At 45.4% G+C, this 136928-nt stretch overlaps 1 protein-coding gene across 1 annotated transcript; it reads left to right on the forward strand.

Moving 5' to 3' along the window:
- The first annotated feature begins 6985 nt into the window (after positions 1-6985).
- On the forward strand, positions 6986-110398 carry LOC144506344 (serine/threonine-protein phosphatase with EF-hands 1-like). Its single transcript, XM_078232322.1, has 17 exons — positions 6986-7070; positions 12070-12117; positions 38406-38533; positions 43178-43238; positions 53832-54007; positions 56456-56570; positions 61062-61108; positions 64132-64298; positions 66455-66491; positions 73974-74123; positions 80093-80524; positions 82496-82681; positions 82788-82930; positions 96141-96247; positions 106830-106993; positions 107810-107894; positions 110217-110398. The coding sequence occupies exons 1-17, from the start codon at positions 6986-6988 to the stop codon at positions 110396-110398; spliced, it is 2313 nt and encodes a 770-aa protein (XP_078088448.1).
- The last annotated feature ends 26530 nt before the right edge of the window (positions 110399-136928 follow it).

Genomic DNA, 136928 nt, shown 5'->3' on the forward strand with positions numbered 1-136928 from the left:
CTCATGGCAGACTGGTGCAGAAGGTGAAGTCGCATGGGATCAGAGGTGAGCTGGCAAGATGGATACAAAACTGGCTCGGTCAAAGAAGACAGAGGGTAGCAGTGGAAGGGTGCGTTTCTGAATGGAGGGCTGTGACAAGTGGTATTCCTTAGGGATCATTGCTGGAACCTTTGCTGTTCATAATATATGTAATTGATTTGGAGGAAAATGTAACTGGTTTGATTAGTAAGTTTGCGGATGACATAAAGGTTGGTGGATTTGCGGAAAGCGATGAGGACCATCAGAGGTTACAGCAGGATATAGATCAGTTGGAGACTTGGGTGGAGAGATGGCAAATGGAGTTTAATCCGGACAAATGTGAGGTAATGCATTTTGGAAGGTCTAATAAAGATAGGAAATATACAGTAAATGGCAGAACCCTTAAAGAGTATTGATAGGCAAAGGGATCTGGGTGTACAGGTACACAGGTCACTGAAAGTGGCAACGCAGGTGGAGAAGGTAGTCAAGAAGGCATATGGCATGCTTGCATTCATCGGCCGGGGCACTGAGTTTAACAATTGGCAAGTCATGTTGCAGCTTTATAGAACCTTAGTTAGACCGCGCTTGGAATATAGTGTTCAATTCTGGTCGCCACGCTACCAGAAGGATGTGGAGGCTTTAGAGAGGGTACAGAAAAGATTTACCAGGATGTTGCCTGGTATGGAGGGCATTAGCTATGAGGAGAGGTTGGAGAAACTTGGTTTGTTCTCACTGGAACGACGGAGGTTGAGGGGCGACCTGATAGAAGTCTACAAGATTATGAGAGGCATGGACAGAGTGGATAGTCAGAAGCTTTTTCCCAGGGTGGAAGAGTCAATTACTAGGGGGCACAGGTATAAGGTGCGAGGGGCAAGGTTTAAAGGAGATGTACGAGGCAGATATTTTACACAGAGGGTGGTGGGTGCCTGGAACTCGTTGCCGGGGGAAGTAGTGGAAGCGGATGAAGTAGTGACTTTTAAGGGGCATCTGGACAAATACATGAATAGGATGGTAATAGAGGGATATGGTCCCCGGAAGGGTAGGGGGCTTTAGTTAAGTTGGGCAGCATGGTCGGTGCAGGGTGGGGGGGCTGAAGGGCCTGTTCCTGTGCTGTAATTTTCTTTATTCTTTGTTCTTTTATAAGAGAGCAGGTGGATGCACTCCTCCATCTCTCGTGCCTCTCCGTTGATAGTCCTACCTGATGCTCCCCTGCAGATGGCAGATGAATGGCAGATGGAGTTTAATTTAGGTAAATGCGAGGTGATGCATTTTGGAAGATTGAATCAGTGCAGGACTTACTCGGTTAATGATAGGGCGTTGGGGAGAGCTACAGAACAAAGAGTTCTAGGGGTACATGTTCAAAGCTCCTTGAAAGTGGAGTCACAGGTGGACAGAGTGGTGAAGAAGATATTCAGCATGCTTGGTTTCATCGGTCAGAACATTGAATACAGGAGTTGGGACGTCTTGTTGAAGTTGTACAAGACATTGGTAAGGCCACACTTGGAATACTGTGTACAGTTCTGGTCACCCTATTATAGAAAGGATATTATTAAACTAGAAAGAGTGTAGAAAAGATTTACTAGGATGCTACTGGGACTTGATGGATTGAGCTATAAGGAGAGGCTGGATAGACTGGGACTTTTTTCTCTGGAACGTAGGAGGCTGAGGGGTGATCTTATAGAGGTCTATAAAATAATGAGGGGCACAGATCAGCTTGATAGTCAATATCTTTTCCCAAAGGTAGCGGAGTCTAAAACTAGAGGGCAGAGGTTTAAGGTGAGAGGGGAGAGATACAAAAGTGTCCAGAGGTGCAATTTTTTCACACAGAGGGTGGTGAGTGTTTGGAACAAGCTGCCAGAGGTAGTAGTAGAGCCGGGTACAATTTTGTCTTTTAAAAAGCATTTAGACAGTTACATGGGTACGATGGGTATAGAGGGATATGGGCCAGATGCAGGCAATTGGGATTAGCTTAGGGGTTTGAAAAAAAGGGCGGCATGGACAAGTTGGGCCGAAGGGCCTGTTTCCTTACTGTAAACCTCTATGACTCTATGACTCTATCTCGTTGAATCTCCAGTCTATGTCCGAGGGCCAATTGCAGTCTCAGACTCGACAGGGTTCTGTTCTCCAGCAGTGTCTGAGTACGAGAGAGCACAGCTCTCACTGCTTCCCCTTACTGCTGTCACGATGTGTCAGTGCAGTGACCCCTAGTGAGGTACCCCGAGCATAGTCTTGAATTATGACCACAGATGTGTGTGTCTCTGAGCTGGTGAAGGGTGCAGGTGAAGGCTATGAGGGCTCTAAAAGGATGAAAGGGTTTTCTTCCTCTTCTGAAGTGGCCTGAACCCTAGTTCTAGCTTCTGTGGAGGATACTGGATGCCCTCTCTTCTTGCGGGTACCTGAGATGGAGAAAAGAGAGAATGAGAGACTGCCAAGACTGGCTTAGACATTGCACACATCAGGCACACCAGGTTGGTCCGAACTGGTCTCTGCCTCCTCGCTGGACTGCTGGGAGTGGCCAACTGTGCCATCGGTGCAGGCATAGTCTCTGTCTCCCTAGACATGCTCTCTGTCTCCCCAGACACAGTGTCTGTCTCCCCAGATATGGTCTCTGTCTCCCCAGACATGAGCTCTCTCTCCCCTCCACCTCCACTCTGCAGTTTGCTGCTCCTATTGTGATTGTATCCACAGTTCCGCAATGACACCTCTTGTCTCCTCTCTCTCCTCCTGTTGTGGGCCATCTTGCCCTGCATGAAGACGGATAGATTAAGTGTGAGTGAGCATGTTGGATGAAAGAGCGGACCAGAGCCTGCAAATCCTACGGAGTATCTCACCTCCTAAGAACTGCCCCCCCCCCCCCTCAAAGTCTGTACAAGACACAAATCAGGGGAGTGTGAAGGAATACTCTCCACTTGCCTGGATGAGTGCAGCTCCAGGAACACTCAAGAAGCTCAACATCATCCAGGACAAAGCAGCTCACTTGATTGCTAACCCTTCCACAAACATTCAGTCCCTCCATCACCGATGAACAGTGAAAACCATGTGTACAATCTACAAGATGCACTGCAGCAACTCACCAAGATTCCTTAGGCATCACCTTCCAAACTCACCACTACTATCATCTAGATGGACAAGAGCAGCAGATACCTGGGAACACCACCATCAGGATATTTCCCTCCAAGTCACTCACCACCCTGACTTAGAAATATATCACCGTTCCTTTACAGTCACCAGGTCAAAATCCTGGTACTCCCTCCCTAACAGCACTGTGGCTGTACCTGCACCTCAAGGACTGCAGTGGTTCAAGAGAGTGGTTCACCACTACCTTTTCAAGGGCAATTAGGAAGGGGCAATAAATGCTGGTCTAGCCAGCGACACTCACATTCCATGAAAGATGAAAACAAAGTTATTGCTGAGGTGAGTTTGGAGAGTGGGAGGTTCACTTACCCTCACTGAGCAGATGAATTCATTTGTCTGGTTCCTGCACTTCAGAGCTGTCCACTTTTGGACTCCACAGGTGCTGACCACCCCTGGCGACCTCCACCCAGGCTGCTGTGGTCAGGCAGGAGGACCTCCTGCTTCCATCCATCAGAGTGAGGACATCCCGCCTTTCCTGGAATGGTTGGGGAGAATCTCCTGGGGGGCACCTTTGGAGTGTGGGGCTGGCGTTTTCTGCCTTTTCATTGGCGGTGACTGAGTGGCTGTCCGGGGCAGTGGGGCACTTTAGAAGATGGTGCCTGGATATGATGGAGGGGAGCACGATACCTGCCTGCCCTGCTTGACATCAGCCTCGTGACTGCATAATTAATTAGGTGAACAGCGCACGATTCAGAAATGTCACTTGCCCTGCTCTCCAGTGAACATCACTCCGAGTTCCTGCTCCCAGCACTGGGCCGGAATTCTGCAGCCTCGCCTGCAGCTGGGATTCTCCAGTCCCGCTGCAGTGAATGGAGATTTGGCTGAGCGCCAAATTTTCCGTTCTTGCTAATCAGACCAGCTACATTTTCTACCAAATCATTTATATATACTACGAACAACAAAGGTCCCAGAACGGATCCCTGTGGAACACCGCTAGCCACAGTCTTCCATTCAGAAAAGCACTCCAATACTGCTACACTTTATCTTTTATGGCCGAGCCAGTTCTGTATCCATCTTGCCAGCTCTCCTCTGATCCTGTGTGACTTCACCTTTCGTGCCATTCTACCATGAGGTTCCTTGTCAAAGGCTTTACTGAAGTCCATGTACACAATATCCTCATCTATCATCTTCGTCATTTCCACTTGGGGAACGCTCCAGCTTCTGGTATATATACATTAAAATATTTTCCTATCAATCATCTTCTTTGCCTCCAGCCTACTTAGCAACCATCTCTTTGATTTCCATATCTGAGGTAACACACACCCCACAGACACACGCACACACACACTCACACACACATACACACACTCACATACACTCACACACACACACACACACTCCAGTAACCATACTGGTGCCTCCTAAAATCCATGGATGTAATGCGGCTGGACAATGCTTTTCAATCACTAGTTGTTTGATTAACTTACAGTGTTTGTGCAGAAAGCCTTCTATTGTGTATAGAATCAGGAAAGCTTTACTGTTTAACTCCTAATTCTGTTCAGTGTCATGTGTGACTTGTCCTGAAACCCCATTATTTATTCAGTGAAATCAATCTAAGATGAGTGATTAATATGTATGAAGTATAAATCCGAACGTAATCTCAAATTCTGTGTTAAAATAAATTCCAGCTCATTTGCCAACCTGGGTCATAGATAAGATGATCAAAGACAGTCCTATTTCATTTGAACTTTGCTTCGTTCTATGTGGAGTAATGGAGGGATAAAGCGTGGTGCTTTTTCACTTTGTATGTAGTGACTGTCTTTGCTTTTGGGGAGATTGCATTACAGGCAGTGATATTACAGGCAGCGATATTACAGGCAAGTGATATTACAGGCAGTGATACTGATGAATCATCCTGAGCCCACCGGTTTAGGTCAGGGATTTTCAGTTCTGTATTCGGGGTGGGGGGATTGCACACAGGGTTTCCTTGTGAATGCTCTTCTTTTAAACAGAAACTTTCTTCCAAAAACTGGCTAATTTAGAAAGAGAATGTCAGAGTTAATGGACGAGATTTAGCAGCCATAACAAGATTTTTGCCAGCGAGCTCTCGGTTTAAAATCTTCCCTGCCTCTCTGCCGGCAACGTAATCAGGTCCATGCCCAGAATGGGTGTGAATCTGATTTGCAGGCAGTTAAATCAATTTAAATATTCTAAAAACTCTCAACACCATATCGTCCAGCTCTGTGGAATGCTCCTCCCACTGTGGCGTGACGTCACACTGCCGCGATTCACCATTGGTTTTCGGAAATGAAATCCAGTGGAGAGGACCACGCTGGGGGTACAGATGTGCCTGGAGACCCCGGGGATTGAGGGCCAGGGCTGGGCATTGCCCCCTGGCACCCTGGCAGTGTCAACGGGCACTGCCCCTTGTTAGTGCTGGGGTAGCGCCAGGGGGCACTGAGTTGGGCCCTGCCAGGGGAGTTATCCTCCTCTATTGGGCAGGGGGATTCCCAATATGTGTAGAGGTGGGGTGGGGTGAGAGGAATGCGTGCCAAGTTCAGCATGGGGGCTGGGGGAAGAGAGAGGAGAGTGCAGCCTAATATGTGGTGGTGGCAGGAGGTGGGGTGGGGGTGGGGTCACTCCGAAACTTATGTGGGGTGAGAGGGAGTCGTCCACGGCCATTGGAGTGTGGGAGAGAGTCTATTATTTTCACAGATCGGGGTACCATTCAAAGATGACGCCCTGATCTCTGTGGAGTAGGCCTTGCCAACTCTATCAGGCCCCACCCGCCAGAGTGATGGCACAAACCACGCCCCTGTTATTTTTTGACAGAGTGTCAGAAGATTAGGAGTGAAAACCCGACAGTGTTTCTGGGGAGAAACACACCGGTTTTCAATCAGAACCTGACACTTTGTATTTTAAAAAAAATTTCACCCAATGCTTTGTGTCCATATGACTCTAGAATCATTCAGACTTGAAACGTTAATTCTGTTCCCCACTCCACAGATGCTAGCTGACCTGTTGAGATTTTCCAGCATTTTCTGTTTATGTTTCAGATTCCAACATCCGCAGTATTTTGCTTTTATCTGATGTTCAACTGTTTTTATTTGGCAGGTAACTGCTTCTCCCTCTCTTTGAAGAAGGATGTGACATTTTCAATCCTCTAATCCTTTGAATCAACCCCTGAATCTAAAGACAAATGGTTGGAAGGTTGCAAACCGCACCTTAATGATTTTTCCTCTCTCAGTCCTCATCCCGACCACACCAGGTATTGAGTTCTGCTCAACCTCCCTTCATTCCGTATCTCAGCAACTTGCTGGCTCACCACAGCTTTGGCAAAGTCCCTTCCCCTGGAAAACGCTGAGCCCAAGTTCTCATTTTGGACAAAGTTAAAAGGTTGTGTTCAGTCAGACCTGCTGAGATTTTCCAGCATTTCTGTTATTCATTTAGTACCTCAGCCTCCAAGTAATCTCCACTATGATTCCTAATAAGCCCTACGGCATTCCGATAACACTTTTGCTGTTACTATGTCAATCAAAAACCTTTGGGCTCCCTTTTCGGTTCGCGGCAGGTGTGACAAATGGCCAATATATATGACAGCAATATGAAACCACTAAAGCTCCCAGTGTAATAATTAATTTGGCTGGGAGGTTGAGGCCTAGATCAGTTTTCAGGTTATGTGACTCCCTTGCTTCTTCACAAACAGCCTGATCACTATCCCCGTGCAATTGATTTTGCTCCCTGATGTTGTACTTCCCTCCCTGTTTTAGAATGCTTCTTCAATCGGTGATTTCTTGCTGACGCTCCCGGTAATTGGAAGGATGCTACTGAAGGAAAGGCCTCCAAAGGATGATGGTAGGCGAATGAGAGGGAAGGAGGTGTGGCGCCTGTGATGTTGAGATGGATTGATGAAGCTGCAGAAATGGGTTGTAGCTCGTCAGCTGTTATGGAGAACCAACCAAGGAGATCTGACATAGGTGGGTACTGATGGCATTACTCTGCACTGTTTAAAACCTCCCTTGTCAACAGCTAAACAACAGAGCTGCTGCTGTTGAACATAATCATTTACAAAAGCAAATCTGAGCTTACAACTGTTAGAATTGAAGTAAGTGCCGCCAGGATCTGAGCGCTGTGGGAATTTTGGATTCTCAATCACTCGCCTTGTAAGGTTACTTTAGACACATCACAGACTTTCAAAATGTGGGATTGTTCACCTTAGAACACTGAGGTTAAGAGCAGATTGATAGAAGTGTGTAGAATTGTTTAGGATTTTGATGAAACACACACATTAGGAGCCCCTCGAAGCCCTTCAATGAAAATCAGGGCTGATCTGTTTCTATTTATCCATTTGTGGGATGTTGATGACTAGGCCAGCCGTTGTTGCCCTTCCCTATTTACCCTTGAGCAGAGTGGTTTGCTCAGCTATTTCAGAGGACATTTAAGAGTTGCTGTGGCTCTAGAGTAGTCATGATGTGGAGATGCCGGCATTGGACTGGGGTAGAGTAGTCCAGACCAAGTAAGGACGGCAGATTTTCTTCCTTAAAGGTCATTAGTGAACCAGATGGGTTTTTATGACGATCGACAATAGTTTCTTGGTCATCATGAGACTTTTAATTCCAGATTTTTTTTATTGAATTCAATTTTTACCATCTGCTGTGATGGGATTTGAACCCAGGTCCTCAGAGATTCACCCTGGGTCTTTGGATTACTAGTCCAGTGACAATATCACTTTGCCACTGCCTCCTCAACTCCATTTTTTTCTGCCTGCCGTGTCACCAGCTTCCTTCTGTTTAAACAATAGAGCTGCTGCTGTGTACTTGACCATTTAAAAAACGAATCTGAGATTACAACTATTAGAATCAAAATATGTGAAACATATAACTGGACTCTCTTGTCAATCAAAATGGTTGATGCTGTCCACTGCTTGGAGTCTCATCTGGCATGGGGGAAAATGGTTGTGGTTGTTGGAGGCCAATTATCTCAGCTTCAGGGCATCTCTGCAGGAGTTCTTCAGGGTAGTGTCCTAAACCCAACCATCTTCAGCTGCTTCGTCAATGACCTTCCCCCCATCATAAGGTCAGAAGTGGGGATGTACACTGATTATTTTACAGTGTTCAGCACCATTTGCAATTCCTCAGATACTGAAGCCCATGTCAAAACACAACAACACCTGGACAATATCTAGATTTGGGCTGACAAGTGACAAGTAACAAGTGCCAGGCTAATAATTGCAGAGCAGTCTTAAATGTCACAGTAACTCTCCACTGAGAAAAACTGAATCACTCCTGTCATGTTTGATGATATAAACAGGATTATTTGGTTTTGAAGGGATCTATCACCTCTCTCTGCCATGTTACACAAACCATGGTGTTAAAGATGCAGCTTCTGCTGTACTAATTGTTGTGATATTGTGTGTATACCCTTGCAATGTAAAGGTACTCGGCCAAGCAAAGGTTAGTGTGAGAATAGCATTGTCCACAGTATAATGTATGGAATTACGTGGTAAGAGACTTAGAACACTCTGGACGTATCCTACTTGCATGGAAGCAGTGCCATGCAAGACAGTAGCCTGGGATCTGTAAATAGTCAAAGGCTAACAATGAAGGGTTCATTTTAAACATACAATTCTCAAGATCTCCTCATTGAGACATCTAAAGAACCCATATCACAACACTGATGACTCCCTGTTGACTGTTATAAAGTGCAACAGATTGATTAGCTTTGCCTTTCAACATTTCATGTTCTTTTAGCCCAAACGTGTGCATGATGAAAAATTAAAGGAAAGCTTTTTGATAATCATTGCTAGAGATTACAACTGCAAATTAACAGATAGGAGCAGATGGGTTGGTGGGGTTGTTTGGCCCAACTGTCTGCCTCCCTTACTGGCTATATTCACATCTAGGTGTCTCTGGAGAGAGAGCACGCAATGTCTACTGGTGCATTTGAGGTCTTCTGCACCCACTGGGCACTGCAGGGGCTGAAATACATCATCACTCCCAGAAACACCCTTTATATTTAATTAGGTATTAGAAATTTCCTTTCAAGTTTTATCTTTTGTTACAGTTTTCCTTCAAGGGGATTGTTAATTTGTTGATAAACTTATTTTTTGGTTTTAAAAGAGTATCTAGAAATATGGAGGGGTTTGGAGGTGCAAGCTTGTCTCTGTAAACCAGCAACCCCACTTTTTTGGCACCCCATCCACCACCTTCACCATTCAACAACCTCCACCACTGATGCACAGTGGCAACCTTCTACAAGATGCACTGCAGGAACTCACCAAGGTTACTTAGGGAGCAACTTCGAAATCCACAACCTCTATCATCTAGAAGGACAAGAGCAGCAGATTCTTGGGAACATCTCCACCATCCTGACTTGGAAATATTTTAAAATTCAATCAAGGGACATAGACATAGAACATAGAACATTACAGCACAGTACAGGTCCTTCAGCCCTCAATGTTGCGCCGACCTGTGAAACCAATCTGAAGCCCATCTAACCTACACTATTCCAATATCATCCATATGTTTATCCAATGACCTTTTAAATACCCTTAATGTTGACGAGTCCACTACTGTTGCAGGCAGGGCATTCCACGCCCTTACTACTCTCTGAGTAAAGAACCTACCTCTGACATCTGTCCTATATCTATCACCCCTCAATTTAAAGCTATGTCCCCTCATGCTAGCCATCACCATCCGAGGAAAAAGGCTCTCACTGTCCACCCTATCTAATCCTCTGATCACCTTGTATGCCTCTATTAAGTCACCTCTTAACCTTCTTCTCTCTAATGAAAACAGCCTCAAGTCACTCAGCCTTTCCTCATAAGACCTTCCCACCATACCAGGCAATATCCTGGTAAATCTCCTCTGCACCCTTTCCAATGCTTCCACATCCTTCCTATAATGCGGCGACCAGAACTATACGCAATACTCCAAGTGCGGCCGCACCAGAGTTTTGTACAGCTGCAACATGACATCATGGCTCCGAAACTCAATCCCTCTACCAATAAAAGCTAACACACTGTAGGCCTTCTTAACAACCCTATCAACCTGGGTGCCAACTTTCAGGGATCTATGCACATGGACACCCAGATCCCTCTGCTCATCCACACTACCAAGTATCTTACCATTAGCCCAGTATTCTTGTTACTCCTTCCAAAGTGAATCACCTCACACTTTTCCGCATTGAACTCCATTTGCCACCTCTCAGCCCAGCTCTGAAGCTTATCTATGCCCCTCTGTAACCTGCAACATCCTTCCGCACTGTCCACAACTCCACCGACTTTAGTGTCATCCGCAAATTTACTAACCCATCCTTCTACGCCCTCATCCAGGTCATTTATAAAAATGACAAACAGCAGTGGCCCCAAAACAGATCGTTGCGGTACACCACTAGTAACTGAACTCTAGGATGAACATTTCCCATCAACCACCACCCTCTGTCTTCTTACAGCTAGCCAATTTCTGATCCAAACCGCAAAATCACTCTCAATCCCATGCTTCCGTATCTTCTGCAATAGCTTACGGTGGGGAACCTTATCAAACGCTTTACTGAAATCCATATCAACTGCTTTACCCTCATCCACCTCTTTGGTCACCTTCTCAAAGAGCTCAATAAGGTTTGTGAGGCACGACCTACCTTTCACAAAACCGTATTGACTATCCCTAATCAGTGAAGGTGCCTGTCCAGGGATTATTGTGGTATGCTGCGCCCTGCATAATCTTTGTTTTTAATTCATTAATGAGATGTGGGCGTCACTGGCTCGCCCATCATTTATTGCCCATCCTTAATTGTCCTTGACAAGGTGTTGGTGAGCTGCCTTCTTAAACCACGATGTGGAGATGCCGGCGTTGGACTGGGGTAAACACAGTAAGAAGTTTAACAACACCAGGTTAAAGTCCAACAGGTTTATTTGGTAGCAAAAGCCACACAAGCTTTCGAGGCTCTGAGCCCCTTCTTCAGGTGAAGAAGGGGCTCAGAGCCTCGAAAGCTTGTGTGGCTTTTGCTACCAAATAAACCTGTTGGACTTTAACCTGGTGTTGTTAAACTTCTTACTGTTCTTAAACCACTGCAGTCCATGAGATGTAGGTGCTGTTAGGGAGGGATTTCCAGGATTTTGACCCAGCGACAGTGAAGAAATGGCAATATATTTCCAAGTCAGGATGATGAAAGACAGAGTCCCATTTTCACATTGAGGGTACCCATTGGTTGGCATTACCACCGTGCTGAATAGGACAGGCTTCGAACAGATCTAACAGCTCAAGACTGGGCATCCATGAGGCAGTGTGGGCCTGGAAGGAGTGTCTGGGGCCTTGAATGGTGAGGATTGAGAAGGTAAAAGGGGCGGGTGTTGCACCCCCCTGCGATTTGATGGGAATATGCCATAGGAAAGGGACTGGGGGGGGGGGGGGGGGGGGGGGCGGGGTTGGGGATGATTGAGAGTGTTTCAGAGGGAATGGTCCCCTCCTAATGCTGAAGGAGGGAGTGGAGAGGAGGGGAAGATGTGTTTGTGGGTGACATCACACTGGAGATGGAGGGGATGGCGGACTAAAAATAGCTGGGAAGACTCAGCCGGTCAGGCAGCTTCTGTGGAGAGAGAAAAACAGAGTTAACGTTTTATGTTGATAACCTGATGAAAGGTTAAAGCACGAATTCTGTCTCTCGTTCCACAGATGCTGCCAGACGAGCTGAGTTTTTCCAGCATTTTCTGTTTTTATTTCAGATTTCCAGCATCCAGGGTATTTTGCTTTTGCGAGATGGGATAAGGTTTTTCTGGAGTATAACACTGACGTAGCCCTGTTGGGTAGAAAGTTGTTTCTTGCAGTGTAAAATGCTGTGTAATTCTATATCAAACTTCCTTTAACTTTATTTCTGCTCTTCTCTCCTTATCAGAGTGCAGTTTGTTACAGGTTAGCTCATTTCCTCCTCCTGTTTCATGGGATCTGACTATGTAGACTCACAATTTCTTTTGTTCAGTTACTTCCCATCCAGATGAGGTGGCAAAGATTCCATCTCCTTTTGCAGGTAAGCATTGCACTCTGTCCATTGTGTAATTTTGTGAATTATGTCTGCACTCCAGGTTGTAATTTATTGCCTGAGGAATGAGTGGTAGATAGTTCTAAGATTCTACTACTCCGTCCCCGCCCCGAGCATTTTGGCAAATGCTTTCCTTTATTGGGCAAGGTATTGAATTTAAGAGCAGCGATGTAACGCTGGAACTGTATGAAATGCTGGTCAGGCCACAGTTGGAGTTTTGTGTACAATTCTGGTCACCACGCTATAGGAAGGACATAATTTCTGTGGAGGAAGAGCAGAGGAGATTTACAAACATGTTGCCAGGGTTGGAAACTGCAGCTATGAGGAGAGATTGGATAGGCTAGGGATGTTTCCCTTAGAATAGAGGAGGCTAAAGGGTGACCTAATTAAGGTGTACAAAAGTATGAGAGGTCTAGATATAGGGTTAAGATTAATTTATTAGTGTCACAAGTAGGCTTACATTAACACTGCAATGAAGTTATTGTGAAAATCCCCTAGTCGCCACATTCCGGCGCCTGTTTGAGTACAGTGAGGGAGAATTTTAGCATGGCCACTGCACCGAACCAGCACGTTTTTTGGACTGTGGGAGGAAACCCACACGGATACGGGGAGAACATGCAGAATCCGCACAGACAGTGACCCAAGCCGGGAATTGAACCTGGGCCCCTGGCAGTGCTAACCACCGTGCCACCCCAGGGTCGACAGGAAAGACCTGTTTCCTCGAACTGAGGATCAATTACCAGGGGGCACAGATTTAAGGTGATTGGTAGATGAATTAGAGAGGATATCAGGAAAAACTTTTTCACTCAGTGTGGTGGGCATCTGGAATTCACTTCCTGGTTTCGTGGTTGAGCCTAAAACACTCAACTCATTTAAAGGGTACCTGGATCGGCATCTGAAGTGCTGGGACCTGCGAGGCTACAGACCAAGTCAGAGGGTGGGATTACAATGGGTGGCTAGTTTTTTCAGCCGGTGCAGCGGTGATGGGCTGAATGGCCTCTTCCTGTGCCATAACGTTTCTATGGAGTCTGACAGCCAGGATAGTTAACCTGAGGGAGTAATGCAGCTAATGGGCATGTTTAAATATGAATCACTGCTGTTCACAGAATCAGCGAATCGTTATGGTGCAGAAGGAGACCATTCGGCCCATCGTGTCTACACCAGTTCTCCAAACAAGCATTGTTACTTAGTGCCAAGTTCCGAGAAAAATACTATAGTTTATAGATCGGGCTTACAGAAGTTCAAACCAAATGTTGTCTACTTCTTATTAACCATAAAATCTCATGTTCTAAACTGTAGCTGCGCCCTTTAACCCCAGTTCAATGGTTAAAGGTGTTCCATGTTGTATAACGTTGTTTATTCAGGTTTTTTAATATCTCTGCAAATCTCATCTCCTGAATTGAGTGAAGGTTCAGCCCATTGCTTCTTACTGTGGGAATGCCAGATGCTCCTTCAGTGTAGAGAACATAAGGCCTAACCTATTCAGATTCAGACCTAACCTATTCACTATGTTTACATATATAATGAAGCAATATAGGAAAGTCATAGCTCGTTCCCCATTCTGAAACTGCTAAAAGGTCCAGAGGAAATGTGATGCTTATTCTGTTTGTGAGCAATAAATATGGGATTCCCATTAATGGGTGAGGATGCTGTGTTATTATGGCACAGAAGGAGACCATTTAACCCATCGGATGCACGCCGGCTCTCTGTAGAGCAATCCAGTCAAGCAGATTCCATGTCCAAGCCCTGTAGATCTGCAATTTTATTTCTCTCTCATGTCTATCCATTTGGAATCATCTGTGCTTCCACTGCCCTCATGACAGGAATTTCCAGATTGTTAACACTCGCTGTGTAAAAAATAAAAGTTGTTTCTCACCTCTCCCTCTATCTCATGATCAGATCTTCAGTGTCTCTAAATTGTTCCCTCAGCCAATGGGAACAGTCTTTCTTTGTCTATCTTAATTAAACTTGACATAATCTTGTACATTTCTATCAAATCTCCCATCAATGTCCTTTTCTCCAAGGAGAACCACCCAGGCCTCTCCAACCCTAACCTTAGAGATAAAATTCTTCATTCCAGGAACTCTAACCCTCTGCACCCTCTCAAGAACCGTCCTCACATCCTTCCTAAAGTGTGGTGTCCATTAATGGACACAATACTCCAGTTGTCATTTGGTATTATAGAACTGGTGCATTGCTGAAAACAGAGACATGCTGGTGAAGCTTTTTATCTTGCACTCATCAGGACAGATGAAAGAATGCCAAATTTCAAATGGAGCAACAATTTATACTGCACAAAAAGAGCAGCAAGCAGTCTCTGATTGGTTGAGGCGTTGCCAGAGAAGTTCTTAAAAATTAATTTACAGGATGTGGGCCAGCATTTATTGCTTGTCCCTAACTGCCCTCCATTTCAGAGGGCCTTTGAGAGTCAACCTCATTGTTGTGGGTCTAGAGTCACATTTAGACCAGGTAAGGACAGCCGATTTCCTTCCCTAAAGGGCATTAGTGAACCAGATGCGTTTTTATGACGAGCAACAATGGCTTCACGGTCATCATGGACTTTAATTCCAGATTTTAATTGAATTCAAATTTCACCATCTGCCATGGCCAGATTTGAACTCAGGTCCCCGGATTGTGCCCTGGGTCTCTGGGTTATTAGTTCAGTGACAATGCCACCCTGCCACTGCCTCCACTCCATCCCCATTCTTTTGTTTAATTCAAAAAATATGCAGGGCTTGTTGAGTTCTGTCCTAAAGCCAATGTTTTATCCAAACTGACACAGATTCTAATTCCATAAGCTCAATTTTGTTAATCAAACTTTTATGTGATACCTTGTCAAACGTTTTATTAAAATCCATATGGACAACATCCACTACAGTCCCTTCATTAACCTTGTCAGTTTCTTCATCAAAAAATTCAATTAGATTAGTTGAACATGATTTCCCTTCTGCAAATCTGTGTTGCCTCACATTAGTTAACACAAACCTTTCCAAATCCCTGTTGATTTCCCTTGATTATTGTTTCTAAACTAGGGAAGCTATTAGAGAAACTTCAGAAAGAGAGCATCTATCTCCACTTGGAGAGGTAAAGCTTGATCAGGTATGACTTCGTCATGCCTAACAAATGTGATTGAATTTTTTGAGGAGGTGACCAGGTGTGTAGATGAGGGTAGTACAGTCGATGTAGTTTATATGGATTTCAACAAAGCCTTTGACAAGCTCCCACATGGGAGACTTGTAAAGAAAGTAAATTCACATGACAGAGATTTGATAAAATGGATTCAAAAGTGGCTCAGTTGTAGGAGACAGAGAGTGATGACAGAAGGCTGCTTTAGTGATTGGAAGCCAGTGTTCAATCGTGTACCACAGGGATCTGTGTTGGGCTCTCTATTAATCGTCATTTATATAAATGACATTGATGAATGACTATGTGAAGGGTAGGATTAGTAAATTTGCGGATGACACAAAGATTGGATGGGTGGTTAACAGTGAGGCGAAGTGTCTTGGGCTACAAAAAGATATAGATGGAATGGTCAAATGGGCAGATATGTGGCAGGTGGAATTTAACCCTGAAACGTGTGAGGTGATACACTTTGGAAGGAGTAATTTGACAAGAAAGTATTCAATGAATGGGCACTCAGAAGTTCTGTGGAGCAAAGGGGCCTTGGCATGTTTGTCCACAGATCTCTGAAGATGGAAGGGCATGTCAGTAGGGTGGTGAAAAGGCATAAGGGACACTTGTGTTTATCAATCGAGGCATAGGTTACAAAAGCAGGGAAGTCATGTTGGAGTTGTATAGAACTTTGGTGAGGCCACAGCTAGAGTACTGAGTGCAATTCTGGTCACGACATTATAGGAAGGATGTGATTGCACTGGGAGGGGTGCAGAGGAGATGCACCAGGATGCTGTCTGGGACAGAACATTTATTTGATTTGATTTGCTTTATTATTGTCACATGTATTAGAATACAGTGAAAAGTATTGTTTCTTGCGCACTATACAGTCAAAGCATACCGTAGATAGGGAAGGAAAGGAGGGAGTGCAGAATGTAGTGTTATAGTGATAGCTAGGATGTAGAGAATGATCAACCTAATGCGAGGTAGGTCCATTCAAAAGTCTGATGGCAGCAGGGAAGAAGCTGTTCTTGAGTCGATTGGTACGTGACCTCAGACTTTCGTATCGTTTTGCCAACGGAAGAAGGTGGAAGAGAGAATGTCCGGGGTGCGTGGGGTCCTTGATTATGCTGGCTGCTTTTCCGAGGTAGCGGGAAGTGTAGACAGTGCCACTGGATGGGAGGCTGGTTTGCGTGATGGACTGGGCTTCGTTCACGACTCTTTGTAGACTCTTACTGTCTTGGACAGAGGACGAGCCATACCAAGCTGTGATACAACCGGAAAGAATGCTTTCTATGGTGCATCTGTAGAAGTTGGTGAGAGTTGTAGTGGACATGCCAAATTTCCTTAGTCTCCTGAGAAAGTAGAGGCATCCGCATGGAGGGACCAGGACAAGTTGTTGGTGATCTGGACACCTACAAACTTGAAGCTCTTGACCCTTTCTGCTTTGTCCCCATTGATGTAGACAGGGGCATGCCCTCCACTATGCTTCTTGAAGTAGATGACTATTTCCTTCGTTTTGTTGACATTGAGGGAGAGATTATTGTCGTTGCATCAGTTCACCAGATTCTCTATCTCATTCCTGTACTCTGTCTCATCATTGTTTGAGCTCCGACCCATTATGGTGATGTCATCAGCAAACTTGAAAATCGAGTTGGAGGGAAATTTCGCAACACAGTCAAAGGTGTGTAAGGAGAAGAGAGGTTGGATAAGTTTGTGTCGTTTTCGTTGGAGCAGAGAAGACTGAGGGGCAACCTGATTGAGGTGTACAAGATTATGAGAGACATGGACAGAGTGGTAAGGAGCAGCTGTCCCCCTTAGGGAGGCACTGCTGCCTCACAGTGCCAGGGACCATAGAACCATAGAACATTACAGCACAAAAACAGGCCTTTTGCCCCTTCTTGGCTGTGCCGAACTATTTTTCTGCCTAGTCCCACTGACCTGCACCTGACCATATCCCTCCACACCCCTCTCATCCATGTACCTGTCCAAGATTTTCTTAAATGTTAAAAGTGAGCTCGCATTCACCACTTCATCTGGCAGCTCATTCCACACTCCCACCACACTCTGTGAAGAAGCCCCCCCAATATTCCCTTTAAATTTTTCCCCCTTTACCCTTAACCCATGTCCTCTAGTTTTTTTCTCCCGTAGCCTCAGTGGAAAAAGCCTGTTTGCCTCTATCTATACCCATCATAATTTTATACACCTCTATCAAATCTCCCCTCATCCTTCTACGCTCCAGGGAATAAAGTCCTAACCTATTCAACCTTTCTCTGTAACTCAGTTTCTCAAGTCCCGGCAACATCCTTGTAAACCTTCTCTGCACTCTTTCAACCTTATTCATATCCTTCCTGTAATTAGGTGACCAAAACTGCACACAATACTCTAAATTCGGCCTCACCAATGTCTTATACAACCTCACCATAACATTCCAACTCTTATAGTCAATACTTTGATTTATAAAGGCCAATGGACCAAAAGCACTCTTTACGACCCTATCTACCTGTGACGCCACTTTTAGGGAACTATGTACCTGTATTCCCAGATCCCTCTGTTCTTCTGCACTCTTCAGTGTCCTACCATTTACCTTGTATGTTCTACCTTGGTTTGTCCTTCCAAAGTGCAATACCTCACACTTGTCTGCATTAAACTCCATCTGCCTTTTTTCAGCCCATTTTTCTAGCTGGTCCAAATTCCCTCTGCAAGCTTTGAAAACCTTCCTCACTGTCCACTACACCTCCAATCTTTGCATCATCAGCAAATGTGCTGATCCAATTTACCACATTATCATCCAGATCATTGATATAGATGACAAACAACAATGGACCCAGCACTGATCCCTGTGGCACACCACTAGTCACAGGTCTCCACTCAGAGAAACAATCCTCCACTACCACTCTCTGGCTTCTTCCATTGAGCCAATGTCTAATCCAATTTACTACCTCTCCATGTATACCTAGCGACTGAACCTTCCTAACTAACCTCCCATGTGGGACCTTGTCAAAGGCCTTACTGAAGTCCATGTAGACAACATCCACTGCCTTCCCTTCATCCACTTTCCTGGTAACCTCCTCGAAAAACTCTAATAGATTGGTTAAACATGACCTACCATGCACAAAGCCATGTTGACTCTCCCTAATAAGTCCCTGTCTATCCAAATATTTGTAGATCCTATCTCTTAGTACTCCTTCCAATAATTTACCTACTACTGACGTCAAACTTACCGGCCTATAATTTCCCGCATTACTTTTGGAACCTTTTTTAAACAACGGAACAACATGAGCTATCCTCCAATCATTCGGCACCTCTCCCGTGGATACTGACATTTTAAATATATCTGCCAGGGCCCCTGCAATTTCAACACTCGTCTCCTTCAAGGTCCGAGGGAATACCCTGTCCGGTCCCAGGGATTTATCTACTCTGATTTGCCTCAAGACAGCAAGCACCTCCTCCCCTTTAATCTGTATAAGTTCCATGACCTCCCTACTTATTTGCCTTATTTCCATAGACTCCATGACAGTTTCCTTAGTAAATACAGATGCAAAAAACCCATTTAATATCTCCCCCATTTCTTTTGGTTCCATACATAGCCGACCACTCTGATCTTCAAGAGGACCAATTTTATCCCTTACTATCCTTTTGCTCTTAATATACCTGCAGAAGCTCTTAGGATTATTCTTCACCTTGTCTGCCAAAGCAACCTCATGTCTTCTTTTAGCCCTCCTGATTTCTTTCTTAAGTAGTTTCTTGCACTTTTTATACTCCTCAAGCATCTTATTTGCTCCCTGTTGCCTATACATGTCATACATCTCTCTCTTCTTAAATGTCATAATTCCATGTGTCAATCCACGCCCTCAGCCCGTCTGCCTTCCCCACAATACTCCTGGCATTGAAATAGACACACCTCAGAAGATTATTACCACCACAGACAACCTTTCTATTTGTGATTTTGCATGAACTATTAACATCATTTATTTTCACCCCCGCTCCACTATCTGCTCTGGCACTCTGGTTCCCATCCTCCTGCAAATCTAGTTCAAACCCTCCCCAATAACACTCGCAAACCTCCCTGCAAGTATATTGGTCCCCTTGTAGTTCAGGTGTAACCCGTCTCTCTTGTACAGGTCCCACCTGCCCCAGAAGGGGTCCCAATGATCTAGAAATCTGAAACCCTGCCCCCTACACCAGTTCCTCAGCCAAGTGTTCATCCGCCCGAGCATCCTACTCTTACCCTCACTGGCACGTGGCACAGGTAGCAATCCTGAGATTACTACCCTCGGGGTCCTGCTTTTTAACTTCCTACCAAGCTCTCTATACTCACTCTTCAGGACCTCCTCACTCTTCCTTCGTACGTCATTGGTACCGATGTGTACCATGACATCTGGCTGATCACCCTCCCACTTCAGAATGCTGTGCACGCGATCAGAGACATCGCTGACCCTGGGAGGCAACAAACCATCCGGGAGTCTCTGTCACGACCACAGAACCTCCTGTCTGTACCTCTGACTATCGAGTCCCCTATCACTACCGCTCTCCTCTTCTTCCACCCTCCCTCCTGTGCTGCAGAACCAGACTCAGTGCCAGAGATCCGGCTGCCGCAGCTTGTCCCAGGTAAGGCATCCCCCACAACAGTATCCAAATCGGTATACCTGTTGTGGAGGGGAATGGCCACAGGGGAACCCTGCTCTGCCTGCCCTTTCCCTTTCCCTCACTTGACAGTAACCCAATTACCTGTGCTCTGTGCCTTTGGCGTAACTGCCTCCCTGAAGCTACTATTTATAAACTCTTCATTCTCCTGAATGATCCGGAGGTCATCCAGCTCCTGCTCCAGTTAGAAAGAAACCCTACAGTACAGAAAGAGGCCATTCGGCCCATTGAGTCTGCACCGACTACAATCCCACCCAGGCCCTACCCCCATATCCCTACATATTTTACCCACTAATCCCTCTAACCTACGCATCTCAGGACACCATTTTAGCACGGCCAATCAAACCTAACCCGCACATCTTTGGACTGTGGGAGGAAACCGGAGCACCCGGAGGAAACCCACGCAGACACGAGGAGAATGTGCAAACTCCACACAGACAGGGACCCAAGCCGGGAATCGAACCCAGGTCTCTGGAGCTGTGAAGCAGCAGTGCTAACCACTGTGCTACCGTGCCTCCCACGGTTCCCTAATGCGGTTTGTTAGGAGCTGCAGCTGGATGCACCTCCTGCAGGTGTCGTTGTCAGGGGCACCGGAGGTCTCCCTGACTTCCCACATCCTGCAAGAGAAGCATTCCAACATCCTGCCTGGCATTCTTTCTACTCTGAAGAAACAGTAACAACTTACCGGAACCTACCCTCGCCTCTGCCTGTTCACGCCAAAGCCTGTTTGAGCCAAAGCCGTCCCACTCTGCTCCCGCTCACAACACTGCCCGCTGGATAGAGTGGCCTGCTTTTTAAACCTTCCACGCGCTACTGGCTGACGTCAGGCGCCCGCGCAGTCTCGTGTTCCACTCGCTGCCTCCCCTGCTCCGACTCAAAAAATTCACTGGGGCCTACTTCCGGTTTTACACTCCCGGCTGCCTTAGTGAAAAAAAACTCCGAAAAAAAAGAAAAAAAAAATACCTCTTACCTACTAGCTCTCCTCACTTGAACCACCACTCTAGCTGCTCCTCTGGAACAATGTTAGGTGGAGGAGTGGATAATCGTGCAGGGTTAAGAGGATAGGGTGGGGAAAAGGGCCTGGGTAAGGTACTCTAAAAGAGGGAGTTGGTGCAGACCTGATGGGCTGAATGGCCTCATTTTGCACTCTCGGGACTCTCTGATTCTATGAATATCTGTATCGATAGCATATTGTTAAAATTGTATCTGCAAAATTATCCTGTCTTCAAATCTCACTAATAATGAAACAGTGCTTGTAACTTGGTCTGGCTTGAGTGATAAAGAACAAAGAACAAAGAAAATTACAGCACAGGAACAGGCCCTTCGGCCCTCCAAGCCTGCACCGACCATGCTGCCCGACTTAACTAAAACCCCCTACCCTTCCAGGGACCATATCCCTCTATTCTCATCCTATTCATGTATTTGTCAAGACACCCTTAAAAGTCACTATCATATCTGCTTCCACTACCTCCCCCGGCAACGAGTTCTAGGCATCCACTACTCTCTGTGTAAAACATCTGCCTCGTACATCTCCTTTAAACCTTGTCCCTCGCACCTTAAATGTGTGCCCCCTAGTAATTGACTCTTCCACCCTGGGAAAAAGCTTCTGACTATCCACTCTGTCCATGTCTCTCATAATCTTGTAGACTTCAATCAGGTCGCCCCTCAACCTCCGTCGTTCCAAAGAACAAAGAACAGTAGAGCACAGGAAACAGGCCCTTCGGCCCTCCAAGCCTGTGCCGCTCATTGGTCCAACTAGACCATTCGTTTGTATCCCTCCATTCCCAGACTGCTCATGTGACTATCCAGGTAAGTCTTAAACGATGCCAGTGTGTCTGCCTCCACCACCCTACTTGGCAGCGCATTCCAGGCCCCCACCGCTCTCTGTGTAAAATACGTCCCTCTGATATCTGAGCTATACCTCGCCCCTCTCATCTTGAGCCTGTGACCCTTCGTGATCATCACCTCCGACCTGAGAAAAAGCTTCCCACTGTTCACCCTATCTGTACCCTTCATAATTTTGTACACCTCTATTACGTCTCCCCTCATTCTCCGTCTTTCTAGAGAGAACAAGCCCAGTTTGCCCAATCTCTCCTCATAGCTAAGACCCTCCATACCAGGCAACATCCTGGTTAACCTTCTCTGCACTCTCTCTAAAACCTCCACGTCCTTCTGGTAGTGCGGTGACCAGAACTGGACGCAGTACTCCAAATGTGGCCTAACCAGCTTTCTATACAGCTACAACATCAGACTCCAGTGAGAACAAACCAAGTTTCTCCAACCTCTCCTCATAGTTAATGCCCTCCATACCAGGCAAAATCCTGGTAAATCTTTTCTGGACCCTCTCCAGAGCCTCCACATCCTTCTGGTAGTGTGGCGACCAGAATTGAACACTATATTCCAAGTGCGGCCTAACTAAGTTCTATAAAGCTGCAACATGACTTGCCAATTTTTAAACTGTGTACCTGTACACCCAGATCCCTTTGCTTATCAATACTCTTAAGGGTTCTGCCATTTACTGTATATTTCCTATCTGTATTAGACCTTCCAAAATGCATTACCTCACATTTGTCCGGATTAAACTCCATCTGCCATCTCTCCGCCCAAGTCTCCAACCGATCTATATCCTGCTGTATTCTCTGATGGTCCTCAATGCCATCCGCAAATCCACCAACCTTTGTGTCGTCCGCAAACTTACTAATCAAACTAGTTACATTTATCATTTGTATCATTTATATATATTACAAAAAGCAAAGGTCCCAGCAGTGATTCCTGAGGAACGCCACTTGTCACAGCCTCCATTCAGAAACGCACCCTTCCACTGCTACTCTCTGTCTTCTTTGACCGAGCCAGTTTTGTATCCATCTTGCCAGCTCACCTCTGATCCCATGCGACTTCACCTTCTGCACCAGTCTGCCATGAGGGACCTTGTCAAATGCCTTACTGAAAGGCAGAGAGGGGAGTGATTTTGGAGGGGAGAGCTGGAAGATATGGTGTGTTAGCTTTTATTGGTAGAGGGATTGAGTTTCGGAGCCAGGAGGTCATGCTGCAACTGTACAAAACTCTGGTGCGGCCGCATTTGGAGTATTGCGTACAGTTCTGGTTGCCGTATTATAGGAAAGATGTGGAAGTGTTGGAAAGGGTGCAGAGGAGATTTACCAGGATGTTGCCTGGTATGGTGGGAAAATCGTATGAGGAAAGGCTGAGGGGCTTGAGGTTGTTTTCGTTAGAGAGAAGAAGGTTAAGAGGTGACTTAAGAGAGGCATACAAGATGATCAGAGGACTAGATAGGGTGGATAGTGAAAGCCTTTTTCCTCGGATGGTGTTGGCTAGCACGAGGGGACATAGCTTTAAATTGAGGGGTGAGAGATATAGGACAGATGTTAGAGGTAGGTTCTTTACTCAGAGAGTAGTAAGGGCGTGGAATGCCCTGCCTGCAGCAGTGGTGGACTCGTCAACATTAAGAGCATTTAAATGGTTATTGGATAAACATATGGATGATATTGGAATAGTGTAGATTAGAGGGGCTTTAGATTGGTACCACTGGTCGGCGCAACATCGAGGGCCGAAGGGCCTGTACTGCGCTGTAATGTTCTATGTTCTATGTTCTATGTATAACAAGTATACCATTTTGGATACTGTTGGGGAGGAACACCATCCGAGGAAAAAGGCTTTCACTATCCACCCTATCTAATCCTCTGATCATCTTGTATGCCTCTATTAAGTCACCTCTTAACCTTCTTCTCTCTAACGAAAACAACCTCAAGCCCCTCAGCCTTTCCTCATACGATTTAACACAGATATCAGACGGACATATTTTACACAGAGGGTGGTGGGGGCCTGGAATGCGCTGCCGGGCAAGGTGGTGGAGGCGGACACACTGGGAACGTTTAAGACTTATCTGGACAGCCATATGAACAGAGTGGGAATGGAGGGATACAAAAGAATGGTCTAGTTTGGACCAGGGAGCGGCGCGGGCTTGGAGGGCCGAAGGGCCTGTTCCTGTGCTGTATTGTTCTTTGTTCTTTGTTCGATGACTTACCAGGGGTAAGCCATGGGGTACAGGTCTCTGGCACAGAGTCTGTCCCTGTTGCTCAGAAGGGAAAGGGGGGGAGGAGTAGAGCATTAGTCATTGGGGACTCCATAGTTAGGGGACAGATAGGAGATTCTGTGGGAGCGAGAGAGACTCACGGTTGGTGTGTTGCCTCCCAGGTGCCAGAGTCCGTAATGTCTCGGATCGTGTTTTCGGGATCCTTAAGGGGGAAGGTGACCAGCCCCAAGTTGTGGTCCACATAGGTACCCAAGACATAGGTAGGAAAAGAGATGGGGATGTAAGGCAGAAATTCAGGGAGTTAGGGTGGAAGCTTAGAGATAGAACAAATAGAGTTGTTTGTTACCCGTGCCACGTGCTAGCGAGGAGAGGAATAGGGAGAGAGAGCAGTTGAACACGTGGCTACAGGAATGGTGCAGGAGGGAAGGATTCCGATACCTGGATAATTGGGGCTCATTCTGGGGTAGGTGGGACCTCTACAAATGGGATGGTCTTCACCTGGACCAGAGAGGTACCAATATCCTGGGGGGGAAATTTGCTAATGCTCTTCGGGAGGGTTTAAACTAATTCAGCAGGGGGATGGGAACCTGGATTGTTGCTCCAGTGTACAGGAGGATGTGAGTAATGAGGTCATGAATAAGGTTTCAAGGTCACAGGAGTGTACCGGCAGGCAGGAAGGTGGTTTGAAGTGTGTCTACTTCAACACCAGGAGCATCCGGAATAAGGTGGTTTGGTACCTGGGACTTCGATGTTGTGGCCATTTCGGAGACATGGATAGAGCAGGGACAGGAATGGTTGTTGCAGGTTCCGGGGTTTAGATGTTTCAGTAAGATCAGGGAAGGTGATAAAAGAGGGGGAGGTGTGGCATTGTTAGTCAAGGACAGTATTACGGTGGCAGAACGGATGTTTGATGAGGACTCGTCTACTGAGGTAGTATGGGCTGAGGTTAGAAACAGGAAAGGAGAGGTCACCCTGTTGGGAGTTTTCTAATAGGTCTCCGAAAAGTTCCAGAGATGTAGAGGAAAGGATTGCAAAGATGATTCTGGATAGGAGTGAAAGTAATAGGGTAGTTGTTATGGGGGACTTTCATTTTACAAATATTGACTGGAAACGCTATAGTTCAAGTACTTTAGATGGGTCAGTTTTTGTCCAATGTGTGCAGGAGGGTTTCCTGACACAGTATGTAGATAGGCCAACAAGAGGCGAGGCCACATTGGATTTGGTACTGGGTAATGAACCAGGCCAGGTGTTAGATTTGGAGGGAGGTGAGCACTTTGGTGATAGTGACCACAATTTGGTTATGTATTCTTTAGCGATGGAAAGGGACAGGTATATACCGCAGGGCAAGAGTTATAGCTGGGGGAAAGGAAGTTATGATGCGATTAGGCGAGATTTAGGATGCATAGGATGGGGAAGAAATCTGCAGGGGATGGGCACAATTGAAATGTGGAGCTTGTTCAAGGAACAGCTACTGCGTGTCCTTGAGAAGTACGTACCTGTCAGACAGGGAGGAAGTGGTCGAGCGAGGGAACCGTGGTTTACTAAAGAAGTTGAATCTCTTGTGAAGAGGAAGAAGACTTACATAAAGATGAGACGTGAAGGCTCAGTTAGGGCGCTTGAGAGTTACAAGTTAGCCAGGAAGGACCTAAAAAGAGAGCTAAGAAGAGCCAGGAGGGGACATGAGAAGTCTTTGGCAGGTAGGATCAAAGAAAACCCTAAAGCTTTCTATAGGTATGTCAGGAATAAAAGAATGACTAGGGTAAGATTAGGGCCAGTCAAGGACAGTAGTGGGAAGTTGTGCGTGGAGTCCGAAGAGATAGGAGAGGCACTAAATGAATATTTTTCATCAGTATACACACAAGAAAAAGACAATATTGTCGAGGAGAATACTGAGATACAGTCTATTAGACTGGACGGGATTGAGATTTATAAGGAGGAGGTGTTAGCAATTCTGGAAAGTGTGAAAATAGATAAGTCCCTTGGGCCGGATGGGATTTATCCTAGGATTCTCTGGGAAGCTAGGCAGGAGATTGCAGAGCCTTTGGCTTTGATCTTTATGTCGTCATTGTCTACAGGAATAGTGCCAGAAGACTGGAGGATAGCAAATGTTGTCCCCTTGTTCAAGAAGGGGAGTAGAGACAACCCTGGTAATTAGAGACCAGTGAGCCTTACGTCTGTTGTGGGCAAAGTTTTGGAAAGGATTATAAGAGATAGGATTTATAATCATCTAGAAAGGAACAATTTGATTAGGGATAGTCAATATGGTTTTGTGAAGGGTAGGTCGTGCCTCACAAACCTTATTGAGTTCTTTGAGAAGGTGACCAAAGAGGTGGATGAGGGTAAAGCAGTTGGTGTGGTGTAAATGAATTTCAGTAGAGCGTTTGATAAGGTTCCCCATGGTAGGCTATTGCAGAAAATACGGAGGCATGGGATTGAGGGTGATTTCGTGGTTTGGATCAGAAATTGGCTAGCTGTAAGAATGATGTGGAGATACCGGCCTTGGACTGGGGTAAAGACAGTAAGAGTTTTAACAACACCAGGTTAAAGTCCAACCGGTTTATTTGGTAGCAAATGCCATTGGCTTTCGGAGCCCTGCTCCTTCGTCAGATGGAGTGGAAATCTGCTCACAAACAAGGCACAGAGACACAAAATCAAGTTACAGAATACTGATTAGAATGCGAATCTTTACAGCTCATCAAGTCTTAAAGATACAGACAATGTGAGTGGAGGGAGCATTAGGCACAGGTTAAAGAAATGTGTATTGCCTCCAGACAGGACAGCCAGTGAGATTCTGTAAGTCCAGGAGGCAAGCTGTGGGGGTTACCGATAGTGTGACATGAACCCAAGATCCCAGTTTAGGCCGTCCTCATGTGTGCGGAACTTGGCTATCAGTTTCTGCTCAGTGACTCTGCACTGTTGTGTGTCGTGAAGGCCGCCTTGGAGAACACTTACTCGAAGATCAGAGGCCGAATGCCCGTGACCGCTGAAGTGCTCCCCCCACAGGAAGAGAACAGTCTTGCCTGGTAATTGTCGAGCGGTGTTCATTCATCTGTTGTTGTAGCGTCTGCATGGTTTCCCCAATGTACCATGCCTCGGGACATCCTTTCCTGCAGCGTATCAGGTAGACAACGTTGGCTGAGTTGCAAGAGTAGGTACCGATGAAGACGAACATCTCGCCAAGGCCATCCCCACACCCCCACTTCTTGCCTTCAAACAACCGCACAACCTCAAACAGACCATTGTCTGCAGCAAACTACCCAGCCTTCAGGAGAACAGTGACCACGACACCACACAACCCTGCCACAGCAACCTCTGCAAGACGTGCCGGATCATCGACTCGGATGCCATCATCTCACGTGAGAACACCATCTACCAGGTACACGGTACCTACTCTTGCAACTCGGCCAACATTGTCTACCTGATACGCTGCAGGAAAGGATGTCCTGAGGCATGGTACATTGGGGAGACCATGCAGATACTACGACAATGGATGAATGAACACCGCTCGACAATCACCAGGCAAGACTGTTCCCTTCCTGTGGGGGAGCACTTCAGCGGTCACGGGCATTCGGCCTCTGATCTTTAGGTAAGCGTTCTCCAAGGCGGCCTTCACGACACACAACAGCGCAGAAACTGATAGCCAAGTTCCGCACACATGAGGATGGCCTAAACTGGGATCTTGGGTTCATGTCACACTATTGGTAACCCCCACAGCTTGCCTCCTGGACTTGCAGAATCTCACTGGCTGTTCTGTCTGGAGACAATACATTTTTCTTTAACCTGTGCCTAATGCTCCCTCCACTCACATTGTCTGTATCTTTAAGACTTGATTAGCTGTAAAGATTCTCATTCTAATCAGTATTCTGTAACTTGATTTTGTGTCTCTGTGCCTTGTTTGTGAGCAGATTTCCACTCCATCTGACGAAGGAGCAGCGCTCCAAAAGCTAATGGCATTTGCTACCAAATAAACCTGTTGGACTTTAACCTGGTGTTGTTAAAACTCTTACCAGCTGTAAGAAGACAGAAGGTGGTGGTTGATGGGAAATGTTCATCCTGGAGTTCAGTTACTAGTGGTGTACTGCAAGGATCTGTTTTGGGGCCACTGCTGTTTGTCATTTTTATAAATGACCTGGATGAGGGCATAGAAGGATGGGTTCGTAAATTTGTGGATGACACTAAAGTCGGTGGAGTTGTGGACAGTGCGGAAGGATGTTGCAGGTTTCAGAGGGACATAGGTAAGCTGCAGAGCTGGGCTGAGAGGTGGCAAATGGAGTGCAATGTGGAAAAGTGTGAGGTGATTCACTTTGGAAAGAGTAACAGGAATACTGGGCTAATGGTAAGATACTTGGTAGTGTGGATGAGCAGAGAGATCTCGGTGTCCATGTGCATAGATCCCTGAAAGTTGGCACCCAGGTTGATAGGGTTGTTAAGAAGGCGTACGGAGTGTTAGCTTTTATTGGTCGAGGGATTGAGTTTCGGAGCCATGATGTCATGTTGCAGCTGTACAAAACTCTGGTGCGGCCGCACTTGGAGTATTGCGTACAGTTCTGGTCGCTGCATTATAGGAAGGATGTGGAAGCATTGGAAAGGGTGCAGAGGAGATTTACCAGGATTTTGCTTGGTATGGTGGGAAGGTCTTATGAGGAAAGGCTGAGTGACTTGAGGCTGTTTTTGTTAGAGAGAAGAAGGTTAAGAGGTGACTTAATAGCGGCATACAAGATGATCAGAAGATTAGATAGGGTGGACAGTGAGAGCCTTTTTCCTCGGATGGTGATGGCTAGCACGAGGGGACATGGCTTTAAATTGAGGGGTGATAGATATAGGACAGATGTCAGAGGTAGGTTCTTTACTCAGAGAGTAGTAAGGGCATGGAATGCCCTGCCTGCAACAGTAGTGGACTTGTCAACATTAAGGGCATTTAAAGGGTCATTGGATAAACATATGGATGATATTGGAATAGTGTAGGTTAGATTGGCTTTAGATTCGTTTCACAGGTCGGCGCAACATCGAGGGCCGAAGGGCCTGTACTGCGCTGTCATGTTCTATGTTCTATGTTCTATGAAGTCCATATGGACAACATCCACTGCCCTACCCTCATCAATCATCTTCGTCACTTCCTCGAAAAACTCGATCAAGTTCGTGATACACGACCTCCCCTTCACAAAACCATGTTGCCTCTCACTAATACGTTCACTTATTTCCAAGTGGAAATAAATCCTGATAGTGTTATTTACCCCAATTCTGTACCTCCCATTTTCTCAACTGCATTGCGCTTACATCAGCTGTGGCTCAGTCGATTGCACTCTCACCTTTAAGTCACAAGGTTCTGGGTTCAAGCCCCACTCCAGGGCTTGAGCACAAAAATCAAGGGATGACACCCCCAGTGGATGTAAAAAGTCAGGTATCCATTGTATCTACACACATGAGGACAGGTGATCACACCCTCTGACTCTGCTTCAGCTGAAGTCTGTTTGTTTTCCAGCTGTGTAACTTCAGGGGAAGTCGGCTATTGTCCTTCAAATTACTTATCAATCTATGTAAGATCCAGTCAGTCGTTAGTTGAGAATATTGCAGATCTGCAATTAATGTCAGTTATGAAGTGATTTCCACGGAACATTTGGGACAATGGAATGCTTCCATGCCTTAAACATTACCATGATGTGGAGATGCCAGCGTTGGACTGGGGTGGGCAGATAAGAAGTCTCAAGGTTAAACATTGCCATGTAGCACTTTTACCTGTAATTTTGGTGGGTAAGACTCCTTCAAATGGAATATTCCTGGGTTACTTGAGCTTGTGATGTGTTGTGATCTGCTGCATTGCAGATTGGGGCCATTAGGTGGTGGTGCAGAGTGACTTTGCTCTCTGCCATTTTCCTCCTGTGTCACACGGCACCATGGGTGATGGCACTGGAGGTTGACCAGTGTTCTATTTAAAATATATCTGAATGTGTGCATTTCCTATCTGCAAACTTTAATCTCTTGTCGTCATTTTTATGACAGTGCCATCCTTTTTATGTCAACAATGAGTTAAAGTTTATTTCTTAGTGTCACAAGTAGGCTTACATTAACACTGAAATGAAGTTACTGTGAAAATCCCCTGGTCATCACACTCTGGCACCTGTTCGGGTACATCGAAAATAGGTGCGGGAGTAGGCCATTTGGCCCTTTGAGCCTGCATCTCCATTTAATATAATCATTGCTGATTATGCACTTTCAGTATCCCACTCCCACTTTCTCTCCATACCCCTTGATCCTTTTAGCGACAAGGGCACGTCCAGCTCCCTCTTGAACTTATCTAACAAACTGGCCCCAACGGCTTTCTGTGGTAGAGAATTCCATAGGTTCACAACTCTGAATGAAGAAGTTCTTCCTCATCTCAGTCCTGAATGGCTTACCCCTTATTCTTAGACTGTGATCCCTAATTCTGGACTTCCCCAACAATCGGGAACATTCTTCCTGCATTTAGCCTGTCCAGTGCCATCAGGATTTTATGTTTCGATGAGATCTCCTCTCATTCTTCTAAATTCCAGTGAGGGAGAATTTAGCATGGCCAATGCACCTAACCCGTATGTCTTTCAGACTTTGGGAGGAAAACGGAGCACCTGGAGGAAAATGCATGCAGAAACAGGGAGGATGTGCAAACTCCGCACAGACAATGACCCAAGCTGGATATCAAACCTGGGTCCCTAGTGCTGTGAGGCAGCAGTGCTAACCACTCTGCCACTGTGCTGCCCACCTCAGAACCTCAGTAATCACTTATAAAGAACAAAGAACAATACAGCACAGGAACAGGCCCTTCGGCCCTCCAAGCCCGCGCCGCTCCCTGGTCCAAACTAGACCATTCTTTTGTATCCCTCCATTCCCACTCCGTTCATGTGGCTATCTAGATAAGTCTTAAACGTTCCCAGTGTGTCTGGGAACGTTTAAGACTTATCTAGATAGATATAATGGGGATTCCATACCTAGTATCAACCCATGTTTATATATAGTGCCTTTACTATAGTAACACCTCCCAAAGTACTTTAAAGGAATGATTGACCAACTAAATATGGGGTGAGACATGTTGATTGTGGCTCTGCTGCTTGATCTATTTGGTGAACACAAACTCACAAGAATTCTGGAATCTGTTCAACCAATCTTTATTTAACAAGCTCAAATAACTATTAGCTGATTTTACTGGCCTATAAGATCTATTTCCCAAATAAGCGATATTTGTCTTCCCAAATAATATCAGTGACTCAAATCCAGGTCACGCTGACCAGGCATTGAAGAGGTCACCTATTATTGCTGCAGTAGTCTCTGGGTTCCAGCTCAAGGTCTTCCGGGGTTTAAGCTCAGAGTTCTTCTTTCTTCTTCTTGCGATGGTTGTTCTGCTGCCAGTACATTTATACCTTATTTCACAAGGAGGTGTGTGACTTGGTACCTGCATCCCTGCATGTACTATGCCACCAAATCCTATCACCAGACACGATCTCATTGCTCCAGTTAATCAGGTTATCTCCTGGTGTTTATCTCATCAGTCAAGATCTCGTTACTTCAGTTATTAGGTTATCCTCTGATGCAATTGCAATCACCTGTGATGACATATTATCTGTTGAGCCCAGAGCATGTTATGCCCATATTAGGTTAAGAGCCATTCAACTCCTGAGTTAGCCACTTTTAACCAGCATGTTGGTCAGTTTGGCTACAGACACAAAACACAACAGGCAGATAGCCAAAAGCATGGTCAAAGAGGTAGGTTTTAAAATGTGTTGAAGGGAGGGAAAAAGAGGCAGAAAGGTTTAGGAAGGGGATTCCAGTGACTTGTGCTGAATCAGTTAAGGACACAGCCACCAATGGTGAAGTGATTATAAAGTGTTCAAGAAGCCAGAATTATAGAATCATAGAATAGAAACCCTACAGTGCAGAAGGAGGCCATTCGGCCCATCGAGTCTGCACCGACCACAATCCCACCCAGGCCCTACCCTCACATATTTACCCGCTAATCCCACTAACCTACGCATCACAGGACTTTAAGGGGCAATTTTTAACCTGGCCAATCAACCTAACCTTATAGCAGATAGTTCAGATTGGGTTGTAGAGCAGGACAAAGATAGAGATAGTGAGGGATGAGGGCATGGAGGGATTTCTTTATTCATCCAAGGGATGTGGGTGTTACAGGAAAGGCCAGCATTTATTGACTATCCCTGACTGCATTGGAGAAGATGGTGAGGTGCCACCTTCTTGACTATAGCTGAGCGTCTTGCTAGGCCATTTCAGAGGGCAGATGAGAGCTAACCACATTGCTGTGTAGATCTGGAGTCACATGTAGACCAGGCAGGTAAGGATGGCAGATTTCCTTCCCTAAAAGAAATTAGTGAACCAGGGTTTTTTGATGGTGGTTTCATGGTCACCATTGCTGAGATTAGCTTTTTATTTCAGAGTTTAGCTTAGTTTAAATAACTGAGCTGCTATGATGAGATTTGAACCCGTGATGACCTCCAGGCCCATAATATGACCACTATAATGCCTTACCCAAGGTGTATCCATAGAAATCCTACAGTGCAGAAGGAGGCCATTCGGCCCATCGAGTCTGCACCGACCACAATCCCACCCAGGCCCTACCCCCACATATTTTACCCGCTAATCCCTCTAACCTACACATCCCAGGACTCTAAGGGGCAATTTTTTAACCTGGCCAATCAACCTAACCCGCACATCTTTGGAAGGAAACCGGAGCACCCGGAGGAAACCCACGCAGACACGAGGAGAATGTGCAAACTCCACACAGACAGTGACCCGAGCCAGGAATCGAACCCAGGACCCTGGAGCTGTGAAGCAGCAGTGCTAACCACTGTGCTACCGTGCCGTCCACTTTGGTAATACTGCAGTTACAAGCGACAATCACTAGATGACAATGTAGTCCCACTCTTTTGGATTACACTAGCCATGCCACAAGTTCAGCATCTTTATTGTTAGAAAGCACAGGAGATGTATTATAAATAAAGATATGATAAGGGTAGCTAGTGTGTAATTCCACTATTTAAAAAGGGAGAAACCAGTGAATTATAGACCTGTCAGCCTGACATTGGTAGTGGGAAAATTCTACAGTCTATTATAAAAGATTTAATCACAGAACACTTCATAAACAGTGGCAGAATCAGACAGAGTCAGCATGGATTTACGAAAGGGAAATCATGCTTGACAAATCTACTAGAATTCTTCGAGTATGTAACTAGTCAAGTTGATGAGAACTAGTCAGTGGATATGGTTTATTTGGACTTTCAAAAGGCTTTTGACAAAGTCCCACATAAGATGTTAGCGTGTCAGATTAAATCACATGGGATTGGGGGTAGTGTATTGAGATGGATAGAAGACAGGAAACAAAGAGTAGGAATAAACAGGTCATTTTCCGAATGGCAGGCAGTGATTAGTGTGGTACCACACAAGTCGGTGCTAGAACCCCAGCTACTCACAATATATATGTTTGAGTTATAAAGGGAGGCTGGATAGACTGGGACATTTTTCCCTGGAGTGTCGGAAGCTCAGGGGGTCTTATAGGTGTCTATAAAATAATGAGGGGCATAGATCAGCTAGATAGTCAACATCTTTTCTCAAAGGTAGGGGAGTCTAAAACTAGAGGGCATAGGTTTAAGGTGAGAGGGGAGAGATACAAAAGGGTCCAGAAGGGCAGTTTTTTCACACAGAGGGTGATGAGTATCTAGAATGAGCTGCCAGAGGTAGTAGTAGAGGTGGGCACAATTTTGTCTTTTAAAAAGCATTTAGACAGTTGCATGGGTAAGATGGATATAGAGGGATATGGGCCAAATGCGGGTAATTGGGACTAGCTTAGTGGTTAAAAAAAAAGGGCGGCATGGATAAGTTGGGCTGTAAACCTCTATGACCTCTATATATTAACAATTTAGATGAGGGAACTAAATGTAATACCTCCAAATTTGCAGATGGCACAAAGCTGGGTGGGAGAGTGAGCTGTCAGGAGGAGGCAGCGATGCTTCAGTATGATTTGGACAAGTTGAGTGAGTGGGTAAATGCATTGCAGATGCAGTACAATGTGGATACATGTGAGGTTACCCACTTTGTTAGCAAAGACAGGAAGACAGATGGATCTGAATGGCTATAAATTAAGGGGGGGGGGGAATGTGTGTGGAACCCATCCCATTGTGTGAGTCAGTTTGTGTGGAACCCGTACTCCAGTGAAGGTCAGTGTGTGTCGAACCCACATCTCAGTGAGAGTCAATGGCTGGAATTTTACCGTCTGCCACGTGAATTCAAGCAGGCGAGGGAGGGACCATGGAAAGGTCCCTTGACCGCGGGTGGGACTTTACGGTTTCGGGGTGAGCGAGGCTGTAAAATCCCGCCCAATATGTGTGGAACTGTACCCCAGTGAGAGTCAGTGTGTGTGGAACTGTACCCCAGTGAGAGTCAGTGTTTGTGGAACCCATACCCTAGTGAGAGTCAGTGTTTGTGGAACCCATACCCTAGTGAGAGTCATTGTGTGTGGAGCCCATACCCTACTGAGAGTCAGTGTAAGTGGGACCCTTAGCCCGATGAGACTCATTGTCTGTAGGATCCGTACACAAGTCAGAGTCAATGTGTGTGGAATTGTACGCCAGTGAGAGTCAGTGTGTGTGAGAGACCTTTATGTCTGTGGGACCTGTACTCCAGTCAGTGTATGTGGAACACATACTCCAGTGAGAGTCTGTGTGTGCGTGTGGAACTGTTCCCCAGTGAGAGTCAGTGTGTGTGTGTGGAACTGTACCCCAGTGAGAGTCACTGTGTGTGGGTGGAACTGTTCCCCAGTGAGAGTCAGTGTGTGTGGAACCCATACTCCAGTGAGAGTCAGTGTGTGTGGAACTGTACCTCAGTGAGAGTCAGTGTGTGTGGAACTGTACCCCAGTGAGAGTCAGTGTGTGTTGGACCCGTACCCCAGTGAGAGTCAGTGTGTGTGGAACTGTACCCCAGTGAGAGTCAGTGTGTGTTGGACCCGTACCCCAGTGAGAGTCAGTGTGTGTGGAACTGTTCCCCAGTGAGAGTCAGTGTGTGTGGAACTGTATCCCAGTGAGAGTCAGTGGGTGTGGAATTGTTCCCCAGTGAGAGTCAGTGTGTGTGGAACTGTTCCCCAGTGAGAGTAAGTGTGTGTGGAACTGTACCCCAGTGAGAGTCAGTGTGTGTGGAACTGTACCCCAGTGAGAGTCAGTGTGTGTGGAACTGTTCCCCAATGAGAGTCAGTGTGTGTGAAACTGTACCTCAGTGAGAGTCAGTGTGTGTGGAACTGTACCTCAGTGGGAGTCAGTGTGTGTGGAACTGTACCTCAGGGAGAGTCAGTGTGTGTGGAACTGTACCTCAGTGAGAGTCAGTGTGTGTGGAACTGTACCTCAGGGAGAGTCAGTGTGTGTGGAACTGTACCTCAGTGGGAATCAGTGTGTGTGGAACTGTTCCCCAATGAGAGTCAGTGTGTGTGAAACTGTACCTCAGTGAGAGTCAGTGTGTGTGGAACTGTACCTCAGTGGGAATCAGTGTGTGTGGAACTGTTCCCCAATGAGAGTCAGTGTGTGTGAAACTGTACCTCAGTAAGAGTCAGTGTGTGTGGAACTGTACCTCAGTGAGAGTCAGTGTGTGTGGAACTGTACCTCAGTGGGAATCAGTGTGTGTGGAACTGTTCCCCAATGAGAGTCAGTGTGTGTGAAACTGTACCTCAGTGGGAATCAGTGTGTGTGGAACTGTTCCCCAATGAGAGTCAGTGTGTGTGAAACTGTACCTCAGTGAGAGTCAGTGTGTGTGGAACTGTACCTCAGTGGGAATCAGTGTGTGTGGAACTGTTCCCCAATGAGAGTCAGTGTGTGTGAAACTGTACCTCAGTGAGAGTCAGTGTGTGTGGAACTGTTCCCCAGTGAGAGTCAGTGTGTGTGGAACTGTTCCCCAATGAGAGTCAGTGTGTGTGAAACTGTACCTCAGTGAGAGTCAGTGTGTGTGGAACTGTACCCCAGTGAGAGTCAGTGTGTGTGGAACTGTTCCCCAGTGAGAGTCAGTGTGTGTGGAACTGTACCTCAGTGAGAGTCAGTGTGTGTGGAACTGTACCCCAGTGAGAGTCAGTGTGTGTGGAACTGTTCCCCAGTGAGAGTCAGTGTGTGTGGAACTGTTCCCCAGTGAGAGTCAGTGTGTGTGGAACTGTACCCCAGTGAGAGTCAGTGTGTGTGGAACTGTACCCCACCGAGAGTCAGTGTGTGTGGAACTGTACCTCAGTGAGAGTCAGTGTGTGTGGAACTGTTCCCCAGTGAGAGTCAGTGTGTGTTGGACCCGTACCCCAGTGAGAGTCAGTGTGTGTGGAACTGTACCCCAGTGAGAGTCAGTGTGTGTTGGACCCGTACCCCAGTGAGAGTCAGTGTGTGTGGAACTGTTCCCCAGTGAGAGTCAGTGTGTGTGGAACCCATAACCCAGTAAGAGTCAGTGTGTGTGAAACTGTACCCCAGTGAGAGTCAGTGTGTGTGGAACTGTTCCCCAGTGAGAGTCAGTGTGTGTGGTACTGTACCCCAGTGAGAGTCAGTGTGTGTGGAACTGTACCCCAGTGGGAGTCAGTGTGTGTGGAACTGTTCCCCAGTGAGAGTCAGTGTGTGTGGAACTGTGCCCCAGTGAGAGTCAGTGTGTGTGGAACTGTACCCCAGTGAGAGTCAGTGTGTGTGGAACTGTACCCCAGTGAGAGTCAGTGTGTGTGGAACTGTATCCCAGTGAGAGTCAGTGTATGTGGAACTGTACCCCAGTGGGAGTCAGTGTGTGTGGAACTTTTCCTCAGTGAATGATCTGGCTGCTGTTTAAAAAAGGAGGTAGACAAAAGGTGGTTAACTATAGGCCGGTTAGCTTAACTTCTGTAGTAGGGAAAATGCTTGAATCTATCATCAAGGAAGAAATAGCGAGACATCTGGATATAAATTGTCCCATTGGTAAGACGCAGCATGGGTTCATAAAGGGCAGGTCATGTTTGACTAATTTTGTGGAATTCTTTGAGAACATTACATGTGCAGTGGACAATGGGGAGCCTGTGGATGTGGTGTATCTGGATTTCCAGAAGGCATTTGACAAGGTGCCGCACCAAAGACTGCTACATAAGGTAAAGGTGCACGGTGTTACGGTAATGTATTCGCATGGATAGTGGATTGGTTAACTAACAGAAAGCAAAGAGTGGGGGTAAATGGGTGTTTTTCTGGTTGGCGATCAGTGACTAGTGGTGTGCCTCAGGGATCAGTGTTGGGACCGCAATTATTTACGATTTACATAGATGAGTTGGAGTTGGGGACCAAGTGTAGTGTGTCAAAATTCGCAGATGACACTAAGATGGGTGGAAGAGCAAAGTGTGCAGAGGACGCTGAAAGTCTGCAAAGGGATATCGATAATCTAAGTGAGTGGGCGAGGGTCTGGCAGATGGAGTACAATGTTGGTAAATGTGAGGTCATCCATTTTGGTAGGAATAACAGCAAAGTGGACTATTATTTAAATGGTAAAAAATTGCAGCATGCTGCTGTGCAGAGGGACCTGGGTGTCCTTGTGCAGGAATCTCAAAGAGTTAGTTTGCAGGTGCAGCAGGTAATTAAGAAGGCAAATGGAATTTTGTCCTTCATTGCTGGAGGGATGGAGTTTATAAACAGCGAGATTATGTTGCAGCTGTATAAGGTGCTGTTGAGGCCACGCCTGGAGTACTGTGTACAGTTTTGGTCTCCTTACTTGAGAAAGGATATACTGGCACTGGAGGGGGTGCAGAGGAGATTCACTAGGTTGATTCCGGAGTTGAGAGGGTTGGCTTATGAGGAGAGACTGAGTAGACTGGGGCTATACTCATTGGAATTCAGAAGAATGAGGGGAGATCTTATAGAAACATATAAGATTATGAAGGGAATAGATAAGATAGAAGCAGGGAAGTTGTTTCCACTGGCGGGTGAAACTAGAACGAGGGGGCATAGCTTCAAAATAAGGGGAAGCAGATTTAGGACTGAGTTGAGGAGGAACTTCTTCACACAAAGGGTTGTGAATCTGTGGAATTCCCTGCCCAGTAAAGCAGTTGAGGCTACCTCATTAAATGTTTTTAAGGCAAGGATAGATAAATTTTTGAACAGTAAAGGAATTGAGGGTTATGATGAGCAGGCGGGTAAGTGGAGCTGAGTCCACGAAAAGATCAGCCATGATCTTTTTGAATGGTGGAGCAGGCTCAAGGGGCCAGATGGCCTACTCCTGCTCCTCGTTCTTATGTTCTTATGATCTTATTGAGTGGCAGTTCAGGCCTGAAGGGGCCGAGTGGTCTACTCCTAATTATGTTGATAAGATCTTTTCCCACCTCCTGCCCCCATTCTCCCCCTCCCCCGCGCTGGCCTGCCAGTCTAGCTTGATGACGCTGAGTGACACTTCCTTCTCTCATTGCCCTGTTGAAATAAATCTTTCCAAGCTGTTATTAATATTATTCTTTGCCATCACTTTGCAGCCATTAAAGCCGCCATATTGATTCAGGGCTGGTACCGTCGCTACGTAGCACGAATGGAAATGAGACGTCGCTACACATGGAGCATTTTTCAGTCCATTGAGTATGCTGGAGAACAAGACCAACTACAGGTCAGATTCATTCTCATTGTGTATTCCAAATTATTCATATATATCGGCAAATCAATCTGTGCATCAAAATAGAATTAACAGTTGGTAATCCAGAACTGGAATATTGCAGAAACAGGGAGACGTGTTGTCAAAGCTTTTCATCTAGCACCCATCAGGACAAATGCAAGAATGTCATGAATCATATCTAACAGTAGACATTTTGTTTTGGGTTTTGCAAGTGTGGACTGGTTGAGTACAGTCTGTTACAAACAACTGAAGGAACACGCAGTTTGATTCAATCTGCCAATTGCTAGGACATACGGCTTAACGTAACTGGGATCACACCAGCACTGAAAGTTACACACAAGGAGGTGATTCTCCCAAAAGTGCTGAATTGGTGGGTAAACTGTTCTCCATCATGACTGTTTTCTCAGTTCAACTTCTTACCCGAATCTCCCCACACTCTGCGCACTGCAGAGGTCACAATCGTGAATCTCATTAAAAACCCAGGGGGGCGGGGCCTATTCACACCAGAGTCTGACAGTTCTGGAACTCTGCGCATGCGCAGTGGGCCCGATCTGTCAGACTCCCCATTTGTTGTCCAGTTCGATCACTGGCCAACCCGGGACCCCCGCAGTGCTGCCCCTCCTGGCCCCTCAGGGCCCGATCGTGGCCCCCACAACAATTCCCGGGCCAGCCCTGACCTGGAGCACCCCGATGTCCAGCCCCCCCCCCCCCCCCTCCCCGGGAGGCAACCCCCACTCCCCCCAGCTCACCTCGATCGCTGGCCTCCCTCCAGCCCAGACCGATCCCCATGCAGAGTGACAGCGGGACTCCCACCCCCACCAATCGCCCCTAGGTCCCGCCCACAATAGACCTCACCCCCTTGGCCCAACCGCCTGGGGGGCACCGATTGCCCTCCCCTTCATGCCGGCGGAGTCTCTCACTCGTTCCCCAAATGTGGGGAGCTACTCTAAACCCCACTGGAATGAAGTACTCCTGGCGGGGTGGGAGATTCAATCGGGACCGACAAGTTCCTGATAATGAAATGCAAAACATATTTAAACTACATTAAAAAAAGATTCAAATGACTTACCTCTCTTCCCGCCGATTTCCAGCGTGATCTGGACTCCGACTGTTCTCTGGCTCTGGGAGATGCGCATGCGCAAATCCCGGAAAAAGACCGGTGACGTATATCTCCCAGCCCGACCCGCCAGAAAAGTTGTGGGTCGTGATGGGAGGTTCGCCCCCAAGGTTGCTCAGTTGCTCTCTGGGTAGAACAAAGAAAGCACAGGAACAGGCCCTTTGGCCCTCCAAGCCTGCACCGACCATGCTCTCCGACTGAATTAAAACCCCCTACCCTTCCGGGTACCATATCCCTCTATTCCCATCCTGCGTCCAGACACCCCTTAAAAATCACTGTCGTATCTGCTTCCACTACATTTCCTGGCAGCGAGTTCCAGGCACCCCCCACCCTCTGTGTAAAAAAACTTGCCTCGTACATCTCCTTTAAACCTTGCTCCTTGCATCTTAAATTTATGCCCCCTAGTAATTGACTCTTCCACCCTGGGGAAAAAGCTTCTGACTGTCCACTCTGTCCATGCCAATCATAATCTTGTAGACTTCTATCAGGTCGCCCCTAAACCTCCGTCGCTCCTCAACCTCCGTGAGAACAAACCAAATTTCTCCAGCCTCTCCTCATAACTAATGCCTCCATACCAGACAACATCCTGGTAAATCTTTTCTGTACACTCTCCAAATCCTCCATATCCTTCTGGTAGTGTGGCAACCAGAATTGAACAGCATATTCAAGTGTGGCCTAACTAAGGTTGCATAAAGCTGCATCATGACTTGCCAATTTTTAACCTCAATGCCCTGGCTGATGAAGGCAAGCATGCCGTATGCCTTCTTGACTACCTTCTCCCTCTGCGTTGCCACTTTCAGTGACCTGTGTATCTGTACACAATTCTATGACTGAGCCAGCTCTGTATCCATCTTGCCAGCTCACCTCTGATCCCCTGCGACTTCACCTTCTGTACCAGTCTGCCATGAGGGACCTTGTCAAAGGCCTTACTGAAGTCCATGTAGACAACATCCACTGCCCTACCCTCATCAATCATCTTCGTCACTTCCTTGAAAAACTCGATCACGTTCGTGAAACACAACTTCCCCTTCACAAAACCATGTTGCCTCTCACTAATACATCCACTTATTTCCAAGTGGGAATAAAGCCTGTCTCGAAGAATCCCCTCCAATAATTTCCCTACCACTGATGTAAGGCTCACCGGCCTGTAATTACCTGGATTATCCTTGCTACCCTTCTTAAACAAAGGAACAACATTGGCTATTCTCCAATCCTCTAGGACCTCCCCTGTGACCAGTGAGGTACAAAGATTTCTCTCAAGGCCTCAGCAATTTCCTCCCTTGCCTCTCTCAGTATTCTGGGATATATCCCATCAGGCCCTGGGGATTTGTCTACCTTAATGTTTCTCAAGACTGCCAGTACCTCCTTTTTGATCTCAACATGACTCAAACCATCTACACACCCTTCCCGATACTCATCATCCACCAAGTCCTTCTCTTTGGTGAATACTGACACAAAGTACTCATTTAATACCTCGCCCATTTCCTCTGACTCCACGCATGGATTCCCTCCCCTGTCCTTGAGTGGGCCTACCCTCTCCCTGGCTACCCTCTCCCTGGCTACCCTCTTGCTCTTTATATATGTATAAAAAGCCTTGGGATTTTCCTTAATCCTGCTGGCCAATGACTTTTCGTGACCCCTTTTAGCCCTCCTTACTCCTTGCCTAAGTTTCTTTCTACTTTCCATGTGTATTCCACACTTGCTTCATGTGTTCCCAGCTTCCTAGCCTTGATAAATGCTTCCTTTTTATCTTTGACTAGGCTCACAATATCTCTCATTATCCAAGGTTCCCAAAACTTGCCATACTTATCCTTCATCCTTACAGAAATGTGCCGGTCCTGAATTTCCATCAATTTACATTTGAAAGCCTCCCGCATGCCAGATGTTGATTTGGCCTCAAACATCTGTCCCCAATCTACATTCTTTAGTTCCTGCCTAATATTGTTGTAATTAGCTTTCCCCCAATTTAGCATCTTCATTTGAGGACTACACTTATCTTTATCCATCAGTACCTAAAGCTTACTGAATTGTGGTCACTGTTCCCAAACTGCTACCCTACTGGAAACATCCTCTTGGACTGACAGCACCTATTGGAAAATATCACTTGTGTGGTCACTGCACAGCAGCAGTGTGAAAAAGTTTGCTTAAGCCATTGTTCATTTTTTTTCCTGTACTTCGCCTTTCCAGGGTAATTTGAGGTGGACCAGGCACTTTTCAGGTCTAAATGTTGCGACCTTTTGCTCATTTGTGAGTCTCAAGTCCAGGATTATGTAGAATTGCATTGTATTCAGATCATATGGCTCATCTGGTCTAGGCTGGTGTTTTTGCATCCACATTATTCACCTTCCTGTGATAGTGAGTCCCACATTCCAATCAGAAGATAAATCCTGAATTCCGGATTGGATTTATTAGTGACTATCCAATATTTGTTGTTGTTAGTTTTGGTCTCCAATAAGTGGTAATCTTGTCTCTACATTGATTGTTCACAAACAAAAAGATCTCTATCCAGTGACCCCTCACCTTCCTCTTCCCACGGGAAAGAACCCCAGTCTGTTCAGTCTTCCCCAATGGGAATGACCCTCTCTGTTCTGCGGTCATTGTAGTAAATCTAATTTTGCACTTTCCCCAGTGTCTTTATAACCTTCTGATAACATGGACACCAGAACTGTACAGAGGACTCCCAAGTGCAGTCTAAACAAGGTTTGACATATAACTTCTCTCACAAAGATAAAGGAACATCTAACACCCAGAAACACATGCACACGTGGTGGATTAGGAATATTCTGTTGTATTTATTAAGAGGTCTTGTGGCGCAATGATTTGTGTCACTGACTCTGAGCCAGCAGCTCTGGGTTCGATTCTCGCCCCAAGATTTGATGGCCAAGGAAGGTGCGTTTATAAAATGGTCAAACAGGTTGCGTGTCAACCTGCAAATCCTTCCAAAAACTCCAATGGTAGGTGGTTAGAGTGGGAAAGAGTCCTGGTCAACCATGCTTGATATGGTGTGGTGCTTCCTGGCAACAGACTAGTGACCTGTTCCAGGAATTACTAGTTTTGGAAATGGCAGAAAATCTGCCTTAGTGCAACCCTAGGTGCAGGAAGAGGATTTGAATGGAAAATTGTATTTATTAAATATGCACGAATGCTGTGTATATACCCATTATAGTTAATGGAGTACCAACATGAGGACACTCCCACAGTCCAAAGATGTGCAGGTTAGTTGGATTGGACTAAATTGTCCCTTAATATCCCAAGATGTGTTGGTCCCTGACACAGCTAAATCTAACTAGCTGTACATTTCCCAACACTGCCCGAGGGTAACTCTTTAATGGTCATTTTGGTTCATAACTGCACTGAGGATAGTCTTTTGAGTTTTGCACTGTGTTTAATTTATGCTTACCCTTATTCTTGTGTAGTTACGGTGTTGAGTTGGGAGACCAGTTGTGTGCAGTGATACAGATGTTCTTGCAGGTGTTCATGACGGACTGCCTTTGAAATGCTGCTTTGTGTCTCTTTTGCAGCTGTCTCACTTCTTCAGTTTTCTAATGGATCACTATAGTCAGCTCAGTGGGGCGAACAGTGGTGAGTAACAAAACCCTACGGGCAATTTTCTTCGTTTGAGATCTTCAGAAGGTCCATTGTTTGAAAGAAACACTTTGGTCACATTCCAAATGAATGCACATTCTTGCATTCATACTGTTTTGAAGTTAGTTCAGAAATACCTTTGAGTTTTTATTCCTTTATGTTCTGTTCTGAATGTTTTGTATGAATGGCTTGAGACCTGATTACTATTTCACATTTATTAATGTTTCAGGCCACTCTTGGACTCAGCTATATTGAGGGAAAAAATGACTGACAATTATTTCAATACAAGTCCTGATTTAACCAGGGGAGCTATTTTCACAAGATCCAGGTCCCTATCTATAGTTATGGGAGCGCACACAGCACACTAGCACACAGTTAGGAGGAAAGAGTGAGTGAAAAGAAGAGAATGAGTGATTAGGGTCTTCCCAGGAGCAGTGAATCCTGAGCGAACCATGTGTCTAAGACGGAGCTACTGATTTAGCACTGAATGTTTGATTTTGGAAAGCATCACCCCAGTGGGAAACTTGAACCTGTACATTTTTCCCAGAGGAATGGGAGGAGGCCATTCAGCCTTTGAGCCTGTCTTGCCATTCAGTTTGACCCTGTCCATGCATAAAGCCACCTTACTCCCCAAAATTTCAGCTTTGGACAGGCCTTTTACAGAATGAAGATAAGTTTGTGTCATGTGGGTCACACCTGTTGCTGTGCAACAATGCCAAGGTCACAGGTAAAATTATAATGGGATGCCTGTGTTAAAATGCTACAGTCAGACAAACTGAGATTACATCCAGATTTCCAACAGAGTGTCTCTCAGTTAGTATCAGAGCTATTGTCTAACCCAGAGGTATCGCCGTTGCCCCTCTCTGTTACAAGAAATTAAAGTAAATGATACGTTAGTTCCATTAATGGACAGCAAGCAAGCTGACTGAAGATTGCCTGGTATATTATAAATGTTATTATCCATTTTCACAGTCACCTTAACTCCATTACCTACAACAGTGTGATCGAAACAGATTATTGTAGCATATAATAGTACATTGAAATGTCCATTAATTCATCTCACTGCCTGTCTGGACTCCAGCACTTTGACACCTTGCAGAACCCGTAACAAATGCAATCGTGTCTTCATGTGAAAGTTTGCTCATTTAAGAAGAGTGAATGTGGATAGAGTGGAGAAGCTAGCACTGTTCTCCTTAGAGAGAGAAGCATGGTGACTTGAGACCACAAATAAGGTAGTCGAATGCGTTGTTTAAAGAAGGATCTTCTTTGTTTAAATAAATAATGAAGTTTAACAATAACTAACTCAGCAGAACAGTAGTAACAATGAAAATAGGAGCACTAGTAAAACAAGCTTGCAGAACACACTCTTGCAGACTGAAAAGCCCACCAAAAGCCACACATCTCAGAAAGATGTGAAGGAGTAGGACCTATCAAATGTGACGGTGGGAAAGTCTGTATAGAACTGGTAGAAATAGCAGAGGCACTCAATGAATACTTTACTTCAGTATTCACAGTGGAAAGGGATCTTGGTAGTTGCAGTGCAGACTTGCAGTGGACTGAGAAGATTGAGCATGTGGACCATACAACCATAGAAAATTACAGCTCAGAAACAGGCCTTTTGGCCCTTCTTGTCTGTGCCGAACCATTTTATGCCTAGTCCCACTGACCTGCACTTGGACCATATCCCTCCACACCCCTCTCATCCATGAACCCGTCCAAGTTTTTCTTAAATGTTAAAAGTGACCCTGCATTTACCACTTTATCCGGCAGCTCATTCCACACTCCCACCACTCTCTGTGTGAAGAAGCCCCCCCTAATATTCCCTTTAAACTTTTCTCCTTTCACCCTTAACCCATGCCCTCTGGTTTTTTTCTCCCCTAGCCTCAGCGGAAAAAGCCTGCTTGCATTCACTCTATCGATAGCCATCAAATTCTTATACAGCTCTATCAAATCTCCCCTCAATCTTCTACGCTCCAGGGAATAAAGTCCCAACCTATTCAATCTCTCTCTGTAACTCAGCTTCTCAAGTCCCGGCAGCATCCTTGTGAACCTTCTCTGCACTCTTTCAATCTTATTTACATCCTTCCTGTAACTAGGTGACCAAAACTGTACACAATACTCCAAATTCGGCCTCACCAATGCCTTATATAACCTTACCATAACACTCCAACTTTTATACTCGATACTCCGATTTATAAAGGCCAATGTACCAAAGGCACTCTTTACGACCCTATCCACCTGTGATGTCACTTTTAGGGAATTCTGTACCTGTATTCCCAGATCCCTCTGTTCAACTGCACTCTTCAGAGTCCTACCATTTACCCTGTACGTTCTTCTTTGGTTTGTCCTTCCAAAGTGCAATATCTCACACTTGTCTGCATTAAATTCCATTTGCCATTTTTCAGCCCATTTTTCTAGTTGGTCCAAATCCCTCTGAAAGCTTTGAAAATCTACCTCACTGTCCACTACACCTCAAATCTTTGTATCATCAGCAAACTTGCTGATCCAATTTACCACATTATCATCCAGATCATTGATATAGATGACAAACAACAATGGACCCAACACAGATCCCTGCGGCACACCACTAGTCACAGGCCTCCACTCAGAGAAGCAATCCTCCACAACCACTCTCTGGCTTCTTCCATTGAGCCAGTGTCTTATCCAATTTACTACCTCCCTATGTATACCTAGCGACTGAACCTTCCTAACTAACCTCCCATGAGGGACCTTGTCAAAGGCCTTGCTGAAATCCAGGTAGACAACATCCACCGCCTTCCCTTCATCCACTTTCCTGGTAACCTCCTCGAAAAACTCTAATAGATTGGTCAAACATGACCTACCACGCACAAAGCCATGTTGACTCTCCCTAATAAGTCCCTGTCTATCCAAATATTTGTAGATCCTATCCCTTATCACACCTTCCAATAACTTGCCCACCACTGACGTCAAACTTACTGGCCGATAATTTCCCGGATTTCTTTTGGAACCTTTTTTAAACAACGGAACAACATGAGCCACCCTCCAATCATCCGGCACCTCCCCCGTGAATACTGACATTTTAAATATGTCTGCCAGGGCCCCTGCAAGTTCAACACTAGCTTCCCTCAAGGTCCGTGGGAATACCCTGTCCGGTCCTGGGGATTTATCCACTCTGATTTGCCTCAAGACAGCGAGCACCTCCTCCCCTTTAATCTGTAAAGGTTCCATGGCCTCCCTACCTGTTTGCCCTATTTCCGTAGACTCCATGCTCGTTTCCTCAGTAAATACGGATGCAAAACAACCATTTAGTATCTCCCCCATCTCTTTTGGTTCCATACACAGTGTACCACTCTGGTCTTCAAGAGGACCAATTTTATCCCTCACTATCCTTTTGCTCCTAACATACCTATAGAAGCTCTTTGGATTTTTCTTCACTCTGGACATTAGGAAAGAGGATGTGTTGGAACTTTTGAAAAGCATCAAGTTAGATAAATCGCCAGAACCGGATGGGATGTACCCCAGGTTACTGTGGGAGGCGAGGGAAGAGATTGCTGAGCCTCTGGCGATGATCTTTGCGTCATCAATGGAGACGGGAGAGGTTCCGGAGGATTGGAGGATTGCGGATGTGGTTCTGTTATTCAAGAAAGGGAGAAAAGATAGCCCAGGAAATTATAGACCAGTGAGTCTAACCTCAGTGGATGGTAAGTTGATGGAGAAGATCCTGAGAGGCAGGATTTATGAACATCTGGAGAGGAATAGTATGATCAGAAATAGCCAGCATGGCTTTGTCCAAGGCAGATCATGCCTTATGAGCCTAATTGAATTTTTTGAAGATGTAACTAGACACATAGACGAGGGAAGAGTGGTAGATGTAGTTTATATATGGATTTCAGCAAGGCGTTTGATAAGGTGCCCCATGCAAGGCTCATTGAGAAAGTGAAGGGGCATGGGATACAAGGGGACATTGCTTTGTGGATTCAGAACTGGCTTGCCCAGAGAAGGCATAGAATGGTCGTAGATGGGTCTTTTTCAGCTTGGAGGTCAGTCACCAGTGGAGTGTCCCAGGGATCTGTTCTGGGACCCTTGCTTTTTGTGATTTTTATAAATGACCTGGATGAGGAAGTGGAAGGATGGTTTGGCAAGTTTGCTGATGACACAAAGGTTGGTGATGTTGTGGATAGTGTAGAGGGGTGTCAGCAGTTGCAACGAGACATAGATAAGATGCAAGACTGGGCGGAGAAGTGGCAGATGGACTTCATGATGTGGAGATGCCGGCGTTGGACTGGGGTAAACACAGTAAGAAGTTTAACAACACCAGGTTAAAGTCCAACAGGTTTATTTGGTAGCAAAAGCCACACAAGCTTTCAGAGCCCCAAGCCCCTTCTTCAGGTGAGTGGGAATTCTGTTCACAAACAGGGCATATAAAGACACAAACTCAATTTGCGTGAATAATGGTTGGAACTAGAACTAGAACTAGATGGACTTCAACCCAGATAAGTGTGTGGTGGTTCATTTTGGCAGGTCGAATAGGATGGAAGAATATAATATTAAGGGTAAGACGCTTGGCAGTGTGGAAGATCAGAAGGATCTTGGAGTCTTGGTTCATAGGACGCTCAAAGCAGCATCGCAGGTAAAGCCGTGGTTAAGAAGGCGTATGGAGTACTGGTCTTCATCAATATAGGAATTGAGTTTAGAAATTGGGAGATAATGCTGCAGCTGTATAGGACCCTGGTCAGACCCCACCTGGAGTACTGTGCCCAGTTCTGGTCACCTCATTACAGAAAGGATGTGGAAGCCATAGAAAGGGTGCAGAGGAGATTTACAAGGATGTTGCCTGGATTAGGTGGCATGCCTTCTGAGGATAGGTTGAGAGAGCTAGGTCTTTTCTCCTTGGAGAGGCGAAGGATGAGAGGTGACCTGATAGAGGTGTATAAGATGTTGAGAGGTATTGATAGAGTGGATTCTCAGATGCTTTTACCCAGGGCTGAAATGGTTTCCACAAGAGGTCACAGGTTTAGGGTGCTGGGGAGTAGGTACAGAGGAGATGTTAGGGGTAAGTTTTTCACTCAGAGGGTGGTGGGTGCGTGGAATCGGCTGCCGGTAGTGGTGGTGGAGGTGGATTCGATAGGGTCTTTTAAGAGACTTTTGGATAAGTTCATGGAAGTTAGTAAGATAGAGGGTTATAGCTAAGCCTAGTAGGTAGGGACATGTTCGGTGCAACTTGTGGGCCGAAGGGCTGTAGCTTTTCTATGTTCTATGTTCTATAAACCTCAACAGATGCCAGTAAAAAAACTACATAGGAGAAAAGGCTGATAGAAAACTCTGTACTCAAAATGACACTTTGTAACAAGAAAGTAGCGAGGAGATCAAAAGCATGAGGGCTCTGGACAGAGTAGATGGAGTAACTGTTCCCAGTCCAAAGATGTGCAGGTTAGGTTGATTGGCCAGGTTAAAAAATTGCCCCTTAGAGTCCTGGGATATGTAGGTTAGAGGGATTAGCGGGTAAAAGTATGTGGGGGTAGGGCCTGGGTGGGATTGTGGTCGGTGCAGACTCGATGGGCCGAATGGCCTCCTTCTGCACTGTAGGGTTTCTATGATTCTATTCTATGGTGGAAAGATAGAGAACCAGAGGACAAAGATTGAAGGTAAATGGTAAAAGAAGCAATGGAGACATGAGGATAAATTTTCTGACATGGGGAATGGTTAGGACATGGCCACCTCGGCTGGTGAGTGGGCCGCATGAGTGGCCCTCCTTCATCTCATTGGGCCACAAGATTGAAATAGGGCATGTTCACGTACCAAAGTGTAACCTCCCCCGCCCACCGATGTTGTAACCAGGACGGTCTCCTGAGGTAGGGTAATTCTGCTCACTGCGTTTGCGTACCTAGAATTTGCAAGGTGAACCCATTGAACTGTAGCAGCACTTTGATTGGATACAGAGGAAGCACGTGACTGGAAATAATTCAGGCTACATAGCTTCAATCAAGAGAGTCATCTGAATTGAGAAGATTTTCAGTTGTTATTGCAGAGAGCATGATGGGCTGAATAGCCTCTTTCTGTGCTGTAAACATTCTTTAATTCTGTGGTTCTAAGAATAACTTCAAGCCATCCATTTGAAGAAGAATAGCAGCCATAATGGTATGGAGATTACAGTCTACCCCAACCAAAACATTACATTTGAACAAGAAAATTTGTTACCTCCCCCTCCCCCGTAATGTCAAATCATTAAAAATATTTTCATTATTGGCCTCCTGCTAAGTTTGAATGATCTGCGGAATACTCTGATCACGGATCTATTTGTATTTTAGCAGACCCTTTATCCAGGAGAATAAGCTTCCACTCTCTCAGGTTACTCTTCTTATTATCTACCATCTGGATACTACCTACTAACACTTGAATTAGGAGCAGAAGTAGGCACTCGGCCCCTTAATCCTGGTCCACCATTCAATAAGATCATGGCTGATCTGATTGTAACCTGATTGTACCCTGATGTTAGGGTCCTGGACCTGAACTACAGGTAAGTTATGAAGCCAGACTAGACCCCAATAATCTTTCTATTTTGGCATAAATGTGAGCATGGGATGCTTGGCCCAGGAATAATTCCACTGACAAATTAGAGATCTTTTATCAAAGCAAGCTTCATTCATAACAGTTTGAATAAAACTCTAACAAAACGAAGCAGCTTAACTTTTAACAATTGAATAAGAGTTAGAAATGAAAAGAAACAACTCCAGTTTTTAACTTCTCACTATTTCAGTTCCAAATAAGCAACATTGCTCTTAGACTCAAATTCCACTTTAAATACCGTTAGCAAACTCAGGCATACTTGCCATAAATTGTTAACCTCTCTGAAATATTCAGAACAGCTTGAAGACTCCTGTCTTTAAACAACCCCAATCAGAAATTGAACCAAAATCTGTTGCTCTCTCTACAACATACCTACCACCTCCTATTAACCACATTAACACATGACCTTGTATACTTACACCCACCTTCCATTCCTTTAATCCTAAAAACCAGGGGACCTTTTCTTTTGTAAACAAGAGTCCATTATCCCTCTCCTAAATAAACACTACATGGCTAAATTGAGTAATTATCCTGTTTTCCCAGCATCTGAGCTGTATTCCTACAAATATACCAACTGCCTGTAAAAAAACCTGATTCTTAAAGCATTCCTATTAAACATAAAATATATCAATAGCACAGTATTATCACGCTAACAACCTTTCTCCCCTTCGTTAATCAAGAATCCATCTAGCTCTGCTTTAAAAATATTCAAAGACTCTGCTAACACTGCCTTTTGAGGGAGAGAGTTCCAGAGACTCATGACCCTTTGAGAGAAAGAAAATCTCTTCATCTCTGTCTTGAATGAGTGATCCCTTATTTTTAAACAGTGACCCGTAGTTCTAGATGCTCCGACAAGGAGAAACATCCTCTCCACATCCATCCTGTCAAGACCCCCTCAAGAACTTACTCTTCTAAATTCCAGTAGATACAGGCTTAATCTCCAACCTTTCCTCACAAGACAACCCTCCTATTCTTGGTATTAGTTAAGTAAATCTTCTCTGAACAGCTTCTAATGCATTTACATCTTTCCTTAAATAAGGAGACTGATATTCTACTACCTTTGTTCATTGAATCAAACCTTCAAATTCCACTCAGTGTCTTTGTGCTAAAGGCCGGAATTTTCCAGCTGATCTTGCCTACGGGATCTTACAGTTCTGTTGATGGCGCATCCCTGCAGTGGGTTTCCCAGTGGCATGGGGTGGATGCACTGGGAAATCCCATTGACAGCAGTGGGACTAAAGATCCTGCCGCTGGCCATGAGGAGAATCCCCCCTCGCCCACCTTGAGTCTTATTCTGTTCTTCCAGTTTTGTAGCCAAGTGGGTTAAATGATGACATTACTATGTGTGGACATCGTGGTCCTGTTATTAACAGGATAGTGGGTGAAGGATGTAGGGCTGTGGACCTCCTGATTTTAATTGTAGACTGACTGCCAACTAATGACCAGACAGACTGGCAGCAGGAGTTGGAAGTAAGATAGTCCTGTCAGTCAGTGCAAGGAGACTCTAGAAAGAGAGAGATTGGGGATTCCAGTCAGACGGCAAGGGACAAGGTTAGGGAATGGCAGGCTGAAAGACTCTGAGGAGCACTCCAGGCCCCCTGAGAGTTTCAATAAGATCTGATCTGATCAGTCGGCCAGTGCCTTCTGACTTCAGGCAGCTGATGGTGTGACACTCCTCCTGACATTCACCACCATCTCACGTTAACTAGGCCCCAGGCTGCCCTTTGCAGGAGCGTCATCAATGGCCTGAGATGGGGCAGTACAAATTTAAATGAGCAGACAGGAGGTAAAACCCAGCCCCACTCCCTGTTTTGAGCAGGAGTTTGTAATCCCTAGAAAAATGAAATTAAACTTGAAATGTTAGCCTACATAATATTTTCAGTCCAGTACACTCTCATATATCACCCTGTTTGTAAAATAGGCCAGTATCACCCCAAATACATTACACCATTAAATAAACAGGAAAGTATGAAAGGAGCAGGAAAAATGAATTATAAAAACCATTTAAAAAATGATTCAGTTTGTTTGCCGATGCCTCCTTCTCCCTATTTAATCTCTACCTCAGACTCTCATCCTCTCAGCTGATTTCTCCCTCACTCCTTAACGTGATGCTCTTTATTTGATCTACTCCGAAAGGACCTCTTTGTTCATTGTTCTGTTCTCACCAGCTCCTTACCTGAACACTAGAAGCCTACAGCCTCCAGCTTGTGGGATACATAAGAGCTCCTTGCCATAGAAGATGCACACTAATGTGCAAAGCCTCACTTACTGCAAATAACAGTAATTGTTACTTAGTAAACGCCAAACATCTGTGTTCCAGTGAACAATATATTTACAGTGTCATTGATCTATCTTCCCTAGTCTCTAATTAACAGTTCGCAAAAATGTAGTTATTTAACTTTAGGGGACAAAGATAACTTGGTGCAGTTGTTGAACTGTACAGGAGTAATTGTTATTGCATTTTTAAAATTTATTTTTGAGTTTTTTTCTGGCTGATTATTTAACCCTACGAGAAATGTTAACCGGTGCCGAGGGGCTCTCATTCTGCTTTGGGAATGGCCATCTCTTCAGAGGACACCTTAAGATGGAGGCACCTTTGCTGTCGCAGAGTTGGGTTGGGGGTTGTTATAATCTGCCTTCATGAGCACCATATCTCCTTCCAAATGGCCAATGGGATGGATTTTGGAAACATCTGTGGTAATGCCAACTCTCTGGATTTTCCCAAGAGTCTGGAGGATATATTGCCTCAACTGCGAGACATTGCTATGGGGAATAAAAGGGAAAACAATCAGAGGGACTTTAAAACAATTGTTTCTTTTAAATGGATGGAGAAAGGGGTGGGAAAAGCTGGCGGTAAGCAAGTATTATTTCACTCAGAGGCTCCAAAATTGACTAAGATCCATGTGATAAGTATCAATCTTTGATTATTTTGACAATAGGATGGTCTGAAAACGAAATGTCGAAACATAAAGCAGATATTACTGTGAGAAATGGTGCAATCCTAGTTAGAGTATACTGTGGGGCTATGACAGAGGGAGGAACCTCTTGTATGTGTGTGAAAGGAGACCATTCCTGCTTCTAGACCCTGCTCTGGAGTTAAAGCTTCTTCCACCTGAGAGGTTGTCCTAAGGTCAGCCAATTAAGATAGACAGGTCGGTCTCTGAGGCTATGGGCCCAATCAGAGCTGGGTCAGAGCTGCGACAGCGAAGGTGCCTACATCTTAAAGTGTCCTCTGAAGAGGTGGCCACGGCTGCCAGAGCACCTCAGGGTAGAGATAATCCCTCCACTGAATGGCTGGTGGCCACATTGTGGCCTCATGATGGTCGCGACTCTGGTGGGAGGGGTGGGGTTAGTGTAGGAGGCCTTACTGACTCCCACCCACCATTAGGGAAGCTGCTGGTGAGATGCTTCCTGGTACCTTTAGGCCTGGCTCTCAGTTTGACGGGGGGAGGGTGTGAGGGGAGGTGGGAACAGTACACCCTTGGGAAGTATCCTAATTCTCCATTGAGAAGACCCTGACAACCTTAAACAGGGCACAGAGGCTGAAAAGCTCTGGGAATCTCTGGTGTCACTGAAAGTGAATGGAGTTTTGGCTGTAACATCAAATTCTCCATTCGCATTGGGATGGGAATGGATGAGGTTGGAGAATCCTGCCCAGAAAGGCAGCTAATTATGCAGATTGGCTCCCCTCTGCTGATGGGTAGGATGCCTCTGCAGGTAATGGCAGCTTAGAAGTAGAACATATGGACCTATTTGTCATTTGACATCTCTGAAATTCCTCTCACTCCCAATCTTCATGTCTCTGGGACTAGGAAGATTCCACTCTGAGACTGCTGTACCCTTTGCCCAATTACAATCATTGCTGAATATTTCTGCTGCCAGTTTAAACAATTCAGAAACACATTTGTTGTAAGGTACGAATCAACGTTAATGGTTTTAAATCGATGCTGATATCTATACCTGGTTTTAGGCTCGATTCAGTGGGAGTTATCCTTGTATATTTGCTGTTGTCTGATCCCAATGTATGGATTTCTTTTCCAGATTTGCTTTCCCAGCTGTTGACTCCAGCAGGGCATACATGTGACAATTCCGAGGCTGACGAAGTGCTGGAATATCAAAACATTAAAGTTCCTGATTCCTATACAGGCCCACGGCTCTCTTTCCCTCTGACAGTTCTGGATGCCAATGCATTGCTTAAAGCATTCAAACAACAGCAGGTGAGTCACTGCAGAATTGTAAAGTTTTTATTTTATTTAAAGTTCATTTATTTATTAGTCACAAGTAGGCTTACATTCACACTGCAATGAAGTTACTGTGAAAATCCACTAGTCGCCACATTCCTGTTCGGGTACATTGAGGGTTAGTTTAGCATGGCCAATGCACCTAACCAGCACATCTTTGGACTGTGGGGAAAAAACCGGAGCACCTGGAGGAAACCCACACAGGGAGAATGACTATAGGTGTAAAGCAGTGTAAAGGGAGAATGTGCAAACTCCGCACAGACAGTGACCCAAGTTGGGCATCGAACCTGGGTCCCTGGTGATGCGAGGCAGCAGTGCTAACCACCGTGTCACCATACCGCCCTGAAAGTAGATTCAGAGTAAGACGCACTTCTGCCATGAACATTGTCACTCACAACAGACATATTAGAATAATTGTGGGGTACAACATAACACAAATTGTATTGTTCAACATGAAGAAGCACAAACTCATCAGCTGAGCGGGATGGTATATGGTAAGCAGCAGGAGGTTTCCTTCCCCATGTTTGACCTGGTGCCACCAGACTTTGTGGGGTCCAGAGTTGATGTTGAGGACTCCCAGGTCAATTCCCTCCCGACTGTATAACACTATGCCACCGCCACCTCTGAGTTGTTAGTGAACATGCCTGGGATTTTACCATGCTCTCTCAATCATATAGCCAATGTCAGCTGGCCATTCAGCCAGTCTGTGGGACAGCTCTCCCTGTGCGCACAAGTCCCCAGATGTTAGTGAAGAGGACTTTCCAGAGTTGTTTGGATTGGGTGTGCTTTTATTATTTCCTGATGTGATGCTGAGGTCACGGTTGGGTGGTCACACTGTTTTATTTTTGATACAATTAAACAGCTCATTAATCCGTTGATGTGGGACTGAAGTCAACTATTGATCAGTCTGGTAAAAAAATGATAGGTTTCCTTCCCTAAAGGGCTTTCATGTCCATGTTAGGCTTTGATAACTAGTGATTTCTGCTTTGTTGACATCATGTTTATAATATCTCAAAATTTATGTTATAAACTGAAGACAAATTCTGAATATTTTAAGAGGTTGTGAATCTTTGGAACTCTCTTCCCTGGAGAGTAGGGGGTGTGGGGGGTCGGGGGGGCAGGGTCGGTGAAGATTTTTAAGGCAGAGGTTGATGGGTTCTTGACTAATAAGGAGGTGAAAGGTTATTGGGGGTAGAATCATAGAATAAAATAATCCCTAAGTGCAGAAGGAGGCCATTCGGTCCATCGAGCCTGCACCGACAGCAATCCCACCCAGGCCCTATCTCTGTAACCCCCATGTATTTACCCTACTAGTCCCCCTGACTAGTAGCATGGACAATCCACTTAACCCGCACATCGTTGGACTGAGAGAGAAACTGGAGCACCCAGAGGAAACCCACGCAGACACGGGGAGAACGTGCAAACTCCACATAGACATCCAAGGCTGGAATTGAACCCGGATCCCTGGCGCTGTGAGGCAGCAGTGCTAACCACTGTGCCACCGTGCCACAGGTAGGCAGGAATGTGGAGTTGAGGCCACAGTCTGATCAGCCATGATCTTATTCAATGACAGAGCAGGCTCGTGGGGCCGTGTGACCTTCTCCTGCCCCGAATGAATATGTTCATATGTTATGGTTGGACCTGAACTTGCACTCTCTGAATGGTGAGTCCAGTGCTGTGGTGTACCAAAGCACCAGGCTAACTGCTTTACACCTATAGTCTATTAGCTCAGTTACCTGGACGGCTGGTTAGTGATGCAGAGCGATGTCAACAGCATGGAGGTGACGATCACGAGGGGTCACGGGCTCAAGCTGAGAGGGGCGAAGTATAACTCAGACATCAGAGGGACGTTTTTTACACAGAGGGTGGTGGGGGCCTGGAATGCGCTGCCAAGTAGGGTGGTGGAGGCAGGCACGCTGACATCGTTTAAGACTTACCTGGATAGTCACATGAGCAGCCTGGGAATGGAGGGATACAAACGATTGGTCTAGTTGGACCAAGGAGCGGCACAGGCTTGGAGGGCCGAAGGGCCTGTTTCCTGTGCTGTACTGTTCTTTGTTCTTTGTTCTTTGTATGGGTTCAGTCCCTGTAAAGGCTGAGGTTATTCATGAAGACCTGTCTTCTCAACCTTGCCCCTTAATCCTTAGGTCAAGTCACCACCAGTCAGCTCTTCCCCTCAAAGAGCCATCTGAGAGTATGGCAACTTTACCTTTCATATTCTATCTGGTTGCTTTGTTCTACACTTCATATTAGAATCATAGAACATGGGGAGAATGTGCAGACTCCACAGAGATAGTGACCCGAGCTGGGAATTGAACCCGGGTCCCTGGCGCCGTGAGGCAGCAGTGCTAACCGCTGTGCCACCGTGCTGCCCCATGTGCCACCGTGCTATTGATAACTCTGACTGGGGATTTGTGTTTTCAGCAACTTCACGTTCACTACGTGTTACAGCTCTTGCACGAGACCAGGAAGTTCCTTCGACAAATGCCTAACATCAACCACATTTCAACATGTTATTCCAAGGAGATCACCATTTGCGGTAGGACATCTTAATTTCCATGATTCTCTTTCAGATCCTCACTGTGCCAGTGGAAAGATTTGATATTTTCTAACGAGGGGTTTTCCACTTGTCACTATGTTTGTGTGACAGTGACATGGTTCACTAGTGGCAATCAAATTGTCCCTCGTTTTCAGGAGCAGCAAGTGGACACAAAAAAAAGAAATAATGCTGGAGATCATTGCTCCCGTTGACAGCAGAGATGGTTTATTAAGGTAAAAAGTCAAAGATCGATGGAAGCAGTCAGGCAACAGAGCTAAAAGCAAATGACTGCAGATGCTGGAATCTTGAAACAAAAACAGAAAGTGCTGGAAAATGTCAGCAGGTCTGAAAGCATCTGTAGAGAGAGAACGGAGCCAATGTTTCGGGTCTGGAGCTCGCTCTGACGAAGAGTCATCCAGACTTGAAGGGAGGGGCAGAATTTTCCAGCCATTCACATCGGCAGGATTCTCCGGTCCCGCTGCAGTGAGCGGAGGTTTTGCTGAATGCCAAAATCTCTGTCCTCGCTTAGAGTGGCAGCAGGATGTAAACGATCGGAAAATTCCCGTTGTTAACTCAGGTAACAGAGCTGTTTGGGAAGATAGAATTTAAAGAAGCAAATAGTCTCGGCCTAGGGGCTGATAGGGGGAGGCAGCAGCAATACCCAAGAATTAGAAAATTAGGCGTGAGCACAAATCCACCTCAGTAACGACATTTGTTTCTAGAAGCTGTAAAGCAGTAAGCGCCCATACTCAGTGACACCAAACTCGGTCTTCCACTGACGAGTTCTGGGACTAAAATGATATCTGGCCTGGATCTTCCAAGGAGCAGTGGCCATCCTCAGATTTTCGCTGCATTTGAAATCTCCCCCTCCTTGAGGCTGCTCCAGGTTTCCCACCATGAATTCTGGCTTTCCCAGGAACGTGGAGCTTGACGTTCCACGCACCCTCCCACCCCCACGTCCCCCGGAGAGTTCCATCACAGCAGAGTCAGGGAAAGACCAAACATACAGCACGACTGCAGTACAGTAGGTTTAAAGGTCCAGGATGTATATTTGTGAGAGGGTCAGTGGGGAGGGTGGCAAGGTGGGTGGATGCATGAGCTACGTGGGAAAGTGGGTGGGTGCGGTGACAAGTGGATGGGGCTGGCAGCTTAATGCACTCGCTGCAGCTGTTAATGAGTTTATAACCCTGAATGCCATTGTGCATGACCTCTATTTTCAATAATTGAAAAACTCTGAATATATTTTCAGTTTCTGGGCCCGATTCTCCTGATTTGGGACGATGTCCATGCCTGTGGGCAAACCAGAGTGTTGGTGCTGTCAGTGTCTTTCAGGTGGGATTCACCCACCGGAAAGATGTTAATGAACTCATTTCAGGCAACCCGCCAGCCAGTTCTGAATTCCAGCATCCAACCCTGTTCCGAGACTGGGCAGCCATTTTTAAATGACTCTCTGATCTCCTGTGCTCGGAGACAGGATTACTGCCTCCAAAAAATGAAATGGTGCCCTCTCCCTCCCGCTCCCCCACATTGACCAGGGGAGCACCACCATCCCCTCACCAAAGAGGGGAACTCTCTCCTTTGACCCTCTTCCCCCCATTCAGCCCCCCCCCCCCCCACCCCCACAGCTTCCCTCTTCCCTCAGACTACCTACTCAGGCTCTCCTCCCCCAGACCCTCCATTCAGCACCCCCCCAAGAGCCCCTCCACCCTCAGACCTCCTTCAGACAACGCGTCTTGGTAGTGCCCAAGGTGTACTGCCCCCTGACACTCTGGCACTGACACCATGGCCTGACACCTTGGGCTCCATGGGGGCTCAAGGAATTAGGTCCAGTGGCCATTTGCCGCTCTGCTGCTGCCAGGCTGCAGAGGAAGGATCCTCCTGGGGTCCTGGGGTTTGGGTGGTCTCGGGCTGGTGGGCAAGATGTTCACCTAAGCTAGTCTCTGCTGGGATGTCATGGCTGGACTGCCCCTTCTAGCCCTGGCAGACCTGAAGCTCACCCCTGGCATGGTGATTTCAGGCAGCCCTGTGACCAATGTCTGTATTCCTTCCCGTGAGCTGTGCAAATCCTGAAGTGGCCAAGTAACTTTAACCTCCATGCTCCCCAATCACCTGGCAGGATTTTAAATCATTGCAGCACTCCATTCTACAGCAGAGATTTTCCTTTCTCTTTGTCTGGTTTCCTCTGACAGAGAGGAGATATCAATTTCACCTGGGTAACAACTGTAACGCCCACCCAGTGTCGTTCCTACTGGCGGGCCAGGGGAATGGCGAGTGGCCTATCAAACCCACTAATGACATTCAAATTAGCAGGTTTGCATGATTATTGGGCTGCTGCCCACTTTGTCCCTGTTTTCTGTAATATTGTCCCTGTTGTGGATAAAAGTGTCCCTGGTGAGTTTGACTTCTTCAGAACCTTTTGCTTTGGTCTTCCTTTCACACTGTGACTGAGATATTATCTGCGTTTCACACACTGTATCAATGCTTATCACAAGGGAGGGCTGAGACCAAGCCAGGATTATCAAGGAATAGAGTTGAAGAGCGCGTGGCTGTATGGGTATTGTTCAAATATCGTGGCTGAATGTTCGAGCCTATCAAATGATGGGTCTCTTCCTGCCCACCTTGCCATGAGATTCAATGTGTTTCTCGCGGCTGTATATTAATGAGCTGAACAGTGAACGTTGGGTAAGGAAGGCAGATTTCCTCCCCTAAGGGCATTAGTGAACCAATCGATGATCGTTTCATTGTCATCATTATTGAGACCATCTTTTCTTTCCACATTTTTGCAATCCAGACAATGGCTGGAATTTTCCGGTCTGGTTCAGCTTGCACTCAGCCAAAACTCCATGCACTGCAGTGGGACCGGAGAAACAGGGCCATGGGTGAGATCAGAGAATTCTGGTCACTCTCTAGGAGAAATGGGGGGGGGGGTGGTGGCGGCCCCCAAAAGTCCTGGAGACATGGGTTCATGGAAACTGGTGGAATTTAAATTCAATTGCCAAATCTGGAAAATAAGATTAGTCTCAGTCATGGTGACCATGAAATCATTGTTGATTGTTGTACTAATGGTTCACTATTGCCCTTTAGGGAAGGAAATCTGTCGTCTTTACTTGGTCTGACCTATATGTGACTCCAGACCCATAGCAATGTGGTTCACTCTTACATGTTCTCTGAAATGGCCTAGCAAGACACTCAGTTCAAGGGCAATTAAGGATGGGCAATAAATACTGGGCCCGCCATTCACGCCCACATCCCATGAAAGAATAATTATCCTCCTCATTGGGAAAACTTGATAGGAATTAGTCAATAAAACAGGATGGGGAACAGAACGATGCTTAAAAGTGGAAACACCTAAATGTCGTTGTAGAGTTCTTTGGAAAGGAAGTCTAGTGTCATAATTTCTGATGAAAGGTCATTGACCTGAAACATTTACTCTGTATATCTCTCTCACATTTGCTACCTGATCTGCTGAGTATTTCTGGCATGTTCTGTTTTTATTTTAGACTTGTTACTTTGGTCTGTATTGTGACCATACTGTGCTTTTAAGATGTATTTGTGTCATGTTTCATGTGAAGGAGATGTTAAGATTCAACTCTGTTTAAACAGTGCCGATTTGTCTACAACCGGCAGCCAACATACTGAGCATGCAGAATAATTGCTCCTAATTAATGGGGTGTTTGTTTTAATCTGAGCTAATGCATTTTTGTTACTTTAGGGTTTCCCCTGGGGTTTCAGAGTAGAGGTCAATCAAGTTGATTGAAAAGAGGGAGCCATGTGAACGAGCGGAGCTAGACCAACAGAGAGAGACAAGCAGGCAATTGCTGTTTGAATTTGAAAAGGGTACCAGCTCCTTCTCTCTCTCTCACTCTGGAAATTGAAGTCTGAGAACCACTAAAAAATAGGTATCTCTCTCTCTCTTGGAAAAGGCAAGAGGTGTTTTCTCCTTCTCTTTCTCTCTGGAGTTCTTTCTCTGGAGGCTGCTGTCTGAGAGTCAGAAGACAGTTGTCGCGTTGTATCTCTGTTAAAAGGCTGGGAGACTGGAAAACTCGCATTAGCCTGTGTGTTTTTGCTAACTGATTCTGAAGAGGAGTTTACGTCTATGGGGAATATTGCTTAAATGGGAACTAATAAAGATAACTAGCAATTAAGAATTATACCTTGTCATCTTTAAGTATTTCAATTGGTAAACATTTATGTTAATCCTTTTTGTTATATTTTAAATGTGTTGCTAAATAAAGTTTGTTTTAATAAAAGCTTCCTAATAGCTCAATAGAATCACAGCTGGAGTGAAACATCTCATACTCACATTAATGCCAAAATCAAAACCGTTGTTATCTAAGCTAACTTCAATACATTCCCTGGAGTTTCTGATCTGGTCCCTAATGGTATCATAATGTGATCAATACTCTGAAGGTTCAATCTGCACTTATGGGGAACAGAAATCTCAAAGATCGACCTGATCTACAAGCTTACAGAATATTATTTTCCTTTCAGGAGACTTGCATGGAAAACTTGATGACTTGCTGCTAATATTCTATAAGGTATGAAAGTTAAGTTCATTCCTCTTTGATATAATATAACCCGTTTATAATGAGTGTCGTAACCTGGTGAAAATGTGATGGATCATTCATTGTTTCATGTAAAGTGCTTCAGTGTCTTTTTTTAATCATGCCACAAAATAATTGATCAGCAACAGGAGTGGCAGTTTTTGACTGGCTGATTTTGACTTAACTATAGTTAAAAAAGCCCACCAACGCCTTTACTTTCTCAGGAGGCTAAGGAAATTCAGTATGTCTGCTATGACTCTCTCCAACTTTTACAGGTGCATCATCGAAAGCATGCTTTCTGGTTGTATCACAGCCTGGTATGGCTCCTACTCTGTCCAAGATCGCAAAAAACTACAAAGGGTTGTGAACGAAGCTCAGTCCATCATGCAAACCAGCCTCCCATCCATTGACTCTGTCTACACTTCCTGCTGCCTTGGAAAGGCAGCCAGCATAATCAAGGACCCGACATACACTCCTCCACCTTCTTCTGTTGGGAAAAACATACAAAAGTCTAGGTCACATACCAAGAACAGCTTCTTCCCTGCTACCATCAGACTTTTGAATGGGGCCTACCTTGTATGAAGTTGATCTTTCTCTACACCTTAGCTATGACTGTATCATTCTGCACTCTCCTTCTCTATGAACGGTATACTTTGTCTGTATAGCACGGAAGAAACAATACTTTTCACTGTCTACGAATACATGTGACAATAATAAATCAAATCAAAAACAATCCAGCGGCCTCAATTCTTCTCTGAATCGGTGTGATTTCTTCTCAACTTCCTCTGTTACACCGGAAACAACCGCTGCCCACTTTTCTTCATTTTCCAGATTGAATTCCATTGGCCATTTCTCTGTCCCACTGACCAGTCCACAGACATCGTCGTGCTGTCTACAACTTTCTTCTCGCTGTCTATCGCACGGCTAATTTTTGTATTATCAGCAAATCATTCAAGTCTAACGTCTATTTGTCATTTATATTAAAGATTTGGATGAGAATTTAGGAGGCATGTTTAGTAAGTTTGCAGATGACACCAAGATTGGTGGCATAGTGGACAGTGAAGAAGGTTATCTAGGATTGCAATGGGATCTTGATCAATTGGGCCAGTGCACCGATGAATTTAGATTAAATGCAAGGTGATGCATTTTGGTAGACTGAACCAGGGCAGGACTTACTCAGTTAATGATAGGGCATTGGGGAGAGTTATAGAACAAAGAGATCTAGGGGTACAGGTTCATAGCTCCTTGAAAATGGAGTCACAGGTGGACAGAGTGGTGAAGAAGGCATTCGGCATGCTTAGTTTCATTGGTCGGAACATTGAATACAGGACAACAAAGAACAAAGAACAAAGAACAATACAGCACAGGAACAGGCCCTTCGGCCCTCCAAGCCCGCGCCGCTCCCCGGTCCAGGATTGAATCCTGAATCCAGGATCCCCGCCCAATTTTCCAGCCTATCTACATCCTAATATCCTATCCACCGAGCTGTCCCTCACAGCTACGATGCTTTGTTCATCACAACCTATTAACTCACCCCCACCCCCCCATTCCAGACCATGTGATCTCCAGGGAGAGGCGAAAACCCAGAGTGAAAACCCCAGGGCCAATATGGGGCAAAAACAATCTGGGAAATTCCTCTCCGACCCCCTGAGGCGATCGAAACGAGTCCAGGAGATCACACTGGCCCTGATCAGAAAAAGTTGGGATGTCTTGTTGAAGTTGTACAAGACATTGGTAAGGCCACATTTGGAATACTGTGCACAGTTCTGGTCACCCTACTATAGAAAGGATATTATTAAACTAGAAAGAATGCAGAAAAGATTTACGAGGCTGCTACTGGGAATTGATGGTTTGAATTATAAGGAGAAGCTGGATAGACTGGGACTTTTTCTCTGGAGTGTAGGATGCTTAGGGGTGATCTTATAGAGGTCTATAAAATAATGAGGGGCATAGATAAGATAGATAGTCAATATCTTTTTCCAAAGGTAGGGGAGTCTAAAACTAGAGGGCACAGGTTTAAGGTGAGAGGGGAGAGATACAAAAGGGTCCAGAGGGGCAATGTTTTCACACAGAGGGTGGTGAGTGTCTGGAACAAGCTGCCAGAGGTAGTAGTAGAGGCGGGTACAATTTTGTCTTTTAAAAAGCATTTAGACAGTTACATGGATAAGCTGGGTTAGAACAAAAAACAAAGAACAATACAGCACAGGAACAGGCCCTTCGGCCCTCCAAGCCCGTGCCGCTTCCTGGCCCAAACTAGACCATTCTTTTGTATCCCTCCATTCCCACTCCGTTCATGTGGCTGTCTAGATAAGTCTTAAACGTTCCCTGTGTGTCCACCTCCACCACCTTGCCCGGCAGTGCATTCCAGGCAAGGAATGCGGGTTAGAGGGTTAGAGGGATATGGGCCAAACGCAGGCAATTGGGACTAGCTTAGGGGTTAAAAAAAGGGCGGCATGGACAAGTTGGGCTGAAGGGCCTGTTTCCATGCTGTAAACCTCTGACGTTATAACTTCATCATATACATTGTGAAATGTAAGAGAGTTCAGTGGAGCCCCACTGGAATCAGCCCTCCAGTCTCAGTAACACATCGATCTTTGCTTCCTGCCTCAAAGACAATTTCCCACTTTCCCCTGGATCCCACAGGCTTTTATTTTCAGGACCAACTTATGTAGGACATTAAAAACTTTGCTGGAATCCATATTGACTACATCAAATGTTTCACCCTTCTCTTTACTATCTCAAAAAATTCAGTCAAATTAGTGAGACTTGACTTGCTGTTAACAGATCCAAGCTGACTGCCCTTGAGTAATCTGTACCTTTCTAACTATCTCCCTGTCTCCATAGCAACCATGGCTGCTCTTTAATAGGAATTAATTGATTGCGAGACATGCTGGGGTGTTAAAGATGCCGTGGAAATAAGAATTCTTTCTCTTTTTTTTGTTCTTTTCAGCTTGGAAGATGGAATATTTTATATTTGTACTGTTTCCCATTTAACCATATCCATTTTGGTTCCACAGAATGGCCTACCCACCCCAGAGAAGCCTTACGTGTTTAATGGGGACTTTGTTGACAGAGGGAAGAATTCCTTGGAGGTTATAATCATCCTGTTCGCATTTCTCCTGATTTATCCAAATGATTTGCATTTAAACAGAGGAAACCATGAGGATCATATAATGAACTTAAGGTGAACCCCTGGGTGTCTCACTCTTTTTCCGTGACATGACTTAAACAGAGAAACATAGAAAATAGGTGCAGGAGTAGGTCACTCGGCCATTCAATATGATCATGGCTGATCATGCACTTTCAGTATCCTATTCCCGCTTTCTCTTCCCGCTTTCTCTCTGTACCCCCTGATCCCTTTAGCCGCAAGGGCACGTCCAGCTCCCTCTTGAACATATCTAACGAACTAGCCTCAACAACTCTCTGTGGTACAGAATTCCACAGGTTCACAACTCTGAGTGAAGAAGTTCTTTCTCATATCAGTCCTGATATACCCCTGGTTTCCCTCTTGTTCTTAGACCGTAACCTCTAGTTCCCCAACATCAGGAACATTCTTCTCGCATCTAGCCTGTCTAGTCCCATCAGGATTTTATATGTTTCTATGAGATCCCCTCTCATCTTCTAGTGAGTACAAGCTCAGTCAATCCAGTCTCTCCATGTGTCAGTCCTGCCATTCCAGGAATCTGGTGAACCTTTGCTGGACTCCCTTAATAGCAAGAATGTCTTTCCTCAGACCAGGAGACCAAAACTGCATATAGTACTCAAGGTGTGGTCTCACCTAGACACTGTATAACTGCAGCAAGACATCTGTACTCCTCAAATCCTCTTGCTATGAAGGCCAGCATGCCATTAGCTTTCCTCACCGCCTGTTGTACCTGCATGCCAACCTTCAGCGACTGTTCCACCATGACACCCAGGTCACGTTGCACTTCCCCTTTTTCCTAAACTGCCACTATTCAGATAATCATCCTTCTTGTTTTTGCCACCAAAGTGGATAACCCCACATTTATCCACATTATATTGCACATTATGTTTGCCCACTCAGCCAGCCTGTCCAAGTCACCTTGCAGCCTCTTAGCATCCTCCTCACAGCACACACTGCCATCCAGCTTAGTGTCATCTGAAAATCTAGAGATATTGTATTCAATTCCTTTGTCTAAATCATTAAGGTATATTGTGAATAGCTGGAGTCCCAACACTGAACCCTATGGCACCTCACTAGTCACTGTCTGCCACTCTGAAAAGGACCCATTTATTCCCTCTTTCTGCTTCCAACCAGTTCTTTATTCACACCAATACATTATCCCCAATACTATGAGCTTCAATTTTGCTCACTAATCTCTTGCGTGGGACCTTGTCAAAAGCCTTTTGAAAATCCAGAATCATAACATCCACTGGTTTACCCTTGTCCACTCTATTGGTCACATCCTCAAAGAATTCCGGAAGATTTGCCAAGCACGATTTCCCTTTAGTGAATCCATGCTGACTTGGACCAATCCTGTCACTGCTTTTCAAATGCTCAGTTATTGCATCCTTAATAATTGACTCCAGCATTTTCCCCACCACCAATGTCAGGCTTGTCTGTACTTTGGATTTGCCAGCCCAGTGAATTAACATCTAGAGCTTGCCGAGAAGAATTTTGTACCAGAATCAAATTTACTGTAACTATAACTGCCAAGTTAGTGGAAGTTACAGTTAGTGGCAGGTTAGGTTGAGAATCACCACGATATCATGAGCTCCTTCTCCTATTCTCATAGAACTTTCTATTTATCATAGAATCCCTACAGTGCAGGAGGAGGCCATTCGGCGCATCAGCTTTGCACCAACTCCCCGAAAGAGCATCTTATCCATGTCCCATTCCCCTCCTACCCCGCCATCCCCATAATCCACCATGGCTAATCCACCTAACCTGCACATCTTGGGACACTAAGGGGAATTTAGCATGGCCACTCCACCTAACCCGCACATCTTTGGTGTATGGAAGGAAACCAGAGCACCTGGAGGAAACCCACACAGACAAGGGGAGAATGTGCAAACTCCACATAGACAGTCACCTGAGGCCAGAATTGAACCCGGGTCCCTGGCACTGTGAGAGCCACCATGCTGATCTGTATACTTATTTTCTAATGAGATATTCTATAATCCTGTAAACCTGTGCTTTTTAATTTGTGATTTTGTACAATGAAACTATTCAGTTCATTTTGTAATAGCGGTTCAGCTGTCACTGGTGATATCGAATGTGATATTCATGTTTATACATAATGCTTACTGTGATATGCAGAGATTATTCACCCCCTGACTACTTGGTACAAATTGTCTATTTATTTTAAATTGTTTCAGATATGGTTTCACAAAAGAAGTTATGCAAAAGTATAAGGTAAGGACTTTTAATCTTTATTTTCATTAAAAGTCATTCACTCCCTCCACCACTGATGAACAGTGGCAGCTGTGTGTACCATCTACAAGATTCATTGTAGGATCTCACCAAGACTCTTTAGACAGCATCTTCCAAACCACCTATGAGGACAGGGGCAGCAGATGCCTGGGAACACCACCACCTAGAGGTTTCCCTCCAAGTCACTCATCATCCTGACTTGGAAATATATCACCGTTCCTTCACTGTCGCTGGGTCAAAACCTGGAACTCCCTCCCTAGCAGCACTATGGGTGTACCTACACCACATGGACTGCAGCAGTTCAGGAAGGAAGCTCACCACCATCTTCTCAAGGGCAACTAGGGATGGGCAATAAATGCTGGCCTAGCCAGCGACATCTACACCCTGTGAATAAATAAAACAAAGATCTCCGTTGGTGTTGCTCAGAGATACATAGGCTGGTCTCTCCATTACTTACTGTGAACAATATCCATTATGTTGGGACTAGAACTGGAGGAGGCCATTCAGCCCCTTGAACCTGCTCCCCTGTTCAATTAGATCATGTTAGATCAGTGGTTTACTTGCCTTTGAATCACATCTGTTTCATATCTATCCGTGTGTGACAGTTATGGTTCAGTTGGTGGTACACTTTCATTTGAACCACAAGATTGTGGTTCTTAGGACTCTAGGATTTGAGCTGTTGTACCTGTAATTCTCAGATACTTTCGACCAGTTTACTTACTCAAAAGTTTTACCCCGGTGCCCTTATTTGCAAAATGGACAAAGGACAAATACAAGTAAAGGTTTAATAAGTTTATTAATAATAACACTATTAACCTTTAAATTACCACATAAGACAAGAGGATACCCCAGATTCAAGTATACTCCCCGCAAAGATGGTTTGGTTAAACTACAGACCCGATTCTCTGAGTCCCTCTAGTCCGTCATCACGATGGTGAGTCTCGATGGCAGCTTCTTCCTTCCTCCCTTCTCTGGTCAGTCTTCCAGATGGTCAAAGTCGCCTCCCTCGTTGAGTCTTCGCTGCTGGTCTGTCTGAGATCAGTACCTTTATCCCCCTGTTTGCCTGCGTTTCCAGAAACTTCTCTGGCTTCCAGCAAATGAGGTCTCGGGAGGGGGTCCCAATACCCAGTGGGTTTCTTGATGTCTGCCTGACAGGACAGTGGGGTCCGCCCCCAGGTGTCCATCTCCATGGTGTTGCTTACATGTAACCTGTTGCCAGTTAAGGTTTCTCCAGGAACTCTAGGTGGCAGAAAGTCTGGCCTGATCTGGGCTTCTAACAATAGTAAGAAGTTTAACAACAACAGGTTAAAGTCCAACAGGTTTATTTGGTAGCAAAAGCCCTCAATGGGACGCGATGATCTCCTGCTGGGTCTCAGTAGAGTGCAATGATCTTTGATGGGTGATTGATGGGCCAGGCCCAGATATGTTTCTGAGTATTTGTATATTTGACCTTAGTAAGTCTGGCCTGCCCGAGGTTTGACTGTGTTTGATTTTAATATGCCCAATTCTTTAATTTAGGATATCCAATTTAATCAGCCTTAAAACTAGTCCCTGATTATATTACCACAGAGCACTAACAACCCAGGTGAGTTGAGGCCCGCTTGCCATCCCAGGTAAAAGATCCCATGGCATCAATCCAGAGAGAAGCAAAGACAGTTATTGAAGCTGAAGCCAAGACAACAGAGCATTTCATTATTGCGAGAGTTTATTAACTTGTTCAGTCTCACAGCTCTCCTCTCACTCAACCCAGTGTCCCGACTGTCCCCTATTTCTATCCTCTTTTAATAAAATTGTAGATCAATAAAATACTAAATTTTGGATACAAAATTGACTTAGTCAAAGAAGACAGAGGGTAGCAGTGGAAGGGTGCATTTCTGAATGGAGGGCTGTGACAAGTGGTGTTCCTCAGGGATCAGTGTTGGGACCTTTGCTGTTTGTAATTTATATAAATGATTTGGAGGAAAATGTAACTGGATTAATTAGTAAGTTTGTGGACGACAGAAAGGTTGGTGGATTTTCAGATAGTGGTGAGGACCAGCAGAGGATACAGCAGGATATAGATCAGTTGGAGACTTGGGCAGAGAGATGATAGATGGAGTTTAATCCGGACAAATGTGAGGTAATGCATTTTGGAAGGTCTAATACAGATAGGAAATATACAGTATATGGCAGAACCCTTAAGAGTATTGATAGGCAGATGGATCTGGGTGTACAGGTACACAGGTTATTGAAAGTGGCAATGCAGGTGGAGAAGGTAGTCAAGAAGGCATACGGCATGCTTGCCTTCATTGGCTGGGGCATTGATTATAAAAATTGGCAAGTCATGTTGCAGCTTTATAGAACTTAGTTAGGCTGCACATGGAATATAGTGTTCAATTCTGGTTGCCACACTATCAGAAGGATGTGGAGGCTTTGGAGAGGGTACGGAAAAGATTTACCAGGATGTTGCCTGGTATGGAGGGCATTAGCTATGAGGAGAGGTTGGAGAAACTTGGTTTGTTCTCACTGGAGCGACGGAGGTTGAGGGGAGATCTGATAGAAGTCTACAAGATTATGAGAGGCATGGACAGAGTGGATAGTCAGAAGCTTTTTCCCAGGGTGGAAGAGTCAATTAATAGGGGGCATAGGTTTAAGGTGCGAGGGGCAAGGTTTAAAGGAGATGTGTGAGGCAGATTTTGTACACAGAGAGTAGTGGGTGCCTGGAACTTGTTGCCGGGGGAGATAGTGGAAGTGGATACGGTAGTGACTTTTAAGAGGCGTCTTGACAAGTACATGAATGGGATGGTAATAGAGGGATATGGTCCCTGGAAGGATAGGGGGTTTTAGTTAAGTCGGGCAGCATGGTCGGTGCAGGCTTGGAGGGCCGAAGGCCTGTTCCTGTGCTGTAATTTTCTTTGTTCTTTGTAAATACTAGATGCCACCCCTGCTGCAGAAGCCGACGGGAAGCCATGCCTGGTTTTAAATTTAGGATTGTGCCCCTTTACACTGACCTCCCCACTTTCTCTTTCGGTGGAATTCCACGCAGACATAGGGGAACATGCAAACTCTACACAGACAGTGACCCAAGCTGGGCACTGTGAGGCAGCACTGCTAACCACTGTGCCACTGTGCTGCCCTACTATTTCCCCATGTAGTCCCCTGCAGACAATTACTCGTCCGTGTCCCTTTTTTATGCAACTCTCTATTCTTTAGGTCATTAATAAATATGGTGAAAAGCTGTGTCTTCAGGGCATATCCCTGCGACATAACATTTGTTACATCCAGCCAATCGGAGAGCATTCCCTTTCCAAACTATTATTAACCCTATGTGGGGAAGATATTTCAACCTGTCAAGTGATCTTGATCTGGATGACCAATAGCTTCTATTTTCACAAGAAATGCGGATTTTCCCCCCACTTTTCAAAATATGGGACTGATTCTCTGAACTCGCCCGCAGCTGGAATTCTCTGGTCCCGCTTCAGTGAACAGAGATATTGGCCAAATTTTCCATTCTCACTGGCAGCAGTGACAGGGCGTGAATGGCTGGAGATTTCTGGCCATAAGTTCTCCAGGTCTTAAGAGTGAGGAGGTCCTAAAGAGTGAGTACCGAGAGCTTGGAAGGAAGTTAAAAAGCAGGACTCCGAGGGTAGTAATCTCAGGATTGCTACCTGAGCCACGTGCCAGTGAGGGCAGGAGTAGGATGCTTGGGCGGATGAACACGTGGCTGGGAACTGATGCAGGGGGCAGGGTTTCCAATTCTTGGATCATTGGGACCTCTTCTGGGGCAGGTGGGACCTGTACAAGAGAGACGGGTTACACCGAAACTACAAGGGGACCAATATACTTGCAGGGAGATTTGCTAGTGTTATTGGGGAGCGTTTAAACTAGATTTGCAGGGGGATGGGAACCAGAGTGCCAGAGCAGATAGTGGAGCAGGGGTAAAAAGACAGGTTAGTTCAAGCAAAATCACAAATGGAAGGGTTGAGTGTGGTGGAAATAATCTTTTGAGGTGTGTCTATTTCAATGCCAGGAGTATTGTGGGGAGGGCAGATGAGCTGAAGACGTGGATAGACACATGGAAATATGACATTATAGCCATTAGTGAAACTTGGCTACAAGAGGGGCAGGACTGGCAGCTCAATGTTCCAGGGTTCCAATGTTTCAGGCGGGATAGAGGCAGAGGGATAAAAGGTGGGGGGGTGGCATTGTTGGTCAGGGAAAATGTTACAGCAGTACTCAGGCAGGATAGATTAGGGAGCTTGTCTATAGAGGCCCTATGGGTGGAGCTGAGAAACAGGAAAGGTATGACCACATTAATGGGGTTGTATTATAGACCACCCAAAAGTCAGCGAGAATTGGAGGAGCAAATCAGCGGAGAGATAGCTGACAACTGCAAGAAACACAAAGTTGTGATAGTAGGGCATTTTAATTTTCCACATATAGATTGGGACTCACATACTGTTAAAAGTTTAGACGGGGTAGAGTTTGTAAAATGTGTTCAGGAGAATTTTCTACATCAGTATATAGAGGTGCCAACTAGAGAGGATGCGATATTGGATCTCCTATTGGGAAATGAGTTAGGGCAGGTGATGGATGTGAATGTGAGGGAACACTTTGGATCCAGTGATCATAATGCCATTAGTTTCAACCTGATCATGGATAAGGATAGATCTGGTCCTCGGGTTGAAGTTCTGAACTGGAAAAAGGCCAAATTTGATGAAATGAGAAGGGATCTGGGAAGTGTGGATTGGCACAGGCTGTTCTCTGGTAAGAATGTAAATGGAAAGTGGGAGGCGTTCAAAGGAGAAATTTTGAGAGTGCAGAGTTTGTATGCTCCTGTCAGGATTAAAGGCAAAGTAAATAGGAATAAGGAACCTTGGTTCTCGAGGGAGATTGTAACACTGATTAAGAGGAAGAGAGAGTTGTATGAAATGTACAGGCAGCAAGGAACAGATCAGATGCTCGAGGAGTATAAAAAGTGCAAGAAGCTACTTAAGAGGGAAATCAGGAGGGCTAAAAGAAGACATGAGGTTGCTTTGGCAGACAGAGTGAAGGAAAATCCAAAGAGCTTCTATAGATATGTTAGGAGCAAAAGGATAGTGAGGGATAAAATTGGTCCTCTTGAAGACCAGAGTGGTAGACTGTGTATGGAACCAAAAGAGATGGGGGAGATACTAAATGGTTTTTTTGCATCCGTATTTACTGAGGAAATGGGCATGGAGTCTATGGAAATAGGGCAAACTGGTAGGGAGGTCATGGAACCTTTACAGATTAAAGGGGAGGTGGTGCTCGCTGTCTTGAGGCAAATCAGAGTGGATAAATCCCCAGGACCAGACAGGGTATTCCCACGGACATTGAGGGAAGCTAGTGTTGAACTTGCAGGGGCCCTGGCAGACATATTTAAAATGTCAGTATTCACGGGGGAGGTGCCGGATGATTGGAGGGTGGCTCATGTTGTTCCATTGTTTAAAAAAGGTTCCAAAAGAAATCCGGGAAATTATAGGCCAGTAAGTTTGACGTCGGTGGTGGGCAAGTTATTGGAAGGTGTGATAAGGGATAGGATCTACAAATATTTGGATAGACAGGGACTTATTAGGGAGAGTCAACATGGCTTTGTGCGTGGTAGGTCATGTTTGACCAATCTATTAGAGTTTTTCGAAGAGGTTACCAGGAAAGTGGATGAAGGGAAGGCGGTGGATGTTGTCTACCTGGATTTCAGCAAGGCCTTTGACAAGGTCCCTCATGGGAGGTTAGTTAGGAAGGTTCAGTCGCTAGGTATACATAGGGAGGTAGTAAATTGGATAAGACACTGGCTCAATGGAAGAAGCCAGAGAGTGGTTGTGGAGGATTGCTTCTCTGAGTGGAGGCCTGTGACTAGTGGTGTGCCGCAGGGATCGGTATTGGGTCCATTGTTGTTTGTCATCTATATCAATGATCTGGATGATAATGTGGTAAATTGGATCAGCAAGTTTGCTGATGATACAAAGATTTGAGGTGTAGTGGACAGTAAGGAAGATTTTCAAAGCTTGCAGAGGGATTTGGACCAACTAGAAAAATGGGCTGAAAAATGGCAAATGGAATTTAACGCAGACAAGTGTGAGATATTGCACTTTGGAAGGACAAACCAAAGAAGAACGTACAGGGTAAATGGTAGGACTCTGAAGAGTGCAGTTGAACAGATGGTTTAGATGACCTGGTACAAGGCAATAAATCTTCCTTTTATCAGTTTGCTACTGTGCCTCTTAGCTGCTTTTTTCAAAGTTGCTCAGTTTTTACACCTCATTCACTAACCATCGACTGAGGCCTTCCGATGTTCCCAGCGTATATACTTCCCGCTGCCTCGGAAAAGCAGCCAGCATAATTAAGGACCCCAAGCACCCCGGACATTCTCTCTTCCACCTTCTTCCGTCGGGAAAAAGATACAAACATCTGAGGTTATGTACCAACCAACTCAAGAACTGCTTCTTCCCTGCTGCCATCAGACTTTTGAATGGACTTACATTAACTTGCATTAAGTTATTCTTTCTCTACACCCTAACAATGACTGTAACATTACATTCTGCACTCTCCCGTTTCCTTCTCTATGAACTGTCTGCATAGCGCGCAAGAAACAATACTGTATACTAATACAAAGAACAAAGAAAATTACAGCACAGGAACAGGCCCTTCGGCCCTCCAAGCCTGCACCGACCATGCCCGACTGAACTAAAACCCCCTACGCTTACGGGGACCATATCCCTCTATTCCCATCCTATTCATGTATTTGTTCAGACGCTCTTAAAACTCACTATCGTATCTGCTTCCACTACCTCCCCCAACAGCGAGTTCCAGGCACCCACCACCCTCTGTGTAGAAAAACTTGCCTCGTACATCTCCTTTAAACCTTGCCCCTCGCACCTTAAACCTCTGCCCCCTAGTAATTGACTCTTCCACCCTGGGAAAAAGCTTCTGACTATCCACTCTGTCCATGCCTCTCATAATCTTGTAGACTTCTATCAGGTCGCCCCATAACCTCCATCGTTCCAGTGAGAACAAACCAAGTTTCTCCAACCTCTCCTCATAGCTAATGCCCTCCATACCAGGCAACATCCTGGTAAATCTTTTCTGTACCCTCTCCATAGTCTCCACATCTTTCTGCTAGTGTGGCGACCAGAATTGAACATTATATTCCAAGTGCGGCCTAACTAAGGTTCTAATACATGTGACAATAATAAATAAAATCAAACTAAACACCACTACTACTAGGAGCCCATTATCACAAGGCACACAGAGGACTGGCGAGGACTTTGCATCTGACTTTTCTTCCCACTGTGGGGGAAACTGCCTCAGTCCATTGCTGATCTCCTCTTTAACAAATCACTTCTTGCCAGCCTGAGAGAGCTCAGCTTCGGAATGTTTACACTCAATCACTCTTTAGAAATAAAACGTCTTTTCCAGTCAAATGTACCTCATGTTGCTTAAAGCTAACATTGTTCCCTTGCACAGTTACACGGGAGAAAGATTCTCCACCTCTTACAAGATGTGTTCAGTTGGCTGCCATTAGCAACAATAATTGACTCGAAGGTGTTGGTTGTCCACGGAGGAATCTCGGACACAACTGACCTTAATTTTCTAGCTTCGATTGACAGACACAAGGTAAGAGGAAATATTGTTCCAAACACAATCACTCTTTAATTGGAGGTCATTGTTCTGTGTTTTCCAGTCAGTTCAACTCCACTTAGGGCCTGGGTGGGATTGTTGTTAGTGCAGGTTCGATGGGCTGAATGACCTCCTTCTGTACTGGAGGGATTCTATGATTCTACTTCCAAGGTATTCCCTCTCATATAAGAACAGAAGATGCTGGATAAGCTCATCAGTTCTGGCAGCGTCTGCAGAGAGAAAAACAGAATTCATGTTTTTGAGTTCAAAATGACCAGTACCACAAGGATCATTGCTGGGGCTCTAGCTATTCACACTATATATTAATATTTAGATGAGGGAAATAAAAGTAATATTTGCAGATGACATAAAGCTAGGTGAGCTGTGAGGAGGACACAGAGATCCTTCAGTGTGATTTGGACACGTTGAGTGAGTGGGCAAATTCATGACAGATGCAATATAATGTGGATAAATATTAGGTTATCACTTTGGTAGCAAAAACAGGAAGGTAGATTATTATCTGAATGGCTATGAATTGAGAGAGGGGAATGTCATAGAGGTTTACAGCATGGAAACAGGCCCTTCGGCCCAACATGTCCATGCCACCCTGTTTTTTTAAACCCCTAAACTAATCCCAATTCCCTGCATTTGGCCCATATCCCTCTGTACCCATCTTATCCATGTAACTATCTAAATGCTTTTTCAAAGACAAAATTGTACCCGCCTCTACTACTACCTCTGGCAGTTTATTCCAGACACTCACCACCCTCTGTGTGAAAAAATTGCCCCTCTGGACACTTTTGTATCTCTCCCCTCTCACCTTAAACCTATGCCCTCTAGTTTTAGACTCCCCTACCTTTGGGAAAAGATATTGACTATCTAGCTGATCTGTGCCCCTCATTATTTTATAGATCTCTATAAGATCACCCCTCAGCCTTCTACGCTCCGGAGAAAAAAGTCCCAGTCTATCCAACCTCTCCTTATAACTCAAACCATCAAGTCCCGGTAGCATCCTTGTAAATCTTTTCTGCATTCTTTCTAGTTTAATAATATCCTTTTTATAACAGGGTGACCTGAACTGTACACAGTATTCCAAGTGTGGCCTTACCAATGTCTTGTACAACTTCAACAAGGCGTCCCAACTCCTGTATTCAATGTTTTGACCGATGAAACCAAGCATGCCGAATGCCTTCTTCACCACTCTGTCCACCTGTGACTCCACTTTCAAGGAGCTATGAACATGTCCCCCTAGATATCTTTGTTCTGTAACTCTCCCCAACGACCTTCCATTAACTGAGTAAGTCCTGCCTTGGTTCAATCTACCAAAATGCATCACCTCTCATTTGTCTAAATTAAACTCCATCTGCCATTCGTCAGCCCACTGGCCCAATTGATCAAGATCCCGTTGCAATCGGAGATAACTTTCTTCACTGTCCACTATGCCACCAATCTTAACCATCTGCAAACTTACTAACCATGCCCCCTATAGTCTCATCCAAATCATTAATATAAATGACAAATAACAGTGGACCCAGCACTGATCCCTGAGGCACGCCACTGGTCACAGGCCTCCCGTTTGAAAAACAACTCTCTACAACCACCCTCTGGCTTCTGTCAAGAAGCCAATTTTTGTATCCATTTAGATACCTCACCCTGGATCCTGTGAGATTTAACCTCATGCAACAACATACCATGCGGTATCTTGTCAAAGGCCTTGCTAAAGTCCATGGCGACAACATCAACTGCACTGCCCTCATCTACCTTCTTGGTTACTCCTTCAAAAAACTCAATCAAATTTGTGAGACATGATTTTCCACTCACAAAGCCACGCTGACCGTCCCTAATCAGTCCTTGCGTCTCTAAATGCCTGTAGATCCTGTCTCTCAAAATACCTTCCATGTGCCAAATGTGCAAAAAGACCCGGGTGTCCTTGTACACCAGTCACTGAAGGTAAGCATGCAGGTGCAGCAGGCAGTAAAGAAGGCAAATGGTATGCTGGTCTTTATAGTGAGAGGATTTGAGTACAGCAGAGGGATGTCTTGCTGCAATTATGATGTGGAGATGCCGGCGTTGGACTGGGGTAAGAAGTCTAACAACACCAGGTTAAAGTCCAACCGGAGGTAATAGAGATCTCCAACGTGGGGAGTATTCGGGGCTGTCCAAGCCATCAGGAGGTGCGTCAACACCAAATTCATCAGCCGCACTCATAAAACAGCCCCGAACATCACCCAAGCACAACGCAACGCCATCCGCGCTCTCAAGACCAACCGCAACATTGTCATCAAACCAGCAGACAAAGGAGGGGCCATCGTTATACTGAACAGAATGGATTACTGCAAAGAAGTGTACCGACAACTGAACAACGCGGAACACTACAGACAGTTACCCGCAGATCCGACCAAAGAACACACCCGTCAACTCAACACTCTGATCAAGACCTTTGATCTGGACCTTCAGAACATCCTCTGTGCTCTCATCCCACATACTCCCCACGTTGGAGATCTCTACTGCCTCCCGAAGATACACAAAGCAAACACACCTGGCCGTCCCATCATATTGGGCAATGGGACCCTGTGTGAGAACTTCTCCGGGCTATGTCGAGGGCATCCTGAAACCCATTGTACAAAGAACCCCCAGCTTTTGTCGCGGCACTATGGACTTCCCACAGAAACTCAGCACACATGGAGCAGTTGAACCAGGAGCACTCCTCGTCACAATGGATGTCTTGGCACTCTACACCAGCATCCCCCATGACGATGGCATTGCTGCAACGGCCTCAGTGCTCAGCGCCGACAACTGCCAGTTTCCAGATGCAATTTTACAACTCATCCGCTTCATCCTGGACCACAATGTCTTCACCTTCAACAACCAGTTCTTCATCCAGACACACGGAACAGCTATGGGGATCAAATTCGCACCTCAATATGCCAACATATCATGCACAGGTTCGAACAACACTTCTTCACCGCACCGGACCTTCAACCGATGCTATACACAAGATACATCGATGACATTTTCTTCCTTTGGACTCATGATGAACAATCACTGAAACAACTATATGATGACATCAACAAGTTCCATCCCACCATCAGACTCACCATAGACTACTGTCCGGAATCGGTTGCATTCTTGGACACACGCATCTCCATTAAGGACGGTCACCTCAGCACCACACTGTATCGCAAGCCCACGGATAACCTCACGATGCCCTACTTCTCCAGCTTCCACCCTAAACACGTTAAAGAAGCCATCCCCTACGGACAAGCCCTCCGTATACCCAGGATCTGATCGGATGAGGAGGATCGCAACAGACACCTCCAGACGCTGAAAGATGCCCTCATAAGAACAGGATATGGCGCTCGACTCACCAATCGACCGTTCCGACACGCCACAGTGAAAAACCGCACTGACCTCCTGGACAGAGTACCCTTCGTCGTCCAGTACTTCCCCGGAGCGGAGAAGCTACGACATCTCCTCCGGAGCCTTCAACATGTCATTGATGAAGACGAACATCTCGCCAAAGCCATCCCCACACCCCCACTTCTTGCCTTCAAACAGCCGCACAACCTCAAACAGACCATTGTCCACAGCAAACTACCCAGCCTTCAGGAGAACAGTGACCACGACACCACACAACCCTGCCACAGCAACCTCTGCAAGATGTGCCGGATCATCGACACGGATGCCATCATCTCACGTGAGAACACCATCCACCAGGTACACAGTACCTACTCTTGCAACTCGGCCAACGTTGTCTACCTGATACGCTGCAGGAAAGGATGTCATGGTACATTGGGGAAACCATGCAGACACTACGACAACGGATGAATGAACACCGCTCGACAATCACCAGGCAAGACTGTTCTCTTCCTGTTGGGGAGCACTTCAGCGGTCACGGGCATTCAGCCTCTGATCTTCGGGTAAGCGTTCTCCAAGGCGGCCTTCACGACATAGGACACCGCAGGGTCGCTGAGCAGAAACTGGTAGTCAAGTTCCGCACACATGAGGACGGCCTCAACCGGGACCTTGGGTTCATGTCACACTATCTGTAACCCCCACAACTTGCCTGGACTTGCAAAATCTCATCAGCTGTCCTGTCTGGAGACAATGCACATCTCTTTAACCTGTGCTTAATGCTCTCTGCACTCACATTGTCTGTACCTTTAAGACTTGATTAGCTGTATTAGCATTGATTAGCTTGATTAGCATTCCAATCATTATTCTGTAAATTGAGTTTGTGTCTCTGTATGCCCTGTTTGTGAGCACATCTCCTACTCCACCTGACGAAGGGGCAGCGCTCCGAAAGCTCGTGGCATTTGCTACCAAATAAACCTGTTGGACTTTAACCTGGTGTTGTTAAAACTGTTACTGTGTTTGCTGCAATTATACAGAGCCTTGGTGAGGCCACACCTGGAATATAGTGTTCTGGTTTGGGCTCCTTATCTGAGGAAGGATTTTGAGAGAGTGGAGTGAATATTTACCAGACTGATTCCTGGAATGGCAGGACTGATGTATGGGGAGAGATTGAGTCAGTTAGGATTATATTTGCTGGAGTTCAGCAGAATGAGGGGGAATCTCATAGAACCCTATAAAATTCTAGCAGGATCAGACAGGGTGGATGCAGGAAGGATGGTAGGAGTGTCCAGACCATGGGTTATAGTCTAAAGATGCAGGATAAACCTTTTAGGACTGAGATGAGGAAGTATTTCTTTATCCAGAGAGTGGTGAGCCTGTGAAATTCACTACTATAGAAAGCAGTTGAGGCCAAAACATTGTTTGCTTTCAAAAAGGAGTTAGATGTAACTCTTGGGGCTAAAGGGATTAAGGAATATGGGGGGGGGGGGGGAGGGTGGGATCAGGGTATTGAATTTGGTGATTAGCCATGATCATAATGAATGACAGAGCAGGCTGGGAAAGTGGAATGGCCTGCTCCTGCTTCTGTTCTCTATGTTTCTATTTGAAATGTGATCGTTTTATGCTGGAAATACTGGGGATCGGTTAGAGGGTGGGAGAGATTAAATGACAAAGATGTCATGGAACAAAAGGCAAAGGGAGTGGTAATAGTTGTAGCAGGGGTGGCATGGCGGCACAGTGGTTAACACTGCATCACAGCGCCAGGGATCCGGGTTCAATTCCAGTCTCGGGTCACTGTCTGTGTGGAGTTTGCACGTTCTTCCTATGTCTGCCTGGGTTTCCTCTGGATGCTCCAGTTTCCTCCCACAGTCCAAAGATGTGTGGGTTAGGTTGATTGCCCCTTAGTGTCAGGGAACCTAGCTAGGGTAAATGCATGGGGTTATGGGAATATGGCCTGGGTGGGATTGTTGTTGGTGCAGACTCAATGGGCCGAATGGCCTTCTCTGCACTGTAGGGATTCTATGATGATAAACAAACAAACCATTGGTCCAGAGTAGGTATAAATAGCTGAATAAAGACCAGCACTGTTTGAAAGCAAAATAGCAGAGTGTGTTAATAGATTCTCTGATGGAGGAAACATTGTTTCCACGTCTATCCTGTCAAGACCCCTCAAGATCTTACATCTTTCAATCAAGTCGCCCTCTTACTCTTAGAACCATAGTGCAGAACGAGGCCATTCAGCCCATCAAGTTTGCACCGACTCTCCAAAAGAGCCTTCCAACCATGTCCTCCTCTCCGCCCTATCCCCGTAAGCCCACGCATTTACCATGGCTAATCCACCTAACTAAACATCTTTGGATTGTGAGAAGAAACCGGAGCATCCCGAGGAAATCACACAGACACGGGGAGAACTTCCAAGGTGTTGCAAACTCCACACAGTCACCCGAGGTTCAGAATTGAATCTGGCGCTGTGAGGCAGCAGTGCCACTGTACCAATCAAGTCGCCTCTTACTCTTCTAAACTTCTTCCCCCATAAACTTACAGATGTTCCCTCTTTATCTTGAATGTTAAGCAGATTGTCAACGTATTAAGAATTGCTCATTCTTTTGCAGTTTAAGTCTGCACTCCGGCCACAAGCCAGAAAGTCAGTAAGTTCCAATGAGAAAAGCCTAGAGAAACCCAGCTTCAAGGCACAGACCTCGGAGATGCTGGACAGAAATGGGAATGTCCAAGAAAAGCTTCTGACAACGTCCAGCAACTCACAGATTAGTCATTGTCCCTTCCGAAATCCGAGGCCTGAATCACTGGCATATTCCTCAGTGTCAAGTTACAACAAGTCAAATGGTGACCAACATGACAGGAGTGAAGAAGAAAATCTCCCAAATGATTTGAACTACCGTCAGAACCAGTTATTCGATGATGATAAATATGACGGCGGCCAAAACAATGAGAACAACTCCATGGCCATCCTTGGAGTATCTTGCCTGGACTGTGAAGTGGCATTTCCGAAAGAGCCATTGAGAGAGCAGATGGAATGGAAGCAGGTAAGTGTGGGTAGCAAATGTTTCAGCTTTTCTGATGTTCTGGGCTCCCGCATCATTGTGGATGGGGATGTTTGTGGAGCCTCTTCCCCCAGTGAGATGTTTAATTGTCCACCACCATTCACGACTGTGCGTGGCAGGACTGCAGAGCTTGGATCTCATCTATTGGTCATGGGATTGCATAACTGTATTACTTGCTTCTTATGCTGTTTCGCATGCAAGTAGTCCTGTGTTGTAGCTTCACCAGGTTAACACCTCACTTTTAGGTATGCCTGGTGTTGCTCCAGGCATGCCCTCCTACACTCTTCATTGAACCAGTATTGATACCCTGGCTTGGTGGTAATGGTAGAGTGGGGGATATACTGGACCTTGAGGTTACAGATCATCATAGAAATCATAGAAACCCTACAGTGCAGAAGGAGGCCATTCGGCCCATCGAGTCTGCACCGACCACAATCCCACCCAGGCCCTACCCCCACATATTTACCCGCTAATCCCTCTAACCTACGCATTTTAGGATTCTAAGGGGCAATTTTTAACCTGGCCAATCAACCTAACCCGCACATCTTTGGACTGTGGGAGGAAACCGGAGCACCCGGAGGAAACCCACGCAGACACGAGGAGAATGTGTAAACTCCACACAGACAGTGACCCGAGCCGGGAATCGAACCCAGGACCCTGGAGCTGTGAAGCAGCAGTGCTAACCACTGCGCTACCGTGCCGCCCTCAGCCAGATTGTGGCTGAGTACAACTCTGCTGCTGCCAATGGCCCACAGCACCTCCTGGATGAGTTGCTAGATCTGTTCAAAGTCTATCCTATTTAGCACAGTGGTAATGCAACACAACACGATGGAGGCTATCCTCAATTTGAAGACTGGACTTCATCTCCACAAAGACTGGTCACTCCTACGAATGCTGGTATCCTGTAACAGGTAGATTGGTGAGGAAAAGGTAAACCATCTTGGTCTGTGGTGGTACTACCAGGTCAATCTTGGTGATGGACGTTGAAGTCCCCCACCCAGAATACATTTTGTGCCTTTGCCATCCTCGGTGCTTCCTCTAAGTGGTCTTCAAAATGGAGGAGCACTGCTTCATCAGCTGAGGGGGGAACTGTACGTGGTAATCAGCTGACGTTTCCTTGCCCATGTTTGACCTGATGCCATGAGACTTCATGAGGTCTGGGTTCAATATTTTGGACTCCAAGAGCAACTCCCTCGTGACTGAATATCTCTGCTACCACATCTGCCCTGCTGGTAGGACAGAACACACCCAGGAATAGTATGGTGTAGTCTAGGCTACTGGTGCTTAGATGATGGGGTATAGATGATGAATGAGGAGATCAGTACTAAATCAAATAACCAAGAGAGATGGGAGAGAAACAGGTTCTTACAGAGGGGAGACGAATATCTGTTTTAATTTTGACATCAGTCAGATTATTTGGGCGGCACGGTAGCACAGTGGTTAGCACTGCTGCTTCACATCTCCAGGGAGCTGGGTTCGATTCCAGGCTTGGGTCACTGTCTGTGTTGAGTTTGCACATTCTCCTCGTGTCTGCGTGGGCTTCCTCCGGGTGCTCCGGTTTCCTCGCACAGTCCAAAGATGTGTGGGTTAGGTTGATTGGCCATGCTAAAATGCCCCTTAGTGTTCTGAGATGCATAGGTTAGAGGGATTAGTGGGTAAATGTGTAGGGATATGGGGGTAGGGCCTGGGTGGGATTGTGGTCGGTGCAGACTCGATGGGCCAGATGGCCTCTTTCTGCACTGTCGGGTTTCTATGATTATATTAGCCACTAAATGCACTAAAATAATCTTAGCTCCAAGAAGCATTTTGTGTTTCTTGGTGTATCATGGGCCTGAACGCAATGATAAGTGGTGAATATAATGGTTGTTGATACAAATATTTGCAGCTGTGTTATCATCTGAGATCTTCGCATTGTGGAAGTGAACATTTATTCAGTTAGTTATCTTTTCCTAGATTGTGGACATCCTGTGGAGTGACCCTCGAAATCTCACTGGCTGTGTCCCAAACAGCTTCCGCGGTGGGGGTTGTTACTTTGGTCAAGATGTGACAGAATGGATGTTGGGAAAATACAATTTAAAGCTGCTGATAAGGTCACATGAGTGTAAGCAAGAGGGATATGAATTGTGTCATAATGAAAAGGTAAAATTAGCCACCTTACATCCTCCAGCTGGCTTGTAAAGCAATTTTTATTAAATTGTAAATGTGCTAAAATAGCAGGGAGCTGAATGAAATATTTTCCATGCAGGTTATCACTATTTTCTCTGCCTCGAATTACTATGAAGAGGGCAGTAATCGAGGGGCTTATGTCAAACTTGGTCCTGACCTAGTGCCTCGCTTTGTTCAATATCAAGTCAGTAAATGTACAAGGAAGCTGACTCTCCGACAGAGGTGAGTACAGTTCAGAAACAGACATGTTTTTTTTTTGAAGTAAAGGTAAAAAGTAAAGTTGCCCTAGTCCCAGATGACCATAGGCTGCTCTCCCCGTTGAGGGGGAGTACTGACTGGACGTAATTGGCAGGATGTGGAGATGCCGGCGTTGGACTGGGGTAAATACAGTAAGAAGTTTAACAACACCAGGTTAAAGTCCAACAGGTTTATTTGGTAGCAAAAGCCGCACAAGCTTTCGGAGCTCAAGCCCCTTCTTCAGGTGAGGTCAGGGGACCTGGAATTATAAGTTTAATGATGACCATGAAACCATTGTCAATTGTTGGGAAGACCCATCTGGTTCACTAATGTTCTTTAGTGAAGGAAATCTGCCATCCTTACCCGGTCTGGCCCTCATGTGACTCCAGATCCACAGTAATGTGGTTGACTCTTAACTGCCCTCTGAAGTGGTCTAGCAAGCCACTCAGTTCAAGGGCACATTCCATGAATGAATTAAAAAAATGTTGCTGTGGTGTACATGGACTTCAAAAGGCTGTTTGATAAAATGCCAAGCAACAGGTTTGGCAGCAAAAATGAAACATACGGTTTAAAAGGAGCAGCAGCAACGCGGATATAAAATTGACTGAGCGACATCAAACAGAGTTTCGATGAATGGTTGTATGTCAGACAAGAGGAAGACTTATAACGGGGCTTCCGAGGTGTCAGTGTTAGGACCCCCTGCTTTTCTTAATCTATATTAATGACTTGCACTTCAGTGTAAAGGGCACAATTTCAAAATTGTGGATGACACAAAACCTAGAAGTATTGTGAATGGAGGATAGTGATAAAATTGTTGAAAGTTTACACACAGAAAAAAGGCCACATGGCCCATTGTGTCTGTACAAGACTTTGAGAGAAAGTTGGCGGAATGGATGGACAAGTGGCAGATGAAATTTAACACAGAGGGCCCGATTTTACCATTGCGTTGCGCCCGTTTTGGGGCGTGAATACGTGGTAAAGTCGGGTGTGAGGCCATTAACGCGATCCGCGCCCGCGCAGATTGTCACTTTACCGAAACCCAGGAATGGCAGCAATCCACTTCACGTCCAAAACAGGCGCAACGGCAATTTAAATGCATTTGCATGCATTTAAATTGAATTAATGAACTGCCCGCCCAACTTTATCAGCATTTCTCCCTTTACCACCACGTTTGCCAATCCGGAACCGCGCCGCAATGGTGCTGCTAAATAAAAGTCTGAATCGGGCGCTCCAGCTGCTGAAAAGCACGTTCAGAGCTTCCAACGGCTCTCTGACTCAGATCAGTGGTGGGGAAAGGAGGGAGGCGGGTCGATCATTCCCTGGTTGGGGGGGCGGAGGGGAGTGAGGCCAGATCATTGTCTGGTTGGGGGTGGGGGGAGAAGGAGGAGGCGGGTCACATGTATCTCTGGTGGGAAGGTGGGGGAGGGCTGATCATTGTCTGGTGGTAGGGGGGGGAGGGCTGATTGTTGTCTGGTGGGGGTGGGGAGGAAGAGGCGGGTCAGATGTTCCTCTGTTGGAGGGGGAGGGGGGGGTGATGCGTGAGGCCAGACCAGACCATTCTCGGGGGGGAGGGGGGGATGAGTGAGTGAGGCCAGATCGTTGTCTGGAGGAGGGGGAGGGTGAGTGAGGCCAGATCATTGTCTGGAGGTGGGGGGGGGGGGGGGTGAGTGAGGGCAGATCATTGTCTGCGGGGTTGGGGGGAGGAGGGAGGCGGGTAAGACGTATCCCTGGCGCGGGGGGGCGATCGCTCATTGGTGGGGGCGAGGAGGCAGATTGATATCTGGTGGGGGGGGGGTCAGATGGATGTCTGGTGGGGGCGTGCGGGGGCAGGGGGGTCTGCTGCCACTCTGCGGGCGATCGGTTGAGGGGGGCAGTGGTGGTGATTGGTCTGGGTAGTGGGGGGGGTGGATAAGGGGGACAGTGATGTGTGTGGGTAGTGGGGGGGTGGATAAGGGGGACAGTGATGTGTGTGGGTAGTGGGGGGGGTAGATAAGGGGGACAGTGATGTGTGTGGGTAGCGGGGGTTGGGTGGATAAGGGGGACAGTGATGTCTGTGGGGGCCATCGCTTCCGCTTTTCGCTCCCGGGTGCTTTCTCCGCTTTCTGCGGCCCGGGAGCAATCTGACGCGGGCTCGCTTTTTTGAATTTTTTTCTTACTGCGCATGCACAGTTCAGAGCTCCGATCATTTGGGGCACGCTAAGCCCCGCCCACAGCACAAATGGGACTGGCAATTTTTTCAGGCTGAGAGGGTATGGGGGGCGCCTGAAAGCAGATCTCCAAGTCGGATCTGCATTACGCCCAGATTCAGCACTTAGAATGCAAATGGTAAAATCGGGCCCAGAGTGTGAGAAGTGATTCATTTTGCTTATAATTCTAAGAGGATGCAAGATCCGGGGTGATGCACTATTTTTGAAAAAACAGCAAACAAATACATTAATTCACGTTTAACCCCTTTAAAGAACCACTAGAGAATGATAGAAACCCTTCAGTGCAGAAGGAGGCTTTTCGGCTCATCGAGTCCGCACCGACCACAATCCCACCCAGGCCCTATCCCCGTGACCCCTCATATTTACCGTGCTAATCCCCCTGACACTAAGGTTAATTTAGCATTGTCACTCAACCTAACCCGCATATCTTTGGACTGTGGGAGGAAACCGGAGCACCCGGAGGAAACCCACGCAGACATGGGGAGAATGTGCAAACTCCACACAGACGGTGACCCGTGGCTGGAATTGAACCTGGGTCCCTGGCGCTGTGAGGCAGCAGTGCTAACCACCGTGCCACCCAATAGTGCCTTATACTTTATAACTAAAACAAAAGCTGTAAAGGAAACTTATCAAATTAAAATAATATTCCACTGGTTGCGGAAGGCATCTCAAGCATACCGGCGTGCACCGCATGCTCCCTCTTCAGTGACTTCCAGCTATAGATGTAACCATGGGAGGGATATATACAGGCAGGTCGAACGACCCCCTTAATCACCCACTGCCTGAACTTGTTAATGGCCACTTCTGGCCATGCTAAGGAGCAGGTTAACAAGAAGGTTCTCCACACCAGGTGGCCAAAGATCAGGAGCTTGGGGCTGAAGTCTAATCAGAAATTTAGGGCAGCACGGTAGCACAGTGGTTAGCACTGCTGCTTCACAGCTCCAGGGACCTGGGTTCGATTCCCGGCTTGGGTCACTGTCTGTGTGGAGTTTGCACATTCTCCTCGCGTCTGCGTGAGTTTCCTCCGGGTGCTCCGGTTTCCTCACACAGTCCAAAGATGTGCGGGTTAGGTTGATTGGCCATGCTAAATTTGCCCCTTAGTGTCCTGAGATGCGTAGGTTAGAGGGATTAGTGGGTAAAATATGTAGGGGTATGGGGGTAGGGCCTGGGTGGGACTGTGGTCGGTGCAGACTCGATGGGCCGAATGGCCTCTTTCTGTGCTGTAGGGTTTCTATGATTCTATGAAATTAAGGAGCAACCCCCTTCGTACTAATGGAAAGGGAACAGCAACCTGATCTGGGACAAATGTGCTCAGATCATTAAAGGTGGGGTGGCAGGATAGGTTGAGAAAGTGGTTAATGAAGCATACTTCATCCAGGGTTGAATCAATAGGGGCATAGAGTACAAAAGCAGGATGGTGGCACAGTGGTTAGCACACTGCTGCATCACATTACCAGGGACCCGGGTTTGATTCCCGGCTTGGGTCACTGTCTTTGTGGAGCTTGCACATTCTCCCTGTGTCTATGTGGGTTTCCTCCGGGTGCTCCGGTTTCCTCCCACAGTCTGAAAGATGTACTGGTTAGGTGCATTGTCCCAAACAGGCTCTGGAGTGTGACGACTCGGGGAATTTCACAATAACTTAATTGCAATGTTCTTTTTTAATGTAAGCCTTACTTGTGACTTATAAATAAACTTTAAAAGCAAGGAGGATGTGTTACATAGAACATAGAACATTACAGCGCAGTACACACCCTTCGGCCCTCAATGTTGTGCCGACCTGTGAAACCAATCTAAAGCCCATCTAACCTACACTACTCCAATATCATCCATATGTTTATCCAATGACCCTTTAAATTCCCTTAATGTTGATGAGTCCACTACTGTTGCAGGCAGGGCATTCCACGCCCTTACTACTCTCTGAGTAAAGAACCTACCTCTGACATCTGTCCTATATCTATCACCCCTCAATTAAAAGCTATGTCCCCTCATGCTAGCCATCACCATCCGAGGAAAAAGACTCTCACTGTCCACCCTATCTAATCCTCTGATCATCTTGTATGTCTCTATTAAGTCACCTCTTAACCTTCTCTCTAAAGAAAACAGCCTCAAGTCACTCAGCCTTTCCTCATAAGACCATCCCACAATACCAGGCAACATCCTGGTAAATCTCCTCTGCACCCTTTCCAATGCTTCCACATCCTTCCTATAATGCGGCGGCCAGAACTGTACGCAATACTCCAATTGCGGCCGCACCAGAGTTTTGTACAGCTGCAACATGACATCATGGCTCCGAAACTCAATCCCTCGACCAATAAAAGCTACCACACTGTACGCCTTTTTAACAACCCTGTCAACCTGGGTGCCAACTTTCAGGGATCTATGCACATAGACACAGAGATCTCTCTGCTCATCCACACTACCAAGTATCTTACCATTAGCCCAGTACTCTGTATTCTTGTTACTCCTTCCAAAGTGAATCACCTCACACTTTTCCGCATTAAACTCCATTTGCCACCTCTCAGCCCAGCTCTGCAGCTTATCTATGTCCCTCTGTAACCTGCAACATCCTTCCGCACTGTCCACAACTCCACCGACTTTAGTGTCATCCGCAAATTTACTAACCCATCCTTCTACGCCCTCATCCAGGTCATTAATAAAAATGACAAACAGCAGTGGCCCCAAAACAGATCCTTGTGGTCCACCACTAGTAACTGAACTCCAGGATGAACATTTCCCATCAACCACCACCCTCTGTCTTCTTACAGCTAGCCAATTTCTGATCCAAACCGCAAAATCGCCCTCAATCCCATGCCTCCGTATTTTCTGCAATAGCCTACCATGGGGAAACTTATCAAATGCTTTACTGAAATCCATATACACCACATCAACTGCTTTACCCTCATCCACCTCTTTGGTCGCCTTCTCAAAGAACTCAATAAGGTTTGTGAGGCACGACCTACCCTTCACAAAACCGTATTGACTATCCCTCATCAAATTATTCCTTTCTAGGTGATTATAAATCCTATCTCTTATAATCCTTTCCAAAACTTTGCCCACGACAGAAGTAAGGCTCACTGGTCTCTAATTACCAGGGTTGTCTCTACTCCCCTTCTTGAACAAGGGGACAACATTTGCTATCCTCCAGTCTTCTGGCACTATTCCTGTAGACAATGACGACATAAAGATCAAAGCCAAAGGCTCTGCAATCTCCTGCCTAGCTTCCCAGAGAATCCTCGGATAAATCCCATCCGGCCCAAGGGACTTATCTATTTTCACACTTTCCAGAATTGCTAACACCTCCTCCTTATAAACCTCAATCCCGTCTAGTCTAATAGCCTGTATCTCAGTATTCTCCTCGACAACATTGTCTTTTTCCTGTGTGAATACTGACGAAAAATATTCATTTAGCGCCTCTCCTATCTCTTCGGACTCCACGCACAACTTCCCACTACTGTCCTTGACTGGTCCTAATCTTACCCTAGTCATTCTTTTATTCCTGACATACCTATAGGGTTTTCCTTGATCCTACCTGCCAAAGACTTCTCATGTCCCCTCCTGGCTCTTCTTAGCTCTCTCTTCAGGTCCTTCCTGGCTAACTTGTAACTCTCAAGTGCCCTAACTGAGCCTTCATGTCTCATCTTTACATAAGTCTCCTTCTTCCTCTTCACAAGAGATTCAACTTCTTTAGTAAACCACAGTTCCCTCGCTCGACCACTTCCTCCCTGCCTGACAGGTACATACTTATCAAGGACACCCAGTAGCTGTTCCTTGAACAAGCTTACAGAACATTGCTTTGCCTCTAAGTGGAGTATCGTGTCCAGTTCTGGGTAACGCACTTTAGGAAGGCTGTAAAGATATTACAGAGGATGAAAAAAAGATTCTTGAGAATGGTTCCAAGGATGAGGAACTTCAATTATGTAGATAGATTGGAGAAGCTGGGATCGTCCTCCTTGATGAAGAGAAAGTTGAGAGGACATTTGATCGAGGTGTTCAGAATCATAACAGTCTGGACAGAGAAGATTGTGAGAAACTGTTTCCATTGGTGGAAGGATTGAGAAGCAGAGGGAACAGCTAGAAGATGATTGGTAAATGATCCAGTGCAGACATGAGGAAAAATCTGTTTATGCAGAGTGGATCTGGAATATACTGTCTGAGAGTGTGGTGGAGACAGATTCACACAGCGAGTGATTAGGATCTGGAATGTACTGTCAGAGGGTGTGGTGGAGACAGATTCACACAGCAAGTGGTTAGGATCTGGAATACACTATCTGAGAATATGATGGAGACATGGTCAAGAGTGGCGTTCAAAAAGGAAATGGACAACAAGCTGAAAGAAGAAAATTGCGTAGGCTACATGTAAAAGGCGAGGGAATGGGACAAGCTGAGTAGCTGACTCGGTGAGAGCCAGCTCAGTTTGAGTTCCACCAGGGTCACTCAGCTCCAGATCTAATTACAGCCTTGGTTCAAAAACATACAAAGGAACTGAACTCCAGAGGTGAGGAGAGAGTGACTGCACTTGACATCAAGGCAACATTTGACTGAGTGCGGCATCAAGGAGCCCTAGCAAAACTGGAGTCAGTGGGAATCAGGGAAAACCCTATGCTGGTTGGAGTCATACCTGGCACAAAGGAAGATGGTTAGATAGTTGTGGTGGTTGGAGGTCAATCATCTCAGCTCCAGCTCTTACTGCAGGAGTTCCTCAGGTTAGTGTCCTAGGTCCAACTATCTTCAATCGCTTCATCAATTACCTCCCTTCTATCACAAGGACAGAAGTGAGGATGTTCGCTAATGACTGCACAGTGTTCAGCATCATTCATAACTCCTCAGATACTGAAGTAGTCCATTTCCAAATGCAGCAAGACCTGGACAATATTGGGTTGACAAGTGGCAAGTATCATATGTGCCACACAGGTGCCACTTACAACAAGAGAGGATCTAACCATTGTCCCTCGTCATTCAACGTCATTACCATCATTGAATCTCACATTATCAACATCCAGAGGGGATTACATTGACCAGAAACTGAACTGGACTAGCCATATAAATATTATGTCTACCAGAGCATGTTAGATGCTAGGAATCCTGCGGCGAGTAACTCACCTCCTGACTCCCCAGATCTTGTCTACCATCGACAAGATACAAGTCAGGAGTGTGATGGAATACTCTCCACTTGCCTGGATAAGTGCAAATCCAACAACACTCAAGAAGCTCAAAACCATCCAGGACAAAGCCCACTTGATCAGCACCCCATCCACAAATATTCAATTCCTCTACCACTGAGGCATAGTGATAGCCATGAATATCATCTACAAGATGCACTGCAGGAACTCACCAAAGTTCCTTATTCATCACCTTCCAAACCCATGACCACTACCATTTGGAAGGAAAGGAGCAGCAGATACCTGGGGAACACCACCAAGTTCCCCACCAAGTCACTCATTATCCTGACTTATAAAAATATCGCCGTTCCTTCACTGTCACTTGGCCAAAATTTTATTTATTCATTTTTTTATGTGATGTCGGCATCGCTGGCTGCAGCCAGCATTTATTGCCCATCCCTAATTGCCCTTGACCTGAGTGGCTTGCTAGGCTTTTCGAAGGGAATTTAAGAGTTGCTGTAGGTCTGGATCACATGTAGGCCAGACCGGGTAGGGATGGCAGATTTCCTTCCCAAAAGGACATCAGTGAACCAGATGGGTTTTTGTGACAACCGACAATTGTTTTATGGTCATCATTTCCACTGAATTCACATTTCACCATTTGCCATTCTGGGATTTGAACCCAGAGCATTACACTGGGTCTCTGGATTATTAGTCCAGAAGGCAGCCAGTGATGCTCACATCCCATAAAGATTTTTTTAAAAAACTGATCTTTAATTTACAATATTGCTTTCGTGAGCCTTTGAAGCATTTCACTAAAAGTTTTGAGCATGAATAAGGGAGAGTACATGACACTCTACCACTTATTTCAAATGGATAGACTTGCTTATATTTTACCACAGACAGTTCGCCTAACTGGGAGGACAGTGACATGGTTTCTGCTCTATGAAGGAGAGTCAGCTTCCATGAATCTCGGAGGGACCAAGTTCAAACTGGACTACAGTCCTGGCATTGCTCCTCTTGAGCCAGCCGATGGAGGGCTGGGGATCCAGCTGGTAGTCCAGAGAATTTAGACTGAGCTCAGTTGCAATAGTCTTGATGACATGGATGATAGCTGGATTGTTAATGTGTGACTGGTTGAAGTATTGAAATTCTGAACATCACAATTTCAACAAGTTATCTCACTGGATGAGCTTGGAGCTAACATAGAATCATGGGGCTAGATTTTCACCAACAGGCGATTCTGTGGGTGCGAAAGGGACTCCAGGATGGTAGTCTGCCTACCTGGTGCTGGGGTCACGGATGTCTCCGAGAGGATAGGAGGCATATTAAAAGGGGAAGATAAAGAAACGGATGTCATTATACACATTGGTGGAAATGACGTAGATAGGAAGAGTAGGGGGATCCTAAGAGAGCAATTCAGGGAGTTGGGAAATAGGTTAAAAAGTAGGGTCACTAGGGTGGCCATCTCTGGGCTGCTCCCAATGCCTCGTGCCAGTGAGGCTAAGAATAGGGAGTTGGTACAAATGAATGCCTGGCTAAAGGACTGGTCCAGGAGGGAGGGCTTCATTTTCATAGATCAATGGGAAGTTTTCAGGAGAGGATGGCACCTGTACAAGAGGGAGGGGTCACAACTAAGTTGGAAGGGCACAAATATCCTGGCTGGGAGCTTTGCTAGTGCAGTTCGGGGGGGTTTAAACTAGTATGGCAGGGGGGTGGGGATCAAAATATTAGGTCTACAAGTGTGGAGGCTGGGGACGAGCTTGGGGCTGGGACAAGGCTGGCAAAGAAGAAGAGCACTCTGGGGGAGGACGACCTCACTGGGCCTGGAGGTCTGGAGTGCTTATACTTCAATGCAAGGAGCGTAGCAGGTAAGACAGACGAACTTAGGGCCTTAATGCTCACGAGGAATTTGGATGTGGTTGCGGTGACAGAGACTTGGTTGAAAGAGGGACAGGACTGGCAGCTGAATATTCCAGGGTACAAGTGTTTTAGGCGAGACAGAGGAGGGGCCAAAAGAGGTGGGGGAGTAGCGGTATTAGTTGGAGAGCATATTACAGCGGTGCAGAGGGAGGACAATTCAGAGGGGTCGTGTAACGAGTCACTCTGGGTGGAGCTTAGAAACAGGAAAGGCGCAGTCACTATGTTGGGGGTGTACTACAGGCCCCCCAACAGCCCAAGGGAAGTGGAAGAATGGATATGTCAGGAGATACTGGATAGGTGCAGGAAAAATAGGGTTGTTGTAGTGGGAGACTTCAATTTCCCTGGTATAGACTGGAAATCGCTGAGGGCAGGGACTCTGGATGGGGAGGAATTTGTAAAATGTGTACAGGAGGGTTCGTTGGAACAATATGTAGACAGCCCGACTAGAGAGGGGTTATACTGGACCTGGTACTGGGGAATGAGCCCGGTCAGGTCTTCAAAGTTTTGGTAGGGGAACATGTGGCAAATAGTGACCACAATTCTGTTAGCTTTAGGATAGTGATGGAAAAGGATGAGTGGTGTCCCAAGGGTAAGGTGTTGGATTGGGGGAAGGCTAACTTTAGTGGGATCAGGCAGAAATTGGCAGCTGTTGATTGGGAGAGGCTGTTTGAGGGTAAATCCACATCTGGTATGTGGCAGTCTTTTAAGGAACAGTTGTTAGGGCTACAGGACAAGCATGTGCCTGTAAAAAAGAAGGATAGGAAGGGTAGGATTAGAGAACCGTGGATAACCAGGGAAATTGAGGGACTGGTCAAAAAGAAAAGAGAGGCGTATGTTAGGTCCAAGCAGCTAAAAACGGAGGGAGCTCTGGAGGAGTACAAAGAAAGTAGGAAAGTACTCAAACGGGGAATTAGAAGAGCAAAAAGGGGTCACGAAATGTTCTTGGCAGACAGGATTAAGGAGAATCCCAAGGCATTTTATTCATAAGTTAGGAACAAAAGCGTTGTTAGGGAAAAAATCGGACCTCTCAGGGACAAAAGTGGGGACTTATGCTTGGAGCCCAAAGAAGTAGGGGAGATCCTAAATGAATACTTTGCGTCGGTATTCACAAAGGAGAGGGATGTGTTGACTGGGAGTGTCTCGGAGGGGAGTGTTGAACCGTTGGAGAAAATCTCCATTACAAAGGAGGAAGTGTTAGGTTTGTTAGAGAATATAAAGACTGACAAATCCCCAGGGCCTGATGGAATCTATCCAAGGCTGCTCAGGGAGACGAGAGGTGAAATCGTTGGGCCTCTGACGCAAATCTTTGTCTCGTCACTGGACGCAGGTGAGGTCCCAGAGGATTGGAGGATAGCTAATGTGGTCCCGTTATTTAAGAAGGGTAGGAAGGATAACCCGGGTAATTATAGGCCGGTGAGCTTGACGTCCGTGGTGGGGAAGTTGTTGGAGAAGATTCTTAGAGATAGGATGTATGCGCATTTAGAAAGGAATAAACTCATTAACGATAGTCAGCATGGTTTTGTGAGAGAGAGGTCATGCCTCACTAACCTGGTGGTGTTTTTTGAAGAAGTGACCAGAATGGTTGACGAAGGAAGGGCCGTGGATGTTGTCTATATGGACTTTAGTAAAGCGTTTGACAAAGTCCCTCATGGTAGGCTAGTGAAAAAGGTTGGATCTCATGGGATAAAGGGGGAGGTGGCTAGATGGGTGGAGAACTGGCTTGGTCATAGAAGACAGAGGGTGGTAGTGGAAGGGTCTTTTTCCGGCTGGAGGCCTGTGACTAGTGGTGTTCCGCAGGGCTCTGTATTGGGACCTCTGCTGTTTGTGATTTATATAAATGATCTGGAAGAGGGAGTAACTGGGGTGATCAGTAAGTTTGCGGACGACACAAAACTGGCAGGACTTGCAGATAGTGAGGAACATTGTCAGAGGCTACAGAAGGATATAGATAGGCTGGAAACTTGGGCAAAGAAATGGCAGATGGAGTTCAATCCTGATAAATGCGAAGTGATGCATTTTGGTGGGAATAATGTAGGGAGGAGCTACACGATAAATGGAAGAACCATAAAGGGTGTAGAGACGCAGAGGGACCTGGGTGTGCAAGTCCACAGATCTTTGAAGGTGACGTCACAGGTGGAGAAGGTGGTGAAGAAGGCATATGGCATGCTTGCCTTTATAGGACGGGGCATAGAGTATAAAAGTTGGGGTCTGATGTTGCAGATGTATAGAACGTTGGTTCGGCCGCATTTGGAATACTGCGTCCAGTTCTGGTCGCCACACTACCAGAAGGACGTGGAGGCTTTGGAGAGAGTACAGAGGAGGTTTACCAGGATGTTGCCTGGTATGGAGGGGCTTGGTTATGAGGAGAGATTGGGGAAACTGGGGTTGTTCTCCTTGGAAAGACGGAGGATGAGGGGAGACTTAATAGAGGTGTATAAAATTATGAAAGGCATAGATAGGGTGAACGGTGGGAAGCTTTTCCCCGGGTCGGTGGTGACGTTCACGAGGGGTCATAGGTTCAAGGTGAAGGGGGGGAGGTTTAACACAGATATCAGAAGGACATATTTTACACAGAGGGTCGTGGGGGCCTGGAATGTGTTGCCAGGCAAGGTGGTGGAGGCGGACACACTGGGAACGTTTAAGACTTATCTAGACAGCTATATGAACGGAGTGGGAATGGAGGGATACAAAAGAGTGGTCTAGTTTGGACCAGGGAGCGGCGCGGGCTAATTGTTCTTTGTTTCTCATTTCAAGGCTTCATTCTATGATCATCTTGCTGGTGCCAGTACAGAGCGAGACTGCGGATAGTTGGGAACCTGTCTCGGGGGCAGGGAATTCAGATGGTGTTCGTAAAGCAGAAGTGGAAATGAATAGGGTTGGGAAGCATTTTTCTGATCAGGGCCAGTGTGATCTCCTGGACTCGTTTCGATCGCCACAGGGGGTCGGAGAGGAATTTCCCAGATTTTTTTTTCCCCATATTGGCCCTGGGGTTTTCACTCTGGGTTTTCGCCTCTCCCTGGAGATCACATGGTCTGGAATGGGGGGGTGGGGGTGAGTTAATAGGTTGTGATGAACAAAGCATCGTAGCTGTGAGGGACAGCTCGGTGGATAGGATATTAGGATGTAGATAGGCTGGAAAATTGGGCGGGAATCCTGGATTCAGGATTCAATCCTGGACCGGGGAGCGGCGCGGGCTTGGAGGGCCGAAGGGCCTGTTCCTGTGCTGTATTGTTCTTTGTTCTTTTGTTCTTTGAAGTAGAAATCGGGAATTTTCTGGACTTGGCAGACCCATTTCCTTCCCAATAAAAGCAGAAAATGCTGGAAAAACTCAGTAGGTCTGGCAGCATCTGTGGAGAGAGAAACAGAGTTAACATTTCAAGTCTGTATGACTTCTTCAGAACTGTCTGTTCTTCCAAGTTATGATGTGGAGATGCCGGCGTTGGACTGGGGTGAACACAGTAAGAGTTTTAACAACACCGGGTTAAAGTCCAACAAGTTTATTTGGTAGCCAACACCATTAGCTTTCGGAGCGCTGCTCCTTCATCAGATGGAGTGGATATCTGCTCTCAAACAGGGCACAGAGACACAAAAATCAAGTTACAGAATACTGATTAGAATGCGAATCCCTACAACCAACCAGATCTTAAAGATACAGACAATGTGGGTGGAGGGAGCATTAAGCACAGGTTAAAGAGATGTGTATTGTCTCCAGACAGGACAGCCTGCCTTTACAAAGCTTGCGGAATAACAAGATGTAAAGCCTTTGGTTTCATTGTGAATATTATCCAATGACAGATGCGTCCAGCTGTGGGCAACTTTGTTAAATTTATTTTCAGTCATTTTAATTATTACAGTCTATTGTAAAGATTTGTGGGAATTTTGCAGCACAATCGTAATATTCATTTTTAAGAACTTTCTAAACAGATGGATGCTTTACCCATGAATTTTGTTCTTTCTCATGTCAAGAGTGAGTGTCGTTGAAACTTCAGCCCTGAAGTCCTTGCGTGAAAAGTTGTATGCACACAAATCTGAAGTTATTGATGCCTTCAAACAATATGATAAAGATCACACAGGTAAAGGATTAAGAGAGAAAAGAGGTCATTTGGCCCAGCATGTCTTGTCTCTCTTTTATTTCTGTGTTCATGTGTGTTTTTCTATTGCTTTCTATGAAGTGAGCATTTACATTCAGTGAAAGTACACCTTTGCACATGCACTGCAAGCGTTATTTGGTGCCACTTTTTAATTTGATTGGATGAGGTCATAGAGTCATAGAGGTTTACAGCATGGAAACAGGCCCTTCGGCCCAACCATGCCATCCTTTTTTTTAAACCCCTAAGCTAGTCCCAATTGCTCACACTTGGGCCATATCCCTCTATACCCATCTTACCGATGTAACTCTCTAAATGCTTTTTAAAAGACAAAATTGTACCCACCTCTACTACTACCTCTGGCAGCTTGTTCCAGACACTCACCACCCTCTGTCAGAGAGGAGGTTTGATGAGGACAGTGTCAGAGAGGAGGTTTGATGAGGACTTATCTGTTGAGGTAGTATGGGCGGAGATTAGAAATAGGAGAGGAGAGGTCACCCTGTTGGGAGTCTTTTATAGACCTCCTAAAAGTTCTAGAGAGGTTGAGGAAAGGATTGCGGAGTCAATCCTGCTTAGGAGTGAAAGTAATAGGGCAATTGTTATGGGGGATTTTAACTTGACTAATATTGACTGGAATTGTTATAGCTCTAGCTCGTTAGAGGGGTCAGTTTTTGTTCAAAGCGTGCAGGAAGGTTTTTTGACTCAGTATGTAGACAGGCCAACTAGAGGTGAGGCTATATTGGATCTGGTGCTGGGAAATGAGCCAGACCAGGTGCTAGACTTGGAAGTTGGTGTGCATTTTGGTGATAGTGACCACAATTCGGTTACGTTCACCTTAGTGATGGAAAGGGATAGGCATGAACCTCGGGCCAGTGGTTTTAGCTGGGGGAAGGGTAATTATGAGGCTATTAGGAGAGAATTAGGAAACATAGGTTGGACTAGGAGATTACAGGGACTGGGAACGTCCGACATGTGGAGTTTTTTCAAGGAGCAGCTACTGCGAGTCTGTGATAGGTATGTCCCTGTCAGGCAAGGAGGAATTGGTAGGGCTAGGGAACCGTGGTGCACCAAAAAAGTTTCTTTGTTGGTTAAAAAGAAAAAGGAGGCTTATGTTCGGATGAGACGTGAGCACTCGGGTAGTGCACTAGAAAGCTTTAGATTGGCTAAGAGGGAGTTGAAGAGCGAGCTTAGAAGGGCTAAAAGGGGACATGAGAAGACTTTGGCGGATAGGGTTAAAGAGAATCCTAAGGCGTTCTATAGGTATGTCAAGAACAGAAGGTTGGTTAGGGCAAGTTTAGGGCCAGTTATAGATGGCAGAGGGAAGTTATGTGTGGAACCGGAGGAGATTGGTGAAGCATTGAACCAATATTTCTCTTCGGTGTTCACGCAAGGGGACATGAATATAGCTGAGGAGGACACTGGGTTGCAAGGGAGTAGAATAGACAGTATTACAGTTGATAAGGAGGATGTGCAGGATATTCTGGAGGGTCTGAAAATAGATAAATCCCCTGGTCCGGATGGGATTTATCCAAGGATTCTCTGGGAGGCAAGAGAAGTGATTGCAGAGCCTCTGGCTCTGATCTTCAGGTCGTCGTTGGCCTCTGGTATAGTACCAGAAGATTGGAGGTTAGCGAATGTTGTCCCATTGTTTAAGAAGGGGAACAGAGACTTCCCCGGGAATTATAGACCGGTGAGTCTCACTTCTGTTGTCGGCAAGATGTTGGAAAAAATTATAAGGGATAGGATTTATAGTTATTTGGAGAGTAATGAATTGATAGGTGATAGTCAGCATGGTTTTGTGGCAGGTAGGTCGTGCCTTACTAACCTTATTGAGTTTTTTGAGAAAGTGACCAAGGAGGTGGATGGGGGCAAGGCAGTGGACGTGGTATATATGGATTTTAGTAAGGCGTTTGATAAGGTTCACCATGGTAGGCTTCTGCAGAAAATGCAGATGTATGGGATTGGGGGTGATCTAGGAAATTGGATCAGGAATTGGCTAGCGGATAGGAAACAGAGGGTGGTGGTTGATAGTAAATATTCATCATGGAGTGCGGTTACAAGTGGTGTACCTCAGGGATCTGTTTTGGGGCCACTGCTGTTTGTAATATTTATTAATGATCTGGATGAGGGTATAGTTGGGTGGATTAGCAAATTTGCTGATGACACCAAAGTCGGTGGTGTGGTAGACAGTGAGGAAGGGTGTCGTAGTTTGCAGGAAGACTTAGACAGGTTGCAAAGTTGGGCCGAGAGGTGGCGGATGGAGTTTAATGCGGAGAAGTGTGAGGTAATTCACTTTGGTAGGAATAACAGATGTGTTGAGTATAGGGCTAACGGGAGGACTTTGAATAGTGTGGAGGAGCAGAGGGATCTAGGTGTATGTGTGCATAGATCCCTGAAAGTTGGGAATCAAGTAGATAAGGTTGTTAAGAAGGCATATGGTGTCTTGGCGTTTATTGGTAGGGGGATTGAATTTAGGAGTCGTAGCGTTATGTTGCAACTGTACACAACTCTGGTGCGGCCGCACTTGGAGTACTGTGTGCAGTTCTGGTCCCCACATTACAGGAAGGATGTGGAGGCTTTGGAGAGGGTGCAGAGGAGGTTTACCAGGATGTTGCCTGGTATGGAGGGGAGATCCTATGAGGAGAGGCTGAGGGATTTGGGATTGTTTTCGCTGGAAAGGCGGCGGCTAAGAGGGGATCTTATTGAAACATATAAGATGATTAGAGGTTTAGATAGGGTGGATAGTGATAGCCTTTTTCCTCTGATGGAGAAATCCAGCACGAGGGGGCATGGCTTTAAATTGAGGGGGGGTAGTTATAGAACCGATGTCAGGGGTAGGTTCTTTACCCAGAGGGTGGTGAGGGATTGGAATGCCCTGCCAGCATCAGTAGTAAATGCGCCTAGTTTGGGGGCGTTTAAGAGATCCGTAGATAGGTTCATGGACGAAAAGAAATTGGTTTAGGTTGGAGGGTCACAGTTTTTTTTTTAACTGGTCGGTGCAACATCGTGGGCCGAAGGGCCTGTTCTGCGCTGTAATGTTCTATGTTCTATGTTCTATGTTCTGTGTGAAAAAATTGCCCCTCAGGACACTTTTGTATCTCTTCCCTCTTACCTTAAACCTATGCCCTCTAGTTTTAGACTCCCCTGATTTTGTGAACAGATATTGACTATCTAGCTGATCTATGCCTCTCATTTAAGATCACCCCTAAGTCTCCTACGCTTCAGGGAAAAAGGTCCCAGACTATCCAGCCTCTCCTTATAACTCAACCATCAAGTCCAGGTAGCATCCCAGTAAATCTTTTCTGCTCTCTTTCTAATTTAATAATATCCTTTCTATAATAGGGTGACTAGAATTGTGCACAGTATTCCAAGTGTGGCCTTACCAATGTCTTGTACAACTTCAACAAGACATCCCAATTCCTGTATTCAATGTCTGACCAATGAAACCAAGCATGCCGAATGCATTCTTCACCACTCTGTCCACCTGTGACTCCACTTTCAAGGAGCTATGAACATGTACCCCTAGATCTCTTTGCTTTGTAACTCTCCCCAGTGCCCTACCATTAACTGAGTAAGTCCTGCCCTGGTTCAATCTACCAAAATGCTTGTACATTGTTGTACATTGGCACATCCCTTTTTAATCATTTTCTAATTTAATAGTTTAATAATGTTGACAAAGTAACCAACGCCATTAATCCCTTAAATTCTACCACTACTTGCAAGCTTTTTCCAAATATTCACCTACTTTTGGTTAAGGATGTTTTCTTAATATGTTTCAACATGTAAATTTTCACTAATTTAAATGTAATCTTACTGGATTTAAACTCATTTTTTGTGTTTATCTAATCTATGCCATTTTATACTTTATATATCGAAATACGCTTACTCATAACTTTCTCCCTTCTGAAGAAATAACATTTATTTATATTAGTTCCTTTAACATTTACAAGGAAGCACTAATGAACTTCTCAGCTAATTAATGACTGTTGAAGCATCTTCAGCCAGAGGTTGAAAACATAACCATCTTATAACATCTTATATGTGATGATACTGTGCCTTTAAGAAATGTATTTTTATCATGTTTCTTAAAATTCAGCTCTGTTTTACACTGTGCCAATTTGTCAGCACCAGACAGCGCTCATGCTGAGAATGCAGGATAGTGATTGATTTTAGCGTGGGATATGTTTGTTTTAATCAGTGTTTATTTTGGTTTTCCCTTGGGGTTTCAGAGTAGGGTTTTGATTAGGTTGATTGACAGAGGCAGAGTCATGTGAATGTGCGGAGCTAAACTTGCAGGAAAAACACAAGTTCTCTTTTTTAAACAGTTTCTGCAATCTCTTCCTTTCTCTCCCCTCTCTCTCTCCCTCCGCCCCACCACCACCCCCCCCCCCCAAGCCAAGCCTATGTGTTGCTAACTGATTTTGAAGAGGAGTTGAAGTCTGAGGGGAATATTGCATGAATTGGAACTAATAGAGATAGGTTAGCAGTTGTATTTAAACATGACAAGAATTGTATCTTGTCATGTTTAAATATTTCAATTGGTAAAAGTTAAGCTAATTCATTTGTTATGGTTAAACTGTGTTGTTAAATAAAGTTTGTTTTGATAAAGGCTCCCTAGTATGTCAATAGAACCATATCTGGAGTGAAACACCTTATCCTCACACTAATGCCAAAATAGAAAAACAGTTGGGGTCTAGTCAGGCTTCACAACACACCTCGGTGTTTCTGCTCTGCTATCAAGTGGATAATCCATCTCAGCCTCCTCCTGAGGTCCCCACCATCACACACATGTTAATCTTTAGCCAATTTGATTCACTCCATGTGATATCAAGATATGGCTGAAGGCACTGGATACAGCAACATCCCTGACACCATCCTGGCAGTAGTACTGAAGCGTTGTGTTATGGACATAGGACATTACAAGATGGTTATATTTTCAACTGTTGCCTTAAATTCAAGGTAAAATTAGATATTTTGGAGAGGGGGATGGTGACCTCCTATGAAATTTGAAATGAGCCCATGTGACTTGCTTGTTTTTGAGACAGAAACTCAAATCAAAACTTATTGAAAGTAAGGTGCAGGTTTTTAACACTGGGAGACAAAAGAGGAGACAGCTGCTTTTGCTGTGTAAAGACTCTCCGAGAGATTTGGAGAAGAAAAGCCACAACAGGTACTGTTATGCTGGGTAGATTGAAAAAAGACAGTTTTCTGATAAACCACCAAGCAGAATGCTGGTGAGGATGGATCCCCTGATCAAAGGAACAAAATTTGTGGAGAGTTAAATCCCATGTATGTGCGTTACTATTGGAAATCTAGTTGATCCTCTTCAGAAGATTGAGTGAAGGAGAATTTGTTTAAAAAAACACTGGGAGATCCACTCTGGTGGGGCAGAGAGAAGAGATCCTGTTAAAGCCGGGAGGAGCTTGGGGACTTTAAGCAGAAGACTGCATTTCCGCTGAAGTGGAATTAGTTGCCAATAATGTTTAGTCAATGTTGGTTTTAATTTGTTTGTTTACAGTAAAAGTCTTAAAACATGAAATATTGTCATGTGATTCCTTTCCGTTGGTCACGGCCATATCATTTAAAAGCTATTGGTCTTTATGGGGGCTCTTTATGGTAACAAATTGGGGGCTCGTCCAGGATATTAATCCAGAGGTTGTAAAATGTGAACACTGAAATTTTCCATAATTTGAACAAATGAGATCCACAGTAACTTTTGTTGTGTTCAGTAAAACATCACCATGGCTACATTCAAACCTCAGCTATTTCTGGAGTGAGACATTTGTGTATGCCACAAATGGGGTCCAGATGAAATATTGTGCTCTAAGGAGTCTGTACAAATAGCTCCTTGATCTTCGAAGATCTCAGGAGCTTGTTACACAGTGGGACCTGTTACACAGATAGTCCAACTAGGGAAGCGGCCGTACTGGACCTGGTATTGCGGCTAGGTGGTCGATGTTTCAGTAGGGGAGCAGTTCAGGAACAGTGACCACAACTCAGTAAGCTTTAAAGTACTGATGGATAAAGATAAGTGTAGTCCTCAAGTTAAGGTGTGAAATTGGGGGAAGGCTTATTACAACAATATTAGGCAGGAAGGGAAGAATGTAGGTTGGGGGCAGATGTTTGAGGGCAAATCAACATCTGGCATGTGGGAGGCTTTCAAGTGTAAGTTGATAGAGATTCAGGACCGCCACATTCCTGTAAGGAAGAAGGATAAGTATGGCAAGTTTTGGGAACCTTGGATAACGAGAGATATTGTGAGCCGAGTCAAGAGAAAAAGGAAGCATTTGTCAAGGCTAGGAGGCTGGGAACACACGAAGCAAGTGTGGAATACAAGGAAAGTAGAAAGAAACTTAAGCAAGGAGTAAGAAGGGCTAAAAGAAGTCATGAAAAAGCATTGGCCAGCAGGATTAAGGAAAATCCCAAGGTTTTTTATACATATATAAAGAGCAAGAGGGTAGCCAGGGAGAGAGTGACGAAGATGAAGGTTGGCCCACTCAAGGACAAGGGAGGGAATCTATGCGTGGAGCCAGAGGAAATGGGTGAGGTATTAAATGAGTACTTTTCGTCAGTATTCACCAAAGAGAAGGACTTGGTGAATGATGAGTCTGGGAAAGGATGTGTAGATAGTTTGAGTCATGTTAAGATCAAAAAGGAGGAGGTATTGGGGTTCCTGAGAAACATTAAGGTAAACAGGTCCCCAGGGTCTGATGGGATATACCCCAGAATACTGAGAGAGGCAAGGGAGGAAATTGCTGGGGACTTGAGAGAAATCTTTGTATCCTCACTGGCTACAGGGGAGGTCATGATGTGGAGATGCTGGCGTTGGACTGGGGTGAACACAGTAAGAAGTCTCACAACACCAGGTTAAAGTCCAACAGGTTTTTGCCACCAAATAAACCTGTTGGACTTTAACCTGGTGTTGTGGGACTTCTTACAGGGGAGGTCCCAGAGGATTGGAGAATAGCCAATGTTGTTCCTTTGTTTAAGAAGGGTAGCAAGAATAATCCAGGTAATTACAGGCCGGTGAGCCTTACATCAGTGGTAAGGAAATTATTGGAGAGGATTCTTCGAGACAAACTTTATTCCCACTTGGAAATAAGTGGACATATTAGTGAGAAGCAACATGGTTTTGTGAAGGGGAGGTCGTGTATCACGAACTTGATCGAGTTTTTCGAGGAAGTGACGAAGATGATTGAGGGTAGGGCAGTAGATGTTGTCTACATGGACTTCAGTAAGGCCTTTGACAAGGTCCCTCATGGCAGACTGATGCAGAAGATGAAGTCGCATGGGATCAGAGGTGAACTGGCAAGGTGGATACAAAACTGGCTCGGTCAAAGAAGACAGAGGGTAGCAGTGGAAGAGTGTGTTTCTGAATGGAGGGCTGTGACAAGTGATGTTCCTCAGGGATCAGTGCTGAGACCTCTGCTGTTTGTAATATATATAAATGATTTGGAGGAAAATATAATTGGTTTGATTAGTAAGTTTGGATATAGCAGGATATACATTGGTTGGAGACTTGGGCGGAGAGATGACAGATGGAGTTTAATCCGGACAAATGTGAGGTAATGCATTTTCGAAGGTCTAATACAGATAGGAAATATACAGTAAATGCCAGAACCCTTAAGAGTATTGACAGGCAAAGGGATCTGGGTGTACAGGTACACAGGTCACTGAAAGTGGCAAAGCAGGTGGAGAAGGTAGTCAAGAAGGCATACGGCATGCTTGCCTTCATCGGCCGGGACATTGAGTTTAAAAATTGGCAAGTCATGTTGCAGCTTTATAGAACCTTAGTTAGGCCGCACTTGGAATATAGTGTCCAATTCTGGTCGCCACACAACCAGAAGGATGTGGAGGCTTTGGAGAGGGTACAGAAAAGATTTACCAGGATGTTGCCTGGTAGGGAGGGCATTAGCTATGAGGGGAGGTTGGAGAAACTTGGTTTGTTCTCACTGGCGCGATGGAGGTTGAGGGGGACCTGATAGAAGTCTACAAGATTATGAGAGGCAGGGACAGAGTGGATAATCAGAAGCTTTTTCCCAGGGTGAAAGAGTCAATTACTAGGGGGCTTAGGTTTAAGGTGCGAGGGGCAAGATTTAAAGGATATGTACGAGGCAGATTTTTTACACAGAGAGTAGTGGGTGCCTGGAACTCGTTGCCAGGGGAGGTAGTGGAAGTGGATACAGTAGTGACTTTTAACGGGCATCTTGACAAGTACATGAATGGGATGGGAATAGAGGGATATGGTCCCCGGAAGGGTAGAGGGTTTTAGTTCAGTCGGGCAGCATGGTCGGTGCAGGTTTGGAGGGCTGAAGGGCCTGTTCCTGTGCTGTAATTTTCTTTGTTCTTTGTTCTTTGACCTGCCCCTGTCTGTTTTTCAGACTAAGTCTGGGACAATACAGCAGAGAAAGCTTCCATTGCTGTTGACATCATTAACACTGCTATACCTGCTCACTATTGGCCTTTGCTGATATTTGGGCAAATTCTTCCTCTTGAATTTCAAAGGGAGAGACGAAAAGAGAACCTAGAACAAGACAATTGGGAAGGAAATTTGAATTTGACAGAGGAAAACGTTGATTGCATGAATAAGGATGGCAGAAAAACATAGCAATGAATCCGATTTCACTCTGGGTTTAGACTTGGCAAGGAATATTCACTCAGTGCCTCAATTCAGTGAGGAAAGTGATATTGAGGTTATTGATATCAGGTATTGTCTGCACACTTGCACAGGAACTGAAGAAATGCAAAATTAGCTCAGCGACAGAAAACAAAGATTAATGGTCAATGGATGTTCTTGTGAATGGAAAACAGTTTCCAATGGTGTTCTACAGGGCTCAGTGTTGGGGCCCTTGCTGTTTGTTGAATATATAAATGATTAGTACATAAATATGGGAGACATTGTTTGGAAATTTGCAGATGACACAAAAATTGGCCGTGTCGTTGAGAGTGAAGAGGATAGCTGTTGACTCCAGAATGATATTAATGGTTTGGTTGAGTGGGCAGAGAGGTGACGAGTGGAATCAATCTGGAAAAGTGTGAGGTAATACATTTGAGGAGGACAAACAAAGCAAGGGAAACTCAATAAATGGGAAGATATTGACAGGGGTAAAGGAAGCGAATGACCTTAGAGAGCATATCCACAGGTCCTTGGGTGACAGGGCTAAAGGTGGTTCAGAAAGCAAATGGAACTTTTTTTTTACTGGGCAAGGGGATAAGGTATTGCTTCACTGGTTCAGAAAAGCACGGTGAAGCTGTTAAAACCAAAAATGTACAAAAGAAATTGAACGATCCCCTAAAGTCAATGACTTGCTGTAACCCCGCTGTGGAAATTACTGTTTCCTGTAAAGGTGTTTCCAAAGAGTCAGAGGCTCAAACTGCAAATGTTAAAAGGACATTGAAACATCTGACTGATATTGAAGAGTTAATGGCAGTTAAAGATGTGGTCAAATAATCTGAAATTAACATTCAGGCAAAGCCTGTTTTGTTTGTCTCCCCAAATGCATTACCTCACACTTTTCCAGCTTAAATTCCATTTGCCACTTCTCTGCCCACTCAAGATGTTTGTTTATTAGTGTCACAAGTAGGCTTGCGTTAACAATGCAATGAAATTACTGTGAAAATCCCCTCGTCGCCACACTCCGGCGCCTGCAAGGGTACACTGAGGGCCAATGCACTTAACCATCACGTCTTTTGGACTGTGGAAGGAAAGCGGAGCACCCAAGGGAAACGCGTGCAGACACAGGGGGAACATGCAGACTCCGCATGGACAGTGGCCCAAGCCAGGAATCGAACCGGGTCCCTGGCACTGTGAGTCATCCGTGCTAACCACTGTGCCACCGTGATGTCACAGAGCAGATAATAACAGTAATCAAATTTAATAAAACAAAAGAACGAATCACTTTGAAACAGAATGGCTTAGCTGGAAATAATACTGATACCATGGAGCTGTGAGGAAGAATGTCTGTTTGAATATAAATTCAAACTTCAGAATGCTCTTGTTGGAAAGAACTAGACAAAGCTCATAATGAATGTGGAAATGAAAAGCAGGAAGAATTTAAAAGAATTGGTGAACTGACTAGAAAGGAGTATCAAGATTTTTGTCAGGTCATTGACATAACTTAGACAAAGTTCTAAAAGCAGCTAAAGATGATTTCACTCAACAGAAGGATGAACCTGTGGCATAAAAGGAGGCAAAGTAAACCTGTATCTCCCAGAAAAGAAAGTTTAAATCATGAAAGCAAAATTGAAGATAGAAGTGATCCTCAATTTAAACAGGAAATTAAAAAATCAAATGTTTGGCTGGTGGAGGCTTTCTTCACAGACACTTAAAAAATGAAGACATGGAAGAAAATGGAAATCATAAGTTAAAACCTGAACAGATTTCAAAGATTGCATTTAAGCTCAACACCCTGATGTTGATGGTGATTCGCTTGCTAAGATTGGAACAAGGCGATTGCAGTCGCACCCAGCTGGACAGTGGAGCCGGGGGAGATGTTGAATAGTGGATGATGTGGTCAAACATGTCAAAAGCTTTAGAATTTATTGTCTTCCATGTGTGATTTTGCAGGGAGGATTTCAACCAGTCAGTGGGCTTTGGCTGTGGAATCTGTGCTACATTTACACCTCCCCTGGAGGACCCTACGTTCGAGATTGGTACGGGTGACTGCTGAAGGGAGTGTGGACTACCTCTCGAGCTTTGAAGATCTTCAGATTGAGCAGCCTATGAAAGAGGTAAAGAAATGAATAATAACCTCAATAAAAAAAACTGACTGTAACAATGAAAAAAATCTGAACCTTTAATAAATAGTTTTTAAGCAAACAAAAATCTGAATCTTAAACAAAACATACTACGACAGGTGGTGAAATTAGAATTCAATAAAAATCTGGAATTAAAATACTAATGATGTACATGAAACCATTGTCGTAAAAACCTATCTGGTTCACTAATGTCCTTTAAGGAGGGAAATATGTCGCCTTTACCTGGTCCGGCCTACCTGTGACTCCAGACCCACAGCAATGTGATTGACTCTTATATAGGGGATGGGTCATAGCCAGCGATGCCCACACCCGTGGATTGAACAGGGAAAAAAAATGCAGACTGAAAACACCAAGAGTTCCACCATTTACTGTGTAAATGGTACACCTCTGAGATAATGTTTCATTATTAATGTGAATTGTGACGCTTGAGACTAGCTTTTCCTGAAATAGGTCACTAGCCTGTTGCCAGGCTCCACATCAAGTTTGGCTGACCAGGGGACTCACCCACTCTTACCACTTGCCATAGGCGCACTAGAAAGAGTTATAGACTGATAAACAACCTACTTGACAATGTTATGAACACACCCTCCATGGGCCACTTCAAGTCCTGAAGGGAGGACTTGAACCCAGAGCTTCTGGCTTAGAAGCAGGGACACTCCCATTGCTACAAGACCTATTAACCATTTATTATTCTACGTTTACTAATATTATAATAGCAACACCAATAGTACAAATAGTCAAAAGAGTGACATTTAATTGCACTTACTGATCAGTGACTTCGATACACAGGTTCAGCCAAACTTGATTGAAACTATGTACAGGCATCGGGCAGATCTGGAGATCATTTTTGGAATGATTGACAAGGATCATTCAGGTAAATAGAAATACTCTTTCTATCAGTTTATCTTTGATGTGGATTTTGTTAACAATCCCCTGCAGAGACCAGGAATTTTGAACTTTATTTAAAAGCTGAAGGGATGACACAATAAGATTTCACATTACAAGACTTTTACTGTAACAAGCAAACTAGAAGCAACATTGATTAAACATTATTTTTGTTGGCAACTTATATTTCAATGAACAGAACTTACCTCTGTAACTTTAACACGATGGAAAATCCCACTTCATAGATATACTTTATAATGTCCCTTAAGCAGACAATCTATTCTCTAAGAACTAGTGCAAAGAGATTCTTTGCCCTTAAGGGTTGACTTCCATTCTTTTCCTTCCTCAGCTTGGTACGTTTAACCCCATAACTGTCTTTTACAGTGAGATTTTTTTTGACCCATTCTCCCTCTCTGTATTGTTCTTGCTGTTGAAACCCTCCAACCATCACTCACCTCAGTCCAGGAATCCAATGAATATCTGGGTCTTAGTTGGGTGTCATTCCGGCAGCAGCCATCTCAGCTGAACGCAAGAGCAGATTTTGATAGGCACGACTTCCATCCCCCAGGAGTCCTGATCCCGGGGAAAGGCCCATTGTGACCTTTCAACTGCCTGACTGGGCCTGTATTAATGTGTTTTCCCAGGAGATGCCCAGGCTCTGTATAAAATTGCCCACTCCTGTTTGAGGTTCTTATGTTTTGTTCTTATAAGGACCTGGTAAAATCAGAGGGGAGTTCACACATTTTGTATTTGGAGAGCTGTCTGGGCAAAGAAACCATGGAACACAAAACATGAGCCCCCTGATTCTTCATGGACTCTCCCGATGAATGCCCTGTCCCCCCAGTTCCTGAACAACTCTCCCAATCATCCCCCACATTTCTCAGGATTTCCCAGAGAATGCCCATCTAGCCCATGCTCCTCAGGGATTTTCCAAATGAACCCCATATTCATTGAGCATTCACCCCATGAAGCATTGTTTATACATCTCATTGAGTCACCCCAATCTTCCCTCAGAGTTCTGGGGGGTTTGGCAATGAGGGTGAGGGGGGCAGCCAGGAGAATCCCTGTGGACCGTGGTGCACTGAGTGGCTGATTAGTGCACTTAACGAGACCCCTCGTGGGAGACTCATCCAATGGAGACTCCATTTCTCACCTGACAAGTCCTTGCAGAATTCCTATTCACATTTGGGCCTGGTCCTTCAGTGAATAACTGGAGAAGAGCAGGAAGGTTAAAATTACAGTAAGAAGTCTCACAACACCAGGTTAAAGTCCAACAGGTTTATTTGGTAGCAAATACCATAAGCTTTCGGAGCGCTGCCCCTTCGTCAGATGGAGTGAAAATCTGTTCTCCAACAGTGCACAGAGACACAACATCAAGTTACAGAATACTAATTAGAATGCAAATCTCTACAGCCAGCCAGGTCTTAAAGGTACAGATAATGTGGGTGGAGGGAACATTAAACACAGGTTAAAAAGATGTGTATTGTCTCCAGACAGAACAGCTAGTAAGATTCTGCAAGATCAGGAGGCAAGCTGTGGGGGTTACTGATAATGTGACATAAATCCAACATCCCGGTTTAGGCCGTCCTCATGTGTGCGGAACTTGGCTATCAGTTTCTGCTCAGCGACTCTGCGCTGTCGTGTGTCGTGAAGGCCGCCTTGGAGAACGCTTACCTGAAGATCCAAGGCTGAATGCCCGTGACTGCTGAAGTGCTCCCCCTGTCTTCACCTCCTTCACGGGCACTTCACGGGCATTCAGCCTTGGATCTTCAGGTAAGCGTTCTCCAAGGCGGCCTTCACGACACACGACAGCGCAGAGTCGCTGAGCAGAAGCTGATAGCCAAGTTCCGCACACATGAGGACGGCCTAAACCGGGATGTTGGATTTATGTCACATTATCAGTAACCCCCACAGCTTGCCTCCTGATCTTGCAGAATCTAACTAGCTGTTCTGTCTGGAGACAATACACATCTTTTTAACCTGTGTTTAATGTTCCCTCCACCCACATTATCTGTACCTTTAAGACCTGGCTGGCTGTAGAGATTTGCATTCTAATTAGTATTCTGTAACTTGATGTTGTGTCTCTGTGCACTGTTGGAGAACAGATTTTCACTCCATCTGACGAAGGGGCAGCGCTCCGAAAGCTTATAGTATTTGCTACCAAATAAACCTGTTGGACTTTAACCTGGTGTTGTGAGACTTCTTACTGTGCTTACCCCAGTCCAACGCCGGCATCTCCACATCAGGTTAAAATTAGGCAGGGAAACACAGTTGCTATGCCCAATGATCAGCCACCAACTTCTCCCATCAGGAATGATCTCCATTGAGGAATTCCGCCAAACCTGGAGACTGTTCAGTTCCCATCTACAGATCAACATGGACGATCAGTGTATTGACGATTTAGCCCGCAGTATTGACTTCAACAAGGATGGCAGCATAGATTTCAATGAGTTTCTGGAGGCTTTCCGTTTAGTACAAAGGGATAATCAATAACCTTCTAATGAGTGAGTGTAAAGACAGTATAAATATTCACCAAGTGCTACTTATTTGTGTCCAGTTTCATATGTAAATATCCGTCTGTAGGCCTTTTTCATGTTAATATGTCTGAAATATATATACACATTTTCTGTAATAAATAGATACCTTTTGTTCTGAGATCTGTTTTAATTTGGCTTCACTGTATCTGATCATTGACATTGCGCAGTGAGAGAATATTTCACCATTACATGAAGATGTGCTCATGTTTGATAGGTTTCAGCAACCTGTGGTATTAGGAAATATTGAAGACATAGGTAGATGACGGGAAAAAAATGCTGGATATAGGAGCAACAGCAATAACTTGCACTTATGTGATCTCATTAACATAACACTTTGATTTGATTTATTATTGTCACATGTATTGGTATACAGTGAAAAGTATTGTTTCTTCACGCTATGCAGACAAAGCATACCGTTCATAGACAAGGAAAGGAGAGAGTGCAGAATGCAGTGTTACAGTCATAGCTAGGGTGTAGAGAAAGATCAACTTAATATGAGGTAGGTCCATTCAAAAGTCTGATGGCAGCAGGGAAGAAGCTGTTCTTGAGTCGGTTGGCATGTGACTTCAGACTTTTGTATCTTTTTCCTGGTGGAAGAAGGTGGAAGAGAGTATGTCTGGGGTGCGTGGGGTCCTTTGATTATGCTGGCTGCTTTTCCGAGGCAGTGGGAGGTGTAGACAGTGTCAATGGATGGGAGGCTGGTTTGTGTGATGGACTGGGCTTTGTTCATGACCCTTTGTAGTTTCTTGCGCTCTTGGACAAAGCAGGGGTCTTACCAAGATGTGATACAACCGGAAAGAATGCTTTCTATAGTGCATCTGTAAAGGTTGGTGAGAGTCGTAGTGGACATGCCACATTTCCTTAGCCTCCTGAGAAAGTAGAGGTGTTGGTGGGCTTTCTTAACTATACATTGGCGTGGATGGACCAGGACAGGTTGTTTGTGATCAGGACACCTAGAAACCTGAAGCTCTCTACCATTTCCACTTCATCCCCATTGATGTGGACAGGGGCATGTTCTCCACTACGCTTCCTGAAGTCGATGAATATCTCCTTTGTTTTGTTGACATTGAGGGAGAGATTATTGTTGTCGCACCAGCTCACCAGATTCTCTATCTCATTCCTGTAATCTGTCTCATCATTGGTCTTCTCAAGGGGACCAAAAACTTTGACACTGAGGCAAAGAAGGAACAATTAGAGCAGATGATGAAAAGTTTTCTCAAAGAGTAACATTTTTGTTATGAGGAACAGAGGGAGAGGTGGTGAGGTTTAAGGAGAGAATTCTAGATAGTTGAAGCCATTGCCAAGGGGATAATGGAAATTGAGAATAGACAAGCGATAGGAGGTGAAGATCATATGGCCCATCGAACTTGCTCTGCTATTCATGGCCGATCTTGGGTTTCAACTCCATTTTCCCGCCCACTCCCCATATCTCAATTCCCCAAGAGTCCAAAAATCTGTCTATCCCAGTCTTAAATGTATTCAACGATGGAACATCCACAACCCTCTGGGATAGAGAATTCCAAAGATTCAACCCTTTGAATGAAGACATTTCTTCTCATCTCAGTCCTCAACAATCGGCTTCTTATCATGAGATTGTACCCCTGTGTTTTAGATTCCCCGACCAGCGGAGACAATCTCTGTGTCTACGCTGTCAAGCCCCTTCAGAATTCTGTATGTTTCAAGGCGATCGCCCTTCATTCTAAACTCCAGAGAATATAAATGCAGCCTCTCATTGTGGGACAACCCCAGGCCCAAGAGGCCAAAGTTGGAAGAGTGTAAATTTATGTCTGAAAGCAAAAACATGAGAACAAGATATGGCACTCGGAGCTGGGTGGTGGAGGAGGGATGTGGTGTGGGAAAAAATCAAACTGGAGTCAGTGTTCATGGTCTGAAGTTGTTGAACTCAATGATGACGCTAGCAGGCTGTAAAGTGCCAAATCGGAAGATGAGACGCTGTTCCTCCAGTTTGACTTGGGCTGCACTCGTACATTGTAGCAGACTGAAGACAGACATGTGGACTTTTCCTTGGTGTGATGGAATTTCTCACTGAATAAAGCACCATCCCACTATCCTGAGAGGGCTAACTTCAGTTATTGTATGTATAAAAGTGGCAAGACATGTTGAGGAGGTTGTTAAAAGACAATGCAGAATCCTTTATAAGCAAAAGTATACAATACTAAAGTCTCAGGCTAAACCTTTCAAGGTTAGGTATCAGCAGGAGTACTGTAGCCAATTGTGGACCTCAAACTTTAGGAAAGCTGTCAAGGCCTTAGAGAGGGTGCAGAAGAGATTTATTGAATGGTACCAAGGATCTGGGAGGTTAGATATGTCGGATAGCTGGGGTTATTCTCCTCAGAACAGAGAGAGTTAACAGGAGATTTGTGGTAGCAGTTCAAAATCATGAAGTGTTTTGATAGAGTAAATAAAGAGAAACTGTTTCCAGTGTCAGAAGTGATGATAATCAGACAACACAGAATCAAGGGAAAAAAAGCACAGGTGCCAAGATAATATGCTTCTTTCCCACAATGTGTGGTTAGGATTTGGAATTAATTGCCTGACAGGGTGATGGATATGGATTCAGTAGGAAATTGGATAAATACATGGAGACAAAAAAAATGGGGAAAACGGGTAGTGTGGCTAATTTATTAACTGTTTTAAAGAACTGGCACTGTTGTGATGGGCTGAATGGCCTCCTTTTGTGCTGTATGATTCTGTAAACCTATCATCAGTCAATATTTAGTGCAAGGATGATTGGAGAAAGGAACAGTTACATGATGATGAATCCAGTCCCCAACCAGTTTGTGGCGATTACACAGAACCTAAGATCAGTGAGAATATTTGGCAAAAGGGACAGAATTTTATGAGAAAAATTCCAAGTGTCCAGCTAGTGTGAAAATGGGAAAGTTTTTACTCCCAATCTTATGCACATAGTGCTTGAAAAAATGGGCTAGACTGTTTCCAGCTACCAGAGGCAGTGAATGGGGCTTAATTCGCTAGCCAGCCTGATCAGGCAACAGAGGGAGCTGTTGCATATTTTCAGACCTCTGTGGCTGCACGTGCGCAATTACAACAGCAGAGGCCTGACAGAGAGAGAGATCTGTCAGCCTTCTGCTGTAGCAACCGTTCTCAACACAGCACCCCTCACCCCACCCCCCCCCACCACTGATCGCATGCAGAGTGGCAGTGGGTCCCCTTCCCTGATTGGGCTGCCCTAGCCTGGCCCCGCCCCCTTCAGGCTCCACCCCTTGGGCAGTGCCAGCCTGCCCAGTGGGCAGTGCCAAAATGCCAAACTGACACTACCAGGCTGGAACTGCCCAAGGGGCACCCTCCTCTTGCCCTTGACCCATCCCAGAAGGCCACAGAACTTCTGGTTCTACTGGTGAGGGCAATGCGACTGTTCCCTGTTCAAGAGGAGAAGATGTTTTCCTCACCAGAGAGAACCTCTCCCAACGAGGCCATTAAGGTAAGTGAGCCCGGATGATTGAGCGCCTGTCTTGCTAAACGCATGCAAAACATTATTTCAATATATTTACATAATTTATGCAGCCTTTCGCTGGAAATTCTGTGCTGGTAAAATCATGTGAGAGCCGAGAGATCAAGATCACGCCCGATTTCCTGGCCCTCGCACAATTTTACAGGCCCGCTCTGCCTTTGATGGGCGGGGAGAGCTGATAAAATTGCGGCCATTAGGTATTCTAATAGATGGGTTGAACAGCAGAATTCAAAGCTATTTATTTCTGTTACAATTTCTGATTAGAAAAGATGTTGTTGATCATCTGTTAAAATCCCAATGCTTCAAATTTCAGCTTTGTAGAATAGGTAGTGTTGATGTTATGAGGCTGGTTTAGTGGCAAAATGGTATCTGTCCACATGCCATCTTGGCGAGTTTGTGCATTGTGAATGCAGCTGGAAGTATCCACAGTGGGCGCTTGTGACGAAAGTGCATGTCCAAAGTTAATTTGAGTCCAGTGATGTAATTTTGGAACTCACTGCTCTGGTTAATGTTCTCCCCTTAACATACACAGCAGAGCGTGTGTTCATTGGCAGGAAGAATCCCATTATCAGCACTCTGTGAAGGGATCAGCAACTACTTCATTGCTGATTAATCTCCACTGGCTTTTGTTGACTGCTGGGTTTTTGCAGGCATTTGGTTTTTTAAAAATTCTTTCATGAGATATGCGGGTTAGGTTGATTGGCCATGCTAAATTGTCCCTTAGTGTCAGGGGGATTAGCAGGGTAAATATGTGGGTTACAAGGATAGGGCTTGGGTGGGATTGTTGTCAGTGCAGGCTTGGTGGGTCGAATGGGTCCTTCTGCACTGTAGGGATTCTATGATATGATTCTATGAGATATGGGCAGCATCACTGGCTAGGCCAGCATTTATTGCCCATCCCTAATTTCCTTTGAAAAGGTGGTGGTGAGCTACCTTCTTGAACTGCTGCAGTTAATGTGATGTATAGGGAGGAAGTTCCAGGATTTTGTCCCAGTGACAGTGAAGGAACAGTCATATATTTCCAAGTCAGGAGGGTGTGCGGTTTGGAGGGGAACTTGCAGGTGGTGCTGTTCCCATGTGTCTGTTGCCCTTGTCCTTCTAGCTGGTAGAGGTCGCAGATCCAACCAGGGTTAATGTCATGGATAAAGAATATTCTGTGCAGAGCTAAGCAACAGCCAATCAGCTGGTAGTTTGGTATCCCTTAGCATCCGCATTGCGCACTCAGGTAATCTGATCACTCAAAGATAAATTTACCAGACAGAAACAGTTCAATTTGAGAAGGGTCAAACAGTGTTCTTGCAATTGAGCAGCCTGCCAAATTGATTGTCTACTGTTGATTGCCAAATTGGTTCCGAGAGTATTTTTCCATGGGCAGACATTAATTTTACACATAATTAGGAGCAGGAGTAAGCCATTTGGCCCCTTCGAGCCTGCTCTGCCATTTGACAAGATCATGGCTGATCTGATTGTGGTCTGAACTCACATTCCACTTAACCCCCATAACCTTTGACACCCTTGTTTGCCAAGAATCTCTCTACCTCTCAATTAAAAATATTAAATGACCCTACCTCCAACCCTCTGTGGAGAAGAGAGTTCCAAAGACTCATGACCGTCTGAGAGAGAACTCAACTTCTCATCTCTGCCTTGACTGGGTGACCCCTCATACCTGTATAATCGGTGCGAAGATTCCTGTGTACCAGCAATGGTCCATTATGTTAAATTAGAAGGTGCTGCGAGGGAAACCTGAAAGGAACTATAATCTCCTCTGATAACGATGATGGAAAAATGAGTGGGTGCCATCAGCAAGGGTCAGACAAGTAGCAGATAGTAGCAGAAATCAGATAGTGCTGACATAGTAAGTAGAGATTTCCACTTGGATATAGATGACTGTTATTAAAGGAACATGGGAGACCAGCTGTTAAAAACATCCACAACTTATATTGTAAAGAAATAATCATTTGAAATAGGAGGATCTTGATTGAAATAAGAGAATAACAGAAAGCTATAATATGAAAAGATTATTATTATACATCTTTGCCCTTTTTAGCTGCAATTTGTCTACAGAAATAACTTACTGTAAATTACAGAAAGGATTATAGCCTTGGAAATCTCCTTCTTTATCATCGCGTTTACTGTTAAACACAGGTTCCAAATCCAGCTGTCTCTATGTTGTGGGTAATTGTTACACATGTTTTAGCATGGATTTTAACAACTGCTTTGGGAGCTAAGGGGAATCACTGAATCATCATTGTGAGGGGCGAAGGTTAACACCATTTGCCTGGCAGAACCAGAGCAGACCAGGATTTAAATTGACTAGCTCCATACATCACTCCAATACTGCCCATGGTATTATTGAGCTCTATTGTCTCTGTACACATACATCTATAATTCTGTATCCTGTCACTGTGTATACTCTCCATGTCACCAATTTCCTTGTCCTCTCTGTCTTAACCCCAACTCTTTTGTGGTTTTTAACTTTTCCTCGAATTAGTTTAAATCATCCCGTGTAGTGAGTTCCATTTTCTACCCTCTCTGTTCAAACTTCCCTGATAGGTGTAAATGTCTCAGTTCTGCTATCATTTGGTAAATCATTTTATAATCTTCTCCATTGACTATATTCTTCTCATTTAACAGGGATCAGAACTGCACTCAGTATTCCAATGGTGTCTGAGATCAATACACATTTAACAGAAATTCACTACCCTTTTATTCTATCCCAGTAGAAACATAGAACAGTACAGCACAGAACAGGCCCTTCGGCCCACGATGTTGTGCCGAGCTTTATCTGAAACCAAGATCAAGCTATCCCATTCCCTATCATCCTGGTGTGCTCCATGTGCCTATCCAATAACCGCTTAAATGTTCCTAAAGTGTCTGACTCCACTATCACTGCAGGCAGTCCATTCCACACCCCAACCACTCTCTGAGTAAAGAACCTACCTCGGGCATCCTTCCTATATCTCCCACCATGAACCCTATAGTTATGCCCCCTTGTAATAGCTCCATCCACCCGAGGAAATAGTCTTTGAACATTCACTCTATCTATCCCCTTCATCATTTTATAAACCTCTATCAAGTCTCCCCTCAACCTCCTCCGCTCCAGAGAGGACAGCCCTAGCTCCCTCAACCTTTCCTCATAAGACCTACCCTCCAAACCAGGCAGCATCCTGGTAAATCTCCTCTGCACTCTTCTTTTATCAACAAATTCTTTTATCTACAACTCTTTTAATCATTTGTATATTAGCCCCCCAGATTCCTTTAATTTTTCCCCGTTGAGACATTATTCATAGAATCTATAGAAGACTTACGGTGCAGAAAGAGGCCATTCGGCCAATCAACTCTGCACTGCTTCTCTGAAAGTGCATCCCACCCAGGCCCTCCCCTCTGCCCTATCCCCGTAACCCACGCATTTAACGTTGCTAATCCACCTAACCTACACATCCTTGGAAACTAAGGGGCAATTTAACATGGCCAATCCCCCTAACCTGCATATCTTTGCACCGTGGGAAGAAACCGGAGCACCCGGAGGAAACCCATGCAGACATGAAGGGAATGTGCAAACTCCACACAGACAGTCACCCAAAGCTGGAATCGAACCTGGGTTCTTGGCGCTGTGAAGCAGCAGTGCTAACCATTGTTCCACCATACCACCCAAGGGGTATGTGATCTCTATATTCCTCTTCACCAAATGCACCACCTCGCATTTCTCTGTATTGAAATTCATTTACCAACTAAACACCCATTCTGCGAGTTTATTAATGTTTCCCTGTATTCTGTCACAGGTGCTCCTCTGACTGTACCCCACAGTTTGGTGTTGTCCATGTTACTGCGCCCAATTATGATACTACAACTTGTTAGGAAACTTTTTTTAATGTTACATTTTAAATATATATATATTGGATTAAGTTTAAAGACTGTTTCAAAATGGCTGCAAGCTACCAGACCGAATTGTGGATATCGGACTGGGTCTCCTCTTCCAAGAGAACAAAAAACAATCTTTAAGTTAACTGTGTTCACTGTAGTCTTATCCAGAAGAGAACAAGGATTTGCTGCTGTGTCATTGTAAGAATGTAAATAGTGCCTCAGCCAGCTAACAGCGAGGAACCACGCTCTGTATCTAACCTGTGCATGTGTGTATTAGTAACATCTTTTCTCCAGTAACTTCCAGAGCAATAAGGTGAAATAAACTAAATTTTTTAAGCAAAAAGGCTTTGTTGGTGTTTTATTAGAATTTCTCAGTCACTGTGTAAGAATATACACATTGTTCATGGGGGACTTTGGGGGGAACAACGGGAGAGAACGACTATTGAAGCGTTTATGTCTTATTTGGGAAAATGAGTTGGCATTTTGTACAGGTCACATGATCACAATGGCTGTTTTAGCTTAGCTGTGAAAAAGCATTTGGAAATGGCATGTCTGTAGATCCAGAGAGAAACATCTCGAAGAAGCTTCAGCCCAGGGAGAGACAGAGCAAGGCATCTAAAAACAGCTCCCGGTCTGCTGTAAAGTGACGAGGCAGCTAACAGTGTCTGTGAAACAGAAAAGGAACCTCCTGTCCTCTCTGTAAACTTGATTCTACCTACTAAGCTCACCTATTAAAGCAGTTCCCAGCAATTCGACCACGGAAGCCATCATAGCTGCAACTCTGTATCTTCAAAACCTCCACCACAGACAACACAACATCTCGACTTCAAGAATATCAGAGAAAACTGATCCAATTTTTAAAATTGTAATTTTATCTAATGTGTGCCTGTGTGTGTGTAGCAATAAGGCGAAATAAACTAACTTTTTTAAGCAAAAAGGCTTTGCTGCTGGGTTCTTTTAAATAGAATTTCTCACTCCATGCGTAAGAATACACACGTTGTTCACAGGGGGATTTTGGGAGGGACAACTTTTAAAGTGTCGGTGACACCCACACATTTTGACATTTCTGCTTCCATATCAGATATGTAAATATCCAACAAGACCAATCTTTGGTCTCCTTGTTTATCAGCCTGAGGAACTAAAAGTGAAGTTTATTTATTAGTCACAAGTAGGCTTACATTAACAGTACAATGAAGTTGCTGTGAAAATCCCCTAGTCGCCACACTCCGGCGCCTGTTCGGGTACACCGAGGGAGAATTTAGCATAGCCAATCCATCTAACCAGCACATCTTTGGACTGTGGGAGGAAACCGGAGCACCCAGAGGAAACTCACGCAGACACAGGGAGAATGTGCAAACTCCATACAGACAGTGACCCAAGCCAGGAATCGAACCCGGGGTCTCTGGCACTGTGAGGCAGCAGTGCTAACCACTGTGCCGCCCATTAGTTTTAACCAATACTGTGTTCTGTTAACAACCAACTCACTTTCTATGTGATTACTTCACATACATTACTTCATAACTTATTGAGTTCTTTGAGAAGGTGACCAAAGAGGTGGATGAGGGTAAAGCAGTTGATGTGATCTATATGGATCTCAGTAAAGTGTTTGATAAGGTAGGCTATTGCAGAAAATACGGAGGCATGGGATTGAGGGTGAGTTTGCAGTTTGGATCAGAAATTGGCTAGCTGTAAGAAGACAGAGGGTGGTGGTTGATGGGAAATGTTCATCCTGGAGTTCAGTTACTAGTGGTGTACCGCAAGGATCTGTTTTGGGGCCACTGCTGTTTGTCATTTTTATAAATGACCTGGATGAAGGCCTAGAAGGCTGGGTTAGTAAATTTGCGGATGACACTGGAGTTGTGGACCGTGCGGAAGGATGTTGCAGGTTACAGAGGGACATGGATAAGCTGCAGAGCTGGGCTGAGAGGTGGCAAATGGAGTTTAATGCGGAAAAGTGTGAGGTGATTCACTTTGGAAGGAGTAACAAGAATACAGAGTACTGGGCTAATGGTAAGATACTTGGTAGTTTGGATGAGCAGAAAGATCTCGGTGTCCATGTGCAGAGATCCCTGAAAGTTGGCACCCAGGTTGATAGGGTTGTTAAGAAGGCGTACAGTGTGTCAGCTTTTATTGGTAGAGGGATTGAGTTTCGGAGCCATGATGTCATGTTGCAGCTGTACAAAACTCTGGTGCGGCTGCACTTGGAGTATTGCGTACAGTTCTGGTCGCCGCATTATAGGAAAGATGTGGAAGCATTGGAAAGGGTGCAGAGGAGATTTACCAGGATGTTGCCTGGTATAGTGGGAAGGTCTTATGAGGAAAGGCTGAGTGACTTGAGGCTGTTTTCGTTAGAGAGAAGGTTAAGAGGTGTCTTAATAGAGGCATACAAGATGATCAGAGGATTAGATAGGGTGGACAGTGAGAGCCTTTTTCCTCGGATGGTGATGGCTAGCACGAGGGGACATAGCTTTAAATTGAGGGGTGAGAGATATAGGACAGATGTTAGAGGTAGGTTCTTTACTCAGAGAGTAGTAAGGGCGTGGAATGCCCTGCCTGCAACAGTAGTGGACTCGTCAACATTAAGGGCATTTAAAGGGTCATTGGATAAACATATGGATGATATTGGAATAGTGTAGGTTAGATGGGCTTTAGATTGGTTTCACAGGTCGGCGCAACATCGTGGGCCGAAAGGCCTGTACTGCGCTGTAATGTTCTATGTTCTATACTCTGTACAAATACAAAGAAGAAGAACAAAGAACAGCACAGGAACAGGCCTTTCGGCCCACCAAGCCTGCGCCTTTCTAAACTAAAGACTTTTTGCCCTAACACGGTTTGTATCATAGAAACCCTACAGTACAGAAAGAGGCCATTCGGCCCATCGAGTCTGCACTGACCACAATCCCACCCAGGCCCCACCCCCATATCCCCACCCCCATATCCCCACCCCCGTATCCCTACATATTTTACCCACTAATCCCGCTACCTACGCATCTCAGGACACTAAGGGGCAATTATTTTTAGCATAGCCAATCAACCTAACCCGCACATCTTTGGACTATGGGAGGAAACCGAAGCACCCGGAGGAAACCCACGCAGATGCGAGGAGAATGTGCAAACTCCACGCAGACAGTGACCCAAGCCAGGAATGGAACCCAGGTCCCTGGAGCTGTGAAGCAGCAGTGCTAACCACTGTGCTACCGTGCCGTATCCCTCTATTCTCTACCTATTCATGTATCTCTTAAGCACTGCTATTGTATCTGCTTCTACCATCTCCTCTGGCAGCACATTCCAGGCACTTACCATCCTGTATGTAAAAAATACAGCCTCCTTTAAACTTCCTCCCTTTTACCCTAAAACCTACGTCCCCTAGTAATTGACATTTCTACCCTGGGGAAAACAACTGACTATCTGCGCCTCTCATAATTTTGTAAACTTCTATCAGGTCGCCCCTTTGATAGATGAGGCGGGAGTGGGGAATTGTCCAACTCTCTGAGGTAACCAGAGGACATTGAAAATAATTGGCTAAAAAGACAGAAGTTAGATATTAAGAATTTCTCTTGCACAATGAGTTGGTTAGGATTTGGAACACATAAAGGGTGGTGGGTGCAGATTCAACAACTTTCAAAGGAGAATTGGGGAAAGGGTGGCACAGTGATTAGCAGTGCCGCTTCAAGGGACTCAGGTTCATTTTCGGCCTTGGGTGACTGTCTGTGTGAAGTTTGCACGTTCTCCCTGTGTCTGTGGATTTCCTCTGGGTGCTCCGGTTTCCTCCCACTCCTAAGGTGTACGGGTTAGGTTGATTTGCCATGCTCAATTGTCCCTTAGTATTAGGGAGATTAGCAGGGTGAAAATGTGCGTTTACGGGGATAGGGCCTAAGTGGGATTGTTGGTGCAGGCTCGATGGGCCACATGGCCTCTTTCTGTACTGCAGGGATTCTATGATTCTATTTACAATTCTAAATATCTGGAGGGAAACATTTTTCAGGCCCATTGGGAATGTGCAGGAGAATGGGACTCATTGGATGGTCGGTGGTGGCGTTCACGAGGGGTCATAGGTTCAAGGTGAAGGGGGGGAGGTTTAACACAGATATCAGAAGGACATATTTCACACAGAGGGTCGTGGGGGCCTGGAATGTGTTGCCGGGCAAGGTGGTGGAGGCGGACACACTGGGAACGTTTAAGACTTATCTAGACAGCTATATGAACGGAGTGGGAATGGAGGGATACAAAAGAGTGGTCTAGTCTGGACCAGGGAGCGGCGCGGGCTAATTGTTCCTTGTTTCTCGTTTCAAGGCTTCATTCTATGATCATCTTGCTGGTGCCAGTACAGAGCGAGACTGCGGATAGTTGGGAACCTGTCTCGGGGGCAGGGAATTCATATGGTGTTCGTGGAAGTGGAAATGACTAGGGTTGGGAAGCATTTCCCGATCAGGGCCATTGTGATCTCCTGGACTCGTTTCGATCGCCTCAGGGGGTCGGAGAAGAATTTCCCAGATTTTTTTTCCCCATATTGGCCCTGGGGTTTTTCACTCTGGGTTTTCGCCTCTCCCTGGAGATCACATGGTCTGGAATGGGGGGGGTGGGGGTGAGTTAATAGGTTGTAATGAACAAAGCATCGTAGCTGTGAGGGACAGCTCGGTGGATAGGATATTGGTATGTAGATAGGCTGGAAAATTGGGCAGGGATCCTGGATTCAGGATTCAATCCTGGACCGGGGAGCGGCGCGGGCTTGGAGGGCCGAAGGGCCTGTTCCTGTGCTGTATTGTTCTTTGTTCTTTCAATGAGCTGGCAGAAGCCCGATGGGCTGAATGACCTCCTGTGTTATACAGGATATCACTGCCTGTGGGGAAAAAAAACAAATGCAGTAGGGTCCAGCAGCGTATGTGGAACAGATAAGGGAAGTTTTCAGGTGTGGATTCTTTCTGAGAACTGGTTTTGATGAGACTGAGAGAATCAGTTTGCTTGAGGCAGTGTTTCAGCTGGGATTTTCCAGAGAAGACAAAGAGCTTATAGCTGCCAGGAGGGAACCACCCCCACCCACCAAGACCCTGTGAGGTGGGGAGATAAATGGGAGGGGACAGGGGCTGTTACTTCCTGCTGTGAATTCAGTGTCGGTCACTGTTTTGCTGAGATCTGCTGTGATTTTGACTCTCAACTGCTCCATAGTCTTTCACCATTCTGGAACTGCCTCATTGCAACACTGGCGTCTCCACACCTCACACCTACAGGCACTGCCTCCTTTCCTCCAAGTCATAACTTTGTTTCTCTTTGAGCTTCCAGCTAACCTAATGGGCTTCCTCCAAATGTTGCTGATTGGGATCTTCCCACTCCTGGACTGTGGTAAGTGCGGTTTCGCTTATTTTTGCCATATTTAGTTTAGGTATGATTCCCCAGCCCACAATGGAGTCTCTCTCCTCTGCACAATGACACCTTCCATGCTGAATTTATTATAATTCTGATGTTAAAATACGACGTTGAATAAAAATAAATGTGATGCTGTGACGATTGAAACTATCCCCAAGCTTGGAGAAGATTACCAAGGGGAACTTAAGATGTTACAGGGCAGAGGATCTGATTGTTACTCAGTTTCCTGCCTGTTTATCAACCGTAATGCACACTCCAAATGCCCATTTGCCCAATCTGGGTTAACCCTTTCGAGAGAAGGTTTAACCTGAGGGTGAATGTTACCCAAAGACTGTAACAAAAGATACTTTAAACATTTCACAGCATCAATATTAGGGTGGTTGTTTCTGGAATTGTTGGGGTGAGTTTGTACTCATCAAAGCTTTTTTAAAAAATCAGTCTTGGGATGTGAATGCTGCAGTATAGAGGGATCTAGGTGTCCTTGGACATGCATCATAAAGAGTTAGCATGTATGTAGGGCACATAATTATGGAGGCAAATGAAATGTTGGCCTTTATTGCTAGGGTATAAAAGTAGAGAAATCTTTTTACAATTGTACAGTGCATTGGTGAAACCACACCTGGATACTGTCTGCAGTTTTTGTCTCCTTACCTAAGAGATTGGGGGGGAGCGGGGTTGTCTGTGAGATATACTTGTGTTGGAAATAGTTCAGAGAGGGTTCTCTAGGGTGATTCCAAGGATGAAGGGGTTTGTCTTATGAGGAAAGATTGAGCAGATTGGGGTTGTACCCAGTGACATTTAGACAAATGTGAGGTGATCTTATTGATCTTAATATGCCAGAGGGATGGGAACCTATGTAAGGAGTCCGAGAAGGAGGAAGCAAGGACAAAATGTGGGGAGAAGGTTCCAACTACATCAAAAATCAGGAAAAAAGTTAAAAGGAAGGAGAACTCAGGAGATGTTATTAATGGAAGTGTTAGAATTCAAAAAGAAGGTACAAAAAGGGCATTTTCTCTGAATGCTCGTAGCATTCAAAACAAGGTAAATGAGTTGACGGCACAAATCATTGTGAATGAGTATGATTTGGTGGCTGTTACAGAGATATGGTTGCAGGATGGTCACGACTGGGAGTTAAGTATCCAGGGGTATCAGGCTGTTCGGAGGGACCGACAGGAAGGTAAGGGAGGCGAAGGAAGGTACAGTTAGGGATCCTCTCAGAAGAAGCGATCACAGTATGTTTGAATTTAAAATACAGATGGAGCGTGAGAAGATAAAATCCAATACCAGTGTCTTGTGTTTAAACAAAGGAGACTACAAAGGGATGAGGGAGGCGTTGGCTAAGGTAGAGTGAGAGCAAAAACTGGGACAATTGAGGAACAGTGGAGGACTTTCAAAGCGATCTTTCACAGTGCTCAGCAAACTTATATACTAGTGATAAGGAAGGACTGTAGAAAAAGAGATAATCAGCCATGGATATCTAAGGAAATAAAGGAGGGTATCAAATTGAAAGAAAATGCATACAAAGTGGCAAAGATTAGTGGGAACCTAGAGGATTGGGAAATCTTTAAAGGTCAACAGAAAGCCACGATAAAAGCTATAAAGAAAAGTAAGATGGATTATGAGAGTGTAAACTAGCTCAGAATATAAAAACATAGCAAAAGTTTCTACAAATATACAAAATGAAAAAGAGTGGCTAAAGAAAACTGGTCCTTTAGGGGATGAGAAGGGGGATGTAATAACTGGAAGTGAGAAAATGGCTGAGGCATTGAACAGGTATTTTGTGTCGGTCTTCACAGTGGAAGACACAAATAACATGCCAAAAATTGATGACAGGAAGGCTATGGCAGGTGAGGACCTAGAAACTATCATTATCACGAAAGAGGTAGTGTTGGGCAAGTTAATGGGGCTAAAGGTAGACAAGTCTCCTGGCCCTGATGGAATGCATCCCAGGTTACTAAAAGCGATGGCGGGAGAAATAGCAAATGCACTAGTGGTAATTTACCAAAATTCGCTGGACTCTGGGGTGGTTCCCACAGATTGGAAAACAGCAAATGTGACGCCACTGTTTAAAAAAGGAGGTAGACAAAAGGTGGGTAACTATAGGCCGGTTAGCTTAACTTCTGTAGGAGGGAAAATGCTTCAATCTATCATCAAGGAAGAAATGGGGAGACATCTGGATATAAATTGTCCCATTGGTAAGATGCAGCATGGGTTCATAAAGGGCAGGTCATGTTTGACGAATTTGGTGGAATTCTTTGAGAACATTACATGTGCAGTGGACAATGGGGAACCTGTGGATGGGGTGTGTCTGGATTTCCAGGAGGCATTTGACAAGGTGCTGCACCAAAGACTGCTGCATAAGATAAAGGTGCACGGTGTTACGGGTAATGTATTAGCATGGATAGAGGATTGGTTAACTAACAGAAAGCAAAGAGTGGGGGTAAATGGGTGTTTTTCTGGTTGGCGATCAGTGACGAGTGGTGTGCCTCAGGGATCAGTGTTGGGATCGCAATTTACAATTTACATCGATGATTTGGAGTTGGGGACCAAGTGTAGTGTGTCAAAATTCGCAGATGACACTAAGATGAGTGGCAGAGCAAAATGTGCAGAGGATGCTGAAAGTCTGCAAAGGGATATCGATAATCTAAGTGAGTGGGCGAGGGTCTGGCAGATGGAGTACAATGTTGGTAGGAATAACAGCAAAATGGACTATTATTTAAATGGTAAAAAATTGCAGCATGCTGCTGTGCAGAGGGACCTGGGTGTCCTTGTGCAAGAATCACAAGGAGTTGGTTTGCAGGTGCAGCAGGTAATTAAGAAGTCAAATGAAATTTGTCTTTCATTGCTGGAGGGATGGAGTTTAAAAACAGCGAGGTTATGTTGCAGCTGTATAAGGTGCTGGTAAGGCCACACCTGGAGTACTTCGTACAGTTTTGGTCTCCTGACTTGAGAAAGGGTATACTGGCACTGGAGGGGGTGCAGAGGAGATTCACTAGGTTGATTCTGGAGTTGAGAGGGTTGGCTTATGAGGAGAGACTGAGTAGACTGGGGCTATACTCATTGGAATTCAGAAGAATGAGGAGAGATCTTATAGAAACATATAAGATTATGAAGGGAATGGATAAGTTAGAAGCAGGGAAGTTGTTTCCACTGGCGGGTGAAACTAGAACTAGGGGGCATGGCCTCAAAATATAGGGGAGCAGATTTAGGACTGAGTTGAGGAGGAACTTCTTCACACAAAGGGTTGTGAATCTGTGGAATTCCCTGCCCAGTGAAGCAGTTGAGGCTACCTCATTAAATGTTTTTAAGGCAAGGATAGATAAATTTTTGAACAGTAAAGGAATTAAGGGTTATGGTGAGCGGGCGGGTAAGTGGAGCTGAGTCCACGAAAAGATCAGCTATGATCTTATTGAATGGCAGAGCAGGCCCGAGGGGCCAGATGGCCTACTCCTGCTCCTAGTTCTTATGTTCTTATGTCCCAGAGGGCGTCAAGGTTATTCAGTGTTATTGGAGCTGCACTGATTCAGGCAGTCACTCTCCCCTCACCTCTTGAGTCAGTTTTTTTGTCCATGTTTGGACCAAGGTTGTAATAAGGTCAGGAGCTGAGTGACCATGGTGGAACCCAAACTGAGCGTCAATGTGCAGGTTATTGCTGAGTAAGTGTTGCTTGATAGCGTTGTTGATGACCCCTTCTATCACGTTACTGATGGGCCAGTAACTGGCCGGGTTAAGTTTGTCCTGTTTTTTGTGTACAGAACATACCTGGGCAATTTCCTGGGTAGATGCCAGTGTTTTAGCTGTACTGGGACAGCTTGGCAATGGGTATGGCAAATTCTGGGACACAAGTTTTCAGTACTATTGCCAAAATATTGTCAGTGTCCATAGTCTTTGAAATATCCAGTGCCTTCAGCAGGGCTTGATATCACGTGGAGTGAATCGAATGGGTTGAAGACTGACATCTGTGATGCTGGGGCCCTCCAGAGGAGGCCGAGATGGATCATCCACTCAGCACTCTGGCTGAAGATTGTTGTGAATGCTTCAGCCTTATCTTTTGCACTAATGTGCTGGGCTCCTCCTTCATTGAGGATGGGGATATTTGTGGAGCCTCCTCCTCCAATCAGTTGTTTAATTGTCCATCACTATACATGGCTGGATGCGGCAGGACTGCAGAGCTTGGATCTGATCCATTACTTGTTCTTAAAATAAGTAGCTATGGAGATAATTGATGCACTGGTAGCAATCTTCCAAGAATCCTTAAATACCTAGAGAACTTCCCAATGTAACACTCTCATTCAATGGGGGAGGTAACTGTAGGCCAGTTAGTTTCACATCTGTCATTGGGAAAATGTTAGAGTCCATTATAAAGGATGTAATAGCAGAGCATTTAGAAATACATAATAAAATCAAGCAGAGTTAGCATGGCTTCATGCCTGACAAATTTATTAGAATTCTTTAAGGTGGCAATGAGCAGGATAGATAAAGGGGAATCTGTAAAAAGCATTCGATAAGATACTGCACAAAAGACTATGAGATAAGAGCCCATGATGTTGGACATAGTATATTGGCAGGGATAGAGGATTGGTTAACTGAAAGAACTGAAAGTGTGGCTTTTGCTACCAAATAAATCTGTTGGACTTTAACTTGGTGTTGTAAAACTTCTTACTAACTGAAAGAAGACAGAGAGTTGGGATAAAAGGGACATCTTCAGGATGGCAACCTGTAACTAGTGGAGTGCTACAGGGATCAGTGCTGGGGCTACAATTATTTAAAATATATATTAATGACTTGGATGAGGGAAGTGAATGTGCTATTGCCAAGTTTGTGGATGACACAAAAGTAGGTGGGTAGGCAAGTGGTGAGGATGACAAAAAGAGTCCAGAATCATAGAATCCCTACAGTGCAGAAGAAGTCCATTTAGCCCATTGAGTCTGCACCGACCACAATCCCACCCAGGCCCGATCCTCATAACCCCACATATTTACCCTGCTAGGCCCCCTGACACTAGGGTCAATTTAGCATGGCCAATCAACCTAACTCGCATTTAGCATGGCCAATCAACCTAACTCGCATTTAGCATGGCCAATCAACCTAACCCGCACATGCATAGGATGGGAATAGAGGGATATGATCCCGGAAGGGTAAGGGGCTTTAGTTCAGTTGGGCAGCATGGTCGGTGCAGGCTTGGAGGGCCGAAGGGCCTGTTCCTGTGCTGTAATTTTCTTTGTTCTTTATTTTTGGACTGTGGGAGGAAACCGGAGTACCTGGAGGAAACCCATGCAGACACAGGGAGAATGTGCAAACTCCACACCGACAGTGACCCGAGGTCGAAATTGAACAGCCTGGCGCTGTGAGGGAGCAGTGCTAACCATTGCGCCACTGTGCCGTCTACAGAGGGATTATAGACAGGTTGAGTAAATGGACAAAAATATGGAATATAATGTAGGAAAATGTGAAGTTATGCACTTTGGTAGGAAGAATAAAGGAGCTGTATATTATTTAAATGGAGAAAGACTGCAGAAAGCTGCAGCATAGAGGAATATAGAGGGGGTCCTTGTGCATAAATCACCAAAAACTAGCATGCAACTTCAGCAGGTGATAAGGAAGGCAAATGGGATGTTGGCCTTTATTTCAAAGGGAATGGAGTATAAAAATAGGGAAGTCTTGCTAAAACAATACAAGGCACTAGTTAGACCATACCTGGAATACTGTGAACAGTTTTTGTCCCCTTATCTAAGGAAAGCTATACCAGCATTGGAGGCAATCCAGAGAAGGTTTACCAGGCTGATCCCAGATATGGAGGGATTTTTTCAATTTTTTTCAAAAGGGAGTCTTTCAAATGTCAGTTGATTGGAAGTCAGGACTGGCATGTAGCTGTGAGGATGAAGGATAAATGTGGCAAGTATCAGGAATCCTGGATAACAAGGGGTATTATGAGCCTTGTCAAAAAGAGAATGGAACATTCATAAGGTCTAAAAGGCTTAAGACAGACGAAGCCCTTGAAGACTATAAAGAATTTAGGAAGGAAGTTAAGGAAGGAATTAGAAGGGCTAAAAGGAGTCATGAAAAGTCTTTGGCAAACAGGATTAAGGAAAATCCTAAGGCATTTTATATGTATGCAAAGAGCAAGAGGGTAGGGTTGGTCCACTCAAGGATAGTGCAGAGAATCTATGCATGGAACCAGAGGAAATGGATGAGATACTAAATGAATACTTTGCCTCAGTATTCACCAAAGAGAGGGACTTGATGAATGAGGAGCCTAGAGTAGGATGTGTAGATATTCTGGGTCATGTTAATATTAAAAAGGAGGAGGTATTGGGCGTCTTAAAAAGCATTAAAATAGATAAGTCCCCAGGGCTTGATGGGGTTTACCCTAGAATACTGAGGGAGGAAAGGGCGGAAATTGCTGGGGCCTTGACAGAAATCTTTGCATCCTCATTGGCTACAGGTGAAGTTCTAGTGGACTGGATGATAGCCAATATCGTTCCATTGTTTAAGAAGGGTATCAGGGATTATTCAGGGAATTATAGGCCGGTGAGCCTTATGTAATGGGAGAGAAATTATCGGAAAAGATTCTTAGAGACAGGCTTTACTCACATTTGGAAACAAATGAACTTATTAGTGATAGACAGCATGGTTTTGTAAAAGGGAGATTGTGCCTCATTAACTTGATCGAGTTTTCCGAGGAAGTGACGAAGATGATAGATGAGGGAAAGGCAGTGGATGTTGTGTACATGGACTTCAGTAAAGCCTTTGACAAGGTACCTCATGGTAGACTGGTACAAAAGGCGAAGTCACACCGGATCAGAGGAGAGCTGGCAAGATGGATACAGAACTGGCTTGGCCATAGAAGTCATGATGTGGAGATGCCGGCGTTGGACTGGGGTAAACACAGTAAGAAGTTTAACAACACCAGGTTAAAGTCCAACAGGTTTATTTGGTAGCAAAAGCCACACAAGCTTTCGGAGCTGCAAGCCCCTTCTTCAGGTGAGTGGGAATTCTGTTCACAAACAGAGCATATAAAGACACAAACTCAATTTACATGAATAATGGTTGGAATGCGAATACTTACAACTAATCAAGTCTTTAAGAAACAAAACAACCTGTCTTGATGCTCTCTCCACTCACATTGTTTTGTTTCTTAAAGACTTGATTAGTTGTAAGTATTCGCATTCCAACCATTATTCATGTAAATTGAGTTTGTGTCTTTATATGCTCTGTTTGTGAACAGAATTCCCACTCACCTGAAGAAGGGGCTTGCAGCTCCGAAAGCTTGTGTGGCTTTTGCTACTAAATAAACCTGTTGGACTTTAACCTGGTGTTGTTAAACTTCTTACTGTGTTGGCCATAGAAGACAGAGGGTAGCAGTAGAGGGGTGCTTTTCTGAATGGAAAGCTGTGACTAGCGGTGTTCCACAGGGATCAGCTCTGGGATCTTTGTAGTATACGTAAATGATTTGGAGGAAAATGTAGCTGGTCTGATTAGTAAGTTTGCAGGTGACACAAAAATTGGTGGAGTTGCAGATAGTGAAGAGGATTGTCAGAGGATACAGCAAGATATAGACTGGTTGGAGACTTGGGCGGAGAAATGGCAGATAGAGTTTAATCTGGACAAGTGTGTGATAATGCATTTTGGAAGGTCCAATGCATGTAGGAATTATGCAGTAAATGGTAGATCCCTTAGGAGTATTGACAGGCAGAGAGATCTGGACATACATGTCCACTAATTACTGAAAGTGGCAACACAGATGGATAAGGTAGTCAAGAAAGCATACGGCATGCTTGCCTTCATTGGTCGGGGCACTGATTATAAAAATTGACAGGTCATGCTGCAGCTGTACAGAACCTTAGAATATTGTGTACAATTCTGTTCGCCACACTACCAGAAGGATGTGGATGCTTTGGAGAGGATACAGAAGAGGTTTACCAGGATGTTGGCTGGTTTGGAGGGTTTTAGCTATGAGTTGAGGTTGGATAAACTCGGTTTGCTCTCACTGGAATGACGGAGATTGAGGGGTGACCTGATAGGGGTTTACAAGATTATGAGTGGCATGGACAGAGTGGATAGTCAGATGCTCTTTCCGAGAGTATAAAAGTTCAGTACTAAGAGACACAGGTTTAAGGTGCATAGGAAATGTTTAGAGAAGATGTGTGAGGCAAGTTTTTTACACAGAGGATGGTGAATATCTGGAACATGCTGCCTGGGGATGCAGTGGGAGCAGGTATGATAGCGGCATTTAAGGGGCAGCTAGACGAATACATGAGTGGAAAGATATGGACTCTAAGTGCATACGGTTTTAGTTTAGGCAGGCATCATGATCGGCGCAGGCCTGGAGGGCCAAAGGGCCTATTCCTGTGCTGCACTTTTCTTTGTCCTTTGTTCTTTGAGAGGTTGGGCTCATTGCAGTTTAGAAGAATGAGAGGTGACCTTATTGAGACATATCGAGTTCTCAGGGGATTTGACAGGGTGGATGCTGAGAGGTTGTTAATGCTTGTGGGAGAATCTAGGACCAGAGGGCATAATCTCAGAGTAAGGGGTTGTCCATTTAAAACAGAGATGAGGAGAAATTTCTTCTCTCAGTGGGTGGTGAATCTGTGGAATTCTTTATTGCAGAGAGCAGTAGAGGGTGAGTCGTCAAGTATGTTCAAGGCTGAGATTGACAGAGTTTTAGCTGGTAAGGGAATCAATGATTGTGGGGATAAGGCAGGAAAGTGGAGTTGAAGATTATCATATCAGATCAGTCATGATCCCATTGAATGGTGGAGCAGACTTGATGATCAGAATAGCCGACATCTGTTCCTATGTTTTATGGTCTTGAACATTCAGGTCCCAGCTATTGTTACATAGCAACCACACCTCTGTAATCTTTACCATAGTAAGAGTTTTAACAACACCAGGTTAAAGTCCAACAGGTTTATTTGGTAGCAAATGCCATTAGCTTTCGGAGCGCTGCCCCTTCGTCAGATGGAGTGGAAATCTGCTCTCAAACAGGGCACAGAGACACAAAATCAAGTTACAGAATACTGATTAGAATGCGAATCAATACAGCCAACCAGGTCTTAAAGATACAGACAATGTGAGTGGAGGGAGCATTAAGCACAGGTTAAAGAGATGTGTATTGTCTCCAGACAGGACAGCCAGTGAGATTCTGCAAGTCCAGGAGGCAAGCTGTGGGGGTTACAGATAGTGTGACATGAACCCAAGATCCTGGTTTAGGCCGTCCTCATGTGTGCGGAACTTGGCTATCAGTTTCTGCTCAGCGACTCTGCGCTGTCGTGTGTTGTGAAGGCCACCTTGGAGAACGCTTACCCAAAGATCAAAGAACAAAGAACAAAGAACAATACAGCACAGGAACAGGCCCTTCGGCCCTCCAAGCCCGCGCCGCTCCCCGGTCCAGGATTGAATCCTGAATCCAGGATCCCCGCCCAATTTTCCAGCCTATCTACATACCAATATCCTATCCACCGAGCTGTCCCTCACAGCTACGATGCTTTGTTCATTGCAACCTATTAACTTACCCCCACCCCCCCATTCCAGACCATGTGATCTCCAGGGAGAGGCGAAAACCCAGAGTGAAAAACCCCAGGGCCAATATGGGGAAAAAAAATCTGGGAAATTCCTCTCCGACCCCCTGAGGCGATCGAAACGAGTCCAGGAGATCACAATGGCCCCGATCGGAAAATGCTTCCCAACCCTAGTCATTTCCACTTCCACGAACACCATATGAATTCCCTGCCCCCGAGACAGGTTCCCAACTATCCGCAGTCTCACTCTGTACTGGCACCAGCAAGATGATCATAGAATGAAGCCTTGAAACGAGAAACCAGGAACAATTAGCCCGCGCCGCTCCCTGGTCCAGACTAGACCACTCTTTTGTATCCCTCCATTCCCACTCCGTTCATATAGCTGTCTAGATAAGTCTTAAACGTTCCCAGTGTGTCCGCCTCCACCACCTTGCCCGGCAACACATTCCAGGCCCCCACGACCCTCTGTGTGAAATATGTCCTTCTGATATCTGTGTTAAACCTCCCCCCCTTCACCTTGAACCTATGACCCCTCGTGAACGTCACCACCGACCCGGGGAAAAGCTTCCCACCGTTCACCCTATCTATGCCTTTCATAATTTTATACACCTCTATTAAGTCTCCCCTCATCCTCCGTCTTTCCAAGGAGAACAACCCCAGTTTCCCCAATCTCTCCTCATAACCAAGCCCCTCCATACCAGGCAACATCCCGGTAAACCTCCTCTGCACTCTCTCCAAAGCCTCCACGTCCCTCTGGTAGTGTGGCGACCAGAACTGGACGCAGCACTCCAAATGCGGCCGAACCAACGTTCTATACATCTGCAACATCAGACCCCAACTTTTATATCAGAGGCTGAATGCCCGTGACCGCTGAAGTGCTCCCCCACAGGAAGAGAACAGTCTTGCCTGCTGATTGTCGAGCGGTGTTCATTCATCCGTTGTCGTAGCGTCTGCATGGTTTCCCCAATGTACCATGCCTCGGGACATCCTTTCCTGCAGCGTATCAGGTAGACAACGTTGGTCGAGTTGCAAGAGTAGGTACCGTGTACCTGGTAGATGGTGTTCTCACATGAGATGATGGCATCCGTGTCGGTGATCCGGCACGTCTTGCAGAGGTTGCTGTGGCAGGGTTGTGTGGTGTCGTGGTCACTGTTCTCCTGAAGGCTGGTTAGTTTGCTACGGACAATGGTCTGTTTGAGATTGTGCGGTTGTTTGAAGGCAAGAAGTGGGGGTGTGGGGATGGCTTTGGCGAGATGTTCGTCTTCATCAATGACATGTTGAAGGCTCCGGAGGAGATGCTGTAGCTTCTCTGCTCCGGGGAAGTACTGGACGACGAAGGGTACTCTGTCCAACGTGTCCCGTGTTTGTTTCCTGAGGAGGTCAGTGAGGTTTTTCGCTGTGGCGCGTCGGAACTGTCGATCGATGAGTTGAGCGCCATATCCTGGAGACAATACACATCTCTTTAACCTGTGCTTAATGCTCCCTCCACTCACATTGTCTGTATCTTTAAGACCTGGTTGGCTGTAGAGATTCGCATTCTAATCAAGGGGGGCAAGGCAGTGGACGTGGTATATATGGATTTTAGTAAGGCGTTTGATAAGGTTCACCATGGTAGGCTTCTGCAGAAAATGCAGATGTATGGGATTGGGGGTGATCTAGGAAATTGGATCAGGAATTGGCTAGCGGATAGGAAACAGAGGGTGGTGGTTGATAGTAAATATTCATCATGGAGTGCGGTTACAAGTGGTGTACCTCAGGGATCTGTTTTGGGGCCACTGCTGTTTGTAATATTTATTAATGATCTGGATGAGGGTATAGTTGGGTGGATTAGCAAATTTGCTGATGACACCAAAGTCGGTGGTGTGGTAGACAGTGAGGAAGGGTGTCGTAGTTTGCAGGAAGACTTAGACAGGTTGCAAAGTTGGGCCGAGAGGTGGCGGATGGAGTTTAATGCGGAGAAGTGTGAGGTAATTCACTTTGGTAGGAATAACAGATGTGTTGAGTATAGGGCTAACGGGAGGACTTTGAATAGTGTGGAGGAGCAGAGGGATCTAGGTGTATGTGTGCATAGATCCCTGAAAGTTGGGAATCAAGTAGATAAGGTTGTTAAGAAGGCATATGGTGTCTTGGCGTTTATTGGTAGGGGGATTGAATTTAGGAGTCGTAGCGTTATGTTGCAACTGTACACAACTCTGGTGCGGCCGCACTTGGAGTACTGTGTGCAGTTCTGGTCCCCACATTACAGGAAGGATGTGGAGGCTTTGGAGAGGGTGCAGAGGAGGTTTACCAGGATGTTGCCTGGTATGGAGGGGAGATCCTATGAGGAGAGGCTGAGGGATTTGGGATTGTTTTCGCTGGAAAGGCGGCGGCTAAGAGGGGATCTTATTGAAACATATAAGATGATTAGAGGTTTAGATAGGGTGGATAGTGATAGCCTTTTTCCTCTGATGGAGAAATCCAGCACGAGGGGGCATGGCTTTAAATTGAGGGGGGGTAGTTATAGAACCGATGTCAGGGGTAGGTTCTTTACCCAGAGGGTGGTGAGGGATTGGAATGCCCTGCCAGCATCAGTAGTAAATGCGCCTAGTTTGGGGGCGTTTAAGAGATCCGTAGATAGGTTCATGGACGAAAAGAAATTGGTTTAGGTTGGAGGGTCACAGTTTTTTTTTTAACTGGTCGGTGCAACATCGTGGGCCGAAGGGCCTGTTCTGCGCTGTAATGTTCTATGTTCTATGTTCTAATCAGTATTCTGTAACTTGATTTTGTGTCTCTGTATGCCCTGTTTGAGAACAGATATGTGGACATTAAGAAAGAGGATGTGTTGGAAATTTTGAATAGCATCAAGATAGATAAGTCACCGGGACTGGATGGGATGTACCCCAGGTTACTGTGGGAGGCGAGGGAAGAGATTGCAGAGCCTCTGGCGATGATCTTTGCGTCGTCGATGGAGACGGGAGAGGTTCCGGAGGATTGGAGGATTGTGGATGTGGTTCCTATATTCAAGAAAGGGAATAGGGATAGCCCAGGAAATTACCGACCAGTGAGTCTAACCTCAGTGGTTGGTAAGTTGATGGAGAAGATCCTGAGGGACAGGATTTATGAAAATTTAGAGAAGTTTAGTATGCTCAAAAGTAGTCAGCACGGCTTTGTCAAAGGCAAATCGTGCCTTACGAGCCTGGTGGAGTTCTTTGAAAATGTGACTAAACACATTGACAAAGGAAAAGCGGTAGATGTGGTTTACATGGACTTCAGCAAGGCGTTCAATAAGGTCCCCCATGCAAGACTTCTCGAGAAAGTGAGAGGGCATGGGATCCAAGGGGCTGTTGCCTTGTGGATCCAGAACTGGCTTGCCTGCAGAAGGCAGAGAGTGGTTGTAGATGGGTCTTTTTCTGAATGGAGGTCGGTCACCAGTGGAGTGCCCCAGGGATCTGTTCTGGGACCCTTGCTGTTTGTCATTTTCATAAATGACCTTGATGAGGAAGTGGAGGGATGGGTTGGTAAGTTTGCCGATGACACGAAGGTTGGTGGTGTTGTGGATAGTTTGGAGGGATGTCAGAAGCTGCAGCGTGACATAGATAGGATGCAAGCCTGGGCGGAGAAGTGGCAGATGGACTTCAACCCGGATAAATGTATAGTGGTCCATTTTGGCAGGTCAAATGGGATGAAGGAGTATAATATCAAGGGTAAGACTCTTAGCAGTGTAGATCATAGTGGATCATAAGGACCTTGGGGTCCAGGTCCATAGGACTCTTAAATCGGCCTCGCAGGTAGAGGAGGTGGTTAAGAAGGCGTATGGTGTGCTGGCCTTCATCAATCGAGGGATTGAGTTTAGGAGTTAGGAGATAATGATGCAGCTTTATAAGACCCTCGTCAGACCCCACTTGGTGCTCAGTTCTGGTCGCCTCATTACAGGAGGGATGTGGAAATGATTGAAAGGGTGCAGAGAAGGTTTACAAGGATGTTGCCTGGATTAGTTGGCATGCCTTATGAGGATAGGCTGAGGGAGCTCGGTCTTTTCTCCTTGGAGAGACGAAGGGTGAGAGGTGACCTGATAGAGGTGTATAAGATGTTGAGAGGTATAGATCGGGTGGATTCTTGGAGGCTTTTTCCCAGGGCTGAAATGGCTGCTACGAGAGGACACAGGTTTAAGGTGCTGGGGAGTAGGTACAGAGGAGATGTCAGGGGTAAGTTTTACTCACTGAGGGTGGTGGGGGACTGGGGTCAGGATGAGTACATGGGACTTA

This window comes from Mustelus asterias, chromosome 17 (genome assembly GCF_964213995.1).
Source record: "Mustelus asterias chromosome 17, sMusAst1.hap1.1, whole genome shotgun sequence".
NCBI lineage: Eukaryota > Metazoa > Chordata > Chondrichthyes > Carcharhiniformes > Triakidae > Mustelus > Mustelus asterias.

Bases quoted from the DNA above. Each gene is read 5' to 3' on its own strand.
- LOC144506344 (XM_078232322.1), top strand. From the start codon at position 6,986: ATGTTGAGATGGATTGATGAAGCTGCAGAAATGGGTTGTAGCTCGTCA. The intron at 82,682-82,787 runs GTAAAATTAGCC...TTTTCCATGCAG, and splicing joins AATTGTGTCATAATGAAAAG to GTTATCACTATTTTCTCTGC. The intron at 96,248-106,829 runs GTAAAGGATTAA...GTGATTTTGCAG, and splicing joins ATATGATAAAGATCACACAG to GGAGGATTTCAACCAGTCAG.